The sequence below is a fragment of the Rattus norvegicus genome, chromosome 14 (assembly GCF_036323735.1).
Source record: "Rattus norvegicus strain BN/NHsdMcwi chromosome 14, GRCr8, whole genome shotgun sequence".
NCBI classification, from domain to species: domain Eukaryota; kingdom Metazoa; phylum Chordata; class Mammalia; order Rodentia; family Muridae; genus Rattus; species Rattus norvegicus.
The window spans coordinates 65,076,640-65,220,818 of record NC_086032.1 but is presented as its reverse complement, the minus strand read 5'-3'; the positions used below and the strand labels follow the sequence as shown (position 1 = coordinate 65,220,818).

The 144,179-nt window shown below is 42.5% G+C and overlaps 1 protein-coding gene across 1 annotated transcript; it reads right to left on the bottom strand.

Annotated features, from left to right (window-relative positions):
* Nucleotides 1-31,869: 31,869 nt before the first annotated feature.
* Nucleotides 31,870-135,401, bottom strand: Adgra3 (adhesion G protein-coupled receptor A3). Its single transcript, XM_039092758.2, has 19 exons — nucleotides 133,016-135,401; nucleotides 102,136-102,207; nucleotides 94,742-94,813; nucleotides 91,412-91,483; nucleotides 89,549-89,620; nucleotides 87,453-87,613; nucleotides 85,031-85,244; nucleotides 80,428-80,592; nucleotides 77,525-77,726; nucleotides 75,963-76,118; nucleotides 68,307-68,468; nucleotides 65,788-65,991; nucleotides 57,465-57,678; nucleotides 57,050-57,258; nucleotides 44,774-44,898; nucleotides 43,543-43,666; nucleotides 35,681-35,826; nucleotides 33,555-33,650; nucleotides 31,870-33,423 (listed from the first exon to the last, which is right to left on the bottom strand). The coding sequence occupies exons 1-19, from the start codon at nucleotides 133,228-133,230 to the stop codon at nucleotides 32,181-32,183; spliced, it is 3,924 nt and encodes a 1,307-aa protein (XP_038948686.1). The 5' UTR covers nucleotides 133,231-135,401; the 3' UTR covers nucleotides 31,870-32,180.
* Between the last annotated feature and the right edge of the window lie 8,778 nt (nucleotides 135,402-144,179).

Genomic DNA, 144,179 nt, shown 5'->3' with positions numbered 1-144,179 from the left:
ACAATTATTTTACTTGTAGTACTGATAGGTGCTTTCCCCATCGACACCTTTACATACAGAACAGCTAAGTTCAGGTCTGTGCAACTGTCATCAAAAGAATAATGTGCCATGTTTCACTGTGTACTTGGCATAGTTATCGTAGATAGAAGATAACTTCCATTTTAATGAGAAATCAATAATATCTAAGAAATAAAAACTCCAATTCCAACCTGGTTACTCAAAAGAACTTTCCATGGCCTAGCTCCTGGTCCAGTCTACTTGAAAGATTTGCTCCTCTTCTTTTGCACACCTTCAATGCCAGGTCCCATAAGGCACATTCACGCTGTGAGAGCTCCTCCACCACACACCTTTGTGTCATTATATTGGCTTAGATGGCACAGGGGGAAGCAGAGCCATGCAGGACACTCCTGCCCTGAGGGGTGTGTGTGTGTGTACTCATACACACACTCACAGAACTTAGAGTAAATCTACATCAACCCTACTTCCTCTTGCTTCCTTCCCCCAAAATAGTTATGACCACATGCAATACAAAGAGAAGTTTTGCAAAAGAAAAGAGACAGTAGTCTTACCTCCAATCTCATTCTTGAACATTTCAAAACATATAACTAAAAGTAAGTGTAAATTTATGACCAGCAAACCCATTGAAAATGCTACCCAGGGCCTTGCAATTGGCACATGAAAGGATGGAACCTTGAAGCTTAGGTTTCTTTTTTTCTTTCTTTCTTTCTTTCTTTCTTTCTTTCTTTCTTTCTTTTGAATTTGTATCAGTTTTACTTGTGCTTAGGAATATTTGTCATGCAGGCTACAATGGAAAAACATATTAGATTTAAAAAGTAAAGTTTTCAAGTGTCATGCTACTTGAGAATACAATTTTTGTAAAATGATATCTGGAAACATGATAAGTTCATGTTAAGTAACAGCATTCACTACATTATTTAGTCCAGGGTCATCTTTGCTAATAATATTAAATATTTCCACTATTGTTGAGGTCAAACTACAGCCTGTATATGAAGAAATCTGTACTTGTACCTGTACTCTGTCATCTTCCTCGTTCTCCACTCTAAATATATTCATCAGTGTCATCATAGAAAACCTCAACCAGCAAAAGAAAAGATGAGTATTTCTTGCCTTCCATCCTTCCCTACTCAGGGCACCAGGCTGTCATACAGTCAACCAGACAAGTGGGGTCATGACATAACTTAGATTGTGTTTCTATGATTTTCCGTCTTACTATGTGGCTAGCAATCTACTCGCCCTCCTCAGTGGCCTCTCTCCTGTCATCCACAGTTACAGCTGTCTTTCTGACTCAGTGATATGACCGTCACTTCAGTACATCCAAAGACTTTCCATGCTTAGCATGGCATCTACTGTCTTGCAAGAATTAACCTCACAATCACTCAGCCTCATCTCATTTTTATATTCTACCCCTTTATATCCTCATCCCCTCAGTCACCAACAGCACTTGTTACAGGGCAACTACACAAGTCTTCCTGACCTTTTCTGAACTCAGCCACACAATGGTTTCTCCATGGCTTTATAAGTGATCATTTCTTTTCCTGAGATGCATTGCCAAGTATCTCATTGTACATTAAGCCTTGAGCTTAAGCCTGGCTCTTCCAATTTTGGCTGTGTCTACAATGGCTTTCCTTCCTTCCTCCTGTTCATTTGCTTGATCTTTTTTTTAAACTTCGCTCCCTTTTGCATGGTATTGTACTTTTCCTCACATGCTCACTTGAGGAGCATGATACCATGTTATATGCCTATCACATTGTTTGGCAATAAAGTTGCCTCTCTTCTACTCTGCCCCTTCCAGCAGCTAAGAGCATGTAGCTTCTATAGCATGGCCATTGGCTCAGCAAACCCCATAGAATCTTTCTTCTAAAAGGGGTCACTAGGGAGGATACTAAAAGACAAGTGGCAATTATTAATTAGCAACAATTGTCCCAGACAATTGCTAAGTGTCTTTTGGTATTATTCTGCCCAGGTAGAGAATTGCTGAGAAAGTAATAAATACTTAATGATTTACAGTCTTGGTCTCATGCTTCTGTGATTCTAGGAAAATAACCTAACAATTTACCCAATCCTATCGCAGAGGAGATTTACAATTTTGAGATGCTTTGTTCCTACACCAGCCTCCTAATCAACTAGGAGGGGGAACAAAGCCCAAGATGTCAAACATCTGCTTATATCATCCCAATGTTTATCTTGGATAACCTTCTTCCACACTCATTGTAACTCAAAGTCCCTTGGTCCCTTTCACAGCATAGCAGATGACCCTAAGACTTCATAGCTTATTTTCATTCATATTTGATGAGAAGAGTGTGCTGGCTAGTTTTATGGCCTCTTGACACAAGTTAGAATTATCTGAAAGGTAAGAACTCAACTGACAAAATGCCTCCATATGATCTTGTTACAGGGAATTTTCTTAAGTCATGACTAATAGGACAGTGCCCAGTCCATTGTGGATATAGCTCCATCTTTGGCTGGTGGGCCTGGGTTTTATAAGAAAGCAGGCTGAGCAAGCCATGCTGAACAAGCCAGTAAGCAATACCTCTCCATGGCCTCTACATCAGCTCCTACTTCCAGGTTCCTGTTCTGTTTGAGTTCCTGACCTGACTTCATTCAGTGATGGACTACAATGTAGGAAAAACACCCTCCCCTTCTTAACTTCCTTTTGGTCATGGTGTTTCAGTGCAGCAGTAGAAATCTTAAGGTAAGAGGTTACCTACTATCTTTGCCTGCCTTTCTGGGGCTACATATATAGTCGACATATTCTCATTCAAATACCTCCAGGAACTAGCAAACTCTCTTATCCTTTATACACTATCCTGTCTTCCCGTGATGGTCGACGATTCTAAATGAAAGCAAGAATGGGCAGACACCAATGACAAGTTACTCAAATTCCTGCTGTATCACTTCTAATGTCTTATTGGTCAAAACAAACATTATGGTTATGATTAAATTCAGGATGTGCAAGAATTGACCCAAGGTTTGATGGAAGTAGTGTTAAAATAGTACAGCTATGGAATCTATGACTGTGTACCTTAGTTATCACTTTCAATCTTCTCCAACAGGAAATATGCAAGCCTGAAGTACAGCAGCCCAGCAGCCTCACCTAGTGGTGTGACAAGCTCAAAGTCTCTACTGTCCTATGAAATTTATATCATATTCAGGTTCAAATGAGGCCTTTGGATGGATAAACAGGAGTAGTTCTTCCTGATCCATAGGCCAGAAGAACTGAGATGAGGTGCTACCTCTCTTAGAGGAACAAACAGGTCAATTACAAATAGTACTACTGGTCTACCCATGCTGAAAAAATAATCGACCAGGTGACATTTGGGAACAAAATTTATGCCTCCATTAGGGCCCAACACTCTTTCTGGGCATGTCCTCGTCCATCCCTGAACTGCTAATCTAATCCTTTTAGAGTTAAAAAAAAAAAGGTTCTATCTATAACTTTAATTCTTAACTTTCCCCTTAGGCATGGAAAATTGAAAATTGTGATCCTAGAGACCTTTCCCCACTTCCCTTCAACTGACTGATCTCAATCCAAGCTGACAGTACTTATATTGGGATACTTTTTCTTTTAAAAAATGTAAGTTTTACTCTAAAAATTAAATGATTTTTTTAGTCAGAAAACCTTCTCTGACTTCGACCTGATGTCAGATAAGTGCTTATCTAATGCCCCAGTGAAGCTGTTGTTCTGACTCCAGTTGGTCCTAGATGAGTGTGCGCTCACTGCAGTAGCAGTGTTAAGGGAGATTTTCAGTGTGCTTGTTCATTAAGAAACTTCTATATTTGAAGTGCCAGAAGTGGCATAAGAGGAAACACAGAATCTCGATCTCTAGTCTCTTTCTTTGTGTCCTTTACTTCTGGCAATAAGAGATCCTCTCAAGAGTCTTCTCTCTGCAAAACCAAACTATGACACTTTGGATATTTACTGAATACGCAGGGGTCCAAATGTATAAAAGTCTGTGAAAATGGAATTTCTATAACAAAAGGAAGGAAACCAAGTTTCTAGCAAGCTACCTTTGGTTTCTCTAAAATGAATAATTCTAAATTAAATGTTCCCTCTGGACTCTTTCTATAAGGCAGAAATAAGAAGAGAGACATTCATCTCACTTCAAATCAGACAAAGTGGCCCAGAGAAGGAAGTTTCTAAAATTTATATAAACCATAAATTGATGGTTCATCAAACTCTCATTCTTTAGAAAACAACATAATGACACTGTCATGAAGTAAATGTACAATAAAACATTCTGCCAAATTTTGTAGAGAATGACCAAATTATACAGACCCTCAACAATAATGCTTCCTAGACCAATTTAACGGTATTTAACTATATTGATTTTGTTGTCATTCCTGCTTAAGATCTACTAAGGCTGTAATTTTTGTCTTAACAGGTGTAAAATTTTCACATTCAACTCCCTAATTTGCAAGAGTGATAAAAATGTTCATTTAGGAAACATGCTTTGAGCATAGATTATATACCTTGGTTACCTGTGTTAGGTAATAAGTCATGTTATAAGTGGTCTTACAATTCAACAGAGTAACAGACTTTGCTTCTAGCTATGACAGAAATGTGATGAGATTTGTTTACCCTTTGTAAAAAAATTGTAAACAACAACAAACAAAATGACAATGAGATATCCACTGGAGTCTATTGAACAACACCCCTGAAAATAACTGATTTAAAATAGCTTCTATAAGAAAAGAGGGATGAGGGGAGAGAGGGAGAAGAAGGGAGAGTTAAGGACAGGCTGACATAGATGAAAAGCACAGCATTTTACTGTTATGATTCTTAATGTAAATATTTGTTTCCCCATGGTCTTAGGCAGTCCCTGAAAAAGATGTTCGTTGGCTTCCCAAAATGGAACCCTTCCTAACTCTCATGAAAGTGTAGGTTGTGGATAAAAACTGTGTTCAAGCTGTGTTTCAAAATGTCATAGTCTGGTGGCTTAAAAAGCAGAAATTCACCTCACAGTTCTGGCAGCTGCAAGCAGGAGTCTAGGATTCTGATGAAGACTTCTGTTTTGACTGGAAAGGAATCATCTGCTCACCACAGCTCACATGGCTTTTCCTGAATGAACTAGTGTGGCCAAGATTTTTCTCCTGTTCTTCTAAGGCTGCATTAAGACTCCACACTAATAAACTAATCTAATTTTGCTTCCTAAAATCCTTTTCTGAATTCAGTCAAATGGAAGGTTGTGAATTTTTAGAGACAAAATTCATATTTTAAGTAGTTATACGCTTTTACATCTATATTTTTACACTTTTGAAAACATTCATAAAATAAAAAACTTTAAGTGGCATCTGCCATCTATACATATACTTCATTTAGTGGTAGAAGAGACAATAATTCTTTCTAGAGGAAAATTATAGAAAGTTATATGGTCCTTTGTACCACGGAAAGTTCTTGGTTTTTGCCACGCGCTATCTCACCAGCAAGAACACGCGGGGACACACGAATCCTACTGCAGCTAAACGTTTATTGAATCTTAAAGAGAGGGCCAGGGGTGCCGGCATGGCGCGGCTTATATACACCCTAGCGAGGCGCATCCACACCTGATTGGTTGCTTACCCATGATCTCATTAGGCACGCCCCGGAGTGGGCAAAGACCTGGCACGAAGGCACTCTTGCATATGCGCACACAGTTAACGTCCTGAAAGGAAGTCGGCTGGCGCGGCAGAGGCCAGCGCCATCTTGTAATGGCAAAACTATCCCGGCTTTCCACGTGGGGCGCAGTGGAAGCCAGCGCCATCTTGTGGTGGCGAATGTTATTGCGGCTCTCCACAGGTTTTATATTAGAAAGAGTAGGCAAAAATGCCAATGCAGTAAGTTGGCTTCACTATATTTTTAATTCTCTTTCAGGTTGTTGGAAATACAACACTGTGAAGTGTACAACAGAAACTGGGGCAACCATGCCCACTTCTGACTTCTTGCATGGATCTAAAGAGAACTTTAGCTTCTCTTAGGACTCATCAACATGGCGAAGGAACCAAAAGTTTCACCTGAACTGTAACAGTCAGAAACTGACTTGACCTTCCTGGGTCACCCTATTCTGCCTTGTCATAGTCATTTGAAATGTGTTCTTTAACAGGAAGTTAATGTCATGGCTCTAGCCTCTTGTTTCTGAGGACCTTCTGCTACCACAGAGGGCACTCAGCCCAGCCCTTTGCAAGCACCTTCTGGCCCATGGGAAATCCTCATTGGTCTTTCTTCCCACCACCTGTACTTGTTGGCCTGCCTCAAAGCTGTGTTTCTAGAGATGAGGTCTATGTTCTCAGTTCAACTAGAGACCAGCTTTCTTTCCTTGTCCCCATGTACTTGGCTTGACTGTTTTGATTCTTCTTTGTAGCCCAGAAATCACTGAATTGATCCCTCAGCTGACACAGAAGTAGGGACCATTACTTTTTAGCACCATGCAGGTAACGCTCACTGAAGTAGAAATACAGACCTACAAATGGATCTTCATGAATTGCTAAATTCCTAAGAGTCTTCTGTTGGGACAGAATATATCTGATGAGAAAAATTTCAATAGTCAAAGGTGAATAGTAAATGAAGGACCTTCTCTAGGACATAAATGTATTGTGAAGGTAGTATTTCTGCTTCTGTATGGCTTTTCGATCTTTGTTTATACCATTCCTTCTTGAATTAAGACTCTCAGTCAGCCAATCTCCTGTTCACATGAAAAAGAATAATTTTAGCTGGAGAGCTACAACATATTCAATGCAGGTCTAAGATTGACATACTGTATTTTGCCCTCCAGAAATATAGCTATTCTTTCTTAAATTCTTCTCTAGTAAAGTAATTGTTAATACATTTTTTATCCACAAAATTTCATGTAATTATATCCGTAGTATTTAGTAGTTTCAGTCAAATGAGAATTAAACAGAATTTATCCAAAAATGGATTTCGGTACTAGACTATCGGGTGTGAAACATTCCTTCCTTGATACTAAAATTCAGTCTTTAAGAACATGGCAAAAGCTGGGGTTGGGGATTTAGCTCAGTGGTACAGCACTTGCCTAGGAAGCGCAAGGCCCTGGGTTCGGTCCCCAGCTCCGAAAAAAAGAACCAAAAAAAAAAAAAAAAAAAAAAGAACATGGCAAAAGCTGAGACAGAATTTGCACTGCTACGTTGTTTGGTTTGGATTCTTTTTTCAGATCAAGTACTGAAAATTAGCCTCTACTAATAAAGTAAGAAAGAAAGAAAGAAAGAAAGAGAGAGAGAGAGAGAGAGAGAGAGAGAGGAAGGAAGGAAGGAAGGAAGGAAGGAAGGAAGGAAGGAAGAAAGAAAGAAAGAAAGAAAGAAAGAAAGAAAGAAAGAAAGAAAGAAAGAGAGAGAAAAAGTAGACTGGGGATTTAAAACAGAATATCTGTCATGACGTACAGGCAGAGAATGCAGCCAGGCTTTGGGAACTGCTGGGCCTATGTTTTCTCTGCCCCATGTATCTTTCCACAGCAATCTGCCTCACTGCAGTGTAACTTGTCAGAATGACACGACCAAACATACTTTAAATTTAATAATTAAATCATTAAAAAATTACTTGTAGGGACCCCTGGGGCAAGTCCAGCAGTAATGAGCTGTGCCCTATCCCCCATGTGCTCTGTTTTTCAGTCCACCGCTCTGCCTGCATTCCTAGATGCCAGCTGGCACCAGGGACAGCCAGTTGAGACCTCCTCCCTGCAATCCACCACTCCTGCTACGACCCCAGCAGTGGTGATCTGTGTCCTGTCCTCTGAGGTTCATCTTCCAGCCCAAGGCTCTGCATGCATTCCTGGAAGCCTGGAGGCACTAGGGACAAACAAATAAGACTTCTTGCCCCCATCCCCTGCCTGTCTCCAGGATCCACCTGGGGCACGCCCAGCAGTCAGGAGCTGTGTGCAGTTCCCTGATCTCCCATTTGCTGGCCCACAGCTTTGGCTCCATTCCCAAAGGCATATCAGCACCTGGGACAACGAGGTGAGACCCCAGTCCCAGGTCCCTTGCTTTCCAGGTCCCCTTAGGCACAGCCAGCAGCAGAGGCCTACACCTAGTTCCCTGCACTCCATTTTCCAGTCCACAACTCTGCCTGCATTCCTGGAGACCTGCTAGCACCAGGGACAACCATGCGCTAAAAACCAGGGTAAGAGCACAATCAACAAGAGACAGGGAGTACACTACCAGAGTCCACCAATCCTAAGCAAGCCCTGGGTATCTGAACACAGCTAGAGCACAGGAAAATGACTTTGAATCTAGTCATGTGAGGATGATAGAGGGCTTTGAAGAAGAAATTAATAAATCCCTCGAAGAAATATAGGAAAAAACAATTGAAAAGATTAAGGAAATGAATAAGATTACTCATGAACAGAAAATGAAAATAGAAGCAATAAAGAAATGAGAATCCTAGTGATGGAAAGCCTAAGAAAGTGAACAGGAACTACAGATGCAAGCATCACCAACAGAATATAAGGGATGGAAGAGAGAATCTCAGATGTAGGAGATTTGATAGAAGAAATTGATACAATTGGGTCAAAGAAAGTGTTAAATCTAAAAAGTGCCTGAAGCAGAACATCCAGGAAAATCTGAGACACTATGAAAAGACTACACCAAAGAACAATAGGAATAAAAGAATGAGAAGATCTCCAACTCAAAGGTCAGAAATTATTTTCAACAAAATTGCACAAGAAATTTCCCCAACCTAAAGAAAGAAATACCTATATACATACACACACACACACACACACACACACACACACACACACACACACATACACACACACATGGCGCTTATAGAACACTAAACAGATTGAACCAGAAAAGAAAATCCTCCTGTCATGTAATAATCGAAACACTAAATGAACAGAACAAAGAAAGAATAATAAAACCAAGTATCATATGAAGACAGACTTAATCAGAATTACACCTGACTTCTCAATGGAGACTCTGAAAGCCAGAAAGATATGGGCAGATAGTGACAGTCTCTAAGAAACTATAGGTGCCACCCCAGACTACTATATCCAGCAAAATTTTCAATCACCATACGTGGATGGAGAGAGGAAACTGGGTGGAAGAGGGTTTGGGGAGGGGAATAGGATAGACACCAAGTGTGGGCAAGGTGGAAGGAGAGAGAACTGGAATTGGTTGAAGAAGATTGACACGTAGGACAATGGAAACTCACAGGAATCTATGAGGATGACCCTAGCTGAGCGTGCTAGCAATAGAGGATAGATATGGACTCTGAAACAGCCACCCCTGTAACCTAGGCAAGACTTTCAATAAAGGAATAGGGACACCAACCTAGTCACAAAATGTTCAATCTATATATTTTCCTGCCTACAAGATGTTCGAGGATAAAGAGCAAGCAGAAATTGATGTAATAGCCAACCAATGACTGCTCCAACTTGAGACCATGCCATGAGAGACAGTCCACTCCTGACACTATTAATAATATTCTATTAAACTTGTAGGCAGGAGCCTCGTGTAACTATCATTGGAGAGGCATTTCAGAGTCCCACAGTTGAACATTACGGGAGCCCTGGAAATATTGAGGAAGAGGGGTAAGGATTAAAGGAGCCAGAGAGGTCAAGAACAACACAAGAAAACCTACAGAATCAACTAACTTGGGCCCATTCTGGGCTCACTGGGACTGAACCACCAACCAGAGAGGCTGTATGGACACACCCTGGCTCCTAACCACATGGAACAGATGTTCACCTTGGTTTTCATGTAGGATCCCTACCAGCAGGAACAGGGACTGTCTCTAACTCTATTACTTGCCTTTGGATCCCTTTCCCCTCACTGGGCTGCCTTGTTTAGCCTCAATGGAAAAAGATACCCCTAGTCATGCCAAGGTAGGTCGATATTCATGTGAAACCTCCCCTTCTCTGAGGAGAAAGAAAGAGGGATAAAAGGAAGGAAGGTGAAACAAAGGGACTTGGAGGAGAAGAAGGGAGGGAAGGAGGAGAAGACGACATCATAGGAATGTAAAGCAAATGATTTATTTATGAAAAAATATTTCTAGGTTCAAATACCTAGGGAAGACACTGCCTACGGTAACGTGGGTCCTATATTAGTTAGGGTTTCTATTGTTGTGATAAAACAGCAGGATCAAAAGTCACTGATAGTTGAAAGGGTTAACTTTTAGCATACAATTCTTACTCCATCACTGAGGGAAGACAGAGCAGGAATTTAAAGTAGGAGCCTGGAATCAGGAACTGATACTAAGGCCAAGTGGTGCTTACTGGCTTGCTTTCCATGGCTTGCTTAACCTGCTTTCTGCCCAGGGTTGGTACCACCCACAGTGAACTATACCTTCCCACAACAACTGTCCATCAAGAAAGTGTGAGACAGACTTGCCAGCAGGCCAATCTTGCAGGAATATTTTCTTAACTAATGTTCCCTCTTCTCAAATGACTCTAGCTTGTATCAAGTGAATAAAACTAACCAGCACACACCCTGCACTTCTTCCTGCAACAATGAATGCATCATGCATATCATCACACCTTACCATGAACACTCTGGCTGCATTCACATAAATGAATGGTAACATGAAGGTGTACAAAAGACCACCATAGCAGGTTGTTTAAAGGTGTTTTAACATGGCTTTAGCTTTGTCAAAAACCAAGGAGGCTCTTCATATCTGGGCACCTAAATCCTTCAGTTCCTTCAACATTTTCAAGCTTTATTCTTTGCTTAACTTTATCTCTGAATTGGTACCTTATTAGGATGTTTGTAATACTGCCATTTCTGGTTGGATATAATTGCAGTTGAAGGTAAGGTTAAAAAGATAACCACCATATCTATTAGAAATAACCTGGCAGAGGTAACAATTCAGAGGCCATATTGGAACCCACAGACTTAATGTTTCCTCTCCTTATAAGGATAGATGTCTTCCTTTGAGTGTAGTCTCCAGTGGATCTCATCTTTCATTGATAATCTTCATACCAAATCCCAGAATTTCTACCACACCATCTGTCTCTGTCCTGTTCTGTAGAGGATAGTCTTAGTTAGGGTTTTACTACTGTGAACAGACACTATGACCAAGGCAGCTCTTGTAAGGACAACATTTAAGTGAACTGGTTCAGTCCATTACCACCAAGGCAGGAGCATGGCAGCATCCAGGCAGGCGTACTGCAAAAGGAGGTGAGAGTTTTACATGTTTATCTGAAGAATAGCAAGAAGACTGGCTCTAGAGGGGTTAAGGAGGAGGGTCTCATTGCCCACCCCCACAGTGACACATTTCCTCCAACAAGGCCATAACTACTAATAGTCCCTCTCCCTGGGCCAAGCATATTCAAATCACCACAGGGATGCTAGGAAATAGGATCTGTAATTGCTTTAAAAAAAGAAACACACATACACACACACACACACACACACACACACACATCTTGCTCTAAGATAGAAACCAAGCTGGAACCACATTGGAAGCTGTTGGCAAACTTTCATGATTTCCGGTGTTATGCAGAATTCCGGGCAAGAAATGACATCAACAGTTTAACCCAATTGTGAACCCTATGAATGACAATATCACTTTGACAGGCAAGATGTCCCCGTGGTACAATAATGACATGGCAGTTACTATGGCACTCAGCCACTGCCTGATTATATTTGAGGCCTATTCCACAGGAGGAATTTCAAGCTTGGTACTTATCAACCCAGTTCAAAACCCATGGGGAGACAACACAGGCAAGGGAAAATCTTACTACAGTTGTTTACTAAAATTGGCATGGTGTCAAACTGCCTTCTAAATAATTTGTATTTATGCCCACAAACAAATGGTACTCTCCACGTTAATTAAGGAAGTTTCTGTTTACAATGCAGGTAGCGAATACAGACACCCTTCACTTCTCAAGTGACTGAGGAAAACAGACAGTTGTGTATAGAACAGCTGTAAAAATGGTCCACCAAGAAATATCCAAGGCTCAGGCAACATAATTATACTTCCATTACTCAGGGAGCACCATAGATGGAATGGAAATACTGTACGAGCTGGAAGATTGGGAGAAGGTGACCACATCCTATCTTCTCTCCATGATACAGTCATTGAAATCAGAATCTCACTGCAGCTGCCTCTATACTGGGCTTGTATAACACTGGACCTGTCAACAAACAGTAATGCACGGGAAAGAACCTTATGGAGCATAACTACTGGCTAGATTCTGGGAAGAGGGCTGGTGTCACTATTAGCTGTATAGACATTGGATAGCACACATGCATGGATACACAGGACACCTCTAGTTAAACTCAGTGAGTCACACACATGAACACACAATGCACACAAAGATATGAACACTACACCGCAAAGGGAAGTGCAAGAGGAAGAAAATGTTGACAGGGGTGGGAAGGAGTCAAAGCAAGGATGGGGTGGGAATAACTGGGATGCATTAAACATGCATATGAGCTTGCCAAAGAACAAACTCAATACTGAAAGAAATGCCTTTAGTTTAAAACAAAACAAAAAAAAAAACAAAAACAAAAACAAAAAAAACTCAAACCAGAAACCAAGACCAAAAGACCTAACAGAATCTTCTAGGCATTTCATGATGTCTGTCAGTCTCCTAGTTTATAGTGAAATCAGGGGCTGGGGAGATGACTTGGGTTGAAAGCATTTGTTACTCTTCTGTAAGACCTGATTTTGTTTCTCAGTACCCACATCACAATCATAGTAGGAGATTCACAACTGGAACTCCTCAATCCACAGGATCCAATGCCTCTTCTGGCCTCTAAGCACACCTGGCATAAACGCACAGACACCCACATATTCATAAGTAAACCTTAAAGTTGATGTCAGTAAAATGTACAAGAAGCCCACATGAACACCACTTAGCAATAAAACCATGTTTACAGTGCAAAGTAAAGTTTATTGTCTGAACCAAGTGATTTACCCCTTATACTGCAACTCTCATAAAGCTAAACTATTTTGGGTTTTTTTCTGGGTGAGAAGATGCTTTTAAGTCATGTGACTGGAGAAATGGTTAAACTGGTAGTTTTAAAATGTAAGCCCTTGGAGTCCTTGGTAGAAGAGTACTATCACCTTAAAAATATCTTTCCATTGTTCTTTAGGGGAAACACAAGTAACCTGGTTTATGTTGCTGTTGTTTTTCTGTCCCTTCCACTGCTAAGACAGTTCAAAGGAAAGAGCATTATTTGGGGTAAAGTTCTGGATGTGTAAGGCTAAAGGTGCAGCCAGCATTGCCCTTTGCACTGGCAGTCCTGGGGCAGCACAGAGCTCATGGGGCAAGGGGCGAGATGCTTCTGCGTGTCTCTTCATTTTCCTCTATCTTCTGTCAAGTCACTGAGTTTCAAATGTCATACTCTATCCTATAGCTTCTTTGGCCATGGCTTATGATCACATATGAATTCAAGGGTAACAGGTTTCAAAGTTTACAATAACTGAAACTCTATTCAAAGTCAAATATGGGAGAAATCCAAGGTGTTCCCAGACTCACCCAAGTTGCATCATGCGATTTTAGCCTCGGTTCTCGGCACGCAGCACTTGCACTTTGCAAAAACTCCGGTCAGATGCAAGCTTAAGATTAGTGTATCTCAAGAGCTACACTGGCTTTTTTTTTTTACTGTGCACACAAGGTTTTCTGCTCTTACAGAAACAATATGTTTCAAATTACAGAGATTATAAATACTTTCAATAGTTTCTTACTGTCACTCAGCAGCACCCGTCACATTGGTATGACTTAAGTTGTGTACCTTTACAATATTTGCTTTAGAAAAATAGCTGTTTGAACAGCAGCTGAATTGAGTTTCATTTAAAAACCCCTTAGATGAGGCCTGGGGACGCTGCTCAGCCATTTAAAGAACACATCCCGATATGCAGGGGCGCTTGGTTTATTTCCAAGAATACACATGGTAGTTTATACCTGTTGTCTGTAACCCTGTTTCCAAGGGATCTGGTGGTGGTGGCTAAGCCTCTGTTCAGAAAGGTGCACCACTGTAACCCAGATGGCTCTCCTTATGACAAGGCCTCAGTCGGGTCCCCACAAGGCAAGGTCCTGCGGGGATACTTGGGAAGAATCTCCTGGCCTTTCCTGAGGGAAGGCTTGGTTCTCTTTTGCCTTCCATGTGCACTTTTGGCTTGGCTATTGGAAGTTTTGACTTTTACTTTGTCTGTGACAGATGCTTCCCCACAATCAGAAAAAGAAAACTCTGACGGTGAATCATTCTTGTCTGTCTGTGAGGATTGTGGGAGTGGAACAGATCACTACTCCTGTGTTTGTTAATAATGGCGATGCAGTCTAGTCAACATGAGAGCTTGGACTAGATGCATCAGCTAATGTCCGGATGTTCTCTTCAGATGAGAACTTAGTTCTGACAACAGTCCCCACTAGCCTGTTCCAAACAACAGGTAGTTGATTATCCAAAGGTTAGGAAGGTCTTGCTGGATCACTGGTTCCAAGACTGAATAGGAAGATTCAGAGGTGAGCCAAGTAAGGAGAAGGAACCAATTCAGGTTACCAATTTGTGGAGAGCCCTGACATTAGAAGAAAATGGATCTCATGATTGGGATATGAGGAGATGCTGGTTGTCAATAATTAAATCAGAATACCACCTCTCTATGCTGTAACTACAATTCTCACTGCCAGCTATAGCCACTTGGTTATGCACCGATGGTTAGATATTAAATGCTTTCTGAAGCTACATTTTCTGTTTCTTGACGCAGTTGACAGGTCAGCAAGAAACAGTGGGGATTGAGAAGGAGACAGAAGAGGCAAAGTACAATGTGCGCATGATTGTTGAGGGCAGGAAGTTCTTAAAAGAGACTGTACGTGGAAAACTGAGATGGTGAATGCAAAACCTTTTTAGCTGTGAAAGAGTAGACAGTTAAGTACAGGGGGCCCGCCTGAGTGTACAGCGCCAGTGTGGGACCTGCACGTCTCAGTCCAAGTCTTCCTTGCGGATTCCTCACATCCTCCTCCAGGATCTGAATCCCCACCCCCACCCCCGGCTGGATTCCAGGAGTCTGGCACCCATTCCAGCCTCCTTAGGCAGAGGGTATATATGCAATGGAAGCACATACAAGTTAGCAAAACATTCATACACATAAAATAAAAATATATTTTAAAATAATAAAATGGACATTTTTTTTTTGCTTTGAATTAGGAAATTTCTCTGAAATTGTCATGGATACACATGGGCCAATTTGTACCAGGACTTCGGTGAAGCAGCATTCTCAGCAATGGCTACTTCAAAATCAGAACGCTGTTCAACTCTGAAGTAGTGCAGATGTTCCAACCCCTACAACATGGAATGCTCATTCGAGATTTGGCCTTTAGGCAGAAACAAGCAAGCAGAACCATCCTGTCAGATGCATACTCTTTTTTGTCTTTAGCAAATAGTTAAGAGTGTATCAGACTCTAAAAATAAAATTGTCACAATTGTCGGCAAATATTTGATTTATATGCTTATTGTCTAGACCTGCATACCTGGTGTCACATGAAAATTTTTCAGTTGAAAAGGGACCCTGGATAGACATAGCTCAAACCCTGTTCTTTTCCAATGACTCTGCAAATCCTCATCTTTTCCCAAGGTTTCCCACCTCCACACATCCTCTTAATCCTCCACCTCACAACAGGGGCTACATTTCAACAGATCAGTTCCCAGGAATGACACAGAAACCACTTTCAAAGACAGCAAAGGTGTGTATGCAAGCTCCACAGAACTTAGATGTTATTCAAAAGTAGAGAAGAGGCCTATGCTTGCCCTAGTTTAAAACAATGTGAAAAGAAAACATGAACCAATAAGTATATATATTTAAAATAAATGGTTTTTTTAAAAAAATGATGAAGAAGCTTGGACAAAAACTAATGACATAAATTCCAAAATGGTGGTAAAAATAAAATACTGAGGAGCAAAAGGCACTGCATTAAAAACAAAAACAAACAGTAGCAGAGGTGACTTCATGATAAATGAATTCAAGTGAGAAGAACACTAGTGATGCTGATTTTCATAAAAACAAAATAGGCAGTGTAAAGGGAAAGTGGTGACGGCAGAGCTCATCTTTAATGACGAGAGGCTCTGAAGAATACTCTGGTAAAGTAGTCAACATGGGGGAACAGGGATCGCAAAACAGCACAACTAGATACACCAAACGGACAGACACAGGGAATTTGTATTGTTTGACACTCACAGGTTCATCATGTAGGAGACATTTGTCACCTTGACACTTGCATTTATAAGTAAAGAAACCATCATCAAACTCTGTAAGCAACATTGTTTTTGTTTTGTATCAATTATATCCTGAAAGAAGTTAATACAATGCTATACATCTGTATTAAGCCATTAACATTTTTCTCAAGTATTTAATTTTAATGATTGTTATTTTGTAATTTAATTTTTCTGAAATAATCTTAGATACTAATATAATATTAATGTCTCATTGCTTCTTCAGTATTCTTGAAACTTTTTAATTTTACAAATTCTTAGCCATCCTATATTTCCTTCTATGATTATACTCATGTGAATACTGATTTCAACCTTCTCTGATCTCAGTAAATTTCTATACTTTTTACCTGTTCATGCTTTATCCCATATAACTTACTTATAATGTATGACAATTTAATACTTTTTTCTTAGTTGCTAATAAGTCTACTATTAAATAAATATGCTCATTTTGGTTCAAGCAGCAGAAGTAAAATTAAGTTAATACGAAGAGAAAGTGCTCACAAACAAAAGCCTAAGGCTCAAAATGACTTCATTTGAAGATTTCAACTTACCTCCAAATACTATGTCCTAGTTATAATATGATTTGAACCTTGGAGAAGTCCTCTCACAGAAAATGCAGTGACTAATGCATTTTTTTCATCTTTGTTAACTTGGGTGTTTCTTATTTACACTTTGATTGTTAGTCCCTTTCCCTGTTTCCTGGCCAACATCCCCCTAAACCCTGCCCCTCCCCTACTATATGGGTGTTCCCCTCCCCATCCTCCCCCCACCACCACTCCCCCCCCCCAACAATCACATTCACTGGGATTCAGTCTTGGCAGAACCAAGGGCTTCCCCTTCCACTGGTGCTCTTACTAGGCTATTCATTGCTACCTAAGAGGTTGGAGCCCAGGGTCAGTCCATGTATGGTCTTTGTGTAGTAGCTTAGTCCCTGGAAGCTCTGATTGGTTGGCACTGTTGTTAATATGGGGTCTCAAGCCCCTTCAAGCTCTTCCAGTCCTTTCTCTGATTCCTTCAACAGGGGTCCCGTTCTCAGTTCAGTGGATTGCTGCTGGCATTCACCTATGTATTTGCTGTATTCTGGCTGTGTCTCTCAGGAGAGATCTACATCCGGTTCCTGTTGGCCTGCACTTCTTTGCTTCATCCATCTTATCTAGTTTGGTGGCTGTATATGTATGGGCCACATGTGGGGCAGGCTCTGAATGGGTGTTCCTTCTGCTTCTGTTCTAAACTTTGCCTCCCTATTTCCTCCCAAGGGTATTCTTGTTCCCTGTTTAAAGAAGGAGTGACACATTCGCATTTTGGTCATCCTTCTTGAGTTTCATGTATTCTGTGGATCTAGGGTAATTCAAGCATTTGGGCTAATAATCACTTATCAATGACTGCATGCCATGTGTGTTTTTCTGTGATTGAATTACCTCACTCAGGATGATATTTTCCAGTTTCATCCATTTGCCTATGAATTTCATAAAGTCATTTTTTTGATAGCAGAGTAATATTCCATTGTGTAGATATGCCACATTTCTGTATCCATTCCTCTGTTGAAGGGCATCTGGGTTCTTTCCAGCTTCTGGCTATTATAACTAAGGCTGCTATGAACATAGAGGAGCATGTGTCTTTGTTATATGTTGGGGCATCTTTTGGGTATATGCCCAAGAGAGGTATAGCTGGGTCCTCAGGCAGTTCAATGTCCAATTTTCTGAGGAATCTCCAGACTAATTTCCAGAATGGTTGTACCAGTCTACAATCCCACCAACAATGGAGGAGTGTTCCTCTTTCTCCACATCCTCACCAGCATCTGCTGTCACCTGAGTTTTTGATCTTAGCCATTCTCACTGTTGTGAGGTGAAATCTCAGGGTTATTTTGATTTGCATTTCCCTTATGACTAAAGATGTTGAACATTTCTTTAGGTGTTTCTCAGCCGTTCAGCATTCCTCAGCTGAGAATTCTTTGTTTAGCTCTGAACCCCATCTTTTAATAGGGTTATTTGTCTCCCTGCCATCTAACTTCATGAGTTCTTTGTATCTTTTGGATATAAGCCCTCTACCAGTTGTAGGATTGGTAAAGATCTTTTCCCAATCTGTTGGTTGCTTTTTTGTCCTAACAACAGTGTCCTTTGCCTTACAGAAGCTTTGTAATTTTATGAGATCCCATTTGTTGATTCTTGATCTTAGAGCATAAGCCATTGGTGTTTTTTTTTTTTTTCAGGAAATTTTCTCCAGTGCTCATGTGTTCGAGATGCTTCCCCACTTTTTCTTCTATTAGGTTGAGTGTATCTGGTTTGATGTGGAGGTCCTTGATCCACTTGGACTTAAGCTTTGTACAGGGTGATAAGCATGGATCGATCTGCATGCTTCTATATGCTGAACTCCAGTTGAACTAGCACCATTTGCTGAAAATGCTATCTTTTTTCCATTGCATGGTTTTGGCTCCTTTGTCAAAAATCAAGTGACCATAGGTATGTGGGTTCATTTCTGGGTCTTCAATTCTATTCTACTGGTCTATCTGTCTGTCTCTGTATCAATATCATGCAGTTTTTAATCACTATTGATCTGTAATACTGCTTGAGTTCAGGGATAGTGATTCCCCCTGAAGTCCTTTTATTGTTGAGGAGAGTTTTAGCTATCCTGGGTTTTTTGTTATTCCAGATGAATTAGCAAATTGTTCTATCTAATTTTCTGAAGAATTGGATTGGTATTTTGATGGGGATTGCATTGAATCTGTAGATCGCTTTTGGTAAAATGGCCATATTAATCCTGCCAATCCATGAGCATGGGCGATCTTTCCATCTTCTGAGGTCTTCTTCAATTTCTTTCTTCAGAGAATTGAAGTTCTTATCATACAGATCTTTCACTTGCATGGTTAATGTCACACCGAGGTATTTTATATTATTTGGGACTATTATGAAGGGTGTCGTTTCCCTAATTTCTTTCTCGGCTTGTTTCTCTTTTGTGTAGAGGAAGGCTACTGATTTATTTGAGTTAATTTTATACCCCGCCATTTTGCTGAAGGTGTTTATCAGGTTTAGTAGTTCTCTGGTGGAACTTTTGGGATCACTTAAATATGCTATCATATCATCTGCAAATAGTGATATTTTGACTTCTTCTTTTCCAATCTTGTATCCCCTTGGTCTCCTTTTGTTGTCTGATTGCTCTGGCTAGAACTTCAAGAACTATATTGAATAAGTAGGGAGAGAGTGGGCAGCCTTGTCTAGTCCCTGATTTTCTAATTTACTTTATGGGGTCAGTAAGTACTACTTGTCTAAAGCCTAATGAGCACATTAAAACAAAGGGAAATGTATACTCACTTCTCAAACTGAATGCAGGAAAACAGAAGACAAACAGTAGAGAGTAACTAAATAATACCTCTAAAATGAGGAACAAAGCATTTCCATCACAGCATTTTTCCGGGCATGAAAAGTCAGAATGGATTTATGTTTTAAGTGCTTGACAATGGTGACAGCAATGGGAGAGACTCATTGTATTATTCAGGTTTCTGTGACTGCAACAAATCCCTGGTAACCTACTTGTAAAGAGAGGAGGTTTGCTTTGTTTGGAGATTCCAAACAGAGAAAATGGCGAAGAAAAGGTCCTCACCAGATGGATGATGAATGGGGGAAGAAGAGACCCAGGCCCCACAGCTGTCTTCAAAGGCATGCCACCAATAATGTAACATCCCCACTAAGCCCGCCTCCCAATTTCCGTCACCTCCTAGGTGCACCAATTCTTTAACTAGGCCTTTGAAGATTTGTGATTGACATTCTAGATGAAAAATACAGTACCCAGTTACACATTTCACTAGATATAGATAAAGTACATGATAAAAGCAAAATCTTATTCATGTTAAAACCTCAAAAAATTAGGAATACTTAATTATCACAAAGCTCTCTCTCTCTCATACACACACACACACACACACACTCACACACACACTTACTTATATCAAATATTAAAATAAACAAGGGCCAGGGTTGAGCTCAATGACAGAGTGCTTGCCTACATTCACAAGTCTTTGGTTATTGGGATAGGGAAAGCAAAAACACGAAATGAAACACTGGATGATTCCTGACACAAAATGTTTAAACAAATAACAAACAGAATCAAAGCAACCCAAAGTCCAAGGGCACATTATAAACATTATAGACTATAACCCATGTTGTATAAGGATGGTTCCATCTGTGAAAATTATTGTAATACACTAATTTAGGAAGGGGATTTAGGAAATATATGTCTCACTTATACAGTCAATGCATTTTATAAAGTCCATCACCATTTAAAGACAAAAACAAAAACAAAAACAAACAAACAAAAAAAAAACCAAAAACAAAACAAGAACAAAAACAAATCCTCAACAAAGTAAAAACAGGAGAAAAGTTTATTGACATAATAAACTTTAAGAAAAGGCCTCAGCCAACATTTCACAGTTTCACAGTGAAAATGAAAACCTTTTTCTTAAATATCAAAGACAAGATAAAGAATTCTGCTTTTACTACTTGCATTTTTCAGGTATTAGGTGTATTTGGGGATGAATAAATATATACTTTACTAGACTGGGTTGTAGAATATGTTCTATGTGGTCCAATGATGTCTGCCTTTACATTGGAGAAGTTACAACTCTATCCATGAGGATAGAACACTTCAGTAGTTCTATTCTACTGCTGAAGCCTGGAGGATTCTTAGACACTAGTCTTTAGTTCCCACTGCAAGGTCAAAGAAGCTGTGTTCTAATGTCCATGAAAAATAACCTCAACAGTAGTCCCAGAAGCAGGAAGATGTCAAGTGTAGGAGAACCAGCCATCTTGATATGAATGAAGAGAAGCACACAAAAGAAAGCTTCTGATTTTTGGACTTCCATTTATCTGAGCTGCCACTGGTAGATACCACCCAAGATTTATGGTTGTCACACCTTAACCTGAGAAAATCCTTTATATGGCTTCTCTGTTAGTTGATTCTAGATTCAGTCACATTGAAAACCAAAGAAGTATGTTAGCTAAATTCAAAAGAATTTGTTCTGTTTGATGTCTTTTTCTGATCTCATTGAAACAAAATCCTCTAAAGGTGATAGAGAGGGAGAATGGGGGTAAGAGAAAGAGAGACAAAGAGAAGAAACAACAGAGGGGCAGAGATCAAGAAGAAAACAGACAGGGAGGGCTGGGGAGGGGAGGCAGCAGTGGAGGAGAGAGTGAGAACTCATGAGTTAATAATTCAGGAAGGCTGAGGGATAGAAAACATGCATACAAAGTCAACTAATTCTGCACATGAGGAACGAACAATCTGAAAAGAAATTTGAAAACTCATCCTTTTTCACAATAGCATTAAAGAGACTAAAACATTTAAGAATAAACTTCACTGAGGAAGCAAAAGCTATGCTGTACACTGAAAACTCTAAGAGATTCACGAAAGAAATCTAAACACAACAGCAAGTGGAATGATAGGCCTCGGCAGGTTAAATGTCAAAATGCCAAATTAGCTGAAGTTATCTATCGATGAAATGTATAGTTATAAATGTATAGTTAAAAAATTCCCAATAGCTTTTATTTCGGCAGAAAATGTCAAATCTCAAGGGACTCTGAATAACCAAAATAACTAATATTAATTATAGTTTAGGTTTTAATCCACCCAGATAAATAACCAGAGCTAAATTGAATACTTCAGAAAGTACAGTTGAAAGCAATTTATAAACCGTTGAGCAAGTTAACATAATGCTTTAAGGACAGATCCTGATCCGATCTAACTGCCCTTGTAAGATGAGACAGTCTGGAGAGAGCCGTCTATGTGCACGGTGTGTGAGTACAGAGGAAATGTCACATGAAGACATGCAAAGTAGCCAGCATAGCCAAAGTGGAAGACTCCAGTAAACACACCTGCTAAGGTCTCATCTCTTCAACCAATGTTTTCTGCACTAAGAAGCAAATAGCTATGACTTAATCCACCTACTCTATGTATTTCCAGCAGCCATGGCCTACTAATACAGTCAGCTTAAGAAAACAAAACTAGAACTAAGGGAGCACATGTCTATAGTATCAGCATCAGGACACAGAGGCTGGAAGATTACACGCAGGCTTGAGGCCAACCTGGGAGACATAGTGAGTTCCCATCCACCCACAGTTACAGTTCAGGACCATGGGTGTCTCACAATTAGTAAATGAGAGACTGGACCGACTGCTATGTAATCATGGAAACTGGAGCTCGGGCCCCAACACCCACGTAACAGGCTAGATCTTTCAAACACCTCTAGTTCCAGCTCCAAGACATCCAGCATGTTCCTCCAGCTCCTGTACATAACCAGTACACACCCACACATGTTCACATACACTCATTCACATACTCACACAGACATAGATACATATCAACATAAATAACACATACATATAAATAACAAAATAAATCTTAAATAAACAAAAGGAAGAAGGTTGGAGAGCTCATGCTTTCTAAGTTCAACACTTACCAGGAAACTACAAAAAATCAAAAAAGAAGACAGCACCTTATTTCTTAACACATTCAAGCCATAAAAACTAATTTGAGATGGGTTATAGATCCAGATATGCTAACATGATTGAGCTTCTAGAAATCTGAGGGCACACATTCATAACTTTATGGCTGGTAATCACTTTTTAAACAGTGCACATAAAGTGCTAGTTGTAAAATAAAAATTTATAACTGCTTCATTAAAATTAAAAACTGTTACCTAACAAAAGACAGTATTAAACTAGACAGGGTGCTGTGCTCTTGAACTTGGCAAGCTAAAGAGAAAGGCTTTTAAGTTCTATGATGACCTGGGTTATATAGTGAGATCCTGTATCAACCAGACACACAAGACAAACATGACTTTGGAAACTAATAATGCTGGAGGCTGGAAAGGGGGTTCTGCAGCTAAAGGCACCTGCTGTTCCTAAAGTGAATCTGGGTTTGGTTTTCAGAACTCACAGGCTAGCTCACGGGCAACGGTGAGGAACTGCACTTCCCCGAACTCTGATTCCGTCTCTGACATTCTTGGGCACCAGGCACACGTGTGGTATACAAACATTCATGTAGGCTAAACACTCATGCACATAAAATAAAATAAATATTTTCAAAAGGAAAACATTAACTTAAAAAAAAGACAACTACAAGATTAAAAGGGTCTGGGGAAAACACTCAAATGTCTGACAAAGGCCTTGGAGAAGAATAAAGCCTGACAACCCACTTATTAAATATAATCCTGAGCTAGTGTCTAACTAAAGAAAGGATCCAGGCGATCAGCAAGAACGTGAAAAGGTACACACGTCAGCAGCAGCGAAATACAGATAAAGTCTTGAGAGACTGTGGTGGTTTGAATGAGAATGGCCCCACAGATATGTTTGAAGGCTTGGTCACAAGGGAATGGCACTACTTGAAAGGAGTAGGAGGGTGGTCTTGTTGAAGAAATATGTCACTGGGGGTGGGTTGAGGTTTCAAAGGCCCATGCCAGGCCCAGCGTTTCTCTCTACCTGTGGATTAGGACACAGCTCTCAGCTACTCACCAGTTCCTGCTTGCCTGCCACCATGCTCCCCACCATGATGATAATGGACTAACTCTCTGAAACTGTAAGCAAACCTGCAATTAACTTTTCTTTTATAAGCACTGCCTTGGTCATGGTGTCTCTCCACAGAGGATGACGTTGTCCAGCATTGATAGGAGGAAAAGCCCTGTGAAGACTTGTTGCCCCAGTGTAGGGTAATGCCAGGGCGTTGAGGTGGGACTGGGTGGGGGTGGGAACATCCTCATGGAAGCAGGGAGAGGGGGAGGTGGTATGGGAAAGTGGAAAAAGGGGATAACATTTGAAACGTAAATACATAAAATATCAAAGAAAAATTAAATTAAAAGAAAAAATAGAGATCAATCTACCCAAGCAGAGCAGATGATGGCAGTGAGTATGTGTACTTCAAGGACTCTCCTATGGCACTGGTGGTCATGGCTTAGCTCCAGAGATTAAGTACATGTCTTATAGTCTTTATATATACAAGAGATGAGAGGTCTTACATCTACCAACAGACAAGGTAAGAATATTGAAACTGGAAGGGCACAGTTCTGGGAGACACTTAATGGAATGCTGCCCAGCCTACGAATAGATTCCACAACATGGATAAATCCCCCACATTCTACAGAAGCATAAATTGAGCATAAAAGTGGTGCACAAAGATGATTTATCTATAAAATACAAAATCGAGGCAAACTAACAGATGGAAGGTTAGAGTGGTGGTTATTTTGGGAGAACATACTGGCTAGGGTGGCCACACTTTTGGGTGATAATTGATTATTTACCTATGTGATGCCACCGTCAGAGGCACACATAACATTTGTGCATTTTACTGCGCTCTATATAAAAAGGAACAATTTCAAAAATAGCTCCAAGGTAATTATTTTTTGGACCAAATGAACTATAGGCTAGTACTTACACATTCCAGTGAGCAAGTCAAATCCACAGGACATGAACCTCTTAACAGGGCCATTTTAACATAAATATTAGAGATATGGGTTATTAGAATAGATGCTATTTTTATCATTGCTAAATTATTTGTAGTGGTGCATCTAAATATTGGCTACATTAATAAAGATTCTCCCAAGAGGAGACATAGATAGTGTAGATATAAGAGAAATTTATTAAAAGGAACTAGTCTAATGAACAAGTCTTTATAGAGTCTACTGGTCAAATGTTCATGTCATCTGGACGTGGAGGCCACATGTGGAGGACTAGCGTTACATAGGCATCCAGCATAGAACCAGAATGCACTACCCTCTCCCCAGACAGTGGGGAGAGCTTTGAGTTGTGTTAAAACCTGATACACTAGAACTTAAAATAAACAACACCTTTATACTAGGATATAAGGTCAGTGCTCCATGTCAAAGGAATGCAAAGAAAACCAAGATTATTTGACACAAACGTGTCCATTCACAAACATTTAAAGCAAAATGAGAAAATACCCTTACCATTTGCAGTTGTCATGTCTGCAGTGGGTCACTTGGCTGCGGCTCATGTTTTCTCCTCCGGTCATTTCTGAAGGGTGCTGACATGAGTATGTGACTACTAGTTTGCTACTGATTATGATCACAGGACATAAAAAGGATGACAGACATTCTGTTTCCTCTGTGGCGTCAAGTCTAATATTCACTTAGTAATCAGGATCAGTCACTGCAACCAACACCACAGCACTTCTTTGCTTACCAATTTAAAGGCAGGAGGAGCCCCAAATCACCATGGAGAACCATAATTCTATTAGATGCCAACATCCTCCCTATGGGAGGAAGATCTCTGGGGCAGCTAAACACAAAAGGGTATGAACAGGAGTAATAATTAGTGAGACATGAGGGGAATGTGTTAGTGAGGGTGCCAGTCTCATTTGGAGTGCTGAGGCAGAAACTAAAGACTACTTTCAGTCTTAATGTGTAATATGATTTCCCTCACTAGGTTTAAGCTTACTGAAGATATTCACCTGTCCCTCATTCTGTCTCCTGTTTGGAATAGAGTTTCATGCTCTGTCTATTCCACTATTGTGTCTTAGAAATACACACTACTCTGATTTCTGTTTCCTGGTGAAAATTTGGTTGATGATATAGCCCAGCTCCTATCAAATTTACATAATATGCAAATACAATATTAGACTTTAAAATGGAGTTGGAAATAAAGACTTCAGAGGGTTAAGGGAAGGAGTGAATATATTTTAAATTTGTGAATGATATGGGTTATGAAAGAAGCTTTGGACTGTTTGTGTTGTCCTCAAAATCCCTATATTGAAACCCCAGACCTCCTGTACTGATGTATGGAAATGCTCTATCTGGGAAATAATTACGTCATGAGATTGGAGCCTGAATGAAGAGTCTGGAAGAAGAGGCTTAATACTATCTCCCCACAAACTGAGAACACAGCAAGCTGAAAGGTCCACTTGTCAGGAAGCAGACTTTCCAAAAAAAACCAAAAAAACAAAAAAAACAAAAAAAACAAAAAAAACAAAAAAAAAAAAAACAAGCATGCTCACATGCTCATGTTGGACAAGCCTATAGAAAACTTAGAAATTCTACAATCTATAACCTTGGATTTGCCATAGCAACCTGTGGCGACTATGATGTTGACCCTGAAACTCATATTAAAACTATCGTTTCTGTTTGGAATCCATAATGGATGGGTACTTAAAAGCAAGACCATGTAAGGGAAAAGACACTGGGACCAAAGCTCAGGTGTTTATGTCTGTATGCCAGTAAGTCTGTTTATGAATTCATTAAACCATCTGCCTTCCCTTCTTGGACTTAAGAGCCTGAGTACATTTCCTGACCTCATTCTTTGTTAACAATGGCTACAATGCCCCCCAGCTATGGAACTGTAGATAGAAATGACCTGTCATCCCCAGGTCTGAAGTATAACACCCTTCCAGATTTGCTACTGTCTGTTCTCTGAGGAAAGTCCTTATGGGAGAGAGATATGGAGGAGTCATATATATATATATATACTGAGAAATTATAAAGCATTGCAGTACTGCATTATTATACAGGAGCCTAGACTCAATGTGAAAGATGAGAGTAACAACAAAAACATCAACAAAGAACTTTCATTAAGCAATAAAAAACATCAATCACAATTAATCACTGATTTAACATTTTTTACTTTGTTTATAAAGGCAGGGATGATGCTAACAAAATATTACACAGTACTGGAGTCCAGTCCTTATGTAATATGTTTCAAGCTGGGTTGGTACTCCAGACTACTAGTTCCAATAACAATCCCATATTGCAAATACAGCTCATTTCAACTCTAAGTTCCTGTGTAAAAGCAAATCTTCATCAGTGCTGTACGTCAGGCCAAAAAACCCTGATTATAAAACTGAAAATTGTATTAGTTAGACTCTTTACACTGTTAAAGGAAGCTGCAAAGGGAGCTAAAGAATCCTCTTAAAAATACTCTGTGCCTTTTAAAGATACCGAGATCTCTGATAAAGGTCTTTAGCATCTTCTCACACCAGATGGCAGAGGCAGATAATGGATTAACCCAGATGGCAGAGGCAGGTGATGGATAAAATGCAACATACACATTCTCTATCACTTTATAAATAGGACACAACCAGAAGGTCAACCTGTGTCCTGATCAGCATGAAGCAAAGTTTCCTTCTTCGATGATGCTGAAGGAATATGTCGAATCAAGGCTAACCACTCAGCCATATGAAAGGGGAGTGGATGGTCACCGTCTGCAAAAATGAGAGCTACTTAATAGTACCGAGTCCATCTTCACAGTCTCTTCCACCTTCAGTCAAAGGAGACCTCAGCTTAGTCTACTCAGCTGGGACCTGACCTGACTAGAATGACAAGACGAAGAATATAGGAGACATAGACACATAGAAAAGATAGGATCATAGGGTAGGCCTCCCTTAATCTGCTTACCTCCTTTTTTTTTTTTTTCTGGATTTAAATAGAATCTTTTATTAAAATTAGTTTCACATACTCATTTTAACTCTTAATGTTGTTATAAGGTAATTTTTAAATTATAAAATAAACATAGGGTTTAGCTCCATTCTACTTCCTGGTGCTGTTTTGTTATTTGAACCATACATTTTATATTTTTCCTTTCTAAGCTTGCTATGCTAGATTAAAACACTCTTCATGAGAGTAAACCAGAGGACAAAGTCTATGCTGGACTTTTCTCAGACTTCCTTTGTCAATGTAATTAATCAAAATCTCTTTACCTTAGCTTCAGACAGACTCTTCAGACAAGGGCAAAGAGCAGCAACATCCTTCACCAAAACAGCCTAAGAACAACCTCCAGAGTTCAAATCATCCTCACCACCAATGTCTTGCATATTCCTACTAGGATGGCTTTCCAAATCCAAAGTCCCCGAATCCACATTCCTCCAAGCAAAACCATGGTCAGGCCAATCACAGCAATATCCCAGTCCCTGGTACCAACTTCTGTCTTAAGGGTTTACTGCTGTGAACAGGCACCAGGACCCAGGCAACTCTTAAAGGGACATCATTTAATTGAGGCATGTTTACAGGGTCATAGGTTCAGTCTACTATCAAGGCAGGAGCATGGCAGCATCCAGGCAGGCATGACACTGGAGGAGCTGAGAATTCATCTTGTTCCTAAGGAAAACAGAAGACTGACTTCCGCAGCTAGAAAGATGGTCTCAAGACCACTCCCAGGGTGGCAGACTTCCTCCAACAATATCATGCATCCTAATACTGCTAGTCCCTAGCAGTATTTAAACCACCACATAGCTGTTTGCTTCCTTCCTCCATTTTTAAGTTCCCAACCAACTTTAGAGAACCCAATCGGCATGCAGACATACCTTGCCTTCTCCATCTACCTACTCACTCTTCACCAGAATTTGACAGCTCCACTAATGTTTTGCTGTGGGCCTCTGTATCTTTTTCTGTCAGTTGCTGTAACTGACCTACTTTTTAAGTACTTTTGTGTATGAGTACTAGAATTAAATGCTGAAGTAAACGTTTATTAATATTTCAGATGGTTATTAGGTGATTAACTGATTTCTAAATTTATGCTATTTACATGTTATATACATAACAGCAAAATCATGTTCAGTTTATGGGCTCCCAGACTGAACTGACAATCAGGGAGCCTGTATGAGTCTTACCTAGGCCCTCTGCCTACGTTACAGTTGTTAGCTTGGTGTTTTTCTGGGGCTCTGAACACTTTTGGAACCTTTGTCCTCCTACTGGATTGTCCTGTCCAGACTTAATGAGGAAAGATATCTAATCTTACTGCAACTTGATATGCCACATTTGGTTGATATTCCTAGGAGGCCTGCCCTTTTCTGAAGGGAAAAAGGATGAGTGGATAGGGAAAGGAGGAGATGAGGGGGATGGACTGGGAAGAGAAGAAGGAGGGGAAACTGTAGGAGGGACATAACATATGAGAGAATAAATTAATAATAATGATGAGAATAATATTAAACCAAACACAGAAAATGTAGATCTATATAACATTGAGCTATATAAATATAAGTTAATAGTATATAATATAGGATTGGCAAGATGGCTCAAGAACGTAAAGAACTTGTCACAAATCTGACAGCCTGAGTTTGATACCTTGACCCTACACAGTAGAAGAGTCAACTCCTGGAGTCATCCTCTGATTTCCACTCATGCCATCCCATCGGAGAGTAACAAATACAAATGTAATAAAGTATACACATAACGCGTGTCACTCTTGTCATTTGGCACAGTTTAAAGAACAACCTTCATATAATAAATATATTACCAAGTTTTGCTATAAAACTCATAGCAATCAGAAGAAATAATACAGAGTGAGCTCCCCTGGGGCAACAGACACAAAGGCAGCTCTAGGTACAATGGCTCTACCATTAGGAAAGAGGCCCTCATCCCAGAAATGGCGTAACTCAGTAGAAATCCAAAAACTCAAAAATTTGTGAAATCTTGGTTGTCCAATCTTTTTAATGAGAAAAATGAAGTGCTGATAGACTGAAATATCTCTTAATAGGTTATAATTCTATGAGAAATACACAAATCTCGGACAGCAACAGGCCATAAATCATGAATGAGAAAGGTTGAGGTAAAGGAAATGCATTTTTTATACCCTATACACAAACATCAAAATTTAATTCCATCAACTACGACAGATGGAGAAAGCCATTACTCACTGCTTTCCATGTCAAAATAACCCTCCCCACTTAGGCTACCCAGGCAGTCACTCAATACTGAAATCTTCTCCAGTAGTTGGGGGAAAGGAGGCAAGAGGAACAGGCGCCCAGGGCTATCTTTAGCTACATGCAGAATTCAGGGTGAGTATGAACTGCATGATGCTCTGGGTCAAGAAAAAAAATAAAAGCAAATTTGAAAAAAAAATAAAAGTAGATGCCTCATTTTGTCCAATTGAATAACTTCTTTCATAACCTGTCCCTGTTGCTTAAATTAGTAACACAAACCAAACAGAACACTTTCGGGAAGTAAGTTTCCTCGTGGTTTTTATCAAGTGCTGGGGAAAGAACGACAGTGACGTTCTCTTCAGGAGTAGAGCTGAGCAAAGTATAGTGAAACAGCCTGAACACTACACTAACAGACGGAGCTGTATCAGAGAAACCAGACAAGCAATAAGAGCCATTGGCTCGGCTCTGGCTCTGTCCCTCAGTTCCCAGCACTTGGCTGAAAAGTAGACAGTGTACCAGCAACAATCTGCTGACTGCTTGCCTTGTTTCCTTACCAAAAGAGACTGTCTCAAGACCTGGCATCACATGCAATAAAGGCTTAGACCTAAGTGTCAGTTTTATTATTGCTAACCAAAAACCAGTTGTTTTCTCTGGCAGCACCCCGACGACTGAAGTGTACTTTGGCTGAGGATGCCCACAGGAGTGAGCACTCTACTCTGAGTCTGACATTTAAGGTAAGCTGAACATGTGCTATTGAGTCTGACTTGATGTAAACTTTGAGACTTCTATTTCTAAGCTGTGTGACTCCCCCCCCCCCCCCAGCACCATATTTGACAGGAGAGAGACCTTATCAGACTAGGGATCTGAATGGCTAAGGACCACTGAGGCTCTAACTACTGATGTCCCTGTTATCACAATTGTCTCCTATTGACATGGAATATGAAGGCCAGTGCTTTAGCATAAAGTCAAGAACTCTTTCAGTTAAACACAAAGCATAAGGCAACCAATATAAAGGCCAATCTAGGAGACTCCGGAGTGAAGGGTAGCTTCATTGAGAGCTTCTCTGTATTCAAAGAACAGTACCTGTGCAGAACACAAGAACAACCTCTAAGAAGTTAAACTCAAGGCTACGGATGCGACACGGTTAGTAAAACACCTGACCAGCATGAACAAAGCCCCGAGTTTGGGTCCCAGCACTATGTAAACTGGACCTAATGGTACACATCTGTCATTTCAGCAAGAGAAAGAATGGAAGTCATACTCAGGTATACAGCAAGTGGGGGTTCAGCCTAAGGTATATGAGACCCTGTAGGAGAAAGGAAGGAGAAAAGGGGTAGGAAGCGAAGATCAACTTTAACTCAACCATAAACTACTGAAAAGCTATGAAACTGTGGAAAATAACATCAATAGGATCAAAGCGATATGGCAAAAATATGCAATTTACACAACAGGTTCCAATGGTATTTCCATTTTTAAAAATGACTCTGTGAGATTAACTCAGAAATCCTTTGACACAAATGTTATATTCAGTAGAGTTAAGCCAAGAGTACATCTGATGATTTATTTATGCTTGATTCACCTTGAAAAACACCATTTCACAAACTTTATTAAAATACAGCTGAAATGCTCTCAAAATGCATGCATGTATGTATGATGTATGTGTATGTATGTATATATGTGTATGAGGTATGTGTATGTATGTGTATATTTGTATGTATGTGTGTATGCATGCATAATGTATGCATGTGTGTATAAGTATATTGTGTATATGTATGTATGCAAGTATGTGTATGATGTATGTATATGTATGTGTGCACATATGATGCATGCATGTATGTATATGTATGTATATGTGTGTGTGTATGTATGTATGTATTTATGTATGTGTGGTGGAAGCCACATACAGGCCAGAGGACCACTTATGAGGGGTGTCTCCTTCCTCCCAGGGATGAGGTCAGTTTACAACTGACAAACCAGGATGCTTGGCAGGCAGGGCCTTTAACCCATGGAGCCATCTCACCAGCTCCTCACATGCTTTTTACAGTGTAAACATAAACCACCAGCACAATGACAAACTTCTATTTATTTTATTAAATACAAACCTCAAATGTTAAGTAGATATAACAGATTCTAAGAAATTATATTTTCAACTTCCAAAATATCTTATTGGTACTTTGATAAGTAAAACAATGTTTAAAACATGTTTTTAACCTCTGGGGAAGGGCAATTTAGGAATATAAAATAAGTAAGTCCCAAAACTCACAAGAATATTCAGAACTGTTTTGTATCCCTGGGGTGGCTGTAAACAGTTTGTTTCTAAGAGTTCATAGCTTAAAGGAATGTGAGTGTCACAGTTTCACCCTGTCTTGGAAGCCCTCGCAGTGCTACACAGTTGTTTCATGTTTCCACAGCCCAGTCCTAATATTGCCAGTAATATCAGTAGCTAGCAGGGGTCCTTCCTGCCCATTGCTTTTAACTGGTCCATTCTGAACAGCTAAGTTCAGGCCATACGACTTCTGCTGGCTTTCAAGGTCAGCTGCAGCTGGCTTCCTTGGCGCATCTTTCTTACTACTAGTTGAAAGAGGCTTTTCAACATTTCGGCCACTTTTGGGAAGCGTGCTACCAGCATCACTGCTGTCTTGTTGGGGTGGGTTGCACTGCCTCTCTCTATAGGCCAGGTAAGCTCTCCGACTCCTCGAATGTCCTTCACTGCTGCCTGGCCGGCTCTTAGGTGAGCCGCTCTGCCCGCTGCCTTCCACGCTCGTGGGGACATCATAGGCATACTCTCGCAGGACCGTGAGTCTGCTGGCCCGGTGTCCTTTACTTCGGTTTTTATGATGGCGGCTTGGATGCATGTTTGCTCGAAACTGCACGTCTAAAGGAGCCACATGCATTTTAATATCGTTATCCATCGAGTGTTCGGTCAGGCTGTTATCAAGCTGAGGTGTGGCACTCACAGGTAAGGCATTGCTGTGGTACTGTGCTGCAGCAGCCTGCAGGTTCGTTAGCTTGCAGCCCTGGGAAGAGTTTTTGAAGCTCGATGCGCTTTTGTTTGTGCATGAAGACTCTGCGCTGCTATTCGTGCACTTTGGAGCCTCTCCGTTAGCCGCACTTGAGGTGGGAGGCTGGACATTGACTTGCACCGAGTAGGAGCCCCGTCCCGGGCAGCACATCATGATCCACGAAAGCCTCACGTCCTCCCTGTTGATGCAGTGGTGCACCATGATGAAAGCACTGAAGCTCAGACAAGAGGCTCCAAAGAAGAAGCTGAAAACCAAGTCTAAAGGGTAATCCAGAGAGACCGCCATGGCCCCGAACATCCACAAGGTGATATACAAAAGCAGAGTAAGGCTGGCCCCCAAAAGCTGGGACTGAAAACTGTGCTCATTTTCCAGTGTGGATGTAGAGATGAGAGACAAAGACATGGAGTCCTGAGGATTGATTTCACCATTTTCATTAGCTGCCAATCTCTGCTGCTCTTCTGCCGGCTCCTTGAGCTCGTATTTGCGCTCAGGGTGTCTTTTCAACTGAATAAATATGCTTAGAAAATACATACAGTTTACAAAAGTGATGAAGCTGGCAGGTCCGTAGAAGGCTCCCAAGGACGGTTCCCAGGCCATCCAGCAACTAGGAGAGAACATGGGGAACTAGCTTAGACACTCTGGATTTCAATAAAGCGCTTAGGAGACTGCCGTCAACTGTGCCCACAAACCACCCAGGTAGTGCGCTCAGGTGTACAGAGAACACGGGGTACTCACTAGGGTGCACTGGGCCGGCTGCCATAGTTCTTGATGTTTGCTGCTGCCGTGATACCACACACTATGATGGGGATCCCGCCACCAATCAGGTAGAACCTAGGAGGGACAATGGCTCATTATCCTGTCTATACAGCTGGTATACTTACTGCAACGTCGAAACACTTTACACGTCATTCTTTGAAGACTAATTACTCTCATTCCAACAACACACTGGGACACTTTCAGTGACTGCCTTTTAAAATGACCTGCATGATTTTGGTTTGAATCTTTGTCATGCTTTGTTCTGCTTTGCTTTTCTGGTTGTTTCTTTCCTTGTCGAAGGAGTGTGTGAGCTGGGAAAGCTGGTCAGCTGCTGCCACCCTGTGGCCAGATGGAAGAACACTTGCGTCTACCTAGGCTTTTAGCATGTAGTGTTTTCAGGGAAAGTGGCTTCCATTAAATTCAGCTGGTGAGCCAAAACCCTGAGTCTATTACACAGCAACTTTAGAGAGTCAAACACATAAAATACGGTAGGAAGAACTGTGAAGGGTGAGATTTCGCAGACTTCAGCTAGCCAACATTCTTCAGTTCTCTCACACAGTGACAGGCGCCTGAGACAATCCTGCAGCGTGCTCTCCAGGCTGCATGAGCAAACCAGCTGAGCTCAGGCTATCTATCTAGTGTATATGGTGTTCTTTTTCATTCCGTCCATAGTTCATCTACTGGAATCTACCCCAGGATCACCACACTCCTAACTTCTCCCCAGATCCTGCTCAGTGTAAGTGTTTCAGTGACAGCAACTGTGGAAATGAATTGGGTTGAGCATGGTAAACCTCCCTGGGGCTTACTGTGCATGCTATTTTCCTGTAGCATTTCTACTTGATGAAAACACCATCTGCAGAAGCCAGCTTACTGCAACCATCCAGACATTCTCACCTTTCTGACGCTCACACTCTTCCACCCAGCCAATCCCAGAGACTCCCCTCCCCCAACACACACATCTAGCACATGCTCCCTGGCTCCAGTCCTCCGAGAAAACCCAGGGACGCACTGACGTCCCTTATTTTCAGGCGTCCCAACTTATGCTCCACACTAATACCTCACCATCCTAACAGGACACTCTCAGGGCCACTCGCTTCCTGAGGTAAAGCTCTCCAGTAGCTATACTCATTCTAACAGGGCTATCTGTTGTGTACCTCTGGAAGAGGCAGGCATGAAATGCATAAAACTCTCAAGAAGTTTACAAAACTCATGAAGCTTACAACTTACACAACGTAAGAGGCTTTTCCCTGAGGTACTATAGGCAATAAATGGAATTAGTTGGTGACACTTGTCTCAGTCACCCACGTTCCTGCAAGTCAATCTAACGAATCGACGAGTTCCCCAAGATGGACTTGAATGGGCTGAATCGGTTACTTGGTCTCCCACTGCTCAGTGTATGAATAAAAAGAGACTCCCCAGGAAAATTAACGTCAAAGCCCCTCCACCTCAGCCAGCTGTCCCCTGGGACCCAGCTCCTTTGGGCCACATACCCTAGGCTCAGTCAGTCTGATGCTCCTTCATTTAGAGTACGCCTCTACCATTCCCCTAACCCCAAAGCGGCTCATGGCAGCAGCTCAGCACATGCCCTCCTCTCACGAGGGGCTCCTTTGTATGTGCAATTCTGCACTTTCTGGAGGCCTGACCAACATGTAGTCCACAGTCAGTTCTGCAAACTCTGGGCTGCTTTCAGCTGGGTCGACATCAGGCCTTCAGTGTATCTACTCACCACTGACGATTTTGCTCATCTTGCACAATCAATCCATTTACAATTCTTTTCATTGTAGAGAGAAAAAATTAATTCTTGAAATTAAGATCAATGACATGTGATCTCAAAAATTTTCAAAAAGCTAGTATTTCACAGAGAGCTGACACCTCCTCTGTGCTCAGCACAGAACCCCGAGACCCTCTCACTCCTCGGAGCCCTAGGGGCACAGTGCAGAGGCTGATGCTCGTAACACTGAGAGCCAGTCAGTCAGCCGTCACGTCTTTCCTTTCACCTCTCCAAGTCCACACCAGTGTAAGTTACCACTGTGGTTCAACTAAAGCAAACCCAACACTTAATGAATACTCAATACTTAATGAAAGAAAATAAAGGTTCAGGATACCGCAGCATGGGCCGTGGGGGGGCGGGCGGCTCGTCAGGATCCTGGCACCTCTTGGCTTTCTTCGTGACTTGTTTGTAGATGTTTCTAGCAGTGACTCCGACCCACAGCACCGTGGCAAGGGTAGAATAATGAAGAATGATCCCAACCTGCAAGTAAGATCGGACATGTATGACAATTAGAAGAACAAGTGTGTGCGGAGTCTGATGGAAACGCAGTAGGAAGGCGTATTGTGATGACTCCTTCATGTGATCAGGGAGAAGTTGAGGCTCATCACGGAAGACCGATTTATCAGTACGTTCACCTCCTAACTGCCACTGCAAGGAGAAGCAGAGAAGGGGAGGCTCTGCCTGAGAGCCACCATATTCCGCATCAGAGTGAAATAATGAGGCAAGGATTAAGCAGGTAAACTCAGAAGTAAAGCTTTCCCTCGGTTTAAGGCTGTATAGGTCTCCCTACCTGACTGAGATTCCAGCCGTCGCACGGGCCATCTCAAGCATTTCCTAAGAGGACACATTGTAAGGGCCATGTTGAAGAAAGCAGCGGACCCTGAGCAGGCACAAATCAAGGGCACCTGACAGTGTCACCACAGTGCAGCAAACAACACAGACTGGACTCACTTGCTAATGGTGACAGGAAGTATGCTGATCCCATGACCCCTCTAGGTAAGGTTGCAATGGAGGCTTAGAACCTTTTTTTTTGTTTTTATTAAGAAAATGAGCAGCATACATTAGCAGAGCAAGGACACAATCTAGAATCTTGTTTTCTTTTATGGGATAGGGGACAGAAGGTCAGACTAAGACTGAATCTGTAGCCTAGGGTGGCCTGTGACTCACTATGTAACATATATTGGCTTTGAACTTGCAGCAATCCTCCTGCATCAGCTTCCAAAGTGCTAATATTTATAGGCATGACATATCATGGCCAGCTTCCTAAACTAATGGCTTGCTACCTTTTCCAACAGTTGTTGTTCTTGACTCTTTGCTTATTTTGAAACAGAATGTCGAGGTCTCCAGGTTGACTTTAATGTCACCGTGTCGTGGACGCAGACTGTACTCCTTCTACAAGACCCTGAAGTACCGGGCAGTCCACTGCACAAAGCTTTACCTGGTGCTGAGGACGGAATCCCAGGTCAGTACCTTTGCCTCTCACAGTTATTACAACAAGAAAATCTTCCCATTAAAGGGGTAGCTCTCCAACCGTCAGGAAACTCCTGCTCACACCGCCAAACCCAGGTGGGTAACAAAAGAACAAGAGCCAGTCTGCAGCTAAAGCCTAGAGGCGCAAAAACCCCAAGAGGCTCTTAGCCAGGACAGCAGTGACCCAGAATAAACCTTGCAGACTCTGAAGTGCCAGGACAGTGGATCCCACTTAGCTGGACTAGAAATTCAGAAGTCGCCATCTCCTTGGTTCTCAGCAGTTTCACTGACTTGCTAGGTAAAAAAGGTTCGTAGAGAAAATCATCACAACCCTTTGTGCCATCTGAACCATCCTCAGGGTCTTAAGCAAAAGGAGCCCATGCAAACTTGCTACATAGAAACCAGTAAATTTAAGAAGAATCACGGGGTTTTTATTCAAAACTACAGGTTCTATTGCTGGTAAGTTAAGTAAGTTACAAACATTTCAAAACAGAGGGGAAACAAACAAAACACTTTTCTAGGAGAAAAAAAAACTTACTAAATGGCTTCCATGTTTTCTACGGCGTTTCTAAGTTTCTAGAAGTGTTCACTCTTCAAAATCTCTCCCACTAAAATGGTCATGAAAATAGAGACTTTCTGGGTCACAGTGACAAATAACAATCCACAAGAACCTGGAGAATGGAGCTGAGGTCCAGGAGAGAGGCTCCTGGTAGTGTGGTACTTTCCCCCCAACACTTGGGTTATGCAAAAAAATACAATCTGGTAGTCATACTTCCAAATAAACCAGAGTCGAGGAATTTTCTCAACAGTTTAGAAATAAGTAATCCACAGGGCACGGAAAGGACATACTAAATGCAATCTATCATTCCTTAAGAAAGATACCTTGGGCCAGAGAGAAGCATTCTATCCTGCAAGTTTGAGGACCACTGTTCAGCTGTGCAGAATCAAAAGGAAAGCTGGGTAGGTGTGGCATCCCCTGTTACACTACTCAGGACAGGAGATCTCTAGAGCAAGCTACTTGCATGGAATAGCCCTGTCAGCAAGCTTCAGGCCATGAGAGAGACCCTACCTCAATCAATAAATACAAAGTGACCCAGGAAGACACACACACACACACACACACACACACACACACATACACACACACACACACACACACGTCTCTCTCAATGGGGAGGGTAGAGAGGACAATTACTTCCACACTACATAAAAGGTATAAATGAATGAGCCTCAGGGCTGGAAGATGGTGCCAAGGGTAAAAGGGTGTTCTGTTCCTGCAGAGGAACCAGGTCCTGTTCCCAGTGTTCATGTTGGGATAAGCCCCACTTACTTATATGTTACTGACATAGTAATACAGACTCATATACTTACATTGCCTTTTAAAACTAAGCCACCATAGTATGTATACACTGTAGTCGGCCCAACAGCTATACCAAAACCAAACCAAACCAAACCAAACCAACAGCAACAAAACCCACCTGTGTGTTGAATATAATCACAGGTGAACAGGCAAAACTGATAAGAAACAGCTTCCAGAAGTCATAGTCATACGCTGTAAGCTACTGACCTAACACTTTTAGCATCTCCATGAGGCCAGCACTACTAATCCAGGGCTGCAAGACAGAGGTCCACTGGCAAGCCAACAGGCTCTTCCCACTCAAGTGTGATGCTCTACAAGGCCCCAGCCCTCAGCAGAGCACAGGACCAGAGGCGGGAGGATCAGATCAAACTTGAGTATTTTAATCACGTCTCTGCTGTGTAATGGCACAATAACTTGGGGCACTTTACCTCTATGTGGTTCAGTTTACATATTTATATATTAGACCAAAGGGTCTTCTAGGGTTAATATAAAAGTTAAAGGTTTGGTTGCAAGTAGATAGCTCTTCCTGTTTCCTGATTAGATTTTCCCCACTGGCTCTCCCGGGCCAGCACAGCAATTCTCTAGATAACAGATACAGAAGGACACGGTAGAAGGGCATCTGGCACGGTATTTGTAGATTAGATCACGGGACAGCAGAACAACAAGGAGAGTTAAGTAAGGTGCAGCCGAAGCCCTCTATGCATGGCTAAGAAAACCAAGGGCAGAAAAGGAACAACCAAACAATTACTCAGTGGAACACAGTAGAACACAAATTCCCTAAGTCCGGGCCAGGTCTCTTCAACCTCGCACCTCTGCCTCTGCTTCCTCCAACTCCTTCTACAAAACAGTTAAAGGTAGCAGAAAACTGGAACTGATTAAAGAACCTGGCAGCACTTTCAACCAATCATCATGGCACAGAATGTGCAATACCTCCCATCCTCTGTTGGTAAAGTACGTGATTCCTGAAAGAGGTATGAGAGAGACTGCTACATACATGTAATTACATGCACAGTGGTGCCTAAAAGTGAGCACATTAGGGCTCAGTGATTTCATGGCTGGTCTACTTTGAGACCGTCAAGTACAAAAGAAAGTAGCTAACTGTGGTGCCTATTAACATACGTCTGGCCTGTTGGCTCTCTCAGTATTACAACTACCTGTGCCCCTCCTCACCCTACCCTACCCTAAACTTCTCCAGCTCATGGACCTCCCTTACCCCCTTTTCGTTCCTACATAATCCTGCCATTTATTAGCAAATACCTTCTCTTTAGTCCTCTCTTCGTCTCCTTTGCTGACACTCTTTCTTTCTCTCTCAGCTTCTTTCCTTCCTCTCATGTCCAAGTGCAGTCTGGTGGCCATGTTCAGTGTACTACTTTCTCTCCATGCTCTGGACTCTTCCAGATGCCTCTGGCCATACTCTACTCCATATCTACAAAGAAAACCTTACCCTCAACTATGCCTTGGAACAGTCATGTTCTCAGTTCTATGCATCTCTGCCAAACTCCTCAGTTTATAGAGAAGCAGGGTACTGTGCTAGTCTGGAGCTCTGAGTGTAGACCAGACTGGCCTTGAACTTACAAAGATCCACACCCCAGCCTCCCAAGTGCTTCAATTAAAGGCGTGCCTATTATAGCTCAGTTTTAGAGACAGAAGAACATAAAGATCATTCTATTTAGCCACCCTGATAGATATTTTACAGGAGAAATACAGAAGCCTTAACCAGGTAAACTAGAACAAGTGGGTGAGGCAGACACAGAATGACTACCACCCACGGGGACCTGAAATCCTCACCAGGTTTCTCCACACACCCTTCCTAGCCCAACCAACTGAATCCTCCCTCTTCCAATGTGAGAGCAGAGCAAGCGGAGCAAGGAGAAGAGCAAGGAGTCATGTACACAAGAACAACACTGCTATGTCTGCTACATCCTGACAGTCTACTTTGTAAACCATTAACTGGAACATGTGTTCTGAGTTCCTGAGGATTCCATGCAATCCCTCTCCCTTTCATTGTAGAGAGGCTATAAAACACCATTTGGTCATCTGTACAATATCTCTTCCTACTCATTTCCTTAATGAATAAGTGAACATGTCCTTCAGGAAGCCCAGGAACACTTTGGGATGAAATTGAGGACAGTTGTACCAAAGTGCTCTGAGGGCTGTACTATCAGGAACCATGCTCAACAATGCCTGGGGCTTGATTTCTATCAACAAACACAGCCTTCTTTTTGTCAGTAACTGCAGAGAACATATCATAGCTCAGATCGTATGTTGGTTTCTTGATAAATATGGACAAACCAAACCATATAATTCTCACTTAGAATCCAGTGGCAGCTTAGAGTCCAGAGACAAGGAAGAGTAATTAGCTATTATGAAATCTTAGCCAGCCCTGACAGAGGTACATAAGAAACAGTATCTCTAAAACTGTGACTGACAGTACCTGCAACACAAGCCAGAAGCAGAGATGTGAATGGTGAGGGGCCAAGAACAAAGCAGCTGCCTTCTGTCTGTATTGTCTGATCCAAGACTTATCTGAAAGTAAGTTTTCAAGGGCAGAGGAATGGCTGATACAAATACATCACACAGCTGAGATGTGACTGTCAATACAGGCAGTGTTAGAAAATACTTACTGAGAAGTTAGTGTAAGTCTGCTACCATTAAAACTCAGTTGCTAAATCCTCTCGGCGATTGTTACAACCACGCAACTATTTTCAGGTAGTTCTTAAGAATACAGTGATGAATTTATCCCCAAAGGCAATAATACAACATGATTGGGCCAAGTATAGCTGGTGTCTGTGATAATAAATTATTGTTTATCATGTAATAACATCCAAAATCCACCGGCAAGATAAACTTCCTACCTTGACAATAACCTGTATCTAACAGTGTAAACCTGATTCTTAGGTAATTAACAAACCTATTCCTACTCTTCAGTTTTCTTACAACTACCTTGGATGAAAGAAAGTAGGTTACATTATTCATTTTTATCTCAGTAAAAATATTTATCAGCATAAATATAATTCCTCAGCGTTTCTCACTGGCTTTGTTCCTCACTATTCACTGCATGCCCAAGTGTCTCACTGTGCATGGCGGCATTCATTTGGTTGCTTCCAGGTTTCTGCTACTGCACATAACACTCCATGAATACTCATACCCATATGCATATGCACACTCACAAGAGCAAAGGCATTAAGCCCAAGAGGGAGACTGCAGGCTCCACAGTTTGCAAACCTTTTACTTTGAAGGTGAAGCCTCACAGGATGTCCACTCACATTCCCACCCAAGAGAGTCCAAGGGAGCCACATGTTCATCGGCACATGTGTAGAGTAGATGTAAACTCTCTATGTGAGGGGCACAGTAAAGAGACCACTAAAGCAGCGGCCCTATGATTGGGGGGAGGTTCTTCTTGTGAATAAGAGAGAGAGCACCCAGAGGCATCTGAAGGAGTTTTGAGCAGAGAGAGAAAGCAGCAGGCTGGATGTGACCACAGCTATCTGTCAGAGATAGAGCAGCAGGGGCAGGGGAACCTTGCATTACACAGGCATTATAATAATATATAAATTAGTCTGGGGGGAGGCAGCCAGTGCCAATAGCTAGCATGAGGGCTTTGAAATGCATAATGGGCACTTGTGAAAAGGACTAAGGGAGCCTGGAGGCCAGCATGGGCTTGCATATGCCACCCCGGGTATATGTTGCTGGAGACTCACAAGTCCTTTCTGTTCAAGGCAAGGGAAATGACACTTTTGGTAAGCAGGTACCTGTTTCACAAGTTCCTGAAGTGTGCTGGCTTTTACATAACACCCGGAAGTCCTAGTCCAGCTGGAGCTGGTTTCTGGACATATGCACTTCCTGAGCCCTAACCCACTCCTCTCCAGTACCATGCAGCACAGCTGCCAATGCTCCCTGCCATTGATCCACTATCGTCTAGAACAACGAGTCTCATATTGAACGCTTTCTACTGTAAGTTCTCTTGATCATGGCTTGCTTGCTTTCTTCCTTCCCTTTTTGAAGGCTGGCCTTGAACTCACAGAGATCTACTGGCTACTTCCTCCCAAGTGCTAGCAATAACGAAAGGTGTGAGCTGCTATGGCCAGCTCATCATGGTGTCTTCTCATAGTAATCAGAAAGTAACCTGCATATTGGCAGGAGATTGCGGTATATTAGTCACAGTTAGTCTTTTTTAAACTTTCATGTCTTTTCTAGTAATATATGTGGGAATTAGTTTTGTTTTTTTTTAATATATGTAATCATATCACCCAATAATTCAATTATCACTTCAATTTGCAGGTCAGAAACTGAGACAGACACACTGACTATATGAATCAGGATTTCAAACTGATATTTATATTTATTTTCACTGTAGCTTTACTAAAGTCACGGGATAGAGACAATTCCTATTTATAATAAATACACAAAGGCACTAAATGGAATGTCATTCGATCACTATAAAGAAGGCAATGTCATGTCCAACAACACAGATAATTACACAATGGTAGAATGTTACATACCCACAGAAGTCATAGGCAGACAAACAAGAGAAGGAGGGGACACCAGTGCTGTTAGAGGGGCGGGACCATGGGAGAGGCAGTTTGGTGGGTATAGGGTGGACACTCTGAGTTCCGTGAAGCAGGAAGTCTGAGATGAGATGCATGCCTAGCACTGTCTACAGCTCACCTGTGTACTGTGAGCTGAGGGCAGATCTCATGTGCTGAGTTTTAGGTTACAATTACAAAACAGTTCAACAAACCGCGCCCCTCCCCACTCAGCAAGGGGCAGAACCGAGATGCACGTCCGAGCAGTCCAACTCCTCATTCCTATGTTACACGTCTTACTCTTAGGTAAGCGATGCACAAGCAAAAGAAGGAAACTACGTATCCCACTCTTATATGGAGGACAGTAAGGTATAACCTTATACCTCAAGAGCAAATGTAAGTTAGAACAAGAAGTAAATTCTGAAGTCTTTACACTGAGCAAACCTAAGGTTTCTCAGTTTCGCCCAGTTCCTCTTTTTTCATCAGTGGATTAAGTCCTCCTTTAAAATCTGTCAGAAAAATGTCATTTCTTTTTCACTCAAAGTTGGGACTTTATAAACATTTAAATGAACTGTTAAACACCGTAAAGGGCCTGACAGATAACAGGCAACTGCTAAGGACAGAGACAAGCTTTTAAAGCTAATCATAGGTCTGGGAATAAATATTCAAAACCTTAAGAACACTGCTAAACTGCTTGGTGGGTAGGTATTAGGCAGGGTTGCAGGTAAAGGGAAGAGTCCAGAGAAACAGGGTTTTCATTTTACAGTTAATGAAACACAAAGTTGTTTTTTCTACTTTCATAATTTCTTTCCACCCTAAAACCTTTCAAGTTTGACTTACTGCTTGACAGACGCTGGCATTTCTGGTCTGGGTTATTCCTCCCACGAACACCACGCAGGTCAGGAAAATATGAAAGCATAAGTTCACGAGCATGTGCCAGCTCTTAAGACTGATTCGAATCAAACTGTGGGGGGAAAAGAGGAACACTCAGTCTGGAACACTGGCAGCAGGGCTCCAGTGAGCAGCTCCAGGTAATTTCAGCTGCACAAAAGATCACGTTTATATGCTTTAAGTTTAAAAACCTTACTAACTTAGCATATACTACACACACACACACACACACACACACACACACACACACACAGACACACACACACACAGTTTGACAGTCCATTTAACCTAACATTGTTTCTTAACACTTAGCTTACTAAAAAGACATGGACCCACAGCACACACAAAAGTTGTACACATTCTCCATTGTCAGAAGATGGACAACTGTCACTGATGATGTTGATGAAGCCTGAATTACATGCTTCACTATGTAGAAATGTCTTTACTGCACCACTGAGTTTCTGTCCTGCCCAAGCTGGATTGCACACATGGCCTAAATGCCCAATACATTTCCCCCTGGCCTTTTATAGTGAAACGTTGAAGCCTCTCTTCCCCCCCCCCCTTTTTTTTAAATACATCAAAATCACCTTTTGTTTCTGAAGCAAATGTCAAGAAATGCCATACATGTCCAACTTAAATAGGAAAACAAGTTCTAGCGGAATCCTTTGTAAGGTACGTTTCCTGCTTAGCAAATCTTTTAGTTCATCACTTCCAATCAGAAAATAAAAGTTTCAATAGCTGTGTCTCCAATTACAGAAACCAAATCCTCTATTTAAATGTCATCAACTTTCTTAACAGTGCTATCTTTAAAGATACCACAACAGTGAGAAGGTTGTAAAAGACAAATATGGACAGTCTACTACCTAAGACAGCTCTTCAGGGACCACTATACTTGAGAAAACCCCACTCTCCCACATTCACTTCCAGATACAACCCCTGCAGACTGGAAATGGAAAGATGTCCTCCACAGAGGAAAGAAGGGATAAGAAATTAGCTTTGGAGTCTTGAGTGACAGCTCTTCATATCCCAGATGGCATGGAATGAAGGCTGTGGGCTGTCAACAGCAAGCATCGTTATTTTGGTACCACTGGTATCATCACACTTAAGTTTATCACAACTAAGTGTGACAAAGTCCTCCTTCCAAATGCACAGATGAAGATGGTCGGACGCGCTCTCTTACCTGTGGTGGTACATGTAACTGATGATAACGGCCAAGAGACATAAGAGGAGAGTGATGGCGGTGGTATAAACCACAGGGTGCAGGAGACTGGCTGCTGGGGTGTACAATTCGGATCCGGTCAGATCCTGAGGGGACAAAAATTGGTCATGGTTATAGACATTTAGCTACTGGGCATTTCTTGAATGCTTGACATGATGTTGACCAAAACCTCTGGCCCCGACTGACATCTCTGTGTTCTATTTGGACTAATGTCTTCCTATCTTACGTTACGTTAACTATTGTACAGTTTTGTTGGTTTGTTTGCTTAGGGAAGGAAGAGTTTCTCTTGGCTGCCAGTTTCAGAGAAAGAAGAGTCCAACACTGCATGCGGTGGCTGCAGGAATAGTAATCTGGGGGTCTCATTTCCCTCACACACAGGAAACAAAGACAGACGCAGGAAGTGAGGTGAGGCTAATAAATGCTTAATGCCTACCCCGCCGCTGCATGTCCTCCATAAGGGCTCTACCTCCTGAAGATTCCATACCACCACACACCACCATCAACAGTGAACAAAAGACCACTAAAAAACTGAGGTACTGTAATTTACACAACACTCAAAATTAGTGTTGGCTAAACAGTGAAACCAAATGTGATAGGAAAATCATACTAGAAAACAAAGACAAAAAGGAAAAATTTGAAAGGGGAAAAGGCAAGTAAAAAGACCCTTGTGAACTTGGGATAGGCTAGGACTTCATAAACAGGATGTAATGATGCTTGATTACAAAAAAACCCTAAGAAGTCAGGCACAAAACCTCTAAGGAATCCTGTTCACACAAGGGGCAGGAGGAGAAAAGGAGTCTGAAAGGGCTCTGCAAAACCTATGTGTACCAAGAGCGTGCATTCATAGTCCACCAAGAACCTGGAAAACAAGCCAGGTACCTTCTGGTTAGCCTTTGCCCTCAGCAAACTCTCTAAGAATCCACATGCAGGCTCAACATCCCAGTCACCACCACTCTTGTAATGCCAGAAACAGAGTGAATTCACTCTCATCAAACTGAAGATTCCAAGGAAGGGGAGAACGACAAGCAACTAAGAAACATCCTCACAGCCAAGATTAAGCTGGTACCAATGACTCCATGAGCTGTGGGGCACTAATGCTGAAGCAGAGCATGGGAATGCTCAGTCCTGGCCTCCCCCCACCCCCAGGACTGCACAGTCAATCAGATGCACACACTCATCAAGGTCAGTCTCCACCAATATAATGGACAGATTTCAGGATTTTCATTGCATGGACAGAACTAATGCACATGGACTAAAAAAATACATGAACTGCTGCTTCACACAAAGAAATCTTCCCAATGGGATGTCAGGGAGAGCAGACACACAAAGCAATACCATGTGAGAGCACAGTCACAACTTATCTATGGCACGGAGTGTTAGAAAAGGGGAGAGAAAGCATGGGGCTCCTAAGGGCTGGAGTAGGAACCACGGTGGGGAATGGTGGGCATAACATGGAAATGGCGTTAATCCAAACTCCAGGGTTTATGTACTTTGCTCAGCATTGAACGTTAATGAAAACATGAAGAGCTGGTCCCTCTGATCCTTAGTTTCATCTTGCAGAAATATATCCTGTATGGATAAATTACACATCATGAAATGTGTAAAGTGACAGTAAACAAGCAAATGGCTGGAAACAGACCCAACGGAGAAAAAAAAACCAAGGCCATTAAGGCATGGTTAGAAAACACTCCTCAGAGGAAGCAGGGGAAGAGAGGTGTGGGGGTTGGGGGGGGGGGACAGACAGACAGATAGTGTGTTGTCTCTCTATGACATGTAAGATGAGGTTCTGCAGCATGGTTAGAATAGTGATACTGGATCATACTGTTCTAGTCGCTGTTCCAAAGCTAACCTACCCTAGTTCCAGACCTAAGGACAGGAGACTAGGACAAGCGCCTATAGCATAAGAACCACAGAGCGTGCCCAACACAGGAGCGCCTGCTGCGGATCAGCTATCACACCTAGCTCCCCTGCCTTAGCAGCAGCAGGAGTGTGTCCAGTGTCTTCTTAAATCACTTTCTTAGATTTTGCTTTGGGGTGGTTGTTGTTGCTTCCCCATGTAGCCTTACCTGCCCTAAAACTCTCTGTAGACCAGGCTGCGCTTAAACTCAGAGAGCCATCTTATATTGAGATGGGTTCTCTCTCTGAGCTTGGAGTTTACCAATTTAAATGGACTGGCTGGTCAGAGCACCATGGGCCCTGCTGTCTCTACCTCCACAGTGGAATTCCTCCATAATGGTATCCACAATGACATCTGACTTTTTACTCCAGGTCCTCAATCTTTCACAGCAAGCACTTTACCTCCTAAGCCATCTCTCCATCCAGGTTGCATGGTTTAGGAGAGCGTACACAACGAGCAATCATGTGGGAAAATGGGTGAAAACAGGGCTACTTATTCATGTTGTGTGAACATAGAACCCTCTTCAATATGCAAGGAGCTATTTACTAACTGTAGTTAAACTGATAGCTGAGGGTTCCCACTGTGTCTTCACACACACACACACACACAATTGAGACATCTGATGTGATGAGCGGGCCGTTGAAAGGTTGTTTAGGCAGAAACCTTGCTGGCATTCTGGCCAACTATGTACCAACTAGAGCTGGCTTGCTTTACTTCGCACACTCAGTTAGCATTATTAAAGGAATAAGGAAGTAAGCCACTGGTCTTTATAGCTCAACAATTCAAGCCACAGAGGGAAAGCAGACGGTGAGCATGTTGGCCTCACTGTTCACTGCTGAAGGAGGCGCTAAGGTCCTACATGGTGTCTACTCCTATCTGTAGATGTCTTACTGCCCAGGGCTCCTCTGACTCTTCTGACCCTACTGGGCACTTCTGACAGCAATGCAGCGATCCCAACTTCTGCTGACAACCCCCGCCCCTCAGGACCTGGGCAGCTCTGTAACTGACTGCAGGGATGAGCAGAACCAACCAGGATATCATCTACTCTAGACACAGCAGCAAAATCAGTAGCCGTGTCTCACTCTCTAAAGCACAGTTCTCGACTGGATCATAAACAGAAGCACAAGGCATAGCTCCCTAGAGACACGGGCCTTCAGGCTTCACACAAAGACATAAGGAGACACCATTCAAGAAAAGCAGGGCTACGTTTATGAATCAACACAGGTTAGAAGAAAACAAAGCAGTTTCACCTTTAAAAAGGCATTACTTCTGCCTTCACCTGATGGAGAGGTGTAATTTTCTCTTACAGTCTTGATGAGGGACCCCAGGGATCCATGCGTGCTACACAGTCGCTCAGTGATATGCCTACGTTAAGTGGGTTTTATTCCACCAAAAGTCTGTATGATGAAGAAGCAACTCTAAATTTCCAGTCTATGGTAACTTATTTACAACTTTTCAGCAATCCCAGATGTGTTCCTATCTTCTGCCTCTAGGTGGCAGTTACATCTCAGAAAACAAGATTCTCTGAAAATAGGGGGGAAAGATCTTAGCAGTTTCCCAGCTCTGAAAAACTGTTTCACATTTTTTAAAAGATTAAAAATCTGAGAGATAAAAGAATAGCTTATTCCTTCTAGAAAAGGATTATACTAATTTAAATAGTTTAGAAGAACAGTTAGGAAGTTCAAAAATAGAAGCTTTCAACCAGTATTAGATTAAACAAAAACAAAAGTTTCACATGGTGCAGTATCACAGCAAAGCTTAAAATGCAGTATTTCTTTTTCCTTTATTTTGCTCAACTCTGACTAGTATTATATACATTTCAGACAATCTTGTATTTCCTATTGTTTCTCCTTCAAATGCTACATGGTTTCCAAATATTTTATTCTCAAAATGTGAATGAGAAACATTTTAAAGCCAGAACCAATCAAAATGCAGAATTGTGAAAGAGTCTCCACTGAGACAGCTACCACATAACTATTGCTACCAGAGCTATGCGATCACCAACGAAGGGCAGGTGGGAAGATCTTAGACTCCCAGAGGAACAGGGAATTTACTGTAAGATTCTGTCTCTCAGGTATGTCAGAAGCTTCATCCATGAAGAAGTCTCACCAATGACTCCCCAAACATGAGCTGAGCAAGGACACCAATGGACATGCTAATGTGGAGGGCTGAACTCACAGGCCTTAACCTCACACACGAAAACTGCAGGCAACTAAACAAAGCTGAGAGCCAGAGAAATAGTCTTCTCTAGGGAAGACACACCAATAAGTTGTCTAATACCCAATGGTCAGCCCTGAAAACATCTACAGTAACATTACAGGCTGTACTTATGTGTTTAGAAACACACACACCATCACCACCAATAATAATAATTAAAAGAAAAAGAAGTCATGAATTTAAAAGAGAGCAAAGAAAAAGAGGGAATAATGTAATTGTAATAAAATCTCATAGGGAGGGTGGCTAAAAAGAAACAGTCTCAAACTTTCATTAATGCCCACTTAGGGAACAATCGCATTTTACTCATTATCTTGTGTGTGTGTGTGTGTGTGTGTGTGTGTGTGTGTGTGTGTGTGTGTGTGTGTAGGAGGGGGGTTTGAATGCCATGTGGCATGGATAGAAGTCAGAGGATAACTTGAAGAAGTCAGTTCTCTTCTTCCCTCATATGTGGGACCTAGGAAGGAACTCAGATCTTCGGGCTTAGAAAAAAGCACTTCACCTACCACAGTCTATTAATGCTTTAATTAAAAGACAGTTGCAAAACAGTGAAAAGAGAATGTACAGAAACCAGACATCTCATTACCTATAAACACTGGTTTAAAGCACAAAAGGGTAAATAATAATAATAATAACAATAATAATAATAAAGTCGGATCTAGCGGTATGTAGCTCATTACTCACTAAGATCCCTAGAATTTGCATGCTGAAGTATAGGTATGTTGGATATGGTTCAAATGTACTGCCTACACCTGTGTGCAAAGATTCATGGTGTCACTGTCATGACAAACCTATCACCTGCAAAATACTCGCTTGCCTCAGAATCATTTCTTTTGGCAAATGCTATCACATCATTTATATGAATATATGTAGTAAGTATAAGTAATTCTGTCTAGATATCAGATTTACAATTGAAATTAAATAACCAGGGAAGTCTTGGCTATTTCAGGGCAATGTTTCCCTTCATGCAGTGATCTCCCTGTGCTCTACACACACATCCAGGATCGTGGCACCATGTGACAACCGCAAAGTGACTGCAGAGTAGCTACAACAGTAACGAAGGTGGGTCACTTCATCCTGATGTGCTTGGGACAGAGAAGACTGAAGCAAGTGTCTCTAGACTCAGGCAAGCATTTTAGGAGACCTCACTGTATTCACAGAAAACGGTTAACAGGCAACAGCAGTGGTGAACAAGAGTGGGTAGTGGGGCTGACTAACAACTGAGTGATAAACTGTCGTAGCCTCAGTACTATTCCTGCAGCCACTAAACTTACTAAAGTCACTGCCACCCAGTGCCATGGTCATCGTCAACTGAAAAGGCTAAGGATGTGGTGTGTAGTCAGAAGGCACGGCAGTAAGCAACCCTTTGTTACCTAATGTGCATCCTTCAGCCAACAAATCCCCCAGACTGCAGGAATCAAACTGCAGAAACCCAAGCTACCTATCTCTTCGTGTTAAAAGGGTCAGAGCTTAGCTGATCTGATGCCCTTTTGGTTCACTGAGCATCCTCTACAGAATATAATCTCATTCATTTTCACTTGGTAGTAACTCAATTTCCCTTGAAATTCAGAGTCACCTCTTACATAATTAAATGGAGCCGGCTATGTTAAGTTAGAAAGTAAATTCTGACCCACGGATCCCGGCCCGCAGCAGCTCTCTGCTCCCAGACCCGGTGAGAGAGAAACCCAACCGCCTGGTCAGGTGGGCACTCCTGAGGCTGCAGAGCGGAAGAGACCACCAACACTGCTCACCCCTGCCCACATCCCTGGCCCAAGAGGAAACTGTATAAGGCCTCTGGGCTCCCGTGGGGGAGGGCCCAGGAGCGGCAGGACCCCGCCGGACCCTGAAGGAAACAGACCGGATAAACAGTTCTCTGCACCCAAATCCCGTGGGAGGGAGAGCTAAACCTTCAGAGAGGCGGACAAGCCTGGGAAACCAGAAGAGACTGCTCCCTGCACACACATCTCGGACGCCAGAGGAAAAAGCCAAAGACCATCTGGAACCCTGGTGCACTGAAGCTCCCGGAAGGGGCGGCACAGGTCTTCCTGGTTGCTGCCCCTGCAGAGAGCCCCTGGGCAGCACCCCACGAGCAAACCTGAGCCTCGGGACCACAGGTAAGACCAAATTTTCTGCTGCAAGAAAGCTGCCTGGTGACCTCAAGACACAGGCCCACAGGAACAGCTGAAGACCTGTAGAGAGGAAAAACTACACGCCCGAAAGCAGAACACTCTGTCCCCATAACTGACTGAAAGAAAGGAAAACAGGTCTACAGCACTCCTGACACACAGGCTTATAGGACAGTCTAGCCACTGTCAGAAACAGCAGAACAAAGTAACACTAGAGATAATCTGATGGCGAGAGGCAAGCGCAGGAACCCAAGCAACAGAAACCAAGACTACATGCCATCATCGGAGCCCAATTCTCCCACCAAAACAAACATGGAATATCCAAACACACCAGAAAAGCAAGATCTAGTTTCAAAATCATATTTGATCATGATGCTGGAGGACTTCAAGAAAGACATGAACACACTTAGGGAAGCACAGGAAAACATTAATAAACAAGTAAAAGCCTACAGAGAGGAATCACAAAAATCCCTGAAAGAATTCCAGGAAAACACAATCAAACAGTTGAAGGAATTAAAAATGGAAATAGAAGCAATCAAGAAAGAACACATGGAAACAACCCTGGATATAGAAAACCAAAAGAAGAGACAAGGAGCTGTAGATACAAGCTTCACCAACAGAATACAAGAGATGGAAGAGAGAATCTCAGGAGCAGAAGATTCCATAGAAATCATTGACTCAACTGTCAAAGATAATGTAAAGCGGAAAAAGCTACTGGTCCAAAACATACAGGAAATCCAGGACTCAATGAGAAGATCAAACCTAAGGATAATAGGTATAGAAGAGAGTGAAGACTCCCAGCTCAAAGGACCAGTAAATATCTTCAACAAAATCATAGAAGAAAACTTCCCTAACCTAAAAAAAGAGATACCCATAGACATACAAGAAGCCTACAGAACTCCAAATAGATTGGACCAGAAAAGAAACACCTCCCGTCACATAATTGTCAAAACACCAAACGCACAAAATAAAGAAAGAATATTAAAAGCAGTAAGGGAAAAAGGTCAAGTAACATATAAAGGGAGACCTATCAGAATCACACCAGACTTCTCGCCAGAAACTATGAAGGCCAGAAGATCCTGGACTGATGTCATACAGACACTAAGAGAACACAAATGCCAGCCCAGGTTACTGTATCCAGCAAAACTCTCAATTAACATTGATGGAGAAACCAAGATATTCCATGACAAAACCAAATTTACACAATATCTTTCTACAAATCCAGCACTACAAAGGATAATAAATGGTAAAGCCCAACATAAGGAGGCAAGCTATACCCTAGAAGAAGCAAGAAACTAATCGTCTTGGCAACAAAACAAAGAGAATGAAAGCACACAAACATAACCTCACATCCAAATATGAATATAACGGGAAGCAATAATCACTATTCCTTAATATCTCTCAATATCAATGGCCTCAACTCCCCAATAAAAAGACATAGATTAACAAACTGGATACGCAACGAGGACCCTGCATTCTGCTGCCTACAGGAAACACACCTCAGAGACAAAGACAGACACTACCTCAGAGTGAAAGGCTGGAAAACAACTTTCCAAGCAAATGGTCAGAAGAAGCAAGCTGGAGTAGCCATTCTAATATCAAATAAAATCAATTTCCAACTAAAAGTCATCAAAAAAGATAAGGAAGGACACTTCATATTCATCAAAGGAAAAATCCACCAAGATGAACTCTCAATCCTAAATATCTATGCCCCAAATACAAGGGCACCTACATACGTAAAAGAAACCTTACTAAAGCTCAAAACACACATTGCACCTCACACAATAATAGTGGGAGATTTCAACACCCCACTCTCATCAATGGACAGATCATGGAAACAGAAATTAAACAGTGATGTAGACAGACTAAGAGAAGTCATGAGCCAAATGGACTTAACGGATATTTATAGAACATTCTATCCTAAAGCAAAAGGATATACCTTCTTCTCAGCTCCTCATGGTACTTTCTCCAAAATTGACCATATAATTGGTCAAAAAACGGGCCTCAACAGGTACAGAAAGATAGAAATAATCCCATGCGTGCTATCGGACCACCACGGCCTAAAACTGGTCTTCAATATTAATAAGGGAAGAATGCCCACATATACGTGGAAATTGAACAATGCTCTACTCAATGATAACCTGGTCAAGGAAGAAATAAAGAAAGAAATTAAAAACTTTTTAGAATTTAATGAAAATGAAGATACAACATACTCAAACTTATGGGACACAATGAAAGCTGTGCTAAGAGGAAAACTCATAGCGCTGAGTGCCTGCAGAAAGAAACAGGAAAGAGCATATGTCAGCAGCTTGACAGCACACCTAAAAGCTCTAGAACAAAAAGAAGCAAATACACCCAGGAGGAGTAGAAGGCAGGAAATAATCAAACTCAGAGCTGAAATCAACCAAGTAGAAACAAAAAGGACCATAGAAAGAATCAACAGAACCAAAAGTTGGTTCTTTGAGAAAATCAACAAGATAGATAAACCCTTAGCCAGACTAACGAGAGGACACAGAGAGTGTGTCCAAATTAACAAAATCAGAAATGAAAAGGGAGACATAACTACAGATTCGGAGGAAATTCAAAAAATCATCAGATCTTACTATAAAAACCTATATTCAACAAAATTTGAAAATCTTCAGGAAATGGACAATTTCCTAGACAGATACCAGGTATCGAAGTTAAATCAGGAACAGATAAACCAGTTAAACAACCCCATAACTCCTAAGGAAATAGAAGCAGTCATTAAAGGTCTCCCAACCAAAAAGAGCCCAGGTCCAGACGGGTTTAGTGCAGAATTCTATCAAACCTTCATAGAAGACCTCATACCAATATTATCCAAACTATTCCACAAAATTGAAACAGATGGAGCCCTACCGAATTCCTTCTACGAAGCCACAATTACTCTTATACCTAAACCACACAAAGACACAACAAAGAAAGAGAACTTCAGACCAATTTCCCTTATGAATATCGACGCAAAAATACTCAATAAAATTCTGGCAAACCGAATTCAAGAGCACATCAAAACAATCATCCATCATGATCAAGTAGGCTTCATCCCAGGCATGCAGGGATGGTTTAATATACGGAAAACCATCAACGTGATCCATTATATAAACAAACTGAAAGAACAGAACCACATGATCATTTCATTAGATGCTGAGAAAGCATTTGACAAAATTCAACACCCCTTCATGATAAAAGTCCTAGAAAGAATAGGAATTCAAGGCCCATACCTAAACATAGTAAAAGCCATATACAGCAAACCAGTTGCTAACATTAAACTAAATGGAGAGAAACTTGAAGCAATCCCACTAAAATCAGGGACTAGACAAGGCTGCCCACTCTCTCCCTACTTATTCAATATAGTTCTTGAAGTTCTAGCCAGAGCAATCAGACAACAAAAGGAGATCAAAGGGATACAGATCGGAAAAGAAGAGGTCAAAATATCACTATTTGCAGATGACATGATAGTATATTTAAGTGATCCCAAAAGTTCCACCAGAGAACTACTAAAGCTGATAAACAACTTCAGCAAAGTGGCTGGGTATAAAATTAACTCAAATAAATCAGTTGCCTTCCTCTATACAAAAGAGAAACAAGCCGAGAAAGAAATTAGGGAAACGACACCCTTCATAATAGACCCAAATAATATAAAGTACCTCGGTGTGACTTTAACCAAGCAAGTAAAAGATCTGTACAATAAGAACTTCAAGACACTGAGGAAAGAAATTGAAGAAGACCTCAGAAGATGGAAAGATCTCCCATGCTCATGGATTGGCAGGATTAATATAGTAAAAATGGCCATTTTACCAAAAGCAATCTACAGATTCAATGCAATCCCCATCAAAATACCAATCCAATTCTTCAAAGAGTTAGACAGAACAATTTGCAAATTCATCTGGAATAACAAAAAACCCAGGATAGCTAAAGCTATCCACAACAATAAAAGGACTTCAGGGGGAATCACTATCCCTGAACTCAAGCAGTATTACAGAGCAATAGTGATAAAAACTGCATGGTATTGGTACAGAGACAGACAGATAGACCAATGGAATAGAATTGAAGACCCAGAAATGAACCCACACACCTATGGTCACTTGATTTTTGACAAAGGAGCCAAAACCATCAAATGGAAAAAAGATAGCATTTTCAGCAAATGGTGCTGGTTCAACTGGAGGGCAACATGTAGAAGAATGCAGATCGATCCATGCTTATCACCCTGTACAAAGCTTAAGTCCAAGTGGATCAAGGACCTCCACATCAAACCAGACACACTCAAACTAATAGAAGAAAAACTAGGGAAGCATCTGGAACACATGGGCACTGGAAAAAATTTCCTGAGCAAAACACCAATGGCTTATGCTCTAAGATCAAGAATCGACAAATGGGATCTCATAAAACTGCAAAGCTTCTGTAAAGCAAAGGACACTGTGGTTAGAACAAAACGGCAACCAACAGATTGGGAAAAGATCTTTACCAATCCTACAACAGATAGAGGCCTTATATACAAAATATACAAAGAACTCAAGAAGTTAGACCGCAGGGAAACAAATAACCCTATTAAAAAATGGGGTTCAGAGCTAAACAAAGAATTCACAGCTGAGGAATGCCGAATGGCGGAGAAACACCTAAAGAAATGTTCAACATCTTTAGTCATAAGGGAAATGCAAATCAAAACAACCCTGAGATTTCACCTCACACCAGTGCGATTGGCTAAGATCAAAAACTCAGGTGACAGCAGATGCTGGCGAGGATGTGGAGAAAGAGGAACACTCCTCCATTGTTGGTGGGATTGCAGACTGGTAAAACCATTCTGGAAATCAGTCTGGAGGTTCCTCAGAAAATTGGACATTGAACTGCCTGAGGATCCAGCTATACCTCTCTTGGGCATATACCCAAAAGATGCCTCAACATATAAAAGAGACACGTGCTCCACTATGTTCATCGCAGCCTTATTTATAATAGCCAGAAAATGGAAAGAACCCAGATGCCCTTCAACAGAGGAATGGATACAGAAAATGTGGTACATCTACACAATGGAATATTACTCAGCTATCAAAAACAACGAGTTTATGAAATTCGTAGGCAAATGGTTGGAACTGGAAAATATCATCCTGAGTGAGCTAACCCAATCACAGAAAGACATACATGGTATGCACTCATTGATAAGTGGCTATTAGCCCAAATGCTTGAATTACCCTAGATCCCTAGAACAAACGAAACTCAAGACGGATGATCAAAATGTGAATGCTTCACTCCTTCTTTAAATGAGGAAAAAGAATACCCTTGGCAGGGAAGGGAGAGGCAAAGATTAAAACAGAGACTGAAGGAACACCCATTCAGAGCCTGCCCCACATGTGGCCCATACATATACAGCCACCCAATTAGACAAGATGGATGAAGCAAAGAAGTGCAGACCGACAGGAGCCGGATGTAGATCGCTCCTGAGAGACACAGCCAGAATACAGCAAATATAGAGGCGAATGCCAGCAGCAAACCACTGAACTGAGAATAGGTCCCCTATTGAAGGAATCAGAGAAAGAACTGGAAGAGCTTGAAGGGACTCGAGACCCCAAAAGTACAACAATGCCAAGCAACCAGAGCTTCCAGGGACTAAGCCACTACCTAAAGACTATACATGGACTGACCCTGGACTCTGACCCCATAGGTAGCAATGAATATCCTAGTAAAAGCACCAGTGGAAGGGGAAGCTCTGGGTCCTGCTAAGACTGAACCCCCAGTGAACTAGTCTATGGGGGGAGGGCGGCAATGGGGGGAGGGTTGGGAGGGGAACACCCATAAGGAAGGGGAGGGGGGAGGGGGATGTTTGCCCGGAAACCGGGAAAGGGAATAACACTCGAAATGTATATAAGAAATACTCAAGTTAAAAAAAAAAAAAAAAAAAAGAAAGTAAATTCTTCGTTTGGGCTTAATTATGCAGAGAGGACCACTAGAATATATAGTATTTATACGCCAAGCCAACAACAGCCACACCATTAGCACAGCATAGTTGCCCAGGGAGCCGCACTGAATGGTGGTGATGTTCTCATCCGAGTAGAGTATACAGCAGCCATCTGACTTCCAGCCTCCTTGTCCGTTCAGCAAATCAAAGTCCCACTGTGCAGCGATGGCGTCTGCTCCGTGGGCGATTCGCCGCAGCGTCACATTGACAGGGACGTGGTGGGTATCTGTGGTCACACCATCTGGAGAAAACGGCAAGGAACGGGATTTCTCAAACCAACGTCATAAACAATTAAATGCCAGCTTGTACACGGATGGGCACTCCGCAAGATCTTTTTTCACCAGTGATTCATTAGAACAACGAAGAACAAAAGCAAGCATTGTTAGGAAGAGCAACCAATAAAGCCACAGTGCCCAGCAACCGTTGGGCACCATCTGCCACACAAACCTATTTTGGTGAGGATCACAGGAGTCACCACTGTCCGCCGCTTGCCATCATCTGCCAACTTGGTTGAATTTCCAGTGGCTGGAAAAAGCTTTCCGTTGCGGAATGCGATGAGTTGAAGCTTGTAGAGGGAGTCATCAGTTGCTCGGACTTCCCGCTTTTGTTTTGGTGAGAAAAGGGAGGAAGGAAGCTGAATAGAGGCCTCCATGATGGTGTTCTGGAAAAAAAAATATACATACATACATATATATACACACACACACACACATACACACACATGCGCGCATACACACACACACACACACATGCGCGCATACACACACACACACACACATGCGCGCATACACACACACACACACACATGCGCGCATACACACACACACACACATACACACACACACACACATGCGCGCATACACACACACACACACACACACACACACACACACACAAAACTCACCATACTAGTATAAAAAACTTGACCAATGTCAGGTAGTCATGAAAATGTTCAAATTATATGCCAAACATGTTTTCAAAAAGTACATACAAAAAAATTAACATTTAAAACAACTGACAAGTTCAGAAAAAAGTCTGAGCAGCACAGAATGGCATAGGTCAGAAGTATAAAACAGAAGTGCAAGTTCTTTTTGCAAGCATTTAAAAACAAGGAAAGTGTTAGTTTTCCTGTAAGAGCACACACAGCTCCAGCAGGCAGCCTTAAGCAGACCAAGAGTTTCATTCATCAGTTTATCATTAACAGGAAGAACCAGGAGGGCGAGCACAGTAAAAGAGCAGAGTTTTACAGAGAAAACAAGTTTAAACTCAGCACACTGTTATGTCAGCAAACCATAACGAACAGAAGGACAGTGCTTGATGGCCACAGAATGTGTCCTCACTCCTTCACCTTGACCTCAGCCAAAAGGTCAAGCAGCAATATTTCCTGTTTTTACTGAGGAGTTTAAGTTACACATTCAACCTTAATAAAAACACATTAACTTTAATAAAGTTAAGCATTCAACTTTAGTTTTAAAAAAAAAAGACTATATGCTCAGGAGATATAGAATTCAACTACCTTGAAAATATTCACTAAGGGAAGAATTTATCATGAAGTCATTTTCTTGGCCACCAACCCCGTTCTCCCCCCAAAGCAATCTTTAGGGAGCCAAAAGAATTTCCCCTTAACAGACAAAGGTGACTATTATTTACTTTAATAATACTTTCCTTGTGAGGCTTTTAGAATGCTGCCCCCACATCCTAGGCACCATATAATTTGACTACGAGTCCTGCTTCCATCCATGTCCTAGCTCAGACATGGTCACAAGAGCTCCTCAGAGGGAGCCTCTGCTCTCCGGGTCTAGTGTGCTGGGCAGTCGGCCCTGACAGCAATGCCCACTACTCGGCTGCCTGACAAACTCTTGAATCCATCTATTTGACTTGCTGTGTAACAAGGCGGTTCTGTTTACAACAGAAGAGACAGATCAGAACGCATGGCTGGCAGCCAAGAGAAAGACTATACACAAGTCTGAACATCATGCTCTTTGGTGGAACAGCCTTTCAGTGGCTTTCTACGTGGCTGTCCCCTCTTCTGGACTCTAAACAGCCTGCACACCTGTGTTACACAACCAAGGCAGGCAGTTCCAACACATGTCTTACCCTCTGCTTATTAACCAGACAGGAAGAAATTTGGGCTGCAGATAACATTACTAATATCTTTTAGCTCCTATATACTACTTCCTGTCATTTACATTTACTGAAAATAGCTCACTGTTAATAAATTTAACCAAGTCAACACGGCATGCTTACTGAAAAAAAAAATTAAAAGGTTCTACTGAAGCAAATGATTGACTTTGTAATTATTTAAGTGCTCTGCTTACAATGCGGGCACAGCAGATACCAGACAATAATCTGTTGGGTGTTATTTGAGAAATTTTACATATTACTTTTAAATTAAAGATGTCATGTATATATGTGTCAGAATTACTAAGGAAAACCATGCAAAAGCTCCCATTATTCTTACAAATATGAAAGAAATCCCTCCTCTCGGAGCCGTGGAGAGGAGGGAGAAAGAGCGTAAGGGTCAGAGGGGATGAAGGACGCTGGGAGACCAAGGCCCTGTAAATGAAGTGAACAAAGCACACCGGAACGCAGACTGAAGCAGACGGTACAGCAGCAAAGTGTTGTGAGTGGCCCCCTCATGCTTGGGAGACAGGGTAACACTGCTCCATTTCCTTCAACTTGTGTCTCAACTTCCGAACATGCCCAGTGGACTCTCAGTGGACGGACAGAGGGCACAGAAGCTGCAGAGCTGTGAGTACACCTGACGGGTCTGCGGCGCCTGACGGGTCTGCTACCGGCCTTCTGAGTATTTATCATAGCTATGAGCTTAGTGCTTTTATGGACTCCTGAGTGTGAGAGCAAGTGGATCTCTGACTCCTCTGCTTGTTTTTAGGGCTTTTCTCTTTGATATGAAAATATATACATGTCTTGTAAATGTATAAGAAGGTACCTAAAGATAAAAACCAAACCACCTTTCAACTAATAGTTCATAATCCTACATAATAGACATCTAATCAAGCTTAGAACTACAAAATTCATAAAATAGTCTCACCAAAGAACTGAAAATTATTGGAAAGTAAGCAGAGTTCTCTAGAAGAGTATTAGTAATGATAAGCCAAATTGATTTTTGTGGTTCAAGAACACAGGGCAGCCTGTTGTTGGTCTGGACTTTCCGGCATACTGGAAGCCAGAGGGAAAAACAGTGGGTAAAGACAAAGGAAGAGAGCCTCCAGCCATCCTAACTCAGGCTTACATGCCAAATTGATTATTAAAATGTCAGAACTTCCACTCACCATGTAAAAGTTTGAAATTAAAAAAAAATTCTAATCATAAGCTTGTAAAACTAATCAAAACCAATAAAGGAAAAGCTCATAGTAAGAGCTACAGACCCACGGCCTTATATAGTCAGGGCTTCTAAAGGTCCTTCAGAGCCCAGGAAAGAATTACCGAATAATTACGGTTCCATGGGATGAGAGAAGGAGCCCCGGGTGCTGATGAGATGAACTGCAGCTGCATCGCCAATGTCCACAATCACAGTAAGAAAGTAAAATGTGCGCTTCTTCCTTTAGAAGAAGTTGCTCACCACTGACAGGAAGGCTGCAAATCTAATTCTAGAAACCACTGAAGAACACGTAATTTGCTACATTCCTCATGACTATACCTTTATCTGCTGGCCTGGAGGCAGGAAGCAGTTTATAATTTCAATTAATCATATGTGGGCTTTAAGATGGTGTGGATTACAGCAATGAGCAAGATACACACACATAGGAATCCCGGCTAATAAGTGGGAAACTTCTCTCAAGGAGCTGTGAGACCTGCAAGACTATGGCTTCTAGTGATCGTGTTGGAAGGGGGCGGGCCTTGCTGGGGACAGCAGCAAAGTGTTGTGAGTGGCCCCCTCATGCTTGGGAGACAGGGTAACACTGCTCCATTTCCTTCAACTTGTGTCTCAACTTCCGAACATGCCCAGTGGACTCTCAGTGGACGGACAGAGGGCACAGAAGCTGCAGAGCTGTGAGTACGCTGCAGTGGGAGGACAGCGGTCAGGGTCCAGGAAGGTCCAGAAGTGAACAAAGTCCAGAGCCAGATGTTCTAACATCTGTAGTTTTGTTTCGTATCAATTTTAATACAAATAGGTAAAACATGAACACATATGAAAGGCATGTTGTCGTGGCCTTTCAGTGTCTTCCATGACAAACTATTAAAAGAAGCACATACACATTAACTCCAATCGGAAAGCACTTTGGATAGACATCGGCATCTTACGATGTAATATGTCCTTCCTCCATAAGGAATATTCAAATTTTAAACAATACTTTTAACTTTTATAAAATTCTAACGGTAAAGTCAGGATGAGATAAAAGCTACTGAATTCAAAACAACAAAATACCAATTTATTTACTCAGACAACTGTAAAAAGGTGGCATGTCCTAAGGTATTTTCTTATCCATAACTAGACATTTAACTATCTCTGGCTTATCTACTTGCCATAGATAATGAGGGTGGGGTGCTTTTAGGATTGATTTGACTGATTTTCTTTGTTAAGAACGTTTAACTGTTAATTTTAAACAGTTTTTAAAGATTAGGTTATTTTGTGTTTGGCCCCATGTGGTCACCAAAGACACCAAGTCCTTGCTGTCAATATTCATAATTTAGACGAGAGAGATCACAGTTATGCCCATTGCCACAACCAAGGAAGAATGAAGCTAACCCTGAGAAAGCACTGTTGTAAATGTCAGCATAGGGTCTCCTTTCATCTTACGTTTGGTATCATTTCAGGAGCCCCCACCAATAGCATGGAACTGACGTCTGAGAGTCAGAGACACTGGTCTCTCTCTGTTTACACAGCTGGGGAATAGGGAAGGAGGACACAAGGAATGCAGGCTACCTGTGTAGCTGCAGAGAGCATAGTCAGTCACATCACGTGACCTTGGAGAGCCAATGCACCATCAGAAGACTTGCAACACCTCCAGCAAGTGCACAAAGCACCTTGGGATTAACAGTGACTAATTCTGTGAAGAAGGAAAAGCAGCAGCAGTCTGCACAGACGCCAGAGGGAGAGATCAGCAGAGTGTCTTCCAAACCAGGAAGAGCTACACACACTTGAGAAAGGGCAGGAATCAAGGTAGGAAGAATAAAGGCACTTAATGACTGGCATGGGAAATGATGAGCTTCAGCTGGGATAAAGCCCCAGGTGTCTGCGGTCAGAGACGTATGGGATGTTCAAGGATAACTGGTTTCTAGTCAGTTATAAATGGCTGACTCTTAGTTACTCAAAACACTAGCTGACTGCTCACACCCTTGGCAGTTCACTGGCAGTGCACTCTGCTGTATTAGAGGGGCATCCCTAGATTATGTATCAATAGCAAAAGGAATCGCTGGGGAAGGAAACATCAGAACAGTTTTGCACGCAGTACATAGGAGTGAATTTGGGCACCTGCAACTCTTACCGTGGATCCTACGGAGGCCAGGCTTCAGAATCAATCTGTGGAAGCTGACCTGCCTCACATGATCCTTGTACCCTCTACACACAACCATGACAACAGTGGGCACTGAGGAGAAACCAAGGACCCAAGCGTAGGGTATGAGAGGACTGACCAGATAGTGTTGGCTAAGACTTACTAGAGGTGACATATGCACTGGGTCTTATCATGTAACTAAAGGAACTAGGGAAGTGGGGAAGAGCATAAATTCCAGTAAAAGGGCTAGCATGTGCCTGGACAAGTGTGAAAGACAAACCAAGGCAAGTCTGCTATCATTAGTCAGAGAGGAGAAGCAATGACAAGGGATGTGGGACAAGAGAGCTCAGGGCAGATGCCCAAGCCAATGGCAGACTCTTCCACAGACTTGCTGTCCTTACAAGAGGCACAAAAGATCAACTTTGCATCAGGGTAGACTTGGGGATGACACTATGTAGACATCGTAGCATCAACAGCAGCTACTCACTATGGAAAGATCTTCACAGCGCTCCAATGGAAACCCTCAGGGTCAGTGCGCACTCAAGGGCTGGAGCAGCAGGTACATGGCAGGAGGGGATTTCAGTGCTGCAGGAACTACCAGGTTAACGATGGTGCGTGCGCGCATCCAGCAGTCAACAGCCCAGGTAAAGAAAGCATTTTAAGGAATGGCCTCAAGACAGAGGTTGAACAGGAATGTGCAATGGCTTGGCAAATGCAGGCAGCTCCTAAAACATAGCATGACTTCTTTACTTATGAATTTTGACAAAGGAACACACTCAGCAAAAAACACCCTTTGACCTTTGGTTCTCCCTAGGCTGACAATTGGCAGTGTCACACTCTCTTATAATACTGGGCAGCAGCGGCAGCAGCAAGCACAGGTCCCCGCTGGCCATGAGGACGTCAAGATTCCACAGCATCACGTGCTGTTCAGCTAGAAAATACAGGATCTCAAGTACATCCCCTATATTCTCAACGGCATATTTGCAACCAAAACTTGTTCTAAAGGATGAGGCTATACTACAAGCCAGGAAAATCTGCATGGGAAAGTATGGATCTGGCTAGGGTGACAGCATGCAAAGATGCACAAAAGCAAACCCAAATATGCAAGGAGCCAGAAGCCAGATACCTTCTGCTCTGTAAAGGTGCCTTTCATACAAGCTCAACTCAGGTGTTAATGTGTGCCCACACTGAAGAGGGGTGCAGTGAATGATCGGATGCAGTAGTTCAAGTAATCTAGGCTGCATATTTCTGATTACACACAGACGGAACAAACATTCCCAGCTTTGATTTTTAAGGGTTAGGAAAGTCCCCCATTAGTGACAGAGCTGAAGTTCATCTGCTCCTACTGACATCCAACATCTAACTGCATGGTGAAGAACATGTTCCTCCCAACCCTGCCTCACCATGACCATCCAGGGACAATGACAGAGTGCCTTGTTCCCTAGCCATGGGATGATCTTAAAAGGAGAAGAGTCTAAGGTGTAGCTCCCGGAGTGTTCAAGAGATGCCCTCACTGTTAGCTGAGAGTGTACTCCTGACACAGAGGAAGCCTGTGAAACCCAGGAAGAGTACGGTGACATCACTTCCGTCCCTTTCTACCAACTATAATCCATCAATCTCAAGTCCTCCTCAGAAACACATGCCTATCTCAAATGCGCTCAGCATGCTGCTCTCTCTGCTTCACTTTACAGAGTATTTTTTGCCAAGAAAGGTACAGGAAGGCAAGCCAAGCTGAACTACAGGTGGTGACTGTGGTATCTTGTGCTCTCACCCGGCCAAGAGTAGCAGATCGATCTGGCCAATTCGCCAAGGCATGGCATCATCAGATGTTCTCGCCCACTCCAGACTGTCTTAGTGGCTACTGTATTCCTACACTCAGCATTCTTGGCTGTCCTTATGAAGGGCATCAGGGTAAACTATGAGGAAATACAGGAGTTATCCATCCTCTGAGTGGACACATATTAGGCACCTTGAGAATGTCAAAGCACTTCTGTGATCAATTATTTGGTAGGCTCCTTCTATTGAGAAGCCACAGAGAACATGAGAGAGCTAAGTGAAAGGCAGGCAAGTGGGGCTGCCATTCTGTTTCCAGTGCTTTGTTTCAATGTAGCTGAGACAAACTCTGAAAGTGTGCAAATAAGCTTTGTTTTCTTCATTGCTCAAAGACAGTAACAATAACGATACTTTTGAAAATATATAATGCAAATTTTGGACTTTTTAAAAGAACATGTCACATATTGACATTTCCAAAAATAAGAACATATATCAAGGCTGATTTCTGTAGACACTGTAGGCACATTGTCAAAAGCCATAATAATTCTAAGGCTCATGAAAATGCTTTAAAGCCTTAAAAATCAAAAGTAGAAAACTTTTATATAAAAGGAAATATTTTGATAAATATTAATATATCAGCCTTTATACCATGGCAATCAGAGAAACAGTAGATTTAAGTGGAGAAAGTTAGTATGAAGGCAAAACGTGTGTGACCTATGAAGTCCCCATGGTCTACCTCTGTCAGAGTCTCCTTTAAAACAGCAGCATAATATCCCAAAGCTTCTCACCAACCCCTTTCAAAATACCTACATGAAAAAACAACAAAACAAAAGGCCCAGCTATTGGCAGCATTGCTGAGGAAGAGACCCCTCCCTTTTGCCAGCTGCAGTTGGGAGAGCTGGCCCTGATGAGGTCTTGAGAGAGCACGAGAGCTGGCCCTGGATATAGGGTTGTAGGTGAGCTGGCCCCAAGGGCATGAGTGTCAAAGAGCCAGTGGGCCGAACAACTCAGATACCTCTCAGGCCCTGATCCAAAGCTTTGAGTTGGCTCACACCAACATCTACCCAACTGAGGAACTGCTGGAGAGCATGAAAGTACCTATCCTACAGATCCACAACTACAGGATCTTTACGACATAAGGCAACAAGAGGATATCCAACAGGAGTCCCAGTGAGATTCCAATATTCACAGAGTGGCAGAATCCAGAGGCCTCATACAGACCAACAAGTCATTGCAACGAACATTTGTAAACAAAGAAGTATGGACAGAGGGTATACTGTGGCACACACTATAACACACTGTAGCAGCCACGGTGAAAATTTTTTTCCTCTGCTAAGCGGGAGGTTACAAGGCTATGAGGGAGGAGGATGAGTATGAGGGGAGGGAAGAGAAGTAGTATTGGAGTGCACATTATGACATTCACAAAGAAGCAATAAAAAGTGTAAAACACACACACTTTAGCAAGATTTCTGTGTAAAGTTAGACTGTATTCAAATGTGAGGGGAGGTAACTTTAAGTGAGCAGTGAAGACAGCACACCTTCAGGGCCAGGCTGGAGAAGGTGCTGGAAACATTGCACTTGAAGCTGAGCTGCTTGTCCAGGTTCCCGTCTGGGTCCCTTCGCCCATAGTCAGAAAGACCTGTGCGGTCGGAGGCAGCCACTTTCTGGAACACGGAGCAGGTCATCCCTGTGAAGCCAGCAGCCTTGATGACATAAGCTTCCAGAGCAATATTGGGCGAATACTGCAAAAGTCAAGCAAACCAGAGTTATGAGAGCTTTAGCATGTGGAGTGAGACAGCAGGCACTGTGGCTCAGAGTAGAGCATTTGCTTAGCACACACGAGGCACCGAGTGTGAACCTCAGCACTACAGATAAAAAGAAATAATAAAAATAATTTGAAAAATACCTTACAGCTAATAAACTAAAATATGAAGGTTTTAACTCACACAATGAGCTGTGAAAACAATCTGTAGCAACCCCCACCCCCAACGCCGATGCACAGAATGACTGCAGAAAGAAGAGGATGGAGTCCTGGTAACGCTCAGCCTACCCACACTGTCTCTTCATGTGGAGAGCAAGCAGGCTGTCTGCACTGAATTCAAAGAAAAAACCAAAAATCTGCAGACTCATTCTAAAGTTGATTTTTCCCCCTAAAAAACTAAGGCAGATGCTGATCCAAATGGCAGAAAATAAACTGAGTTAAGTAGTAAATTAGGTCAGGATAATTGCCTAAAACAGATGGCACCTGCCGACACTGTAGCTTTAAAGGAATTCAAAGGTGACCTGAACTTAGGGGACCACGCTAAGATGTACAACCTGTCAATACACAAACCACCATGTCTGTATGATGTACAACCTGTCAATACACAAACCACCATGTCTGTACCCTGGAGAACCCCCAGCATGCCTCCCATTCACAACCCATGCCAGGAAAGGCACAGGAAGAGAAAAGGGGACAGTTTCACTTTCAAACCTGCCAAAGTGGCAGGATTAACTGTGCGTCTAACGAAACCGTGGTCACTCGCCTTGCTGGGAGGACGATTATATACGCATTAGCTTTGGCTTCACACAGTAACCCTGTAAAATCAGCATTAATTACACATATAAACTAATAACATATACTCCAAATAACTGCTGGTAACAATGCACAAAAATCCAGTAGAGTTTCTGAAATTTCACATCAACCACAATTGGTGGATGGAATTTCCCCGAGGAATAAGAAAGCTGTCCTTCTGGAGAAGCCCTTGTCTTCATATTCTCATACACCATCTTGACTTGTTCTACCAACCCCCACCCTCACCCTTTCCTTGGTTTACTTCCTCCAGGCTCAGATAGCCGTAGTCAACCATCATCTTAAAGTACTAGGTAGAAATTTCCAGCTATAATACTCATAAATATCTTTCCTCACTGTTAGAATTGTTCCACGCTACCATTGGTGTTATATCAATCTCTTATTGTGCCTGATTTATAAGCTGGGCTTAGCAGGTATGAACACAGAGGATAAAATGGCATATGCAGGGCTCTTGACTACCCATGGCTTCAGGCATGCACTGGGGTCTTAGAATGTTTTACCAGGAATAAGGAAGGCAGCTGTGTAAGCAGATGTGTAACTCTTGGAGCCTGTTTTACATGCAGAAATGGCCTTCACTCATGTGCCATCACTTTTATGATGCCCTTCTATGGCAGAAGGACCTGGGAGGTACAGCTAAGTAATAAGGAAGGCTGTAAGACGGGACCAGGTGTAAACAGCTGGGGAGGCTATTGAAGACAAGTTGGCCTCAAGTCAGGCCCTGCATCCAAGAGCAAAACTGCCATGAACCTAGCGGTGAGACAACAGCTACATTATGCCTCTAATTACATAATTATTTGGGGACAGAATTCTAACCTTAATTGAGCTAACTGTACAATAATGCACAGGATGATCAAAACGGCTTCAGGAACCATAGAACACTCAACTTCCCTGGAATAGTCAGGAGCTGAAAACCATTAATCAGATCACAGAACGATAGCTAAGGGAATAAGACATTTATTTATCACATTTTTAGAACAAATATAAGCAGTACACAAAAAAATTTACAAGTTCAACTTAGCATGAGCATAATTTAATGCTATTTAACTAGAGGTTATTATACTGTACTAACTGCTTCCAAATGTTGGAGGGCAGCCCAGCCCTTTAGGATGGAGCCCGAGGCAAGCTATCAGACATTCTCCTGCAACATCCTTGGCGCTCAGAACTGAGAATTACCTTGGATGGACAGTGGGTGGCATGCCAGGAGAGCCATACAAATAGTTCTTATTTTTGTTGTAGAATTCACTTCAGTGAATTAGACAGTGACAGCCATTCAAATTACATAATACAAACGTATTTCCCAGTTTCTGAGAAAACAGATTACTCAGAAGCAAAATTAACTTCTCAAATGGTTTCAGAGAAAGACATTCTGTGCTTATCAGCAGTAGCAGAGACAGTGACACCATGAGAGGGTAGAGACGAGGCCTTTCTAGGTTGGAGTGGCCATATGCAAATCCTCCTGCGGGCCTATGACGATGCTGTACTTACTGTGGAGTACACGTGAGCCCCACTGGCCAGGCGATGTGTGGCAATGCGCTGCAGACACTGGACAATTCGGCTGCAGGCCTTTGCCTCCCTCTGTGCCAGCCACAGCACCCGCTCATCAGCCAACATGATGTTGCTTGCCACATCAACCATCACATCACCAAGCTACAGGACAGACCAGAGAGGAGAGAAAGATGTTAAAAGCCAAGGCAAGCTGCTGAACAGACTCAAAATAAAAACTTAAAATGAAAAAAAAAGTTTTAAAGGATGAGATTGGCTTCTGTATAGATCTGATGTATGAAAACAGTACGTGTTTCTCATGAAAACCCTTGGATAGGAACAGCATGCTCAATTATGGCCATTTGGTAATATTTAGCTCCAAACAGTACTTAAGTAGCCACTACATCACTGGTGACAAGACTGCTGTGTATCATCTCAGAGGAAAAGAAAAGCAATTAGATTAATTAAGGAGGAGAATGTGACACACTGTCAGAGACAGACTTCAGTTCATCACCTAGAAAACCATTATGAACACTTTATGTGCATCAGACTAAACTCCTATTAATTACACACACTACCTACACTATCTCTTCCATCTCCTGGAGTATTCAAAATACCAATCACCTTCACCACCCCCCAGTACCCAAAGTGTACTGTGTACATGTGTGATTTCCCCACTGTGAAGGAACACCCTCCATTCTTCACAAGTCAAAGAGTGCCAGAGTGCCCAAAGCCATGTAACGACTGACCCTAGGAGGCGCTCCTCCCTCTCCTCTGCTCCTTGCATCTACTCGGCTCTCACTTGTTCAATTGCACTTTATAGGTACCAGCATGAGGCAGTAGCAGGAACAGATCACTGACTTCCTGGTTACTGCAGTCAAGTTACCACAGGAAATACACTCAGCAGCCTGTTTGCTAAAGAGACCCACCCACCTCAAGGGAGTTCGGAACAGCATCAGATGTTCATGAAGAGAGATCCTGGCAGAGGAAACGAGAAAAAAAAGCATTCCAGAGGCTGGAGCAGAGCTTTGCAAGCCAGCTTGTTCTCACACCACAAGGCAAGCATCAGTGGCGTTAAGCTGCAATGCCAAGCCAGAAAGCCAGCAAATGGCTTTGGATCATCCCAGAAGAGCCCAGCTAAGGCCCTCAACACTGTTCTGCATCCAATACTCTGTACAAGAAGTATGAATAAGACGGCTGTGGAGGGTTAGGGAGAAGTCCAGTCTACCCTACCATGGTCCACTTAGAAGACAAGTCAAAGGAAAAGCACCAGATGCTCACTCTATGACCATGGCAGAGCAATCTCAGAGGGTGGGTGAATACCAGCACTCTGGATGACCGGCCAGACAGGCCCCTCTCTGACCCAGAGGGAGGGAACTACAGTCCAGTGCCTTCTGCACATTTAAGTGCCAGCAACAAATATCAGGCTCCCAAAACCAAGCCTCACACACAGCAAGAACGAAAACGATGCTGGCCTTTTTCATTATTTTACTAGTTACTTGGGGGGAAAGGTAAAGATAAATAACCATTTTGGTCCCTGAAGCAGGCCTGCTTTCTAAAACAGAAGGCTTTGTATTGGCCAGAGCCATATGAGGGCACCTCGTTCTTCAGATTTTCTCTGCAGAGTTAACTGGCAGAGTAAAGAAACCTGATGAGGACCCCTAGACTTATCATTTTGGAGGCTCATCTTGGATTTCTTTTGGGGGTCACCTCTATAAGATGCTACTTCACATATGACAAGTTCTCCAAACATACCATCAGCAAATGGCTGTCTGCATCACCATCATTCACATTGGCACGGTTCTATTCCGGCCCCTTAATAGACAGACTTCCTGTTAGGCAGACAGATAGGAAGGGGGACCATGGCTAGGTAATAAAGGGGGTGAATTTCCAAGATGGCCAGCTTCTTCTTCAATGTCTGACTGGAGACAAAAGCCTGGCAACTCAAAGTTCTTGTATGCTTTTGTGTCCCACCAGCAGACTCCCCGCTGAAGACCAAGCTCAAGGACTGCTCACGATCTGTCGTGAAATAGTTGTGGGCCAATCGGCTTAACTTTCTTCACATCTTACATTAGGAGAAAAACTCTTCAGAGGCCCTACAGAAAAGACTGGACTTTTCAGCTTCTGAGTTCTCCCCCTTGTTTCTCAGGGTGCCTGCTGCATGTGTGTTTCTTCAACCACAATACGAGACTTCCTTCGGATGGTAGGAAAGGAGGTGGGGGCACTTTGTATATCTGTTTTTAAATATGAGGGCTTAATGCCTGTTATCTATCACAAACCTGGGTCTAACTATTAAAAAGTCCCTAACTTTGTACTGCACAGAACATCAAAGCTTCATTCCGACTTTAATTCCCTATAGTCAGGAGACTAAAATGTATTTCCATATATACCTTAGTATCTGTGCAAGACTAGCCAAACTGCCAATAGCTATCAATGGTCATTTAATTCGTGGGTCAATGTTCACTAGTGGTGCTCACTTACATAATCACTAAATAAACACTGACCGACTGTGGCTCGCTATGCTGAGCCGTGGAAATGGAGCACTGGAAGAATCACACATGCTCCACTTTCCAGCTTATAGCACAGAAAGAAAACAACCTTGGAATTCTCATTTGAAAATGTGATTCCCACTGAAATCACTGCCATGACAGACTTATCAGGGTAAAAATGTGACAGAGAATGATGACATATAATCAAAACATTCCATTTCCACTGACTCCCACGCTCCTCCCGCGTTCCTCCAAGCATGAAGCAGTATCGGGGTCAACTGACAGAACAGTTAAGAGGAACTGGGCAGGCACAGTGGTTACAAGCCAGACATGTGGAAGGCGGAACTGGAGGACTCTTTGTGTCCAAAAGCTGGGAAGACCAACTTGGGCAGCAGTGAGACCTCCTGTCAAATAAGGAGGAAGAGTAAGAAGAGGAGGAAGTGGAAAGGAGGAGAGGAGGGAAGAGGAAATGAAGAGCGGAGGGCAGGCACAAGAGAAAGGAACAAGAACAAGAGAAAGATGAGTAACTGGAGAAAAAGGAGGGGAAGGCAAACAGGCGGAAGAAAAGGAGGGAGGGGAGAGAAAGGCAAAAACAGGGGAAAGGATAGGAAAGGATAGGAAAGCCATGGCTAATCTGTACAATGTCACTCATTTAACGTCATAAAAAACATGGGCCACCCATATCCTACACTTTCCTACTAACAGGTACTGCGCTGGTAAGGACCCTTATTTCTGAGTATAGAAGATGGCTACAGACTCCTACACCATTTTCTGTACCTGCCAATCAGATCAATCAGACATTTACAAAAATGAACTAATGAACTCCATCCTTACATGCAAATTGAGAATGGCTGGAATAATGTGTTTTATGTTCTACCATTCTGGTTTGCTGTTACTTCAGGATTTTATGCAAAAAATTTAACAGGCAGTGTGATGAAGCCCTCAGACACGCTCAGTGACCATCTGAATTGAATTGCTTTGGTTATGAAAACTTCAGAGATAAAATACACAAAAGCCCTGATTGCACTAAGGCAAAGCCACAAATATGAGCTACTACAGAATAGCATGATTTTAATGAAATGGGCTTTATATTTTATTTTTTACAGAATTAAGCACACGAACTTTCTGAGGATCTGACAGTGAAGCCTGACAGTCATGTCACCACTCCTGAAGCCCTATGGTTATGACGTGAACCAAACACTCTGACCTCCAGGTCATGCCAGGATCTGAAAGAAGCTAATCACTTATATAAAGGAAAGAATGACCCACATAGTAGAAGTCACAAAGCAGCTCTGAGAAGTTCTTTTTGATCTCACACACACACACACACACACACACACACACACACACACACACACACACACACACCCTGATTCTTCTTCTGATCCTTTCATGACTCTGGCGCCCTACAAAGTAGAACCCTAGAAAACCCATGCTTAACATAGGCCATAGTTCCATCCTACTTTTCTTTCTTATACCTGTATGTGGGCTTTCAGGATTATTTTCTGATCTACTGGAGCTTCCCCACAACTATGACAGATTCTGAATTCTTTGCATAACTGAGTCACAGAAGCATGGGGTATTTTGTGACTATCTGCTAAAGGAAATATTCTGGTGACAAATCCCTTTCCTGAGTTCTTAGCCATTCAGCATGGAAGGATGAGAAAAATGGCTCATTGTCCGCTAAAGCAGTCATTCTCGTTGGCTCTCTATCTCCTGCAGATAATGTGCGTACAGGCTCCAACTTGGGTTTCCAGGTTTAGCACCGGGCTCCATCACCCAATGAACCAGCCCTAAAAAAGTTCTTTTTGTTTGGAAAAATTATGTAAAACACAGCAAGTAAAGTCAGCTCTTAAATACTCCATTGCTGAGGGAGGGGAGGAGGCTGGGTGGGGAGAGGTGGGAGAGAAAACTAAACCCACAGGCTATATAAATAAGATTGAGGACTGAAAATCCTCCCAGTTAGGTGAGAAGATGAGACAGGAGCTAACAATAACATTTTCAACACTCCAATAAAATGTTCACAGGCGCCTAATCCCAAAGGGAAAAAATTTAAATGAACAATATAATGTAAAAAAAGGAGACTCGGCAGCCCCTCTCAGAGACTCTGCTGAAGAAATCTTGCAGCAGATTCCCTGAACCCATCCTAGGGTAACAGACTCACGCACAGGCGGAGACAAGGAGAGCCATCTGTGTTAGGAACACAGCAGGTGACTTCTTCAGGAGGCTCACACTACCAAGCACTGGGTCTTAGAAAAGCTTAGTGAGCAAAGCGTGGCAAGTACGACTAGGTGAAAGAGCTGGGAAACACTGGAAACAAAGGTAACCAGAAGCACCAGCATGGACGGCTACATTACTATAGTGTATGTGCACAAATACAAATGGGTAGATAGAATGCACAAAAATGTGCTGAGTGAACCCACAGGGGCCCTTTGTTCACACAGTAAACTGAAGCGCAGAAAAGGACTTGAAGGCAAAACCAATCCTGCTGTTCACGAACCTCTTTCTCATCAGACACATTAAGTATTGGCTTCATAAGAAAACCTCCTCCAGTAAATACAGAGGACACATTTATCCCCAGACAGGGAAATTTGGCTGCCTTTTTATGGCCACTAAATCCACCTTTTAGGTCTGTCCTGGTGGTGTCTCTCAGTAGCCATGCTCCTGGTTTAAAGTGGCTGAACTCAACCTTGGTTTTCAGAACAACAGCAATCTGTGAGCTGTGTACAGAAGCATGGGCCACAGCCATGCACAGGCCTGGCAGGACGCACTTGAGAAGGCGTTTAATACTGTCATATCTTATGTATCTGCATCTCAGGCCATCTTATCATAATTTAATGCAGTGGTAATTAACTTAAAGCACAGTCCTTAAATCCCATGATTTCTACTTATTACCCTAATAACCAGTGAAAGGCAAAGCCCGCAGTTCCCAAAGGACTGTACAGGATGGTGTTTCCAAGTCACAGGGAATCAGTGTATACTTCCAGGATTCAATCATGAAGCCTATTTTTCCTTTGATTTTTGATAGGTTGACATCAATTCTTTTTGATGAAAACTGTAAACTTTACTGTATTAACCAGAAAGAGACAAAAACACCCGCCAATGAAATGTTCAGAAAACTACCTGAAGCCCTGAGTAGTTCTTAGATCGGGCTGGAGATCAGAAGGCAGGAGGCCGTGGGTCAGACCCACAATGCTGTCCAATAATAAAGACATCCATTCCGAGATGGGAACCTTCAGAATCCCATAAAAGGAGACCCAGGCTTGGAAATTACTGTGCCACACTGTTTCTCCTCAGTTCCTTTACTCCTGTATAGAAACTCTGTAAGCTAAACAGAACCAATACCATCCTAGTTTTAGAAGTGAAAAAAGCCCATGATAACCATTAGGTCATAACCCAAGAAGACACTGTCAGCCAAGACAGGGAAGCAGGCACCAGAAGCACCAGGCACTGTTACTCAGCTCACAGCGCCACCCTGCTCATTGTGTTGTGCTTTAATTTTTTTAAAGTTGTATTTATTATTGTCACTCTTGTGTCCTCTGTCCATGTGTGACTCCAGGTGAGTGCATGCCCTAGGGCGTGTGTGTTTGTAGGCAGCGGACAGTGTTCAGGAATTGCTTCTCTCTCCTTCTACCTTAAGTTCTGTTATCAATCGGGCTTGCACTGGCAGCATTTTTACCTGCTGGGCCATCTCGCCAGCCTCCACACTGCCCTTTATAAGCTGAGAACTGAAAAGCAGTTCTTCACATCCAACTGCAGCACAGACATTACAATGTTTCAGAGCTCACATTCCAAATGTCACTGTAATTATTCCGATAACTCGAAGCACTCCACTTTCTGAGAGCAATAGCAATCGTGTGGGCAGCTACCCTGTGATTATCAGCAACAACGGAGGGTAACAGCACCCGTCAAATCCAAACAGTTTCTCCCAGGGCTAACAAAGCTTCCCAGGGGAAGTGGTTGCTGCCAACAGCCTGGGACAGTTTATCTGAAAACCAGGGTCCGTGAGTTCAGACCACAGCACTGAAAAGTCTCACTGTCCCTCAAAGTTGCCTATTACCCAAGTTCCATTTATATACACATACCATTTTCCCTCCTTCATTAACTACACCCTATCAAGTACACGCCAACTGCAGGAGGGCTGCAGTTACCAAGTCGCTAGCAACATGCAAGACTGCAATATTCTAAAAAAGGGAAGAAAATCCTTGGTTAAATGATGTAGACAAAGAGGGCATATTATTTATCTAAAACACTACCAGCAATGAATCTGTGGTGTTTAGCTAGGAAGTCCCCAGTGGTACAAGATAGGACATGGCTGAGAGCAAACAGCGCACTACAGAACATACTTCCGGGTCCTTTGTGATGACTCCCACGATCTGTGTTCAGTTCAGCCTAACTGAACACTGATACACTACTTCACTTTAACTGGCTTCAGTGTGTACTTGACTGCCTTTAAACCCATCTCAGTTAAGTGGTTATATCATAGGAGAAACAGTGTACAAAGTTCTTAAAGAGCTCAAAAACCACAGCTTAAATGAACATTACTTACCTTTGCCTCAAAACTTAAATATTTTTCTTTTATTTGCTGCTCTGAAATCTGGAGGTATGACTGCCCTCTAAAAATGACACGTTGACAAACATCACAGTTTTAACATCACTATTTAAATACATATCTTCTCAAAAATCATGACTTCTTTTATTGGACACAGAAATTGAACACGTCTATAGGTACCATGACGTTTCATATAGGTATATGTAAGTTCCTCAGAGACTCTCATTTCTGTTATATAATGAAATATATATGACAGGGAGGTTTAAAACACTGTCCAGGTGACTAAAACAGTGAGAGGGGCACAAGCCTGTGTAGACAATGGGACTCCCAGAGGCTACCAGAAACAGGGTGGAGGCTGCTTCTTCCCTGTACCTCCCTCTGCGATACAGAGCTCCTCGGAGTTCAGAAACTAACAGCTCATCACCATCTCCCAGATACACAGGTCCCTATCACTACTGGTGCATAAGCTTTGCAATGACAAGTTTGGAAATCAAAAAGGTGTATGAAGTCCAAATACGGAAAGCATAAACCAGTTTTAAAAATAAGCACTCCACTCTATCCCATTAGAGGCCACCATTGGCTGACATTTACACTGCAAGTCTGAATTTAGGAACTTACCTCTTTTGATTTTTCCTCTTTGGTAAATCTTCCAAACTTTTCTATCATTTCAGCCACAAATATAACATCCATTTTGTCCGAGAAGTTGGCAGCCTCTACTGTGTAAGCCAGCAGCTGCCGAGCCGTAGCTACCGCATTCGTAAGATTGAGGGGCATCTATTGAGAAAGGCAGTCCAAAAGGACTATTAATGCTGACACTGTTAACCCACTCACCACATCTACTGAGAGTTAAAACCAATTATCAAATAGTCTTTCAAATTCAAGAGTTAGATTTTGTTGTGAATGCTTCACTCCTTCTTTAAATGAGGAAAAAGAATACCCTTGGCTGGGAAGGGAGAGGCAAAGATTAAAACAGAGACTGAAGGAACACCCATTCAGAGCCTGCCCCACAGGTGGCCCATATATATACAGCCACCCAATTGGACAAGATGGATGAAGCAAAGAAGTGCAGACCGACAGGAGCCGGATGTAGATCACTCCTGAGAGACACAGCCAGAATACAGCAAATACAGAGGCGAATGCCAGCAGCAAACCACTGAACTGAGAATAGGTCCCCCGTTGAAGGGATCAGAGAAAGAACTGGAAGAGCTTGAAGGGGCTCGAGACCCCAAAAGTACAACAATGTCAAGCAACCAGAGCTTCCAGGGCCTAAGCCACTACCTAAATACTATACATGGACTGACCCTGGACTCTGACCCCATAGGTAGCAATGAATATCCTAGTAAGAGCACCAGTGGAAGGGGAAGCCCTGGGTCCTGCTAAGACTGAACCCCCAGTGAACTAGACTATGGGGGGAGGGCGGCAATGGGGGGAGGGTTGGGAGGGGGACACCCATAAGGAAGGGGAGGGGGGAGGGGGATGTTTGCCCGGAAACCGGGAAAGGGAATAACACTTGAAATGTATATAAGAAATACTCAATAAAAAAAAAAAAAAGAGTTAGATTTTGTTAAAAAATATACTGCGGGAGGGGAGGATAAATTAAACTGAGAAAGAAACAAAGGAATGCTTAAAGACACATGGGAAAACACAGAGCTCTATCTATGCTTTGTTTAACCAAATTCTATACAGAATCTCTCCCAGTTATTGAGGAAAAGCAGGTCCCAGTTCTCTAGCTGAGAGAGGTGGACACACCCCTCACTGCCCAAAGGGACACACACCCCTTACTTACTTAGTACTATCTCTATGCCTATGTTTTTAATTTACTGACACTGTGACAGCAACAACTGCCATAGAAGAGTTAAGCTGGAACTGAGGAATAGAGAAACTGCTAAAACAGACCCCACATTGGGAGAGGGAAGGTTAATAACAGTTCACAGAAGCAACAACAATGAGAGTCAGCAGAGAATTCGCAGGGATTGCTTCTGATAAAGGGGTTATGAAGATATACAGTCAGAATCCCAGATAAATCTGAGACTCCGGCTGGTCCAGCAGTAACAGAAAAAGATAGGGCCTCACAGAGCAGAGATATAAAGGAATTTTCATCCCACACTTACTCTTATCTGGCATGTAAAAATACCATATTTCGTGCTTAACGTAAGTGAATTAGAATGTCCTATAGTTACCTGATTGAACATATACAGAACTCTAGTGACATCATTTGCATACTGGCACCGAGAATAATCATCATCTGCCCAAAAGCCACCTCTGTCACATCTGCGCCATGCCTTCCTTTCATCCTGTGTGTTTCCAGGATAGACCCCACTGCTGTGGCTGTTCCGGGTACACTGGAGATATGCTGTGATGCCTGCCAGTGTTCTGGGCCACCTATACAGGTAGAAACAAAACAGTCTAAGAAAGCCCAGAATGGCAGGGGCTAGTAAAAAGGCAAGAATTAGGACATGAATATGATCACAGAGAAAACACTCTCTCTCTCTCTCTCTCTCTCTCTCTCTCTCTCTCTCTGTCTCTGTCTCTGTCTCTGTCTCTCTCTCTCTCTCTCTCTCACACACACACACACACACACACACACACACAAACTTAAGACAAAAAAAAAGTTACAATGGGTCTATGGAGGATGCATTTATCCAGTCTCTCATCTGAGAATATTTTGATAGCATAATGTAATAATTTTTCAAAAATAAGGATCTAAAATCTAAATGCTGCTATGAATGTTCAAGGAAATTATATGAACCCCATGACAAGTGAAAACTGGTGTTATGAATCAGATTATTTTTCTGTTTAATAAGTGTTATTGTATCTTTGGCATTATACAACAAGTAGGAAGTAGGACACAAGAGAAGGTCCTTGCTCAATAAAGACAGAACTTGGTCTTTTGTACAAGTATGGCTAGGAAATTTGACAAGTAAAAATGCTACAGCAGGTCCTTCAGTGCCATCCTGAAAAACCTGTTTGCACAACTGACCTCCTCAGTGGCTGTGGGAACTGGGGTAAGGGTGGGGTGGGGGTGGTAGCTGCCTGTTACTGTAACCAGCTGTGCCTATCCTGCAGGATTAGCTGAAGACCAGCTTCCCTTCTGCAGTCTGAGGGAGGTCTGGGGAGAACCCAAAGGACCAGAGAGAATCTAGCACTCAGCATCACTTAACAGCAGCCGTGGGTACTGTGGCTCTGAGGAGTTCTCCTTGGCAGAAACCTGCGTGAAGGCTGTTGTCTGCTGTTTTCATTCTACTGGAGAAGTGACTGTGTGTGAAGCTTACTCATGGATTCCTCCAGAACCTGACTATGTCATTTACCTTTGAGCTCCAATTATGTGTACTCGACAGCACCATCAGTGTTCAGTGTAATTTATCAGTGAGGAGTTACTGGACCAGGAGTCACTCAGACCTGCTGATGTTGCACATCACCCCTCAGAGCTGGGAGAAACCTTTGGTATGTGAACTCTATTTCTCTAAAATCAAAAATGAGGTTGTGCATACTTAATACAACCTATAACTGATGCATGGCAGTGGGGCTGCTGAGGCAGTCATACCAAAACAGAAACCATAATCAAAACCTACGTAAACAAACCGAGCCACCCCAACCCAAACACCACTAACGCAGCAGTGCTTTTCATACTGCAACACCTTACGGAGCGTCAGAAGATAAGCGATCCACTGCAATCAATTAAACACATAAAACACTCCAAACTGAACAGAGACAAAAACCCAACCTAAGTGGAAAGCATTATTATTACCTCATAAAAGATGTTGAATGTCACAAAATTAACAAATGCTGCACATTATGTTCTGAAGTACTCGGTGTAAGCATCATGTTCAATGTACATGAAAGTCACAGTGGCAATGATGAATGACGAATTACACACACACACACACACACACACACACACACCCCTTAGGAAGGCAGAAAAAAACAGAAATGTAGAATATATTGATCGAAAGACATAACCACTGCAGTATTCCACAGATTGGAAAGACGAACACTAACACTAACAAGTCCTTCTTACTCTGAAACTATTGGGGCTACAGCCAAGAGGTAACAATAGCCCCCCGCCCACCAGAAACAATGCAAACTTAGTATTAAATATAGATTTTAAGAAGCAATGTTATTTCTTTTGCTTACACTAAAAACTCATTATTAAAAACCTCTAAACACTAGGATAGGGTAATTTATCTGGAAAGATGAGTAACAACTCTCACAGTAAGAAAGAAAGCCTCAGGGAAAGCTGTCAACGCTACAGGCCCGAAACTTTCCGGGTCTCAACTGCTTCTGCAGCGTTTCCAATGGCCCCGGAACCTACCCGGTCCCAGCAACTGTTTCAAGCTATGAAACCACGTTCCTTCTTAAATTCCTCCTCACTCACTTGTAATAATTATTGAATGGGGGCAGAAAGGTAGGTCTGTGTCTCCCCTGATGATGTGTTATATGACTAAATGGCTTAAGACCAAACACCTGGGTGATGGTGGTGGTGCACACCTTTAGTCCCCGCACTGATCCCGGCAGGTGGGTCCCTGTGAGTTTGAGGCCATCCAGGTGCATGCCCCTTTCAGGGTTCATCATAAAGATTATTGGAAAAAAATACGACAGTCTCATCAACCTGTCAGAAGCTGACTCCCGAATGCAGGAGTCTGTGACACTTGTAACAAGCCATCCAATAAGGTGAAGGGAGAGAGCAAGAGCGGATGGGACCAAGATACACTGCATGCACGTAGGAAAATTTTATAAGGACTTTTTTCCCCCAAAATGATTATCCTTCCAGAGGGTCCTTAATAGTTAGCAAAAAAAAAAAAGTTCAAGTATCATTTTTTTCCATAAATAATTCTAAAATTATCACTGCAAAGAATATTCCTTAGACATATACCTATATATGAGTATCCATTTGTGTGTATATGGACACACACACGCACGCGCACGCACATACACACTCTCACACACACTCACACACACACACACACACACACACACACACACACACAGAGTTTTGTTACTGAAGTTGAAAGACCAATTATGTGTCTTTGAAAATACAAAGCTTTAGGAAAATAGTCTTTCTAGTATTTTCCATGTCACCAACCTGAAATCACCTTTGTTGTTCACAACCCTCTCCGGTGGACAGTATTGGGCAGAGCTTTCTAGTACCACAATATCAACAGTTCTTGTATTATTCCCACGTTTGGTCTGAATATGACAGCCCCAATTTCCAGTAGACCCGGCTTGAATGTTAGAAATGGTCAGGGCACTGCACAAAAAACAGGGGGAAAAAACACTTTAGAGGGTGAGAAACAACTGGGATCCTGAAGATGGAGAGCCAAGAGAGGGGCAGGAACAGAGTGCAATGCTTTGTAACACACAGGCATTCCTGAAGCACGGTAAGGCACAGAACCCACAGCGCAGAAGTGCAAACATTCCTGTAAGTCGCACCATTTCAAAGACTGAACAGAATAGTCACGAGGAAAGGTCAATTAGGAAGTGATTTGAAAAAAAAAAAGCACTGAAGAAGACAAGGCGGAGAAATGGCTCAGTGGTTAAGGGCAGTTGGTTCTCTTAAAGCAGAACAAGGCTCAATTCTCAGCAACCCACGTAGGAGCTCACAAAGGATCTGTACCTCCCATTTCAGGGCATCTACTGACCTCTTCTGGTCAAAGGTACTGCATGCACATGATGACCATAATACATGCTCACATATGAAAGCAAATAGTGTTTAATGGGAAATACTTCGTGGAGAAAACTTATAATAAAAATGAGGGTAGGGGAGGTCAGTGGGCAAAGGTGCTTGCCAGGCAGGGTGACTTTAATTTGACTCCTAGAACTGACATGTGGCGAGAATCAACTCCTGCCTTAAAGTCCTCCAAACTCCACATGTACAATGTGGCATTCATGCAAAAATACACATATACATTCTGAATAAATGTAAATCCCAGGAATGATTAGTAAATGACCAATTAATGACTCCCAAAGAAGTTTCTATGTGGAACTATGTTTCCCCTTAGACCTGTATCTCTCTACATAATGGTCAATAAATCTCATTCTCAAAATGAAATTATAATTCCCTAATCTAAAAACTATTAATTAAAGAGCAAGTGTCAAAACCTTCAATTAACCTCTATTCCTCTATATGATTCACTGTACTTTGTTGTTATGTAGACACAAATGATAAGAAATAATTAGACATAAAGCATGTATCATCTTAATTAACTTATCAAGTTATGTCTGGAAGTGAACACACATTTGTCTGCTCTCCTAAATCACCGAGGGCTAATATCCGAATAGAGGCTCTGAGGCACTGTCACATTGTGAATCATCAAAGAAAACGAATATTAGCTTCCCGAAATTAAATAAGTCAAGAGCTACAATAAATATTTTAATGATAAAGTACATTAAAAGGGAAATTCTTTATTCAATAACCATTAACTCTACAGATCTCTATGTTATGTGGCTATAATGAGCTAGGATGAAGCATAGAGAGATTATGGTGATGAAAACCATATATAATCCAGGTTGTAAACCCAGCTCAAGAGCTTTACTACTATGGGCCACACATCTACATATCTATATCTATATCTATCTATCTATCTATCTATGTATATGTAGTTCCGACTAGTAAGATATATTTCAAAACTGAGGTGGGGTTGGGGATTTAGCTCAGTGGTAGAGCGCTTGCCTAGGAAGCGCAAGGCCCTGGGTTCGGTCCCCAGCTCTGGAAAAAAAAAAAAAAAGAACCAAAAAAACTGAGGTAGTCGTTGTGGTACACACCTCAAATCCCAGCATGGCCAAGGCTGAGGCAAGAAGACCAGGAGGTCAGCCTAAGCTCAGAAGCAAAAACCTACATACCCCGTGTAGTAATTTGTGCTAACAAATTCCTAGCCTAGCCATTTGAAAGATACAGTTAAAACAAAATAGAATTAAAAACAAGAAAAAATTAACACTATTTCTAAATAAACAATTATTCCACTTGGGAGGTAACTGCCTGCTGGCTGCTAACAAATCTGACAGCTCGGACTCTGACAGAATCTGCTTGGGCAGAGGACAGCGCCCTCCTCCATACTACCCTGACACAATACTTGACCACTACACACTAAATAAAGTCCCACATTTCAAAGCATAGTGCCATCGAGAGATATGACATGTTTTGATGGGGACACTGTACTAGTAGCTAGCAGTCACATGGTGTCTAACCAATGCCAGTGCTTCTGAGGATTATTCTGTGTGTGCCCCAGTATAGGTGGCACCCTTCTGTAACCATGGCTCTTCATACACTAGGCCAACTGTTCCTGTGGATAACTTTTAACAATGTTTTCAATGTCTAAAAGCATCCACTGGACTAAAAGTCTCAGGAATCGTCCAGCAGCAGGTCTCGAGACTTAAGGAGATTCCAGAAGAAAGAAACAGCCTGAATTTCATCTTCTAAGAACACCTTGAGCATGGAGTCTTACAGATGAAGGATGACTGACATCAGGAGACCTATCGGGAATCAATAAGCTTCAACCTCACCCACATCAACAGCCATGTGCTTCCTCTCTCTACATATTCTGGGGTGAACTCTGGGGACTGGGCGCTCCATCTTCATATGAAAGACTGTCATGTCAGTCAAGTGTTTCTAACAAGAAAATCGTTAGGCCAAGTTGTTTTTCTTAGAATTTTCTTAGAATTATTTTTTTTGTGCTGCTATAAAAAATTGAATGTACTTTAAGTATAACTTCTGAAACAGATTTTTAAAGTAAATCCACCTTAGTCATACAACTTTAGAGTTTTAAATTAACCAAAGCTCTTGTATATAGAAGAGTCTATTATTTGTAAAGTTTTGTTGTAGCACTGGGTCAATTATTATATATACAATATTAATTAATTATATATTAATATATATTTATATATAATTATATATAATATATATTTAATATATAAATTAATATATATTTATATATATAATAATATATAATATATATTTAATATATAAATTAATATATATACAATAAACTCCTTAAGAGTGCATAACTTGATGCATCTTGACATATGTATATGCCTGTGTAATTATCACCACAGCAAAGACAGTGTAACAATGAATGCATCACTCCTTACAATTAACATCAACTCTAGTAAGGAGTTCAGCTGCTGAGGCCAAGCCCCGGTACACCACCCTAATGAGATATTAATAAAGTGCAGGGATGTGGAGACTGGGGTACAGAAAGAGTGAGCAAAAGCGGACAGAAACTAAAGAGGATTTGCTATAGGAAGAACGAAGGGCACTGGGACGTTTGTAAGTGGCTGTGGCCCAAGGTTCCTCTAACACCAGAAACATACAACTGTGGTAGCCTGAGAAGTCAGAGGAGCAGAAGGAGCAAAGGAAAGGCCTGACATCTTACACAGCGAATCCATTCGGGAGCTATGAATACAGCTCGGTGCAGGGCATAGCCCTAGCATTGTGAAGTCCTGTGTGTAAACCCCAGTGAGGCGCTCACTAAACACAGACACACACATTCAGTTGCCACGCACCAGAGACGCAGAGCTACACGCACGTTAGCCGAGCAAACTGCCCAGTCAAATAAAATTTAGTTCTCCTAAGACGAATACAACAGAACCCAGAAGAATCAAGTCATAAATCTTTTCCATGAGACTAAATGTTTTAGATTCTGTAAGCTAAAAAGCAACACGAACATGAAAGATATTATTTAAATGCATATATAATCATCTGCAATACGACTGCTTAGAAATGCCAGTTCTCAGTGGGCCACAGTTGGCCCAATATCTAATGCCTTCACTGTATTTCCTTCACTGTACATTTATAATAAAGTATGGGATTTAACTCAACACTATTATTCTAGAGACTTTTTTTAAAAAACCATACTCAAAACAAAAGTAGTCAGGAGTCCTGACTCCCCTAAGACAACTCAGCTATTTGACTAAGAGAGCAAGGGTTCAAAAGCATCAATTCTAAACACTGGGAGACACTAAGTGGAAATATGCGGGCGGGGCGGGGGGTGGCCTGTAAAATAGAGAATTCAACCCCAAAGTTCCAGAGTTGACTTTTGGTTTCAAGAATCCTTACTTTCTCCACAAGTTTCTTACAGTATCCCTGCCTTGGCAGTGTGGAAGCTGATGTTTTACTTTAGAGAAAATCCAAGGCACGCTCTAGGCAGGCAAGTGGGCAAGAGAGAAGAAACCAAGAGGATACTCAGTACCATATCCCGAAAGGGGAGCACACATGTGTTTGGCTGTTTTACACGTTATAGAGTTCATTCTGACCAAGCAACCACAGGATTGACATCTTAGTTACACTTTTACACTAGCAGTGAGTGGGTGGGGATATAAAGGGGAGATAAAGTTTCTTAAAACAGCATTATTCAGAAGACAAAATAGTGAAAGAGTAGTGATTCCTAAAAGACAAATAAAAGCTCAGTAGCAGAAATGGCTAGCATTTAGGTTTAGCACTAAAAGTTTACATTTTCCTCTTAAAAGTTCAAAGAAAAAGACTTCAACTTTTAGTGTTTCCCTTTTATATTCAGCTTGTTCTTCCAAAACTAGATGAGAAGATAGTTAACTAATTTAAAAGGGTGACAATAATAATCAAGAGAAAGGAATGTCCTATCTAGGGTGTTTTTAAATGGGGGGAAAAGAAGCAATTGGCAAATTCTGGCTAGACACTGCAAGTCCAAAGGGCAGCAAACGCAAGAGCACCGTACCTTGCAATCAAGGAGCAGTTGTGAATCATGCTTTTCTCCACAAAGATCCCTTGAGACTCATCGGTCTCAACAATGCGCCCATCCTGATACCACAGCACTTGCATGTCCTGGTCTATATAGGAAGCCATACACTGGAAGGGAAGGCTGTCTCCTTCAAACACAACCTGGCGGTGTGATGGAGTCATGTAGAAGGACGGCAGTTCAAGGGGAGGACCTAGACCGAAAACAAAGAACCAGGTGAACAGAAGCCCAAGCCAGTCATGCACTACACTGAGAAACTAAAGACATTCTGTGGAACTTGATGAAAGCTGAAGCACAAACACGCCTCAGAACTGCCTTCTACTGCTGCCCCAATGTGTCTTTCGAGTCCACTCACAGCTATGGCTCCCAACCTCCCAGGGTCATGCCCTGGAAACTTGGTGCCCAGTGTGGCAACGCACAAGGTGATGAAACTTTTAAGAGGACGGATCTCCTGAGAGATGCTTAGGTTAGGGGAGGCGCTGCCCTCACAAACTGATCTCCTGGAATGAGTCTACCAAGAGAAGTAGGTATTGCAGCCAGAGCCCGACGAGTCTTAACATGTGGCTTCCTGTCTTGAGACGTCAGCCCCTATTTCCACACATACTCCTATCTGCATGATGCTATTACAATGATCAGAGGCCAAAACAAGCCAGAAGCATGATCTTGAGCCCCAATCCAAAACTGTGAACCAGTAAATAAATCTCTCTTATCTCTAATGCTACTTGGCTTTATATATTTTGTTATAACAGAAACAGACTAAAGGTCATAGTTTATAACAATGTTGGAAATGAAAGCATCTGACATTCATTCCTGGTATGCAGAACTCTTCCTTTCCAGAAATGCCCCAACAACACACCAACAAAAAAACGGAAGCAAGGAAAGGCCAAGTCTAAAGTACTGAGATCTACAGACCAGAGCTACAGAAGAAAATGTCTGTTGTTGCAATATAAAGACACATTTTGATGATCTTATTTCCTTGGATTAAAATGCTTTCTCCCGGTTACAAAATTATGTATATTGTGGAAATTTTAAAACATTTAAAGAAAAAAGTTTTTTAAAAAATAAGATCCTTTCTTTCAATCACTGTTTAAAACATAATTCCTTCCTGTGTCAGGAAGGGAAAGATTTTACACATATTTTGTGTACAAAAAAATGTATACAAATACCACTGGGTTATTAAAAAAACTTTAAAATCTTTAGCTCATTTATCTAACATAACAATTCTGTTGTTAAAAATCAAAGCCAAAAATATGCAAAAATATATACAAGGAAATTAATCACAGTGTTATTTATGGAGTGAGAAGTTATTAACAAGCTAACCATGCAGGAATGAAGCTGTTACATTACAGCTACAGGATGGACTCTATTTTATGCGTAAGAAGTGGGCTTACGTTATTTCACCTTTCCCCAAGCTATGGTTAGGAGTAAGATGGCTTTTTTGTTCTAGAAAATACAGGAAAAGCTGCAGAAGTTATGCATTAAACTCTCAATCCTAGCAATCCCTGAATACCATGAACTAAGTACACAGTTTGCTAGCTCTCTTTGAGCTTTTGCTTCATATTTAGTCTTAATTTTCATTTGGAGACCATACCTTGCTTGCAAAATAACAATGTTACTGGTAATAAGGACAAAGGGGAGAAAGACAAGATCATTTATTTTGTGTCTTTTTGTCCCTATGGTTCATTTTTATCATTTTACACAGTAACTGTGCTATTTCTCTCACACCTGCAGAAATTTCCCAAACTCATGATTTTCAGTAACTGCATGCTACGTTATTGAATGGAAATGCCAAATGTCATTCAACTATTCCTCTATAATTATGAACATCTGCATATGTTTATATACAAAGAGATCAATTCCTTTAAATTAACTCTAAGATATAGAATCCTTGAATCTAACTATATCCTTTTTGAACTGACATACACTGCTGAACCAGAGTTCAAAGGTCACATTACAAAGTTAGGAGTGTGACTTAGTGGCAGGACACTTGTGTAGCTTGTGTAAGGCTGAGTTTGATTCCCAACACAGCAAAACACAAATTATAAGCAAAACCCAGAGGCTACTATGGAGTCTTAGTCCTACAAAAAAATAGTGAGAGCATTCTGAGATGGACTTACTCTCAACACCTTTCCCATGTGCCTACTGGAGGAAACATGGACACTCTGCTAGTCTCTGAAAGTGTCTTTCAACCTGCTCAGATCCAAGAAGAGCCACCCTAGAGGCCAAGGGAAGACTGTTTTGTAATCTGGCTACCTTAAACACTGTACATCATGTATTACTAAATTCTTCAAGATTAATCGTTGTGCTGAGATTCTGTCACAAGAACTTCAGAGTCTATGGAGAAAAACATGATAGCATATCAAAACAGGATACACACTTCTCAGTTTGGTTTCTCTCTTACCACAAGTCAAGAGCTCCTGCTTTACCCCTGTGACTGGCTGGGCCTGCAGTGACTTGGGATAAACACATCTGGTGTCCCGCACAGTGATGTTTCTCTCCTTTACCCAGCGATGCATCCACAGAATGTTACAGTCACACAGAAGGTACTCAGTCTGAAATTCTCTGTAACACACAATTGGGAAGGCTGTGAAAGCATGATGTAGCTGTGGGCTCTGGACTGGTTCCTTTCTGTTATAATATGGGCCTTTTTACTGTAAAGCACAAGGTGTATATCGTAAACTGGTTACAGTCCTTCCCTGATACCCTGTCTTTCAAAATGCCAAATCCCACCAATACAGGATCCTGGGACTGCTTCTTATCAATGCTAACATAAATAATAAAACGGAACACTCAGTCAGACATCTTCCTTATCCCTCTCTTCTATGCAAATCTCCGAACGCTGGGGTTTTGTTTTGGAAGACCAGGTCCCAACATCCTAGCAAGCCTTTACTTTTTACTGGTATGGGATGATCTTGAAGCCTTCCCAAATTTTACAGCATCACTGCCATGTTCTTAGATCAATTGCTGTCACCTCTATTGTTGACTTTGGCGATGAAATAGCAACACAGAGGAGTACAGGCCTATCTGTGGTTATATTCTGGACAGCTGGCTGGACTGTAAACTTTTAAGGTGGCGACCATTTTATGACGCTCTTCTCCTACACACTGGGTGACTACACAGACAGTAAGAATAAGAATATTTCAAAGTCACTATGAACAACAACCGAGACTACATTTAACAGAACAGTTGGCCTTGTATTCCTATGAGGAAGGAAGATTAGGTTATCAGCCCATTAATGTGAGCACTCCTTTTACTAACCAATGACTGTCCCTTTGATGCGCAGTGTGAGAAATCTAGCTGATAAACTAACTGTGGAGGCTGCCCCTGCAAGCACGGCGGGCATATCTAGGAGGAGGAACAGAGCGTCAGCACTAAGTCATCACTATGGAATGTGGGCCTTAAGATAAATCACACAAGTGCAGAAATGGGCAAGCTTCTAATTCATAGTGGGTTAGCACATGGGGTCATCTCATAGTTTTAGTCAAAAAGTAGGTGAGAGGAAGGACACAATGCAGCAAAAGGATAATAAAGTTTCAAATATTATTATAAGAATGGTTTGATGAATCTCTATTCATGAGTAAAAACATTGCCAATGTCTCCCATTTCTTGGATGAAATTATTTCCCGGATTCCTGCAACTAAGACTCAAAGGCAAGGTTGTCCTTTGCCATCTTATCTGAAGTCAAGCCAAGGCTGGGGTGTGGCTTGGTGACAGACACTTACCTGGCAATGTGCAACGACCAGCACTAAGAGTAGGGATGGGATGGGTGGGGGGCAGCATCTACTAAACAAAGGCATCTGGTCAAGAAAGAGCTCCCTGGAAAATGACTCAACCAAACAAATTATACTATAATAAATAGAATAAAAATGTGATAGACTAGATTCTAGGTGTGATTCTAATAAGAATCAGTGCAATTTATAGGTTAAAACAGAGTAATGATTATCTGGAAATAATACTTTTCAAACATGACTCCTTTGTAGTCTCTGTTTGAAGGAACGAAATATAAAGAAAATTTATATTTAAAATAAATATAAAAAATATAAAGAAGTACAGAAAACTGTGGACATGACTGTCCACTGAGGGACTTCTCAATAAACATTCCTCAGAATAGCAAAAACAAGCAGAGAATTTAAAGTGGAACAGAAATTACGGGACAGAATTAAACCCTTAAATTGTAAAATAGTTCCAGAAATGGCTTTTAGCATTAATTAAGACAACAAAAGCGTGTGGCTCTGACAGTGGAGTCATGGGGACCGACTCCACAGGTCTGCTCTTTCTGACCACAGCAGGGAAGGACACATTGAGAGGAGGTGGCCATCTCATCTGACACATCTCCTGAGTTTATCTATCTCATGGGCTTCAGGCCAGAAGGTGGTTCCTCACTTTGGCAAATCTGAAAGACATTTCTCATAAAAGCTCTTAAGCTACATAGCTAGTTTGTTTTTTTAATTTTCAAGACTGAATATAAATTAAATACAAAAAAGAATTCTTACTTACAAAGACCGCAATGAGCCAAGATAATCGAAAGTTCCTTGAGACAGTGAAGTAAACAGGTTCCCTGAAAGGTTTCTAGAAGAAGAAGAAACAGGTTCACGTCTTAAATTACTCAGCTCCACCCCACTTCTATCTATCTGATCTCATCTCAAATGTCTTATGATCAGAACAGAACGTAACGAAAGAGTTCATGAAGCTGCTTGAATTCTAAACAGAGGGACTGTGCAAACGCCCATGCAACCAGAGGGCAGCAATCTCCGCTTCTCACCATGTGCTGGGCAAAGGCTTTAGCAGGAGGTAGGAGTCTCCTGCCCTAAAAGGAAGACTTAACAGATTCCTCATGGCTTCCCGGCTAGAAGGCCTGATCACATGTCCACTCAGGATCATCCAGAAAAGGAACAAATAAGTAGTTGAAGAAAGAATGGCCATCATGACTGAGTGAAAAGGTAAGCAATAAAATATGCCCTGGTGTGGGGAGGGCTCAGGGCATACAAGGCCATTCTGTAACCTCTCCTGCCCTCTCCCACCCAAACGCTGGACTGTGCAAACTCAACAGGTGTATGCTTCAACTCAACAGTGTTAGTACTATGGTGTGAAATGGGCCAGGGGCTACTCCAAGATGCTTAGACTAAAGCATCTTCCACACCTCATTACATGCCCAGGAGTGGCAATGACGAAGGCACAGTGTGTTTTCTTTGGGGGTGTACTTCTCGCAGGTTGGGGGATAGAAAACAGGTATCCTACATTTTATGGTTCTTTAACCTTTGTTCTATATATAAATACATGTACACATATATGGAGAGATTATACATGCACATTCGCATGTACAGAGAAGAATTTCCATACATAGAAAAGTATCTTACTTAAACATTTGACAAGTTGAGAATATGGCTCACACGTAAAAAGAACAGTATATTAACTCGTAGTGCTGTCATGGTCAACCTTATCATTTTTATCATCATAAAAACATAGAAAATAGGTACTTAATATATGATGATGGTGAGTGTTCAGGACAGTCAGCGCACCCTCTGGGGTTTCTAACATTAAAGTAGTATGTAAACTCTGGAAAAAAAATGACAGCACCATTCAAACACCACAAGATCTAGTCTGTGCACCAAGGACAGATAAATGTGTAGTTTCCAAGAAGGGGAGGTGGGGGCAGAACAGGACACAGGAAGGCACAGGACAGAGACTTGGAGCTTGTGTAAAGGTCAAACTCTCCTCCAAGATATAGGCTGAAACCTTTAGTATGACGGTGCCAACTGTGGAGAGTAGAGAACGATAAGGTGGAGGCAGGGGGACAGCTCACAGCTGTAACAGGGGATTCTTATATTGAGATACAAGCCCTGCTACCACACAGCACTAACACCAAAATCAGTACACAGTGACCTCCAACGAGATCACAGGACTGGTGTGCTGAGATAGTGTATTAGAAGTCCTTAATCTGAAAATCTGAAATCCAAAATGCTCCAAAATATTTGAACTCCATGACAAGAGCATGGAAGATTTCATACCATGAAACTTGTGTTTCATGCAACAGAGTGTTTAAAATATTGTGTAAGATAATCTCCAGGCTCTGATTTGTGGCGTGATTGTGAAAGAGAAATGAATTTGGGTCTCACATACTAAGCATCTCCTTGTGCATGGGAGATCGCCTCAAGTCTGAAAGACTCCTTTAGTGAGGGATTCTCAGCCCATCTTCTATTCTAAGGATACTACATCTCCTGACCCAGTTGTAAGCTTCCTGTCCCTGTGGCCTCTGTAAGTTACTACTTGAGTATTAAATATGCCACTGATGTTTGGAGCCTCTTGGGTACCTACTGGTTCAAATACCTTACATTTTAACAGGGTAGAAATGGTACTTACAGCCGAACCAGATTGGTGAGTCCTCGAAAAACGTCTGCATTCAGACAACCTATTCGGTTGTTTGTCAGGTCCCTAAGGGAAGGGGAAGGGAGTGTCTTTAATTAGCTCTCCTAATTAATACATTCCTGATAGACACAGTAGTCAAGAACAGTAAGACCCTTCTTTTCTGCATCCTCCCTCACGTGAAGTACAAAGGGCAGTCCAGCAAATGGGTCTTGGTTTATCTTCCTTCTGGCACACAGAGACAAGACACTATTTAATTATACTCCAACCACTGGCTCTACAAAATTATTCAGAATAAAACTAGAGTGCTAAAACGAGACTACTCTATCTTACTATGTGCCAGAACTCTTGAGATGCCCTGCAAGTCATCCAAGGCAGGAGACTGAAGAACTTAGCCCAATCCTCCAATTGCATTAACAATTTGACTTCTGTAACTTCATCTTTTACCTACTCAGACTTTCTGACTGTAATGAAGGGGGCACTAAATTAGCTTTTACAAATCTGTCATTTTCTCTCAAGCCAACTGATTTTCAACAACATCTAGATAACAGCCCAATTATTCTGCCAGTCAACCCTAACGTCTAACAATTCCTAGCACACATTACCTTCTAAGTATTTTCCTCTCACTAATCTATAAAGTGCCCTCCTTTCTATTTATGCATAATTATTAACTATCCTTACTATTTAATATTAGGGGAACATACATAAGCAGAAGGGTACCAAGTACCACAGTATTGTCATGGAGGCTGTAGATAAACTTCTCTCCTTCCACCCTGACTGAACTGTTCCACTGACTGAACTCAGTAAGGCTCGAGCACTCCTGCCTGCCCTGTGGTGACATTCTAGCTGGTACATTGTTGCATCTTCCTCTCTTATTTTACCTCCCACCTGGAGGAAGGGATGTAGTGAAGGTTACATTTAACCCGGGTTTCAGGAAAACCACAAGGAAGGCAACTTCAAACATCTCCCTGAATGGCATGCCTTGCATCTTTGTCCCCGCTGAACTTGACTAACTCTGGTTAGCAGTTGTTACATTTTGAACAATTCGATTTTCACTTGGAATGTTCAGAGAAAAATCAGAAATTTATATAAACTAAAATCTCAAAAATATTTATCTATTTCCTTTAATGTCCACATCTGTTTCTGTCATGGAGAAAGACATCCTTTGTTACACTCTGAGCTACACTATAAAAAGGAAGAGGGTACTTAAAGTGCCTATTTCCAAACAAAAGCCTCTCAATTCCAAACCCTGCACTTGGTCACAGCAGAAAATGCATGGTTTTGACTATAAATTGGAAGAACAGAGCATTTGACCTGGGGATCTCCTCAATGAGTTTCCCCCTTACATATTTCAAAAGCCGCCCTAAGTTATCTGGGCAGAACAGGATGCTTTAGCTCTGGTTTCTGCTATGGCTCGTAACCCTAAGCCCCACAAAGCTTGCTCTTATGCTCCTATTGCTCGAGCTCCTTAGGATATTAAAGCCAAGCACTTAATTGTGTCAGATTTCTTAAAGTGGATTTTCCTTTTATTTCTGGGTTTTACTGTTTAAGAAAATGAGGTATCATCTTGTGGGCTGTTGCTTGAACAAGTGTGCCTTGGTACTATTCATTATCCTAGCTCTCTTCTGAGCTTTCAATGATGTAATTACCATTGACTCTTTGGGAAACAATTTCATTATAGCTATGCCTACTTAAATGGAACTTAGGTATTGATAATGAGTTTCATTTGGATTGAGAATCGGCTTAAATTCGTTGATAAAGCCAAGAAGAACGTGAATGGGTTTGGGTTTCAACTACTCCTGGTAGTTAATCTTTCAAAAGCTACTTAATCTTCCTGACTCTAATTATCTATAGGTACAGACAAAACCATGGACACTGACAAAACAGTTTGTGTGGCCATTGAAATGAACAACTTGAAGCCTTGCAAGAAAGCCAGTCTGGGTCTATAAAATCTAGCAACCACTGACTAAATGGCTATCTTTACAGCCCACTGAGTCTACACGTAGGAATCTTTCAGCTTGCAAGCTGTATGCCATAAGCTCAATTACAAGTCAGCTGTTTGGAATTAAGAATGTATTTTCTGGCAGGAAGAACACTGTAAATGGCAATTACCTTCCAAGGCAGGAACACCAGAAGAGCACTTACTGCGCGAAGCAGTGCAAACAGGCTATGGCACAGCCTAGCACAATTACCAGTAATTAAGTTAAATGCTACTGAACAGGATTATTAAACTTTTAGACGGCGGTACTTGAGACATTATTTAGGATAAGGAACTAAGCAAAAGCCTAAGGTTTTCTGAGGCACCTTCGAAACACTGTAAGGAACCCGTCTTTAACTGACAGTTAAGCTCCTTGGGCTGTATCTCAGCATGGAGATGTTACAAATATTAACCTTTCTGCTACCCAAGCAGCTGTGAAGACAGTGGTGACCCAAACAGGGAAGAGATAATGTGTGATGAGAGAAGGAAGAAGTCAGAGGGAAAAAGATCATGAAATGTAAGCATCAGTGACGGGGAGGAATGATGAGAGCTTGGCCCAGGGTAGCACTTTAGCATTCACTCATTGACCTTACTATGCACAGAACCAGAGTTCTTTTCCTTTGTCCTGCTACTCCCCTCTAAATGCACTTTCATCCTCTCTTAAAGAGGCTCAGTAAGCCAGAGTCCTAAGTCCTTGTCTGACAGCCATTCACTCCTAACTCTGGCCACAGAGTATACAGCACATCTGTGTTAACAAATCAAATTTTCTGTCTTTAGTTTGTCTTTTTACATACAAGTCCAGACCAAGGACTTGGGAAGTCAATTCACCCCCACCACAGCTTTGTGCATGCATCGAGAGCCTGAGTTCTTCTACAGAAGTGGGAGTGTGTGTAAGTGGCCAGAGCTCAGCAAATGTCTTCACAAAGAACATTGTGTGGCCTGGTCTATGTGGCTTTAGTTCCTTCACTTTCCAAATGTGAGAACTGTGGCAAGAGGTTAGCTTTCAGAGTAATAAAAGCAACTCTTTAAGCTTTGAAGGAAAAGTACACAAGGAAATGGCAAGCCATTAAATCATTAATAAGAGAGGCTGAATTTCTGTAATTCAAAAGAAGAAGAGTTTGACTGGAGTCAGAGCTTGAGGACTGTCTGTACAGGAGTTACGGCTACAGAGCTGACATAGTAATGAGTTGGTTAGTACAAGAGAGACACCCAAAGCATACTGATAGAACACTTCACTGCGCTCGGCTGGCAGGGCCCTGCCCAGATGAGCCTCTTGTGTCAGGCCGGAATTCACTGCTAACTATTGAAGGAAAGGTTCAGACTCACAAACTGAGCAATTCAAAACTCACAATCTCTTCAGTGAAGACAGTCCCCAAAAGGCACCCGGGGCTATCCTACTAATAAGATTGTTCCGGAGGTCCCTGTGAAAGGAAAAGTAAGAGTTAGTCAAACAGTCACCACGACATCAAATATTTGAGCATGCTACACATTCTGACACAGACAGAATAACCAGTATGGAAGAAAAACCAAAGCAAAGAAGGTTAGGCCAAGATCTCCCCAGCACCGAGTAACAAACTGTGAATTCAAACTTAAGAAATCTGACCTCAAAGCTTCTTTGTTTCAAAGAAAAGCAGATGTCATAAAAGGTTACAGGCTCCTAATCATCCTGAAAATTAAACCAGTTTAAAACATGTGTATCATTTCTTCTGTTTTAATTCCTCTGTCATTTTTATGTATGTGTGGTATGCATTGTTTATAGGCATGTTTGCACACACGGAGAGTGCATGTGCACTGGCTGCATGTACAACATGTGCAAATGCATATGTGCATGCATGCATGAGCCCAAGGATGGCGTCAGGAGTCATGCTCAATAACACTTCCCCCTTACTCATTAAGGAAGGGTCTAATCACATGAGAGCTTGCTGATGGTCTTGCTAGTCAGACTGCTCTGGAGATCTCCTGTCTCATCCTCCCTAGACTGGAATCACAGGCAGGTTGCCATGCCTACCAGGTATTTATGTAGATTAAATTATCGGTCATATAAACTATGGTCCTTACTCTTGCAAAGCTAGCATTTTAACCACTAAGCCAGGTTGCCAGGACCACACACCCATTGTGTGTATAATTTCCTCCTTAGCAGGCTATACTTTTATAATATGTCTGTGTGCATCACATATAATATGATGTGATATATTATATATGAGATATATATCAATCACATCAGTACTTGTACTAATCACAAACATCATTAAACTGAGTTATTCCAAAAAATATCTTTAAAATATGTACTCTGGAAGTCATGTGATTTGCTTTTTTATATTTTTCCCTCCCTGGGATTCTATAGTGATGTTCTCTATAAAGTGAGGTTATAAATAAACACATTATAAATCACAATATATAGACCAAAGCAAGAAAACCAGGAATCCTGTATCTCCCTTCATTTTTTTCTCCTTCTCAAGCAATCGGCCATTCCCATGCCAGTATGTGAGCACAGCAAGGCATCAGTGTCAGTCATGTCCCCCTAGCCAGCCACCTAGGAGAGGGTCAGGTCTAGGAAAACAATCCATTCGAGTATGAGCTAGACCTCTGCAGAAAGTCAGTATTTCCACCAATCTTATAGTAGCACATCCCTTCCAGTAGGTGGCCTGCCCAGATGCTCTAAGTAAGCCTGTGTGTCAGGACCAACTTCAAAATCTTGTCCACTGAGTCAGTGTCCTCTGGTCCTCTGTCTGCAAAACAGATGCCCACAAACAAACAAAAAGTCCTTAAGCTTCTCTTTTCCCTAAGTCGATCTCTAATGGTGGCAACGTTGACCTACGCAGCCACTCGATTCTCCTGTGCCACTTCTCGTCACACATGGGTGCTGACATATACAATGACGGCCAGACAACATGAATGGAGAGAAGAATGCTCACCAAGCCGGAATGATAGGTAACTCGGAATTCCAGAGTCTCTCCTATTTCATCTGGGATTTGAGAAGACATCTAGAAGTAGATCCTGGACTTTAACAATACCTGTTCCTACAACACGGAGGTGGCCTGCATTATAGGTATCTAAAGACTATGGTTCTACCAGACAGTCAAGCCCATGCTCATGCAGTCTCCAAGACTTAGACACACAGTCTCCAGGCAGCCTTCTCAAACCCACTGCAGCTCACATGTCATCAGAGTTCCTGTCTACTTACGTTCAAGAAAAGACTCCAAGGAACAAGCCTTCCAGGCTGAGCAAAGACCTGGGTTTTCTTCCACCTCACCGGAGAGGCGCACTCCATGTCACTGCCCTCTCAGCCAAAGAAGACCTGTGCAGTGCGACTCCCACATGCGCTTCTATCTCTTCTTTTAAAAGCATATTCTAATTACCAAAGCAGCAAAACGACAACACAGGGGCTGCTTTCTGGAAAAGTCGCCTTGGAAAAGTCACATGGCAGAGGCTAGTCTCTGCTCATCGGTGGCAGGTCATTCCCTACTGTAAGCCAGCATTCCTGATGTGTCACTTCCCACTCTGTCCCCGAAGCTGATGCGATGGACTGGAAACCCTGCAGACCACTGCAACTTCACTTTTGTGATTCCTGCCAGTGTCATGGCCCCACTGAGTTCTGTTCACTCCCTTGAGTGTTATGCTTTGGAACTGGAATGTCCCCTGTGGGCTCACGGGTCTCTGCGCGGCGGTGCTACTTTTTAGAGGTGGTAGAAACTCTGGGAACAGAAGCCCCCTGGTTGAAGGGGCTCACTAAGGGTGGGACTTTGAAGGTAAATAGTAGCCAGCCCTTCCCTTCTCTACTTCCTGTCTGCCATGGTGTGAGCTACTTTTGCATACCCACCCAACTTTCATTTGGACTGGAATGGGGCAAAAATGAATCTTTTCTCCTTATAAACCCTCATGCACAAAAACGAAGAAAATGTGGTCAAGTTCTTGATGTCAGGATTTAAGTACATTTTTCATGCTGTAGGAATTCATTAAAGGAACTAAATAAATTTATACCTAGAGCAATTGAAAAATTGATAACCAAACGTGCCATGAAGTTGGTCATCATTAAATCAAGGTGCTGGAGGTAATATTCTTTCAACCTCACTGGATATTTGAAAATGAAGTTGAAAAATAAATTATTGTATATGATAATAATGTCTCAAGTCACACGGGTCCTGTTCAACCCCCATGGCATTATCTGAGTGCAGATTTTAACACAGTTTTCTCATGTATCCTACCTCCTCGGCTATTCTCCATTGCTAGTGATCTTCCTGAGCAGAATTTTGATCATGTCTTTCGGTTAAAACCTCCAAAAGTTCCCACCAGTTGGGGGCGGGGGGTTGGGAGAAAAAAAGGAAAAGTCTTTAGAGCAACTGGCAAAGGTCCCACAGACCCTGACCTTCTAGGTCTCAAAGACAACTCTCTCTCTCTCCCACCTTCCCTCTTACGCCTTCCCTCTTTCACCTATTGTGACCATATTTTGCAGTGAGTCTGAAAGGACCATTTCCATGCCAGCCATGTAGTCACTGGCGGAAAGCCTCCCGCACAATAGAGACTTTTATCGCCAACATCACAGCCTGCAAGAGCATGTTCTACTGGCCTGAGGAAATGAGATACTCAGTCTACAGAGGGTAAGGTGCATAGACAGACAAATGGACAAAACAAGCAGAGTTGAGGAACACAGTTTCATTAACAACCTTCACCTATCAATACATCTATCAGTCAACAACCGAAAGCCACAACAATCACCCAGCTCCTTATCAGGCCAGACAGTGTAAAGAGCATGGGTCTCGCACACTGTTAACACTTCTCAGAGATGACAGTGTCTTGCTGTCTGTCAGTAACTTCCAAGTGATGCTTCAAATGTGTACATGATACAACAGCATATTCCAAGAAGGAGTGATGGTAAACTGCTAATCATTATTAATTGCTGAGTGGGAGTAAATTGCTGAGTTAGGAGATAACATGATCTTTTCACTTCTTTAGTTGTATGCAAGCATCAATAATAAACTTTCTCTTGGTCCTAACTTGCTTAAGTTTGTAAGATCTTAACAGAAGTTTTTCTACATCCTATCTCTTCACTCTCCCGATGAGCACCACTGTCCACCTCAAAGAGGTGAGCATTGGTGTGTAAACAGTCCCTATTTTTCTGATGTTCAATAAACTTAAAAAAAAAATCTCTGCAAATAGAAATATATAATGACAGTCCTAGTTTTTTTTAAAGCATAAGTTTCCTTTCTCTGATTCTAAACAGCTTCAACAAGAGAAACTGACTTCACTAAAGCAGTTCATAAATCTGTGGTCAGTGATAAACTGTGTGTGATTCTACAAAATACCTCTCATGAATAACTGAGCAGTGTAATATGATTTAAAGATACACTTTTTCCTTAATAATAAAGAATTCTTGACATATTATATAATATTTAATAATAGCCATATTAATCAGACACTGCCAAAAAACATTTATAGGCAGACTTTCACATTTAATATTTCTCTCCCAAACAATGCAAACTGTGTCTAGTACACAGCAGTCTAATGTTAGAATATACTGCTAAATCAGAAGGTATTAGGTCATAAAAATCTACCTGAAAAGAAGCATAAGACTTGTTTTCACAAAACTGAAGGCTTGTTTTAGGTGCCTGGTCTCACTGAGGAATGTCACCGTGCAGGCTTGTGTGGCAACACTGGTCCCCAGCTAATGGCACTGTCTTGGGAGGATGAGAAAGCTAAGGTGGGAGCCTTGGCTATTTGATGGGGGGGGGGGGCGCTAGTCTTTCAGAATTACAGTCAACCAGCTTCAGGTGGAACACTCTACCTCCTGTCTGTTGGCACCCTGGGACTGTATCATCACTCTGTGAGGTGATGACCTCACACAGCCCCAAACAGTTGCTCCAGCCGCCCAGCCTATCCAGCCTTCCATGACCTCTCTGTGAACCGTACCCACTGGAACAGTACGCCAACATAAATCTCCCCGCCACCTTCTAGGCAGCAACAGTAAAGTTCCTGTGGTGGCCAGAAAGAGAAATGTTCTCCAGTCCTGGGCACTTGAAGACTTGGTTCCCAGTTGGTGGTACTATTTGGGGAAGTCTAGGTGCTGTGTGGACTCGCTGAGGAAGCATGGCCCCAAAGGAGTACGTCTACCTACTTCCAGGCTGTTCTCTTTACTTCACGCTTACGGTTGAGATGTGAGCTGTCAGGTCCTGCTTCCGTTATAAACCCTCACTGTTGCAGCCAATCTTCGCAGTCAGGACAGACTCCTATCTGTATGGAATCTGAAACCTAAATAAACTCTTCTAAAAATTGCTTTGGTCATAGTGTTTTCTTGTGACAACAGAAAAATTACCGAGATGCTCGGTAAAAGCACTGACTTCTTTAGACAAGAATACATGAGCAACAGGATGAGACGCCTTTAACTGCAGGCATCCCAACCTCGCCTTAGCTGGGCGTGGCAGCCACAACCTGCCAACCCAGCAGGACACTCTCTGCAAGTTCAAGGCCAGAGTCCATGTCTAAATAACAACAAAAGCAGCAACAAATGTAGTAGTCATCATAAAACTAGCATCTCACATTAAAAGACATGAGAAGCCAGCAGACGTAGCTGGCTCCACACCTCTCAGAGCCATGTCCTCCACAATGGAAATGCATAATCCTTACTCATAAGCTGGTGTCCCGGGTGCCCACATCCCTCTCCGCACAAGCACGAAAGAAAGAACAAAAGAACGGACACTGTGTTCTCGAATCTCCTTATAAACTAAGAACTCTTTCTCCCAAGTCCTTCATCTTTTAGGAGCTAAAGACACTGTCATCTGCTGAAACAAGACGCTGAGTTAGTTACTCAAGTGACCCCAGCATCGCATGTGAGACTGATTTAACAACTGGGAATGAACCACGCTAGTCAGCAGGAAACCCTAAACTCTGTCTGGTGTACAGGCATAATTTTTTCCTCACAGAAGCCTGGTGGTATTTTGGAATTTCAGGTATTAAAAGGGCTAAAAAAATTTAATGTATCTTAATATACCCACAATGGCAACTTAATTTATTTCCACTATGTATAGAGATTTATTATCAACAAAAGGCAGAAAATATGGTCAAAGGCAAAGCAAGTTAAAACCTATGTGGAGAAAAGGCACAGTGCTGGGTGCAGCCGTGAGCATTAGCCGTGTTAGCCAGTGTTGCTGGCAACATGAGCAACCACATGAGGCCAAGCTGTGTCTCTCTACAACACACAGCACGGACAAGCCACCAGCGCCTGTCCCTGTGCTCTGACCACGAGCTCCCTCACCTGCCCACACACACTAAACGCCCAGCACTGGGCTGCATGCCGGCCGGTGTCCTGACAGCACTGTTTTGCAAGAAGAATGCCTTATGGGGAAATGTTGCCTTCTCCATTCTAATGCCCAGTGATGTGGGTCCAGCAGCGTCTCCCCACTGCCTAGAGTCACCCTCACTCCACTCTGGTGAACTGCTCCCAGAAGGACAGGCTCCTTCTTTTCTCCTGATAGCAAGGAAATTCATTCCCTCAAGCTTCAGGCACATCTCCCCTCAACCAAACTGATCCAAATATCCATTCCTGAAGCAGCCACAGAATGTGTACAAAGGATTAGTCTCAGCAGTAGGCCCAGAGCTGCTGATGGAGGTAACATCCTGGAGACTTTTGGACTGTGAGGACCATGGAGGAGTAAGTCAAAACAAACAAACATACAAAACGTGCACACTAAGTCCTAAAGTGCCAGAAAAGCCTGTATGCATCTATACATGTTTGTACGTAGTCTTTCTGCATGTTCACATGCTTTGTACATGTATGTATAAAGTATGTAACTGCACCACTACAGATTTATAGGGACACATAGGAATATCAATACACAAAACTTAAAGTCATGCAGTAAAATGACTTTAAGTATAGAAGGAGACAGAACTCTAGTTAAGCCAGACTTCAGCAACCCAAGCAGTCAAGTGCTGGGGGAGCTGGACTGCAGAAGGCCCTGGATGAATGGAGAAGAGAAAGCTGGGTACAGAAAAGTCAGAATTTTTTGAAGAGCAGAGAATCAAGAAAACTAGGCTAGACTGTAACTTCACAGAGATGTTCATATATGATGTGGCTCCCTTATGTACTTCAAGTTGTACTGTAAATGTTCACCTACCAGTACAATTTTAAACATGACCCTTGATCCAGCATTCAGAACACATGTGAATAGCATTTGCATTCCCTAAAATCCACCTAAAACAACTGTAACACATCAGCTCATAGGAAAACTTCTAAGTAAAATATACTATTATATTCCAAGATACTGAAGAAAGCACCAGTTTACCTAAGCGGTACTCCTTGATATATTTGCCTTCTATTTTAAGACAGACACATATCATTTTAGGATACAGCTTCCAAACATCTGTGCTAAGCTAGTGAGTGGTCAGCTGAGTCCACAGCTTGTTTAGTAAATAGCTTTACTGGAAGCTCTGCACAGACTCCCCCACTGTCACTGTGCTGACACGTATAATAAACACATCAGTAATACCAACTCAGTACTGTCGGGATTGTTTGACCACTTCACAGCAGAGCACAGTCACACACTGTGAGGCCCACATACACTGGGACTGGTATCTGACTCTTCCCAGAAAGTGTACTGACCTCTGAATCAATAACCACTTCTCACTTAAACATCATTTCCTTAACTCTGGCATAACAAAATGTAGGGAAACTAATTTTAATTGAAATTGTTGGCCGTTCCATTTGGCAGGTTTACAATTAAAACACATCTAAAACAGGAGAAATACTCACAGTCTTTCGAGGAGACTTAACCCAGAAAATGAACCATTCTTCAGCTCGGATATCTTGTTGTTGCTCAAAATCCTATAAAATGACAAGAAAAAAAAAACATGTAACTTGTCTAGCACATCCCATGAGTATCAAAGTAAGTGAGCTCACGCTGTCTAAACACAGGGACTTCTCAGACATCATCAGCCAGAGTTTTAGGCACTTCAGAATAATGTAGTTTCTTTCCCAAAATAGCTTCCCTATCTTGTCCCATCTTCAATCAGTCTTGTCATATTTAGATGAAAACATTAAAAAGGAGAAAAAGGAACTGACAATAGCTATAGGCTCAATACAGGGTAAAACTGGTCACCCTGTACTGATTCACTCAGTCAGCTCAGGAACATAAAGACCTATGCTACACCAAGAAATGTAAGAGGACACATGATATGTGACCCAAAGGGTACCGACCTAACAGAGAAATCTATCAGATACTGTGTGGATACTGCTGGGTCTTGCCAGCAGTTTAACAATATGCAAGTGTGTGTGTGTGTGTGTGTGTGTGTGTGTGTGTGTGTGTGTGTGTGTGTGTGTGAGAGTGTGTGTGTGTGTGTGTTTATGTGGGGGAGAGTATGGGGGTACTTTGCCTTAGCCCTCACTGACAGACAGAGTGGTCCTATCATCATGGCTTATCTCACGGGCAAGGAGAGTGCTCATTAAAAACCAAACTAAAACCACAGAGGGAAGGGTGCTCCTGATAGGACCCTCCCCCAAAAAATGACTGCATGTATTTTATATTGCTTCCTTTCTACAATCTAGAATGTCTACGGTGTTAAGCACCTGACCATCAACAACCTGCACCACGAGGGTAGGAACATGAAGAGGAGGAAAAAACAAGAAATCAGAGACAAGAACTAAGCAAACAGCCAGATGACATCAGCAAATGGCAGGCAGACTGCAAAAACTTTATTTTTACTTATATGTATGTTTGTGTGTCTGTGTGTATGCAGCACATATGTGAAGGTACCCTCAGGGGGCAGGAGAGGGAGTTAGCTATGATGGGGCTGTAGTGCACAAGCAGTTGTAAGTCACCTGACAGTGGTGCTGGGAACTGAACCCAGGTCCTCTGCAAGAGAGTGCAACTCCATTAGCCAGATTTTGAAGCCAAACAATGTCTGCTCTGCCCACATGTCTCAATATCCAACCAGGTTGGTCAGGAGCCACACAACTGCCATTTGAGACAGAGAACTGTGTCACACATTATGTTGCCACTCAGGAGCAGCTTTGTGACAGGTAGAACAGTCATTACATGGAGACACAAAGACTAACAGGGAACTTCTGCAAGGCAAGAGTGTAGGTGTGAGTCTCTGTCATTAATAAAACAAGTAAAAGGAAAAGCTAGCTGCCGTCCGGCTTTCTTTGTTTGAAGTCAGATTTGTAAAAGAAAGAACAAACGCAGGGAGAGAAGGGCGGAGGGACAGATAGGGGGATCCCTCCCTGTGATAAATATAGCAGAGTAGCTACTGTGGTGTGCTTGAGAGCTCTGAGTCAAGCTTGCCCCGGCTCTACCACTTTTAAGTCTCCTGTTCTCCAGCAAGTCTCGCCAGCTCTGTAAGACTTCCCTGACTCATAAGATGTAAGGAGTAAGAACGGGCTCATAAACACTAGCAGGAAAATTTAACAGGCACGACACACTCAGTGAACAGCCATTAAGGTACAGGATTTGTTTTCCTGATTCTGGTGTATCTGTCTTCCCTCGGTTCAGTGTCTGTGCAGCCAGCGTATACCTTGCAACCAAAATATCACATTAGGTAGTGTTCTGTCCTGTTCCACAGTATCACTTAAAAAAGGCAGTGCCAAAAACTGTAAGAATGGGAAGAAAACAAGGTGCGAAAGCATCTTCACCAAAATACAACAGTGTTTTCTTCATTGAAAATGACAATGCTCTTTAAAAGAAAGAAAAGTAGTTGGTTCAGACCAGGAGAAACTGAGTCATACGTATGACTCCCAACGTCTGTGCCGTAGGCTTCGCCAGTCAGTACAGAGCAAGAGTCTCAGCCCTCAATACCAGGCAGAGCCTGTGCTCAGTCACCAATTACAGCTTAACACCAAGTGCATCCTGACCCTGACGCCACGATTTCAACATGATACACAACAGACAAATGCTTGAGGATCCTAAAAGGCCAAGGTCAGAGGACAAATACAATCCAAGGCAGGTTTACACATCCAGTAAAGCTGCTACCTAGGGGAAAAGATATGATCACATCAGTTAAAGAGCAAACAAAATTAATACCACGGACAGAAAAGAATCTGTATGTAGCAACAAATAAAGGACAGAAACAGGAGACCCAGAAGGCTTGCAACGTTACTGCGGTGATGTGGCTGACATTACTTCTCTTTGATGGTTTATAATTCATGTTGTGAGTTCTGAAATACTTTCAGGGTGTACTCCGCCCCTAGTAGCAAACATGTGAATCTTAGAAATTTTTGCTTTAAATTGAGTTAATTTCGAGTACATGTATATTCCAGAGGTAAAAGCTAAAAGAAATGCATAGTGATTTGAGATTCCAGAGCACATTTATTTATTTACTTATTTCGTTTTTAGATCAAGCAATGCTCATGTATTGAAAGAAGTATCGAGAATGGTCACATTTGGAGCCCAGGTATTAACAAAGACTCCATCACTTCACTTCTTAAGTAGCCTTCAGCATCCTTAAGACTAAAAAGGAAGATAATACGTCAGAATGATTACTGAGATCCCTCCCAAATGTTCTACACTGAGTAATGTTCTAATAGGCAAGGCTGCTATATTTGAGAATGGCTAAGAATATATAAGTATTAACCCAAAAATCTGGGGGGGAAATATACACTACTCAGCTCAGTGACTTAAGATGCCATTTCTGAGTGAAGGATGAAACTCAGATATAGAGGAAACTTGCAAAGGACTGGTGGGCACTGACTGAGTGGCTCTGCGTGTGATTTGGTATGGCTTCAGCAATGGGACTGTCATTTCCTCAGTCATAAAGGCTTTACTGCAATAAATGATAGCTTTTATTGAGGAAAGTAAAAAGGAAGACATTTCATCACACTTAAAAAGTTATAACTGTAACCTTAAAATATAGTTTACAACCTCAAGTTAATATATTCCATCTACACATTACTGGATGTGTTTAAAGATTTTGTGCAGGAAAACAGGATCGGAAAGAATAAATCCACGCTGCAGACAGCTTTTATACTCAATTTTGAAATGGGGGGCTGTGGAACCAGCAGGTGCTTAATATCGTATATCACGATGAACCTAAAACCCATTCATAATCAATATTTTTGCTGACACCTTTGAAAATTCAAACTCAGCCAGAGTTATAGAGCTTATATAGACGCATTTCTGTTCTATACTAATGATGTGAACAAGACACGAACTACAGACAACGAGCTAAATGCTATTCAGACTCCCAGCTCTGCGATTCCGAAACTGTATGGAAGAGTGATACCTACTATCATTTCACACAGGACCAAGTTAGTGTCCTGTGTCATCTCTACAAGGATGAAAAAAGAACAAGACTTAAATGCAGACAGATTTTTTAAAACATCACAAGCAAACAGAAAGATATGGATTAGAAGTTCTCAGCTGCTTGCTGCTAATTAGATCCAAAATGTATCAGAAATCCGAGAGCTGTCAATAGAAACCACTCCCTGGATCTCAGGAGTCACTAAAAGACTTCCCTTTTGAAAGGAACTTGAGCACTAACCACTCAGCTCAGCTTCAGGAATATAATGTGGGATGTTGACTGCGGGAGACCAGACCAAGGTGAGCAATCCCTTGGGCTGGGAGCCACACTGAGTGGCAGTTGTGCTGCTTAGTTTTGACTATGACCACCTGAGTAGCCTCAGTGGGGGTCTGCCTTAGCTAGGGTTTCTATGGCTGTGAAGACACCATGACCACCGCAAAAAACGTTTCACTGGAGTCGGCTTTCAGTTTCAAGGGTTTAGTTCTTTATTGCCATGCGGGAAGCACAGCAGCATGCAGATGACAGACATGGTGCTGCAGAAGCTTAGAGTTCTACATCTGGACAGGCAGAGAGCAGGAAGTGAACTAGCACACTTCCTCCAACAAGACCACACCCCCTGAGCACTGCTTCCTGTGAGTCTCTGGAGGGCGGGGAGGGGGGGGACTGGCATTTTCTTCCACACCACCAAAGTACACTGGTCTATGAGGATGTCTGGGGTGGGGGTGGGGGAGTGGGGGGGCAGAGGAGGTTGTCTTGAGTTGATTGATTTGGGAAGACCCAGTCCACTGTGAGCTATACCATTCCCTAGGCTGTGTATCCTGTGTATCCTGGGTGAGACCACAAGCTGAACACAAGGATGAACGTAGTTTTCTCTGTCCTCGACTATGGATGTGCTATAGTTAGCTGTTTGATGTTCCTACTTTGAAGTCCCTGTGATGTTAGACAGTAACCTGGAAAGGAACACTGCAGTGAGCCCCTTTCGCCTCTACGTTGATTTTTGCCAAAGTGTTTCACACAGTACTAGATGTGTGTGAAACTATTACAATGTGGGATGGGACAGACGATGTCTACCCAGTACCTAGGAAAAGACTTCACTTAGGACCAATGAAAACGTGGACATATGCAGAAAATACAGAGGGGGCCAGAGGAAAATGAAATCAGATTGTTAAAAGAAAAAGGAGTCAAGATTGAAGTGATAACTCAAAACACAGAACACAAGCCCGGACATCATATAAAAGGGCCTGTAGCCTCAGTACCGAGGGCAGCCGAGACAGGATGATGATTGATCATTTGAGGCCAGGAGCTCAAGGACGGAGGGAGACCCATGTCTCATTTACAGTAAATAAGAAGAGAAAAAAGGATGGTGACTTTATAGATGACTGTGCATCCCCAATCAGAAGAGAACATTGGCTTCATCAAGACACTCAGTGTAAAGCACTTACCGCATGGAAACTATAATCTGTTATGGGGGAACAACCACTAATACTTTTCACCATCAGTGAGCTCAACCCCTCAGGCAGGAAAACAGGCCAGTGAAAACACTTTTTATATCTTTGCAAAACCTTCCAACAGACAAAGGCATTTAGGTAAAATATATTACATGCTACATGTCACATAATTATATGAATATAGTGAAATTATCATCATACAACTAGAAAAAGCTAATTACTAAATATACTATGGGTTCCAATAATGTTTTGTTTTTCTGTCTACCAAATGCATATTAAAATGATCAAGTATTGCGGTTACAAGAAGATAGAAGTCCTTAAATAGTCACATAGATCAAAGTACAGGATCTAGGGATATAGTTTGCTTAGTAGAGTGATTGCCTATCATGCACAAAGCTCTAGCTTCAAAACCTGCCACCATACAAACTAGATATGGGAATGCATGACTGTAATCAAGCACTGGGGAGATACAGGCAAGAGAACATGCATGCACGTCACCTGAAGCTACAGGCTACATGACGAGTTTGAAGACAGCACAGATGTTTTTAAGACCTAGTCTTCAAAAAACAAAAAAAGGAAAAAAGGAAAAAAAAAAAGATAAGGCATATACTCACATAGGAAGTTTCCATGCCTTGACAGGTCTAGTTTGCTCTTATACAAGCTACAGTACAGATTGATACACATTAGACTTACTGTGTAGAATAATGTGTGCCCTTTCTACAACCTTCTCTACAGAGTAAGGAGAAAAAGAAAAGCAGCCAGGTTCAGAGGCAGATGAACCATTAGCCTCTCTTGGCATGCACCCTAAACCTCTATGGCTACCTGCCCTCAGGTAAAGCCACAAGTGGAACTCCTTTAAGTGAATGTAGTGTTTGGCTGTTTGGTTCTTGTTTGATTTTTGTTTTTCTGCTAATGAAACCATATGCCAAACAGTTCTCGATGTTGAAGTCCAGAGTCTATTACGTGCAACTGAGTGCGCTGCTCACCAACGGTTCCACTCTTGATTAGATGAATCAATTCATTCACTTCTGCAGAAAATCACTCCACGTGGTATGTTTCAGTTTACATGTTTCAAAACATTCTGCCATTACTCCACTCATTTAACACACATCTAAAAACATGTAAGATACATAAAGTGCATGTATCTTTTCATGTTTGAGTATGGCTGATAAATCTCAGAGACAAAAAGACAACCATGCTGGAGAATGCCTGAGAACCATGCTGAACAGCCTCTCCTCAAGTGGATTTCAAGAGTTCAGCTCTAACAATACCAGGAAACAATGTGCCATCTGCAACCACCAAAGTGGTGCTCAGGTGCCTTTCCCCAAAGCCACTCAGGTCCCAGCTGCAGTTTTCTGAAGGTGCTCACTCTGTAAGAGTGCCCAGTCAGTGGGCTGAGAACCACAGTAGATTCCAGCTGTCTGACCACCACAGGCTGCCCCTTAGGCAGTGTCCACCCCATCACTGATGGGCCAGCCCAGACTAACTCATAGCTGCAGGGAAGACAAAGGCCTCTCCTAGCCCATGCCCATATATCGTAAGCTTTCATAGATGCTAAACCTGGACCCTTCCCGCCCCCTCCTTCCCTTCATTTTCTTCAGTCATTTTGTTCCCCAGTAAATTATCTTGTACTTCAACCTCCATCCTGACCTGATCCCCAGAGGCCCCAAATGACAAGGTGCTCACAACATCTGTTCAATAAATGAATTAAATAAAAATATGGCTGGGTTTAAGTTTCTCTGTTCAAGGATCCTCCCCTGAGGACAGTGAGATGCAGAGTAGGTCATTTACTGGCCTCTAGTGGTACAGAGAAGTATAAATCTAGCCCACTCGCTCCTTCCTCTCTGAGGCTCCAGGGATTTTTCTGAGAAAAATCAGATAATGCCCAGTTGTCTTTCTCCTATTCCAAAACCCTAAGAAGTATGTCCATGTTATTGCCCTTCTAACGTTTGGACCATCTTAAAACCAACGTGGAAAGAAGTCTCCAGCTGCTGGGGGAGGAAGAAGCCACGAACTTCTCAGTAACTGTTGTTGGCTCATCTGTGCTTGAATTTTATGTCTGGATCTTTACTTGTGGCTCAGTGTTCATAACCATGGTTTCACTACAACGCCACACTGAAATTAAAGGTTGTGTAATAGAAGACAGGACAGTCAGTGAGTGAGGACAAGCAATGCCTCTGTCAGAATTTAACATTTCAGTGAGTGGGTGTCTGCATTCCTGTGCCATAGAAAACTTTGAAGCCTCATCTCTCTTAAGTTCACATCTAATCTACCTATAAAAGGAAACTGAGGCTTTGGAAAATGCTCTCCAACTGAGGGCCAGGGAGGAATGAAAAGAAGCTCAACGAGTTTTAAAAATACTTCAGGGCCATCCAAACTATATTTTCATGACTAAAGATATTCTTTTAAAAATATCTGTTTTTAATACCCCACTGCCAAGCCAGACAAATTCGAGTGCGCACACACACACACACACACACACACACACACATACACACACACACACACAGTGAGAAAAATGGGTTTTCTTCTGACCTCTGGTGCACAATTATACGCCAATGCATAAACACAAGCGTACACACACACACACACACACACACACACACACACACACACGGGGGTGTGGAAGAGAAAGAAGAGAAGAGAAGAGAAGAGAAGAGAAGAGAAGAGAAGAGAAGAGAAGAGAAGAGAAAAATGAGTTTTCTTCTGACCTCTGGTGCACAATTATACACCAATGCATATACACAAGCACACTCAAAAAGCAAAGCACATTGTCATTTTAAAATCCTCAGGATTAATGACACAATGCAACACACAGCACATGCCACAATAAAATATCGGACACATACCAAAAAGAAGGAAGCCCTGGGAAAAACAGTAAAGTGTGAATAATACAAAGGCAGGTCTGCGGGGTTACAATGTTAAGTAGTTTCTCCTCAGAGTCTGCTCCTTAACCTCACCTAAGCTATTTTCAAATCGCAGCTGGAAAGACATTGTGTAAAAATGACCACGCAGACCCGGAATGGTTAAGTGACTTGGAATTCTGGTTGAGAGGACTGGGGATTGGCAGAGATTCTAAAGACGTGGCTCATTGTGGTGTGGGGAAAAGAAACCTCCATGTTTAGAGAAGCCAGCTCTTGAGAGGAATAAATCATCTCTCCAGCCCCATGGCATCTGAGAATCTGCCTACGCCTGTCCTCCACAGTTCTTAAGGCTGCTTCACAACTTCCACCTTAATCCTTCTGCTTTGAATTTGCAAATAAGTCCTCTGCTCAATTTTCCAGACCACTAATTCTCTATATCCTGAGTCACTTCCCTTCTGCCCTTCAGCCCAATCATTGACCCCAGGACAGGCTCCTTCACATCTCAGTCCCACACCAACTCCGCAGAACTCCCTTCTCATCCGTTCCCACGAACTACTCTTGCCCTATGGATCTGCTATTTGGATCTGAAATACAAACTAGAATTCTCCTGAGTTAACATTTCACCAAAGCTTCCAAAACACTGGCTCCTTGCTGGCTCGCAGTGTTGATTTCTCAAACGTACACTGGACTGATCAATACTGAGGGGCAGCAGAGGACTTCATTAGCATATATGAAAATGAGGATGGACAGATACAGCACAACTCCCTTCATGTCAAGTTTGGGAAGTCTTGTAATCTTAGAGTGGAGCTACAAAAGCTGCAGGGACTTAATAACTTCCTGCTCCCATCTCCACTGTTTAGCCTCCGCAGATCACAATGAAATCGTCAGGAAACAAGCAAGGTTGTTCTGCAGCTGAGGCAACCTCAGTTCTGCAGCCTCCCCTGGGCCCAGCTAAACAGAGCATCTGTCTCAAGGTCGTCAGTTCCTGGCTGGGCACTCTCATTACCCACGTCTGCTGCCACTCCTCACATTCTCAGTTCTTGGGACTCTTCCAGAGTGCCGTTCAGAGACATCATTTTTCTAGTGAGCTGGCACTTTCTCTCCTGGGCTGTAAGTTCCTCTGCTGTGGGGTCTCTCCATCAGCCTCATCCATCTGCTGTATTTACTCCGAGTGCCCAGTGCTTCCGGGCCAGGGGAGCGGCTCTCTCCTCTCTCATTTTTTTCAGCCCTGTTTTGGGTTTCTGCTACAGTTTTCACCATGATCTTGAACAGAAGTGAGCAAGAAAGATGGGGTGTGGGGAAGAAAAATCCAAATATCTTATTAATTATTACTTTAATCACAAAAGTGCCCTGTGAACCAAAGTTCAGGTTCAGATCCCATATGAAACAATAGGATGTCCCTGAGCATAAATGTTCATTTGCTCTATGCCCTGGCCATGCTACTGGGGGCCACTGCATCACCAAAGTGGGTCATATGATGAGCTAGAACGAAAACTGTGACGCTGTTCCCTGACTGAGCAAGCAAATCTGTCTGGGGTCCCTGTTCCGGTCCCTGCTTTTGCCCCAGTAGTTACTGAACAGGTAATACCATGACAGAGGGGAGACTCTGGTACTCAAACTACCTGGGTTATAAACATTAATACCAAGATCTGGTGTCATCATTTTACACAAGGTTCTTAATCTCTGTTACTCAATATCTCATCTATAAATTGTTCTAGGTATTTAGAAAATGAAAGCTTTTAGTGGACAAAGAAGCCAGCATGTAGGAAGGTACTCAAACTAGGCCCTTAGCAACTACTTCATAAGATCCAAGCAAATCACAACAGCCGGACAGGAGGGTTTCCATTCAGCCCTGCCCACTGGCACCTGCTTACGTGACGAGGCTACCATGCTGCCTTCCACAAGGCCCGGAGCACCTGCGCAGCTGGCCCTCTCCAGCAGTCACACTACTGAGGTCCACGTGCGTCTCTCCCATCTTTACGGTAATCTTGTGCAGGCAACAGAATGGATGGTACCACGTAACAACTAAGCATGGGGTACACACATAGACCCACAGGGGTAGAACACTACCACTGACAAAGCACCCAGAACTAGAGCAAGGCGAAGCAGCATCCTGTTAATGAGCTCTCTCAGCAAGCACACTCAGAAATCCCTATTAACCGGAACGGAAGTCGCCTGAGTCAGACATCTCAGATTCACTCATCCAAGGAGTCTTTTCTACAGAATTCAGCCGGCAGAACTTAGTGTCGTTCTCAAAGCCGTACACAACGCCCAACTTCAATTCCCACAAAGTTAACAATTATATAAAATGAGACAGCAAGTCAAAACCATCAGCATGTAAGAGTGATTAGAGTCTTAAGATTAAAAGGTGCCGTTAATAACCACACAAAGACAACAAATACTGTGTGCCCTGGTACACAGTAAACCTTGACTCCCCAAATGTCTCGTTAAATAGCCTTCCGAGTTCCCAGGCAGTTTTCTCAAAGATCCGACACTCGAAATAATACATAAAGGCCTGGTTTGTTCCCTCATTTGCTTTCAATGCTTTACTTAGCAGTTTCATAAATAAAAAGTAAATAACCTATTTTTCAGCATTAACATTAAATACTGTGAATTTACATAAAGTTAAACAGCATGCAGTTGATTAAGAAAATCTGAAAGGTTTTTAACACCATACTAGATATCTTTCAACAATGTCTAAAAATGAAAAACTGTTTATTAAACAACACTCCATCATGTCTTAAAAACACATTAGCTCCTTGAGAAAAGGAAGCCCATTCTTCAATGTACTGTGTCGGTACATCACAGGGAATGTTGGACACTTAATATTTATGAATACAATAAAAGTGAGTTTATTTGGCATTTTAATCAAACAGAAAGCTTTCTACTGGGACTACACTAAGGTTCTTGAGGATTCAGAGTTTTGATTTTTCAGCTGAAATTTTTGATGATGTATCAATTACCCATTAACTCAGAATATATTTGAGCAAATACTCTGCTCTGGGAGTGACGCAACGGATACAGAAGTAGACCTCAAGGACTAATATACTCATGGGCCAGGTATTACATGCTTTCAGAAGGATGTATAACTGTTCCAAAGTGAATACAGACTTTAAGTTGGCTGAAAGTGAGTTGATTAAGAGAACATATTTCTGAAATAAATGTATGTATGTATGTATGTATATACTGTACGTTGTCCCCTCCTGGACTCCAGTGGGTGGGAAGTTAAGGACAGACAAACAGTAAAGAGCCTTGTCCTCTTGCCAAGGTTTCTGTAAAACAGTTCACAACTATGCAGCTCAGAAGCTATGGCAGGGAGTGGACGGAGTCTTCTACCAAACAGAACTGGTCAGAGAAGGCCTACACATCAAAGGCATAGAAGACTCTGGGTTCACAAGAAGGGAGAAGGGAAGAGGCAGGCACAGACCACTGTATTTACAGGGTAGCTGCAAATGTTCAGGAAGCTGGGATTTTACAAGGCTAAGTAAGGAAGTCAAGTGCGGTTTCCTAAAGCCCACATTCTCAGCACAATATGCACAAGAGCCACACTTAACCTTATACCTCCTGCTCACTGCAGCACTGTTCAGACGGACTGCAGCAGTCCTGAAACCCTATAGCAGTAAACTGTGCCAGGTCTCCAAAGCTTAACCAGCAACGTTGTGCAATATCCAAGATAGCAAGTAGGTTCTTTAATAAGATGGAGAACAAATTTTTACAGTATGTATTTTTTAATTTCACAAGTTTTAAATGACAAAGCTCAAAATATAATAACAGGGCAGGATTCCCTTCTAAAACCCCTGCGCAAATGTTCTCCTTGAACAAATTTTAGTCAGGTGACTCAGGACCCTCCTCTTTAACCTCGGACTCTGCATCTTTAGCATGGAGTCTAGTTTAACAAGGATCTTGTTAAATTAGAGGGTTGGGGGAACCCACCTTCTCTTGATAGCTGATCAAAGTCCTCACTTCCCTGACATCCCTCAGACAGCACATCGCCTGGCTACCTTCAGCAAGTCAGCAAGAACCTTATTAGGCCAGGTATGCAGCAGTCTGTCCACCTCTACGTCTCCACTTAGTAATTTTCAATCCAATGACCCTCTGCCCCAACCTCCTTGGCAATCCACCCCCATCTGCTAGTATTATATTTGGAGTTGAGCCCAGTGTCTCTGGCCCAACTAACATCCATCGAAATGATCGTGAATAAAGTTGTTGCTCTCATTTTAACAGGGATCCTAATCACTTTCTCTTTAACACACTGTTGAACGGAAAGAAGAATGCATTGCTTCTTTGGAGGAGATAAAATTTCACTAACCGAGGTTCTGATCATCAAATCTACTTCAAGCGTAAAAACCCCCTCTTGGCTCCCAGGCTGCACAAAGCCAGGCAGAGCAGGAGTGTTTACCCTTGCTCTTAAGAATGTATAGCTTGAAGGGAATAAAGGTTGCCAAGGACCCGTATCCAAATTCCCTCCCAGGCAAGTCCCACACCACTGCTTTACAGTACCCAGGAAAGGGCACTGGTGTGTGGGAAGAAATACAGGAACAAGACATTCGCTTCCTGTGAAATGGCATATTAGAAAGAAAATGCTATGTGCATCCAGCCCTCTGTGCTCTCCTTCTCTTGAGCCTGGCTGAATTAAGAAAGGGGGTGGGGGAGAGGCAGAGGGTGAAGGTAGGGGAGAGGAAGGTAGGGAAGAGAAGGAAGGTGGGAGATGAATGACTTAATGTGAATAAGTAATGGACTCAGGCAGATCTTAAGCCACAGACTCAGAGGCAGGTGTGGAGCCCCCTAAGCACAGCTGAACGTTTAGGAAAGAAGATGCTAAATCAGATCACTTCTCTACTACAGTGTTCAAGTTAGGCCCCAAACAGCCTCCGTCCATACTGACCTACCTTGATCTCACTTACAAGTGTTCCATGGACCAAGCCACTCAGTGTCTGGCCAATCACAGCAAGGAAGTCAAAAGCTGCGAACGAACGCTGTGAGACAAACTCCCCAACAAGCCCAGGGCCCGTCTCCGCGGCCACTTCCTCACCTCTGCTTATGAAGATAACCTTTATACATGCCAGAGGAGCATGTACTAAACTGTTTACAGACCTTTGTGGTGACCACCCAATTCTAGAAACTTTCCTACAGAAGTGATTTTACAGAAATAAACTTTATTTAAACCAAGAACTTTTATGGTTTAGTTTTAAAATACCGTTTAATACAATATTCCTAAACTTGACTGAAACCCTCAGTTCCCTCAGAGAACTCAACATACACGCACATTGATTTTTACTCATCAGGTACTTGGTGATGAAGATTTATTGAGTGTGGACTGCAGGCTTGAGAGCATTAGAGATGCCGGGGGAAATAGACCAAAATAAAACTCCAGTCTTCACCAATGCATATTCCAGTGGCAGCGGTACACAACCAAAACAGCAGGGTATGCAGTGTGTCAGTTGGTGAAAAAAATCTCTTGAGAAAAATAAGGAGCCGATATTAAGGTCTAGTTAAGGTGAAGAGACCATTGTGAGTATAATGACAATTCCCAGTAAAAATTGGGCTTGCTTTTAAGTAATTTTTATTTCCGTAGCAGTGACCACATGCTTAAGAAATTAGAAAACAAAGATGAACATGAATAAGAAAGTAAACAATTCTTATGTACAGACAAATATGCCCACACCTTCAGAGCTCAGACTCTTGACACTGTCAACCATGTACATAGACAAGTATAGATTTTGTAAGCATAGATCCTATCACAAACACCAGGGATGCCACCTTCTTCAGCTACCAACTCAACCTTTCCAGTTCAGTCTATTTTCATATCCAGGTCATAATCAAATTCCTAAGTATCTCAGAAATATCTTTTACAGATCTTTGTCTAAACCAGTATCTAAGACCACACCTATATTTTGACTGTGTCGCTAGCAACATAACACAGCCTAATCCTACTGCTTGATGAACAATAAATAAATAAACAAGAAAAGGAGTGACAGCTCGTGGCTAAGAAGGTAAGATCGTGAGGCCATCCTGAGGTACACAGTAGGTTCCAAGCTGACCTACTCTTCATTCAGAGCCCTGTCTCAAAATCAGTCATCATCATCACTATCAACATAGACACTGTGGGAGATCCTCTGTGGTAACGCTTTAACAGTCACAAATACCACGTCCGGTTCACGTGGACTGACTCTATCAAGAAGAGAGGTCAGAAATCCTGTTGTACCTTGCGCTGCTTGAGTAGAGTGATGAAGCATCAGGCCTTAAACTCGAAGACTTGTAGTCAGTTGAACTTAGCCTACACGGTGATTTCAGTTTGTTCTCAAGTCTGGGAACTTGCCAAAAAGCACATGCTCCATCCTGTTGCAAAGTACAGTACTTACACATACTGTATGAAATGAAACTACCACGAATTACTACCAGCTATAGCAGAGCTCAACATTATTTGACTTGTTTTGTTAGAAGACTAAAGACAGGTCTGGGGAGAGAATCAGGAGGTAAAGCACAAAATACCCAGTCTGGCATAAAGTCAGGCGAGGTGGCATACATCTGTAATCCCAGCCGTTTTAGGGAAAACAGAAGGAAGAGACGAGAAAATCCCTGGAAGCTCCCAGTCCAGCTAGCTTAGCTTGGCATGTGGAGAGGTGAGCGACAGAGAAATTCTCTCTCAAACAAGAAACACAAAGACCCGAACCCATGGCTGCTCTCTAACTTCCATATATATTCTATTACATGATCTCCTGCATACACACACACACACACACACACACACACACACACACACACACCCTCACATGTGCTTGAGGGGAGTGCTATCATATAGTCAAAATACTAATTTCTAAGCAAATATAAACTCCATTTTCAATTTAAAGGATTCTTTTTAACTATTAACTTGTAAGACAATTACATGAGTAAAGGACTAAAAACTAAACGGAGCCAATTCTTATTGGGTAAGAAAGTGATAAATATCCCATCTTGTTTGTCTTGGGTAAAGTTACTTCAAGGAGGGAAGGTTGGCTCGGCAGTCAGCACTTCAGAGTGCAAATGCCTACAGTTCTTACAGAGATACAGTTCCCAGCACCCACATCCCTCCTCACAGCCTGAGTGTAGCTCCAGGGGATAGATACAAAGGCATCCATGGGCACAAACCCATACTCCAGAGACACACCTATATATGTAATTAAAAATAATAAAAATACATTTTAAAGAAGTAACTTTAAGAAAATCAACCAACAGATCAGGGAAAGCTTCTTTGATAAATATAGATGAGCCACGAAATTAATAGGGATGATAACAAGAAAGAGGCTGCAGGCATTTTCCAAGTCCTAAAATATGATTGATTTGGGGATGATAAGACCCAAAACTGTTAACTAAGCATTAAAATAGAATTAAAGCTATTATGGCCTCATCAGTGTAGGTGCATGGATCACTGCTTGCCAGACGAGAGCTGGACTCTGAGAGCTGATGGGTCACCTCAGAAACCCAGCTTACAATGCTGGCTGTCAGTGCCAACTCCCTGAGCTCAAACCTGGTTCCATCTCTTAGCTGTCCAGTGACCTCGCACCTTAACGGGGTGCTTTCTCTGTCGGACTCCCCAAAGCAAGACACACCTCGGGTCTTGAAAGTAACTCCAACGCTCCCACACATACCACAATTATGTTCCGAACGGCCCTGATTTTTGATGGCTGCTCAGTCCTTTCATTCTCCTTTAGTTTCTCCGAATACAGGCCCCAAAGATCTGTGGTTGCTGATGGGAGCTACTCTTGTCAGGATGACAGAGAATATATGAGAAAAGATGCCGGATTCAACCTGGTTTGGGTTTGGGATTGGGGGGGTGGGTATTTTTGTATTTAGGGTTCCATCTGCCTTGATTTTTTGTTTGTTTTTTTTCTAAATACTTATTTATTACATACACAGTGTTCTGCCTGCATGTGAGAAAAGGGCATCAGATCTCATCATAGATGGTTGTGAGCCACCATGTGGTTGAGGGGAATTTAACTCAGGGCCTCTGGAAGAGCAGTCAATGCTCTCAACTCTGAGCCATCTCTCCAGCCTCTTGTGTTTTTTTTTTTAAGATAAGCTTTCATGCATCCCAGGCTGGGAGAGAGCTCAGTACTTTGAAGCTGAGGATGACCTTGCATTTCTGATCTCCTTTCTCTATTTCCCAGATGCTGAGATTACAGGCTGGCACCACTGTGCATGGATCTAATACATGTGCCATTGGAGACCACCCAGGACGTGCTACATGCTGGGTAAGCACTGTACCAACTGAACTACCCAGCCTGGCCTGGAATCAACCCGTGGACAATGTAGCGCTCTCTACTCTATATAGAACCTAAATAATTACAGGAGTATTAAAAATTACTAAAGAAGAAGGGGGTGGGGAGGAAGGTGTGTATGGCGTGCGTGTGTGTGTACGTGTGTGTGTGTGTGTGTGTGTGTGTGTGTGTGTGTGTATTCCACTGAGGAAATTTTTACTATCTAACAAAAATGCCTATGATTCCTATATAATGGATGTCCAAACATTCACCCAGAGCTCAGAAATTCGGACAAGCAGCCTGGCTACTCATTGAGCTGGGAACTTAAAACTCTATTCCTGTGGTGGAGGAAGAAACAAGGATATATCAGGGTTCACATGCTTAATGGGCTCCTCAAGTGCTCAAGTCCTAAAGACAGGAACTGAGACAAGAGAGAAATCGGGTTAATGCAGGGAGAGCTCATGATCCCAATGTTGGGGTTTGCCCTGGGGAAGAAGGGCAGGTCTCAACTGGCAAGTGAAGGGCAATTAGAGCAGCTAAGAGCAGTGAATAAAGGCAGGAAAGGAGCCAGGCTGGCCAGATGCTAATCCTAGCAGCCCCCACCGTTTCCAGCCCTCCCTGGCTGCCTCTGCCAAGAAGACAGCCCCTGTACTTACAGTGTGAATACCAGATAATGATGCAATGAATCCCTCTAATAAAACTACTGGGGCTTCATTAACGTCTGTGCCTTTTAAAAAACACCTCAGTGATCTTGTCAGGTTTGATTTGGTTTTGTGAGCTATGTAAATTCACAGAATTCAGGCATTTAAATAGCCCTTAAGGACAACCCAGCTCAAAACCTCCCTTCCCTGTGAGGGAAGCGAAGGCCAGAGTACCTGTGAGGAGCTAAGAGCTACAATCTGGTTACACTTGGCAAAGCCAGTGTGAATTCCCCAAAACCATCCAGTCAGGAGGCTTTCCTCTGCTTCCTCCTTTCTCGTGTCATTATTAAACCGGGATCTTGGAGCACAGAACCACAGGGAACTTGAGTTAGGAAGAGTGGCAGACACTGATTTCATCTTCTGATGAAGACATTAGGCAGCTACCCTGCCCTCCAACACCATGATGGTCTTAGTCCTCCCAGGTATGCAGGGCAGCTGAGGTAAGGTCATTTGTGATTCTAGGATAGAACAGTCAGTCTCAAGAATGCTTGAGCAAGGCAGACCTAATTAATAGCCAACGCTACATTACAAACCAAAGCAGGACTGTCCTGGTCACTCCCACAACTACTGCAACGAGAGCAAATGGGATAATAAACATCTTCCCTTCAACAACTGGTCCCTGGAACCTCAAATGCTAGGTGCAATGTCTCAGCTCCTGTCTCCCCATCAGCCAGCCTTCTCTAAGGAAGCTGTTCATTGAGCACCAGTCTCCTGTGACAACTATTTTACAAGGGTTTACCCCCAAAGCTACTACCAAAGGTTGCTTTTGTGGTATAATAATAGAATTGTAGACCCAGAGTCACAGAGATGGCCCACAAGTCAGGCTCTGCAACTCTCAACCTATCTAACTGGAGATGAATTTACCTTTTTGTGCTTCTGCTGGAGCACCTGTAAAAACCATGGACACTACCTGCCAGGAATTTGCTGTTTGCGAAGTAGTTAACTCAGTAGCCGCTATCTGACAAGTATCAAGATGTCAGTTATCTCTAGACCCTGTAGCTGCTACACACGATTTCTCTGGAACTGGGTCATCTGGATGCCTGAGAGTTTCAGACCTAGGATGGACTTGCACCAGGACAGCCAACTACTGTGCCTTGACTCCAGGATGAGTCACACCACAGACTCTCCAGTTTTCCCAGGTTACACAGTGGGTTATTCCTTAGATAACAACCAAATGAGCCAATTCCTGTAACATCATTCCTTTCTCTTTTCTCTCTCTCTCTCTCTCTCTCTCTCTCTCTCTCTCTCTCTCTCTCTCTCTCTCTCTCTGTCTGTCTGTCTGTCAATGCTTTCTAAAATCCTATACTTAAAAAGAAAAGTTGAGAGCAGGATCTTTCTTACTGTCTTTCCCTGCAACACGCAACAGAAACTGCAGTACCCGCTGGAACACAAACTGCCATACGGAACAAAACAAGAAGGCATATGGGAACTCTTTCTCTGGGGAACTGTAAACTGAGGTCTAGCCTCTGCTTATAGGGCACAAAGCACAAAGTACTAGTCCAACAAAGTCCACTTTGGAGAACCAATGAGTTTATTAGTCACAAAGTACAGATGAAGTGTTACTTACAGGAACATGAGTGAGCCCAGAACATCACCCTATGATGGATGATGACCTCCCAATAGCTGCAGAGAGAGGGCACCCACCGCACTTCATTAACTTCCACCCTTCCTACTGCACTCTAGCACCTCCAGAGACTACCAAGGGCCATCAGGACAGAGCTGTATCAGGACAGAGCTGTAGACAGACAGCAGGGAGGTGCAGGATGGAGCTATCAAAATCTCAGGCGGAGAGCAAGCACCATTTCCCTGCAGCCCTCCTTCCTGTGAGTGACCGCCAACAGTGAAGAGACTGCTTGGACCTTGTCACAGCTGCTCTGATGAAGATGATGGTGGTGGGGCCAAAGGATGGAGCTCCATAACACACGTGCCTCATAGACCAGTGTGAAACAGACATTCAAGAGCATGCAAACCTCTGTGTCAGCCTTGTTATCCCACCTCCAGGTCAGGAAGGGAAGAGCCTCTTTTTCACCCAGTGCTGGACTTAGGGATCCCCCACACACCCTCCTTTGCCACTACCTGACAGAAGAGTTAAATAGGTTGTTATCTAGGAAGTTAAATAGAAGCGTTAACTAGGATTGCTGAAGCAACTTAAAATAATCTATATATTATTATATTTTATTATTATATTATATCAGTTTATATTTCTCAGAGGTTCACACTGTTATGACACCTACCCTTTTGCCCCAGGGGCCATTGTCCTTCCTGGGTCTAGACTGTTCGTAAAAGCTTTCTGGCCCAAACCATGTGAGGTGAAAGGATGGATTCAGAGGCTGAAATTCAATGATCTGGGAGTGTGATATCAAATATAGTCATCAAACTAAAGGACAAAATAAGAAGAAAAATGCAGTGGGGCTGCCAGAAACTTCAGAGTGTGTGCTGGGGCAAAAACTTCAAAACAACAACAACAAACAAACAAACAAACAAAAAAGGCAGAAGGAATCCGAGCGTGAAGTTGAGGAACTGAGTCATGGCGCACGGCGTGCATGCAGCACATGCTGCGGGGCATTCCTGGGGACCTTTGAACGGAGGAGAAAGCCATGCATGGCAGATACCTCCGGGAATCATGTGAGACGCTGAGAGCCAAGATAAGGCTTCCCACAGGCAGGAAGCAACTGGAGGAAGGAGCAGATCTGTGTGGCTCAGACAGGCCCTGCACCATCAAATGAATGCTGCAGGAGGTAAAGCTGGACTCTTTCTAGGGCTTAGCTACTACATTTCATCCCATCTCAGTTAAGAACTAGGAGAGATGGGGTTGGGGATTTAGCTCAGTGGTAGAGCGCTTACCTAGCAAGCGCAAGGCCCTGGGTTCAGTCCCCAGCTCCGAAAAAAAAGAAAAAAAAAAAAAAAAAGAACTAGGAGAGATGCCTCCCCAGTCCAACAGAGAATTACTGAATGCCCCTGAGCCGGAAACTCAGTCAAAGCTCAATGTGGCCACCACGAACCCACAGTCTGATGCATTCAGAGAGTGAGGTACCATATTGGGTCACCCCACAAAAACACAAACATCACGTAGGAAGTGGCCACCAGCAACATGAGCTAACCTTTTTCAAGCAGGGTACAATGCAGATTCCAGGCTCTGGCTATGAAGAGAGTTTACTCTTGTGCTTGGAGAATGACAAACCAGAAACCAACCTTAATATTCTGTGGAACGGAAATAGCCTGTGTAAGCCTCATGGTACACTGGACTGAAAGATGTTAGTATAATTAGAGAGAGAGACAGACAGACAGACATAGCTAGACAGTTATGCATTCACATGCATACACACATATCACTAGCAAGAGGTTGCTGAATAATAATACATGCATGCTATAGGTAGATATCATCTTATGTAATAAATAAATTATGAGATATGTGGATATTAACAATGGATTGGCTCATAAACATAATGGTTATTATTTTTAAGACTATAAAGAACATCATCCTATAAATCACATTAAGGAATGCCCAAGAACAGTGGCCCATGGATTCAGACTGCAAGTGTAAGGCAGGTTGTCAGAGCTGGAACATGAAGCACCCAAACCTCGAGGTGACTGGCAGTGACAGGAATACAGGATGACTTGGGAGCACCTCAAAGCTCTGGTTCCTAATCCCAGGGGCAGCTCCATTGAGCTTACTGAGGCACTATCTAACACACTTATCACTATATTTTTCTACTCCATACTTAATAAGAAAGTCATTTAAAAAGCAGATAAGACTAAGAGAAAGGGCATCTTAGACACCGCCCTGCGATCTATCTTCACCTTTGCCACAAGAAGTTGGGAGAAACTGCACAGTCAAGAAGGCTTTTTAAGTCTTATCTTGATGGGAAAGGAATCAATTTAATTAGACTCCGAATCAAGCAGGCCTAAAGAAAGAAAACATTAACACCAGGTGTTAAAGGACCTTCATTCCCTTTCCACATAAAGGCTGCTCCGAGTTTCCTTCAATTAAATCCAAGGGGGATTCAGACAGAAACGCCAAGCCAGCACAGGAGTCTGTGCTAACTGTCTGCCTCTGCAGCAAGTGCTCCTGACAGGGGGTGAACAGCCAAGGGCACAGTTTGGATGGGGCCAGTCACACTGGAGAACCACACATCCCAATCACTCACATTCAAAGCATGCCCCTGGGGAGGGGAGGCACAGAGATCTGAGAAGAACTCTCACCAGGGGTCCGTTGTTAAGTTGGGGGGAATGCCAGCCCCTTTGAAAAACAGCATGGTCAGCAAATACAACCGGCAACAGGTGGGCAGGGCTAACAAGCCATATAAAGGTTTTTCTCTTGCTATGATGACACTGTCACTGGGCAAGATCTTAAATGAGATCAATAAAAGTTCTTAACAGACTGTCAAGGTAATTAATTCCGCCTTCTTTGTGCAGAATACATAATTCTACAGAACTGTGTGCCCTGGTCCCCATACCCATGGTGACTGTTCTGGAAAAACAGGACAAATATACAAAGATTACTTTGGAACTTAAGAAGGCAAAACATGGGAAGAAATACAAAGAGCAGCAGATGTAAGATTTGTGTTTTATTTAAATTCAGAACCAAGAACGCAGGACAAGTGAGCTGATAAGGAGCTAAAAGCGACTGGTGTGTGCCTGAGAGCTGAGCTGACTCAGGGTCTGGCAAAGGGGCTTTGTGCTTGGCAATCTCCAGCCATGCCTCCAGCACACCTGCCAATCATGAAGTTGACAGCACAAGGACTGCCTCCGTCAGGCCCAGCCCAAACAGCAAGAAAATGATGAAATAAATATCAGATGATGAATTATCTCCATAGAAACCTTGTGTCAATGGGGACAAAAAATATTAGAAATTTGAAATGTTCAGAAGTTGGTCAAACACAGATGACCATTTTATACGTTAAATTACATTAAACTGCCCTGAGAACTATACTATCTCTCTTTTTTTAATCAGACCAGTCATTTAATTTTGTGCTTCTCTTTCAGAGCCTGAAGAAGATATGATTGCAAGGGCAGAGCTCAGCACTGTGCAGAAGGCCCTGTCCCCTGCCACCTCCGGCTTCTTCATTTTCCTTCCTGTGTGCCTTCACACTGTGAGGACGTTCATTCTTCGCTCGCATGTTCTTCACAGTGCAGATCCTACGGTTTGAACTGCTGGAACTCATTCAGCAACTAGCTGTTCAGACTGGGGTAGTTTTAGGAAGATTTGGGTGACTCAGCACCTCGACTCCACAGCCCCTGCTCTCTGACAAAGGTCATGCATGGAAACTGGACCTTGAGTTTTAAATCTAACAAAGAGCATTAAAGGGACCTTGAACCATGTCTGTTTTGTTGCCCGTCCCAAATCAAAAACACACAGCATCAGGCCCTCAAATACCAGTGGGACAAATAGTGGCAGTTGTCAGGCCCTTTCAAGTTCAGTCTTCTATCTCCACACCATACCTTTAACACCATCCTGCCTCACCCACCAAACTAACATTAAATCCGGTGTTAGATAGCACACCTGAGTCTCCCAGCTATTCATCTAGTCTGTGAACAAGGCCCCAGCCGGAACCTCTCAGCTAACTGTCCCAGGAATGTTTCGTAATTTCATCCCTCCTGCCCACACTTAAAACAGCCCACCTCATTCTCCTGCCTCTCCCCTTCCCCCTCCCCCCACCCCTCCTCCCCTCCCAGAGGCAGCTGCCCTCAGTTTGTTTCTGGGCTCTTCCTCCTTCCTTTGTAGCAGAGGACAGCTGGTAGCCACAATTAATCCTTAACTGGGATACCTTACAATTTTTTTGTAAGATTAATTTATTTTACCCATGTGAGTCTTCAGACACACCAGAAGAGGGCATCAGATTCCATAATAGATGGTTGTGAGCCACCATGTGGTTGCTAGGAATTGAACTCAGGACCTCTGGAAAAGCAGTCAGTGCTCTTAACCGCTATCTGTCCAGCTCCAATAACGTTGGTTTTTTGTTTTGTTTTGTTTTGTTTTTTTGTTTTTATTTTTAATCCCAGTTGACATTGGAATCAATGAAAATCACTAATGTCTGGGACCCATCCCTGAACAATTGCATGGGAACAGAGGTCTGTGCTCCAGATATGGGAATATTTAACTCTCCTGGGTGGTGCGAATGAAACTACCAACAGCACACTCTCAATCAGGCTTCAGGAAAGAAGATGACCAGTCCCTTCTTCCCCAGGGATGGGACAGATAAAGGCCGGGAGCGTCCCTCATCACCCGACTTCTGGACACAGCCTGCAGCATCATTCACCACTTCACTTCACCACTATCTGCGCGTGCCATGTCCTGGTGTGGAAATCTTGGAGAAACTCCCATGAACAACAATGCGACTGTGTGCTGCCGGTCGGAAACACTTGGAGCTGCAGAGGCTTTGTGCCCGGGAGACGGACGAGAAAGAGAAAACAACACAACCACGGTCAGTGGAACAAAGGACCCACGACTGGGCCTCTTTGGCAAAGTCCTGCCTAAACCTGTCTTCCAACCCTCCCTTTAGAAACCCTTATTGCCTCTGACATATCAAGAGCTGCATCTCAGTGCTCTGCTCTGTCCAGTGCGGAGGGCATGGGTCATATCTCATCCTACAAAGCTGGACTGACAGGCACATCCACTCTAGGAGAGGGGTATGCCAGATACTGTACGGCTAGAAGGACCAGGCAGAGCTCCAGAATGGCAGTGTCAGACTGGGATAGAGTTGATCCAACAGGCAAAACACATCACATCGAATTAATTAAATATTAAAACAGTCAAATCCAGACATAAGGCCCAAAACTACCACAAATCTGAACAGCTAGTAACGAAGTGGATTGAAGCAGTTGCAGACTCAGATACTTATCACGAAGAAAAGAGAGGAGTAAATGTTAAAAGTGACATCTGTCAGTCTTCGCTGTGTGGAGGGAGTACAGGTTCAAACCCAGGCCAGCAGACTGCAGGCAAGGGAGAAGAGGCTATCGCTTGAAGGTGAGCATGGGATGGGGTCTGACCTACTTGATCCGCTCAGGCTCTAAACAGGAAGAATCACAGGACAAGGAACACTTTGCTAAACCATGTGCAAGAGCAAAGCCAGTGTCCGCTCTGCACGCAGCACAGCACCTAAGAGGCAAGGAAAGTGATGGAGACCTAGGAGAGCCTGTGGAGGCAACCCTGGCTTGCAGGACCCCCCCCCCCAAATGGACACACAAAATTGATGGAAAGCCAGTCAAAAGGAAACCTTGGCAGGACTGCTACCTGTTTAAAATGCCTCCTGCGGTAAACTAAATTTGAACACCAGACAAGATAAACCATACAAAGAATATTAAAATCAAACTGAGTTGCCGGCTAAGAATCAAAACCTTTAGGGCTGGAGAGAAAGCTCAATGGTTAAGAGCACTGGCTGCTCTTCCAAGGGTCCTGAGTTCAATTCCCAGCAACCACATGGTGGCTCGTAACCATCTATAATGGGATCCAATGTCTTCTTCTGCTGTGTCTGAAGAAAGCAACAGTGTGCTCACATACATAAATACATCTTTTAAAACAAAAACAAACCTTAAAGACCAAGTTTGCATGTACAGCTTTTTAATCTTGAAGACTGATTTAACATGCCACATAAGCTCACAGTACAATTGGTATGTGGATTTTTTTTCTATTTACAGAGAAATGTTAAATAGTAGTGTGTCCCTTGTAGTCTCTGGACATAAGATGCTCAAGGCAGAGAAGCATCCCTAGGAGCTGGTGGACTAAAGTCACCATAAGAGACTAACCCACTATGCGTGGTGCTACAATGCTTGTCAGTGAAGCTCAGTACTCTGCATCGAAAAGACAGAGGCAGGAGGATTGCCAGGAAGGGAGGCCAAGTAGAAAAGGGAAAAATAAGGAAAAAGAAGGTCTGTACCCTAGATCACTTTCTGACTTACTTTCAAGTTGTTGCTATTATTATTACTATTATTATTTCACTTCTGTTGCTTGCTCTCAAAAGCCATCTGTACAGGACTCCTAGAGACAGAGGAGCGAGCAATGGAGCAAACATCTCCAAACTTTCCAAGGTTTCTTTGTAACTTGATCTGGCATACTGCCAAACCAGGCAACTGCCCTCCAGTATTCCCGATGCTGAAGGACTCTAAATAGGCAGGAAGCAACAGGACCTGGGGGGCGGGGTTATGTAAAACCTTGACGTCATATCATAAAAACTTAAGACAGGAGACAGGTGCTCAAGGATCAAAAATCCTACGTCTATCCAACACTCTGGATTGTTTCTGAAGTATTCCTTGTAGGAATTTAAGTCGCTACAGATCAAGTAGGTCAAGTGTAACTGTAGATGCACCTACTACACCCATCTCTGAATTATGGGTTCCACAGCTATGCACTACTGAATCAGACTAAAACAAATAAATGCCCTCCTTTGCTGTACCGGTGTGAAAGCTTCGCCCTCCACTCACCTTGATTTTCTAGCATCCGCTCTTGAATCATTAATGACAACATGCTTGCCAATAAAGAATACTTGCTGTATCAGACAGGTCTCCAACTAACCCTTCCCCTCAAGGCTATGTGCATGGCCATCCAGTACCACAGAAAGGGACGCAGGAGTACAGGAGAGACGTATCTCAGTGCTCCTCAAGTGGTTAGTCCACACTGAGCCTTAGGAGTAGAGAGACAGGACAGGAGAAAGAGAAAAAGGTAGAGAACAGAAATACAAAATAACCAAGACCAAGCCATGAGCACAGTCAGTGAGGAATACACAGAGTTGAACCAGACTGTGAAGGATGCAGAATTTACCAGAACACAGATTCCAAGTTCTCTAGAAAGCTAAGTACAAACTGTGTTCAAGAAGCAATGAGAGGCATAGCAGCTAGAAGGAAACAACCTGCAGAGTGAAAACATGAGACTCCCTTCCGCTGATCCCTGACTTTTCACTGGGACACTCTGTAGAAAAGCGGCATGCCTTCACGGGTCAGAGCCACCAGCACTCAGCCCCTTAAAGTGCAAGAAGGTGTCCTTCAGAAAGAAAAACTAATCTGTGCCTGAACATAGGGCAATAAGGTTACAGAGGCAAGATCTTAAAATCAAAGACAGCCACCTTACCCAGTAGCTACCTGGGATCACCACAGCTTAATTAAAGGGGGAGAAAGGGTAGTTCATAAAAGCCACTCTCTGTGTGACTACACTTGTGTGGCTAGGGAGCACCCGGCTACCCACTAGGAGCTGTGGCTACGGCTAAAAGCGACTGGAGAAGGCAAGTCTGCCGGCTCCTTCCTTCTGAGCTGGAGCCCCACCAGAGGACAGACCTGGACAGGACTCTACCCACCGACATTATGCCAGGACTTTCCAAAAGGGCCCTCCTTCCCCTCCTCTTCTGGCCTTCTTCCTTCAACTTTCTTCCTTCACTTATGTTGTTAGGGAACCCAGAAGCCCCTCTCCCTCCCACCTACAGCTGCTTGTGCACTTGCTCCTTCATGCCTGGTTTATCTCGTCTTCTCTCACTCTGGCAGGGAGGGCAGTCTCTGCTGCCAACAAAAGCCACACACTCTACGCATGCTCAGCCGTCTACCTTCCCTCTCCAACCCATTCAGCATACTCCCGTATTTGCCAGGAAACCCAAATCCTTTAAGAACACCTCTGCCTTCTTTCACGCAGAACTCCTGCCTCCTCCACATGTGATCACACCGTTCTCAAACCCCTTCTCCCTTTAAGCCACATGGCCTGGCTTCTTTCACTTGTGGTGTATGGCCCTGGTTCTTGATGGGCTGTCAAACCGTCAGCTGTCAAAGACTAGTCTTGTTCTGCCTGCACATGATCTCTGGGCACCTCGCCACCAGGCAGCTTCTCCCACCTTGAAATCTCATGATTAGTCTTCTCTTTGCTCCATCAGTTTCAGTGGCTCCTCCAGGAGAGTAGTCTCATTTACAATCACTCCCAGGGCCACCAGCCCCTGGTTTCCCCCTTACCCCTCACCCCCCAGCCCCTCTCATCTCTTTCCCAGCTACACCAACAAGGCAGGTATGTGAAATACCAAGTGTACCAAAGTCATTGTCCATAAGCTATCTTTACACTAGTGGCCCAACACAAGATTGAAGTCCAGCTGGGCTGGCAACCAGCTGCCCTTATGCCTCGAACGACCTCCTTTATCCTCCAATCGAATCTGTCCCTTCCCTGAAGCCCTACCAAGTCTTTACTTCTTCCAGGAAAGAGAGAAATACTTTCCAGGGACTCTGTTTCTCTCCAGAATTCTCCCCCTTTTCAAGTCTCCCAAAACATAGAAAAGCAGTGCAGGACTTTTGTGTAATTACAGGAATTCTTTAATCGTTTCTGAATGATACCCACTCTTACTATCCTTTCTCTCCAAAGTTTAAGCTGTAGAACACTCTAAGAGTTCCTTTTCTGTACTTGATATTGGGCCACACCAGAGGTGTCTAAACAATTACCAACTGACAGAAGACATTTTACATAGTAAAAACACAAACTTGGGCTAGAGAGATGGCTCAGAGTTAAGAGCACTGACTGCTATTCCTAGAGGTCCTGAGTTCAATTCCCAGGGAACGACGTAGTGGCTCACAACCATCTGTAATGAGATCTGATGCCCTCTTCTGGTGTGTCTGAAGACAGTTTCAGTGTACTCACAAAAAATAAATAAAATCTTTAAAAAAAAAAAAAAAAACACAAACTTGCACATACGTTTTCATTCATCAAACTGTCTAAGAGAAAACCAGATTTCATTCCTGAGGGACAACTCCTAACTTAATTCTTTTCCTGCAATAACTGACGACAGTACACATGGACACGTGGCTGTAAAGTTTTCAGCCAATAAAGTTCTCAGAACTTTTAAAATAACATATTGAATAATATTCCATATAAAATATAGGAATGTAGCAAATAATTTGTTTCCTGTAAAGCTATTAAATGTTTTTTGTTCAATTTACCAGTAAAACTCATAAATACAATCTACTCCCTAACAAGTTCTACAAGAGAACCTGGGAACAAGCAAGCTCAGGCCAAAGACGTTTGCTTGGCTTCTTTTGATAAGCACAGCTCCAGAAGTAAGAGCTGTTCACTCTCTCAGTTGAAAGGTGTCACAGTGTCCAGCTAGAGCAATGTCAAATTCCTCACCAAACAGAAAACTAGCCTGTCCATGTCATCCTCGCAATCCAAACCAATTAAATTTTCTTCTTGGCAGCAACATGAACCACACACTTGAGGCCTAAAACCTAACCAGGAGGCCAGCTATCTTCTAATGTCTCTCTCCTGCAAGCATCCAGGCAGGGCACATTTGCCCCTAACACTCCAAGGCCACCCCTGTACAGCATCCATACTGCTCTCTGGAGCCTTGGCAAGCTGGAGCACCCTGACTTCAACTTCTTCTTTGCCTCTCCAAGGCAACTATTCAGTTTTCTTCATTTTCCCAGAATTAGCTCAGGATTTTCAGACCCTGGATTGCACCAAGTGTCAAGGCTTGCTGTCTTCCTCTGAGTGGGTCCTTTTCTGCTCACTCTGCATCCCGGTAATAAAACATTTACCATACTGCTCTAAGATGTATTCAGAAACTGTTCTCCAACTATCTGTGTATCCCTCAAGAAGAGCAGTTGTTTGTTTTTGCAGTGATGGAAACCAAACTCCAAACACTGTAGAGAACAGGCCCATCATTCATCCAATGAGCTACCTGCTCTCCTCACCCCAGAGCTTGTTTTTACTTCTGTGTCACAATCAGATACATGGTAATTAACAACCCCCAAAAGATACTTGCCCAAGTCCTAACTGTCCCTATCCTTGTAACTTTACTTGGAAAACAGATCTCCACACGTATAACAAAGAGAACCTGACAAGAGATGACCCTGAAGTTAGAGTAGACCCTATCCCAATCCAAGACTGCTTCTTTTTTGAAAGAGAGGGTGAGAGATGGGTAGGGAGGGAGGAAAAAAGAAGGGGTAGAAGGAAGGAAAGAGGGAAGGGGATAGAGAGGGGGGCACCTAAGACACAAGGAAAGAGAGCCAGTGAACTCAGATGTAGGGCTAAAGTATACTAATCATAAACTAAAAGCCATCCGATGCCAAAAGAATCAAGGAAGGAGTCTACCAAGTTTGTGAAGCTGACATCCTAGACCAGTCTCCTGAACTGAGGAAGAATGAATTTATTATTTCAAGGAACCAAGTGTATAGCAATCTACAGCAGCCTTAGAGAACTAACAGGCAATTTCCAACTTCTACCCAGAACCTTCTGCCAAGAAGCAGAAGTCAAAGGACACTGAACCAACAATGATGACGGGAGGTGTGAGTGTCTGATGAGAAACATCTCAACTGCAGGACAAGAATCTGGCACCAGGAGCAGACAGACACTCACTATGGGAACTTGGACCTGCCGCTTACCCACAGTTCTTCTGAAAGCTTGCATAGTACTATGAAGTAGCCTATGAGGTCTTCCAACAGGCTTGGGATGCTCTGACCATGCTTCAGCGGCAGCTTAACCGACCCTTTAATTACTTCCTAGTCGCTTAATTTTATTAATTTTATTTTTATCTAAGCTTTTGGACATAAAAAAGCATCAAAATGACATTTCAAAGGCCTTAAATGGCTATACTCATGTGAAATCCAGTGCAATAATTGGTAATAGGCCAAAAGGTGATTTTTATACAACATCAATGTTGCCGATAATTTACATGTAATTGATCCATTTCCGGAAAAGTAAATATAAACAGGAATCAAGGTGAGTGCCACACTGACCCAGAATTCATTTGAGTGTTTGTCAAGTCACTACTTAAGTGAAGTCACTTGTGTGATTAATTTTTCAGGCCATAAGGGACTTCTCCAACACTGGGCCTTTCTCCACTGGACTTCGACTGTAATTAAGGTACCCACATTTTTCACTTCCAAGCTTCTGGCCAAAAACTAAATAAATAGAACTCCTGACACCGACAAATGGCGAAGACAACATCCAAGTGTTGTCAGTAAGACCCTAGGAAAACAAAAACTACTTCACCCATCTTCAGCCTGAGTGAGCAGAAAACACGGCTTCTTGTGTTAAACGTCTCCTTGAAGAAAGAAGGAAGCAAAAAAAGGAAGGGAGGGGGATGGAAATGAGCCAATAGAGGTGTTGACAATGCTATTTGTACTCAGCCCATCAAATATCCTTCTGTCCAGCTAGACTACATTGAAAATCCTACTTTAAGTGGTCTCATAGATCACACATGTCTTTCTTTGCCTTTTTATGTGTGTTGAGTGGCAGCCTTGATTCTTTTTAAAGAAACCTACCAAAACAACATAGGGGAACTCGAAGACCAGGGACTCAGATTTCAGCCTGACAAAATGTCCACTAGAAACACTCTGACTCAAACTTTTCCAGACCAATTCATCTTTCACAGAAAACAGAGTCTAAAGTCAGTGGGCCAACGGTTCAGTCCAATTGGCACAAAGAACCACGTTTCCAAGACTGAACCCTGGATCCTATAGCACAGTTCAGTTACCAAACTTTTCCTTCTAGGTGAAAACCCAGTCTCTCCAGCCTCTGGAGGGCTCACTCAACACACACAGTTTTCAATCCCGAAGTTCCTGGCTTTCCACTGAGAGCTCCCAGACTTCAGCATGGGGCTGAAGTGGACATGAACAACTTTTATCTTAATCTCTTCGAAATTAGTCACTCTGAAAGTTGTTCTGAAAGAGCACTAAAGAAGCTAAGACAGAAAACGGCAAGGGCTTCGTAGAGGTTTGGGAACCACACAGAGCCTCTCACCCTAAGCCGTGGCGTCCTGCAAACTGGATCTACCTCAGGTGTAACTTCATTTCCACAGTTAGGATGGACACTTCCCGAGCATGTATGGTGTTTCCTAAAAGCCCCGAGCCAGGATGAATGAGCTTTGCTGCACCGACTGAGTGGTTACAAGCATCTTCACGTGGTACTCGGCGGCCAGAGTGGAGCAAAAGCAGGGATGGGATGGGACGCGCCGGGAACCCCGAAAACTTTTCTTTGCAAACTAGCAGAGGAGGAGCAGAGGCGGTTGCGAGGGCGACGGGCCACCCAGGTCCCACACGAAGCCGCAGGGCTTCTCCAGCACCACCCCCAGCCCGCCGCCGCGCGCACACAAAGAAGCGTGTATACCCCGGAGACCCCCGCGCCCATTCGGTGCACCCGGGAGCGAGGGAACCCCAGGAAAGGGCAGCGAGGCGTCTTGGGTTACTCACAGGGTGACCGTGCGGTTGGGCAGCGTGTCCGGGGGCAGAACCTGCGCGAGCTCCAGGCTGCTGCACACCACCTTCCCCTCGGCTCCGGCCGCCCTGCCGGTACCCCGGGCCCGACCGTCGTGCTTGCAGCCCGCGGGCAGCGCTACGGCCCCGCGCTCTCCTCCCCACAACAGGGCGAGCAGCGCCAGCGGCAGCAGCAGCGGCGGCCGCTCCATGCCGCTGACCGGGCCTGCGGGGCCGAGAGGCGGCACCGGCCTAGCGGGTGGCGGCGAGGCGGGGCGGGTCTGGCGGTGGCCCGAGCCTCCCGGCGGCCCGAGGATCGGTCCTGCTTCGCAACGACATGCTCCTTTGTCCGCGGCCGCACTCGCCCACCGCGGAGCCGCGGGGTCAGGGCCGCCGGGTCGCCGCTCGGCGCTCGGCCCGCGGGAGCGCCGCCTCCTCCCGCCGGCTCCTCCCCGCGCGACCGCTCCTCCCACCCCAGCCCCGCGCGCTCTCCGGGCGGCCGTACGACCCGACCCCGACCCGGGCACGCCCCCAGGTCCTGGCCGGAACTCGGCTACTCCTGGACCAGGCGGAAGAAAGTTCTAGACTAGTCCCAACTCTAGCAGCCCTGCAGCTCTGCTCCACGTTTCCTGGCGCCGCTGCCAGGTAGACAAAGCCGCCCTGCACACCCCTAAGAGCCCTGACCGGAGGGGATGAAGTTCTTTCCTTCAACCTGAGGAGGGGAAAGAGCCTGAAATCAATTTTCCCAAAGAAAGGCAAGGAAAGTTTCATCTGCCTCATTACCCGCCAATGCAGGAAGCAGGTTTCTTCCCAATAAACTGAACTCGGAAGCTGTCCCTGGCCTGCAGCGCCAACAGCTGTGGGCTGGCTGAGGATGCATGGGGACCATTAGACCGAAATTTCTGAGTCCACAGGTAGTTCAGATGTTAACCAGTTGGAGCAACAGCAGCCAAGAAGCCCCAGCTGAATTTGATTATTCATGCCTAAAACCGCAGACCCCACCCTAACATTTGCAAGAGCAGCATTGACCTACCCTATGTTTAAAGTTTATAGAGTCTATACAAGCCAACAAAATGAGTTTTATTCTCCCTTGAAAAACAGACTTCCTTAACATTCAGGAAGAGCAACTTGGTATACAGAAACTTCACGTCACGTACTTTGGAGTTCAACCCTGTAACATTAGCAGGTAAGAAGCAAGTGAATACAACCCAGAGACCTGTCTATCCCCTGCTTGCTTTGTTTCCTGTACTGGCTCCACTCAACAACAGGTGGGGCGTGGCACCTGTGTGCTCACCTGTGCAGGATCAGTCTGTCTGTCCCTCGCAACACAGCCATCCCTAAGGATGCCACAGAGACAGGAGTGGACATTCCAGCTGCTTGGAGGGTCTTACATTGAGAGAATTGAAAGAGAGGCAGGGTTCATGGCAGGCATTTTTTTACTTGGATCTAAAAGATCTCCGAAAAAAATTATTTCCAAGATCATGTCCCAGATACATGCATTTGGCTTTCTCAAGAGTAAATACGTTACCCATATAAGTTACTTAGATAAGTGCAAATAGCGAATCATTTGACATTTCTTGAGATTGAACTAATACCTAAACCCAGTAGTGCATAGCATCTGCTAATACACTCAATGCTGATAGAATTATTCGGGCTCTGGAACTTGGCATGTGAAAAAGAAAGGAGGGATCCAGACCTAGAGTACCCATGTTAGCCAAGGGTGGCTATATAAAGCGTAAAATTTATCTACAATTATGAAAGAAATGGGGTTTTTATTCTATATCATATTTATCCAACTTTAAACACTACTACATAGGTGTTGAACAGCACAAGTCTGTGCCTACAATGACTAAGAAAAGTAAGAAATTATTGCCACTATTAAGTCATTTTTACAACTAACTATAGACAGCAAACTTGTATTTTCTGTTATGATGAGGTTGGTCATGTTTCTATGGAAACTATTTGAAGATGATTATCCCCCCCCCAAATAAAATCATTACCTGTTCTCCCCATAAAAATAAAACCTTAGTATAATAATTTGAAAGCTTTTATTTGCCATGTCGCTGTTGGTACAGACATAGACTGGCCTGGGAACTTAGACTATATGAAAATGTCGATGCCTATCACGGAGGTAAATGTGTTTGACTGTTCTGAGACGTACTTAGCATATGCTTTAAGTTTGGCCTCAGATTGTACTTCACTACGGTTGAGAACATTAAAGTATAAAATCACCAGAAAATGGGCATGTCACCAATGAGACCCTGGATCTAGAGACAAGCACAGAGGAAACGGTCATTTAATGTGGGTAAGTAAAAGCTTTCTTCCAAGGAAGTCATTCAGATGACCTTTGAAAATAAATCATTAAAAAGTAAATTTAAAAAAAAAAAATCACAGAGTAGAGCAAGTTTTCGGAATTCCCAGCAATGCAGACTTTAGAGTGAGCAGTGCACTGAGTCTATACAAGCACCAGGACGTGAGGGCAGATCCTTATAACTGCATGGATGTCAGAGGACAGTGTGGCTTTACAGTCTCACCAAAACCTAAGCTGGAATTAAGCTACTCTCATCCTGACATCTTCTTGCCAGACAGGTCCAGTGACTGCTTCTCCTCCCTCAGGCCTGAAGCACATGGCAACATTGGAAATTGTAGGTCTCCCTGGGTCCTGAGTTCTCACTGTGTTTGTGACTGCCCCATGGTAGAAAGTCCTATAGAAACTGGGATGCTACTTCTTTACCATAAACACACAGGACGAGATCACTTCCCCTGTTGCCTTAAGGACACTGTGTGGACCATGTGGACCATGTTCAGCATTTCGTCAAGAGGGGTGGTTCTCAGACTTCCTAATGCTTGTGAGCCTTTCATACAAGTCCTCATGTTGTGATGTTCACGTTTCGTTGTTACATCATAACTATAATTTTGCTACTGTTATCAATAGTAATGTAAATATCTGATATAGAGGATATCTGATAGGCAGCCTCTAAAGGGGTTGAGACTCCCTAGTTGAAACCTGCTGGTCCTGTAAGGTTCATAAGAGATATCAAACATGTTTTGCTTTTCTTGATTTTAAAAATAGTACTGTATGTATCTGCATGAATGTCTGTAAGCAAAATATGTTTTAATGTATGTGCTTATATATTATAATTGTGTCTATCTGAATTTACTGCTAACAATTCCTTCTTACTATCTTTTTCCTTCTCTACCAGACTATGAGCTTCCAGAAGCTTTTCTTGCTCTCTCTCTCTCTCTCTTTCTCTCTCTCTCTCTCTCTCTCCTTCTGCTCAATTTTGTGCCTCTACAATCTGGATTGTTTAGATCCAGGGTCTAAATGTTTATCTTGTGTATGAATTTTACTTCTATGTATGTTAGTTCTCCCCTACCACAGTTTCAGTTCCATGACCTATTTCAGATGACTTTCACTACAGGTTGCTGACAAAAGGCCATTCTTAAGATTCCTCAGGTAAATCACTTATCCAGCCATCCGTGTCACTAACTACTGGTGGCATATGACATAGTGAAAGGAATCGACAATTATGCTGTTCAATAATGTGTATAAATTTCAGTTTGTATAAATTTAACCTAAAAGCTTGACAAGATTTTAACCAAACATTCTATTTCTTAGGTGCTCAGGTCAGCGCTTATAACTGACGGATATTGGTTTGACTGTAGTGACTTTACAGTAGTTATAGAAACTTGTATGTGTTATCTGTTTTCAAAAGAGGCTGGATTCTAGAGAAGAGGCTCAGGGATTTAGAGCACTGACTGCTATTCCAAAGGACTATGGTTAGGTTCCCATCACCCACAGGGAGGCTCACAACCATCTGTAATTCCAATTGCAGGAGATCTAATCCCCTCTTCTGACTGCTGCATGCTTGGAAACAGAAGCAGGCAAAACACCCAAGTAAATGAATGAATGAACGAATGATATCTGATGTCTGCCATGTGGTCCTGTTAAGTGGTAGGTGAGGGAACAAGAGAAGTGGGTGCTAATAACCCATCCCTTTCTCTCCACAACTTCTGTTTTCCACCCAGAGATAAGATGTGTATTTTGTAATCAGAAGGGAAAAAGCCTCAAGGGAAACTTTAAATCATAGAAGGGTGTTTAAGAACAGAAAGCATTCAGCTTACTAAGACCCTGGATGAACTGTCAGTCAATCCTCTGGACTTCTTCTCCTCAGTGGTGAGCATTCACATCACCGTTGTTTGAACTTTCTACCACCTATGGGCAGTCCTGGCACACAGAAGGAACTCAAAGGCATTTGATAACTCACATCATTTTAGATTTACTCATTTTTATGTTTCGGATATCTGCTACTGTGCCTCAGCTATGTTGGCTAAAGATAAGTTTTGTTGAATTAAGCATTTGTGTAAGCTGGGTATAAATTCTCAGCTAGTGTCAACTAATGTGAAATGGTTGAAGTTCATTCTCCTAGGGTCAGGATAGTCATGTGTAATATCACACTTAAATTTACAGCAGGAAACAACAGTAATTGTTAGCACTTGAAAGGTCTCTGTAACACCTTTAGTAAGCCTTACTAATAAACAGACATTCTCAGTTCATTTTTTGTGTCCTTGGATGATAATCTATTAATTGTGACAGCTGTGGTTTGTATTTTTAGTATTTTCGTAGCATGTGCTAGAATGTGTGCTTGGTCGTTACCCAGGACCCAGATGGAGCCACACTGCTATCTCAGATGTCCTGCCAGCCTCCTAGACAGCTTTGGCCCTAGCTCTGGCTCACTGATTATGAGATACATTTCCCTTCAGCAAGTCACTGTTTGTCACCTTTTTAAATGAGGGCTTAAACCGGCACAGGGTTTAAAGTGTGATTTTTGTCCTGATGAACCATGAATTCATTGTGTACGGCAGCTGGACTATTATTGGAATGTATCTTCATGACACCAAATGCTCTCTTTAGGTGACCAAATATTTTTCTGAAATGATATTTTCCCTCTCCACTACATTGTAATTATTATTGGTTATTAATACAAAGCAGAAATATGAGGCAAAATCCAACCAGCCCTGCCACGTGATAAAACACCTTGATAAAACAGCAGGCACCAACTGTTTTTACGGACAGATATGTTAGCACAGATTCATGGAACAAAGAGGCTTAGTCTATGCTCATATCACACGATTTGCTTCCTGCACAGAGAGGCAGTGCTGGAGAGGCGGTTCAGCAGGGAGGAGCACTTGCTGCTCTTCCAAAGGACTGAAGTTCAGTTGTGAGCACTGATATCGGGCCGCCCAGGAGCGCCTGTACTCTAGTTCAGAGGATGTGTCGTCCTCTCCTGGATCCTGAAAGCATCTGAATGCACACGTGTGGGCATATAATGAAAGTGCAGACATGAACATACACACAGATAAAATTAATAGTTTTTAATAATAAAGAATTAGGAAAAAACCATGATACAAATTGATAAAAAAATCACTCCTTGATACTGGCTCACAATATCACTGGTCACTGTCTGTATTAACTCACGTGTTTGTCCTTCTGTCTTTGATCTCAAATACATCACTGTCCTTCACTGATGGGGCTTTAAAGGCTCAGCTCTGAGATTAGAAAGCAAGTTGAGCTGACAAGAGACAGTAAGGAGCACTTGTTTTGCTGGACAGATGGAAACAAAGCTTGCTGAGCACACTTACAACTAGCCAAACGGTCCAGGAAAGGGCTGTGGACTAGGCATGTGTCTTCTGGACACAGCACACATGAGGCCAGGTTAGAAGTCACTAATCAGGCTGATTTTCAACTCAGTAAGTACTGAATACTTCACACATCCCATGTGTATTCAGGGAGCCATGAATAGTGGGCGTCTCCTGAGCTTATCTTTTTGTGTATAACTACGTCTCTCATACATTCCATCGCTTTTATCTGCTTACCACATCTACTCTGTTTACTTTCCCATGTCTGCCAAGTCTCACATCTCTTTGCTCATAGACTTAACATTGTTTTACTCTCATCTCTCCCACATTTTTTTTCCTAGAGCACGATTAAATCTTCTCGACATATTTAAAACACATAACAGAGAGCACACTAGCCTTGGAAAAATCTAGAACTATAATGTACTACAGAAATACAGTGTCTTTTCTGAAACAGTGTTTCCTGAGTGTCTGCGTCACATATATGTCACTACCTGTCCTGTCCTAACTATGTATATTATCTATATGGAGCTTCAGCCCTACATACAAAATCATAATATTTAACACCTATTAGCAGACTAGCAACTATCGATGAAAGGCTTAGTAGTAGATTTATCAATCATGAAATATCCACCTAAATCTTTCTTTTCAATAATACCTTCCTCGAGGTCTGTTGATAGGAGCAAAATTCAGTTTTTGAGCCAAGCAAAAACGAGATAGTATGTTTGAAACTCTTCCTTTGTCAGCCAAGTAATTACTTCTTTCACTTGGCCTGTGATCAGGAATATTAACCACTATGCATCCTGTCTCGCACAGCGCACGCGCGCGCACGCACACACACACACGATCTGCTGTTATGTTTGATTTTTGATTTGGCTGTTAAGCTGGCGATGAAACCCAGGACTTGCTCTGCGAATGCTGCACCAGGGCTTCAGCAATGAACTATAGCCATATTCTGCTGTTTTCCGCGTCCTTTCATCACTTAGAGACCTCAAACAAATGTTTCCACATCCCAAAACTGATGCTGTACATTAGACACTCTTTAAAACATTAAATTAAGGTGTATTATTTCAAACATGACACAAACCATTTTTATTATTCTAAGTTGCTTCAGTCTATACAATTCTATTGTATCTATATTCAATTGAGCCCTGCCTACATGAGCACTTCTTTTAAAATCTTCAATTTCCTCCGAGTTTAGCTGGGATGGCAAAGTTGTTTTAAAACTAAAGTTATCATTAATTCTTAAAAAAAAACAATTATTGTTTTACAAAAAATATTATTCTAGCCTGCATGTTAATAAATTTAAATTTGAATGCATGCATATTGTGACTCCCAAACTGTTAAACTATACACAAAATGTAAAAGTACACAGAACACTGATCTCAAAGATGGGAATCAGATTACTGCATTGACTACATTCTTTCCTAGGCTACCACAAGCAACATGAGTGCTTCAGTTTTCTTCATATGTTGTGAGGATTGGTTAAAATTTAAGTTAATCTAACACTGAAAGCACACAACACATGACTTGCCGACAGCGGATCACTCAAAACAGTAGAATTGAAATCTAGCCCTTTCCTCATATTCCAGATGACGAGGCTGAGCCTACAGAAATTAAATGAATGTGTCCAAGCTTCTCGGTTCTTGAAAAGCCTGAAGCAGATAACTGGGGAAACTTTGCAGGTGTGATTTCTCTCCCTTAGAGACCTATAATCAGGCATTCTTATACACCTGGTCAAACACTGACTTACAAAGCTTGCTTGCTTAATGGTGGTAACACTGAAGATTAGTGATAACACCTTACCCCCAGGTCACATTAGAAAGGTTAAGTAATGCATGGGTGAAATCACTGGGAAAAACTTCTATGCAACGATAGTATTTCATCACTACAAATTATGAAAATATTTTATCTTTAATAACACTATAATTAGACGTATCAACTCCTTTCATCACCCACTCTTAACTCCTGGGAGATAATTATCTTGGAGAGTATTAGACTGTCTTTCGACTAACAAACCAAAACAGACAACTGAGGCAATCCAAAGGAAGATTTCATGGAAATCAAGCCCACGTTGTCCACGTTTACGGCTCCTTTTGTGCACTTCATTACCTTGATTGTCCTTCTCACTTTGGAAGAAAAGACCCATGCCTTCACAGATTAGGACACATGCACTCTAAGTTGGGTTCCGTGTAACTGAGATGCTTTGAATGTACAGGGCATGAGGGGGAAAGTCTTTGTCATTTGTTAATTTATTATTGGGTCTGAATGGTAGTAGGCATGCCAAACGTGGATTTATTAACTTCCTGTTGCTATGCTAGAATACCCTGACAATAACAACCTAAGGAAGAAAGGGTTTATCTTGACTCACAGTTCCACAGGGACAGTCCACCATGGTGGAAAAGGCACTAGGATAGCATGGTGACAATAGCAGGAGCTGGCTGATCACATCTTCATCCACAAAGAGGAAGCAGAGTGAGAGAACAGGAAGTGAGGGAAGGCTAGAGACTCTCAAAGCCCCCTGCCTATGATGTCCTACTCCCAACAGGGCTTCATCTCCTTGAGGTTCCATATCCTCACCAAACAGCTCTACCAACTGGAGACCAAATGTTCAAACTCATGAGTCTCTGGGGAACATTTCTCAACCAACCCATCGCATAAAGAATAACTGAATGGTGAATTGATTAATGAATAAACAAGAGAATGAATAATATTTCTCAACTCATTAACTTGTCATTTTATGACCACCAAATATCCACAATTAAATACCTACCTGATAACTTACACAAAACTCTTGTTTAAGGAACTGGACTCCCAGCTCAGCTGAGTGTGCATTGAAACTTAGCACAGTTTTTAGATGCCTCGACTGTCTGATGCTTTGCTGCTAGATAAAATGATAAAACCCCAGTAGTCTGACTTGGTAGCCAGCCCCAATCAGGAAAATTACTCATGTATTTGAAAGCTGTTTGGCAGTAAAAGCCCTGTATATTAAATTCTAAATCCACTTAATTAACTTCTCTAATCTTCATTAAATAAAGCTCGGTCCACTTTGATGGAAATATGTAATAAAAACAACCTCTCTGGCAGCTCATCCGGTAATGTGTTAAGTCTTGAGCAGAAGATTCTGCCCTAGGGCCCTGTCCAGCACTCTGACTCATCTATTTATACCTTAGCCAGGTCCTTTAATCAGCTAGGAGTAACTTCTGCTTTTATTGCTGTTTTCTTTGAATATCCACATCCTCCCTTCTCCACTGTAACAGAACCCCGAAAAGATGTGAAGCCAGAGTCCTTATCACAACAGCTGCAAATACTATCAAAACTCTTTCACTATCAACCAAAGCAACTTCAATCGAAGCAGCACAAATGTAACTCCAACTAGTTTAAACTTGAATGGAAGATATTGGTCCATGTCAATAGAAGGTTGCTTAATAGCTGAATGCTGAGTAGTTAGAACAATGCTTTCCTCTATTAGTTCAGTCTTACCTTTGTTCTCAAGTAAGAATTACTCACCTGTAAAGGGCAGCCATTCTCCCAGACAGTGTCCTCAACTGTAAAATCTCACAAGGTAAAATACAAACAAAGCAATAATACCACACTCCACCACTCTGCTAAGGATTGTGATTGCTCCATCTTGAGACATACATACCTAAAGACAAAAGGTGGAGAATTCGTTGAATGTACAGGGACAGACTAGAGGGTGAAAGTTCTCCAAATAGAACACTGATGGGAAAAGAAAACAAACCAGTGTTGTCTTCGGTTCTAGTCTCTGTCCTCTTAGCATATGACATAGACAAAACAATAGAAAGAAAAAGAACCAAAATAGTTAAAATGGATAACAAAGAAATAGATGAGTTTTGAATTATGTTTTTAAAACAATATTTGCTTTTTAAATGTACATAAACTATGACTATAATTTTAATTATTACTTTCTTTTGTTGGGTGAATGAGTATTTTGTCCAGCATCTAGCATTAGTGAACCACGCTTTCCAAGAGTGTTAAGAGGGCTAGAATATAGCTCAGAAGTAGAGCATTTGTCTAGCATGTACAAGGCCCTCAGTATCAGAAAAAAAAGGTGTTGAGAACAAATGAGACTAAGAAAGAGTGTAGGTGCTGCTTTGTGATGCGATGCCACATGGGGAGAGTAAAGAAGCAGTGACTTAGCTGCTGCTACAAGAGTTAGTTATAAATCCCTTCAGCCGTGGGTCATGATCACTTCAAAGTCACCAGTTATAAATTGTCCATGTCTTTTCTCCTCTTCCTCTCCTCCAAAGGACAGACCAAAACTTTTAAATATAAAAATGTAACTTTAACAGGCTAAAGAACAGGTCAACACATGAATGTGTAATCATTTACGTTTATGTGTGTTTATACATTATACCACTGTAAGACACAAACTGATAAATGTAATCATTTGAAAATTTAAAATCAGCCACAGGGAATCAACAGGTAAATTTATTTTAAAGTTTTCAATATATACCATAGTTATTTTTTAATATGTAAGAAAATACACCGGAAGCTAGAGAAGACTCAGGGATTAAGAGTACTGATTGTTGTCCCAGAAAACCAAGCAATTCCCAGCACCCACATCACAGCTCACAACTGTCTATAATTGTAGTTCCAAGTATCCAGTGCTCTCTTCTGGCTGTGGAAGGCACCTGGCACACAGATGGTACCCAGATATACATGCAGGCAGCACACCCATATACATTAAGAAAAAACAATACAAGGTTCGTTTTATTGATCGGCATGAAACATTTACAACCATCTCAGAGAGCAATAGAAACAGGGTTTATAATAGGAAAAATTCTTGGCCCCATAAAATAATTAAATAAATATAAGCAAACATTTCAACCCATAGTCAAAAACTGAGACAATAATTTTTACCCAGCAAACTGGAAAGAAGTGGACTGACAATACTTAATGGCCTCTAGTCATAGAAAAGTAGACATCTTCTTATAGACCATACAAAGGATCTTTGATAAAGAAATGCTGTTACCAGGAATTTTTTTCTCAGAACCATACCTACATGTGGAGAGGGAGCGGACAAGTAAACGTTGCTTGATACACTTTTTGTTATAACAAAATCTTGAAAGAGCATCCATGATTATCTTAGTTACTCTTCTGTTGCTGGAAAGAGATACCATGAGCAAGAAAACTAGTAGTTTTATTCTGTGGCCTGATTACAGTTTCAGAGATGAATAGGGTCCAGTAACCATCATGGTGGGAACATGGCAGCAAGCAGGATGCTGGTGCAGTAGCTGAGAGCTTACGTGTTGAGACTACAAGCACAAAGCAGAGAGGCAGAGAGCTAACTGGAAATGGGGTGAGCTTTTGAATATTCAAAACCCATCCCCAGTGACACACCTCTTTCAATAAGCCCACACCTCCTAATCCTTCACAAACAGTTCACTAAGGGTGGAATAACATGTGCACCTACAGGAATCAGTCTCATCCAAGTCACTGCCATCATCGATAGTTAAAGACATAATATGAGCTTAAGAAGTTATGATGGAGCATACATGGA

Coding starts and splice junctions, on each gene's coding strand:
- Adgra3 (XM_039092758.2), bottom strand. CDS start 133,230: ATGGAGCGGCCGCCGCTGCTGCTGCCGCTGGCGCTGCTCGCCCTGTTG. Junction 91,484..94,741: donor CTGTCTTCACTGAAGAGATT/GTGAGTTTTGAA, acceptor CCCTTCCCTTAG/GGACCTGACAAACAACCGAA. Junction 77,727..80,427: donor AACAACAAAGGTGATTTCAG/GTTGGTGACATG, acceptor CTACCTGTATAG/GTGGCCCAGAACACTGGCAG.